General features: G+C 57.3%; 4 protein-coding genes and 1 long non-coding RNA gene across 17 annotated transcripts; 2 read left to right on the top strand and 3 right to left on the bottom strand.

Moving 5' to 3' along the window:
- Positions 1 to 7,351: 7,351 nt before the first annotated feature.
- On the bottom strand, positions 7,352 to 9,774 carry LOC142819597 (uncharacterized). The gene is made up of 3 exons (XR_012897474.1): positions 9,414 to 9,774; positions 8,543 to 8,701; positions 7,352 to 7,486 (listed from the first exon to the last, which is right to left on the bottom strand). It is a non-coding gene; the product is annotated as an uncharacterized LOC142819597 (long non-coding RNA).
- A 14,433-nt stretch (positions 9,775 to 24,207) lies between these two features.
- Positions 24,208 to 47,957, top strand: LOC102450280 (B-cell receptor CD22-like). Of its 5 annotated transcripts, none has more exons than XM_075907346.1 (16): positions 24,208 to 24,600; positions 25,313 to 25,472; positions 26,320 to 26,385; positions 27,578 to 27,931; positions 28,643 to 28,900; positions 29,959 to 30,231; positions 30,766 to 31,029; positions 32,389 to 32,646; positions 34,022 to 34,273; positions 35,862 to 36,113; positions 40,873 to 41,130; positions 42,037 to 42,133; positions 43,423 to 43,462; positions 44,386 to 44,492; positions 44,990 to 45,080; positions 46,724 to 47,956. In XM_075907346.1, exons 3-16 carry the CDS (start codon positions 26,346 to 26,348, stop codon positions 46,829 to 46,831), a joined length of 2,652 nt encoding a protein of 883 aa, XP_075763461.1. In that variant the 5' UTR covers positions 24,208 to 24,600; positions 25,313 to 25,472; positions 26,320 to 26,345; the 3' UTR covers positions 46,832 to 47,956. The 5 variants fall into 5 exon arrangements, with proteins under 5 accessions (XP_075763461.1, XP_075763463.1, XP_075763460.1 ...); XM_075907345.1 differs by having other exon boundaries at positions 24,209 to 24,600; positions 26,187 to 26,385; XM_075907348.1 differs by lacking the exon at positions 34,022 to 34,273 and having other exon boundaries at positions 26,187 to 26,385; positions 46,724 to 47,957.
- A 3,949-nt stretch (positions 47,958 to 51,906) lies between these two features.
- Positions 51,907 to 86,452, bottom strand: MAG (myelin associated glycoprotein). Of its 5 annotated transcripts, none has more exons than XM_075907227.1 (11): positions 86,380 to 86,452; positions 75,164 to 75,376; positions 69,083 to 69,155; positions 66,658 to 67,026; positions 65,414 to 65,710; positions 64,742 to 64,999; positions 64,321 to 64,581; positions 63,630 to 63,917; positions 62,989 to 63,085; positions 56,736 to 56,826; positions 51,907 to 54,728 (listed from the first exon to the last, which is right to left on the bottom strand). In XM_075907227.1, the coding sequence occupies exons 3-11, from the start codon at positions 69,126 to 69,128 to the stop codon at positions 54,564 to 54,566; spliced, it is 1,872 nt and encodes a 623-aa protein (XP_075763342.1). In that variant the 5' UTR covers positions 69,129 to 69,155; positions 75,164 to 75,376; positions 86,380 to 86,452; the 3' UTR covers positions 51,907 to 54,563. The 5 variants fall into 5 exon arrangements, with proteins under 5 accessions (XP_075763342.1, XP_075763341.1, XP_075763343.1 ...); XM_075907226.1 differs by lacking the exon at positions 86,380 to 86,452 and adding an exon at positions 85,023 to 85,152; XM_075907229.1 differs by lacking the exon at positions 86,380 to 86,452 and adding an exon at positions 55,488 to 55,528 and having other exon boundaries at positions 54,588 to 54,728; positions 75,164 to 75,692.
- Positions 86,453 to 90,813: 4,361 nt separating this feature from the next.
- On the bottom strand, positions 90,814 to 94,913 carry FAM187B (family with sequence similarity 187 member B). The gene is made up of 2 exons (XM_025183778.2): positions 94,021 to 94,913; positions 90,814 to 91,217 (listed from the first exon to the last, which is right to left on the bottom strand). Exons 1-2 carry the CDS (start codon positions 94,896 to 94,898, stop codon positions 90,878 to 90,880), a joined length of 1,218 nt encoding a protein of 405 aa, XP_025039563.2. The 5' UTR covers positions 94,899 to 94,913; the 3' UTR covers positions 90,814 to 90,877.
- A 5,683-nt stretch (positions 94,914 to 100,596) lies between these two features.
- LSR (lipolysis stimulated lipoprotein receptor) lies at positions 100,597 to 125,450 on the top strand. 5 transcript variants are annotated; one of them, XM_075906945.1, is made up of 10 exons: positions 100,597 to 100,817; positions 104,520 to 104,861; positions 111,463 to 111,582; positions 115,804 to 115,860; positions 118,364 to 118,510; positions 118,757 to 118,942; positions 119,421 to 119,480; positions 120,344 to 120,472; positions 123,240 to 123,826; positions 124,789 to 125,450. In XM_075906945.1, exons 1-10 carry the CDS (start codon positions 100,748 to 100,750, stop codon positions 124,822 to 124,824), a joined length of 1,734 nt encoding a protein of 577 aa, XP_075763060.1. In that variant the 5' UTR covers positions 100,597 to 100,747; the 3' UTR covers positions 124,825 to 125,450. The 5 variants fall into 5 exon arrangements, with proteins under 5 accessions (XP_075763060.1, XP_075763059.1, XP_075763062.1 ...); XM_075906944.1 differs by having other exon boundaries at positions 100,598 to 100,817; positions 120,341 to 120,472; XM_075906948.1 differs by lacking the exon at positions 100,597 to 100,817 and adding an exon at positions 101,525 to 101,546 and having other exon boundaries at positions 120,341 to 120,472.
- The last annotated feature ends 2,827 nt before the right edge of the window (positions 125,451 to 128,277 follow it).

Raw genomic sequence — 128,277 nt, 5'->3', positions numbered from 1 at the left:
TATGTGAGTGTGTGTGCATGCATGAGTAGTGTCTGAGTGTGAGAATGTGGAGTGCATGTGTGAGTGTGTAGTGTCTGGGTGTGGAAACAGGGGGATGAGTGGGGATGAGTGTGTGCATGTGTAGTGTCTGAGTGTGAAAATGTGGAGTGTGCATGTGTGTCAGTGTGAGAATGTGGAGTGCATATGTGAATGTGTGTGAGAATGTGGGGTGAGTGTGTGCGTGCATGCACAAGTAATGTCTGAGTGTGCGCGCATGTGTAGTGTCTGAGTGTGAGAGGGCAGGGACCTGCCCGCTGCAGCCCCAGAGCGCTTTAAACTACAGCTGCTCCCGCCATATGACTCTCAGCTCCTATTGGCTGGTTGTTTCCGGCCAATAGGAGCTTAGATATTGACTGGGGTCAGTTCCTATTGGCTAGTGGTTTCTGGCCAATAGGAGCTGAGGATTGGGTTGGGGGCGGGAAGGTTGCATGAAGCCTCCCCCTCCCTTCTGAGCAGAGATACAGGCACTGCGCTTTAAACAGCGACAGCTGTGTGTGTGCCTGGGGGTCCAGGCAGGGTGTCCCTGGGCCGGATCCGGCCCTGGTATTTTGCCCAGTCCTGTCCCAGGCCCTGTACCCCCTCCTACACCTCTCCCCCAGGCCAGAATCCTTTCCTGCACCCATCCCCCCTCCCAGACCCTGCACCCCAATCCTCTGCCCCAGATCACCACTCAAACCCTCTGCACCCCCCTTTCCTCTTCTCCCAGGTCACAATTCCCTCCCAGACTTTGCACTCTCTCCTAGAGCCCCTCCCCCAGTCCAGATCCTCTTCTGCATCCACACTCCCGCCTGACCCTACACCCCAATCCCCAACCCAGATCACAATCCCCTTCCTCCCCCAAACTCCCTCTCAGACCTCACACCATCTCCTGCACCCCAGGCCCTTATCCGGTGTGCCCTTCTGCACCCAACGTCCTTCCTAGACCCTGCACCCTCCCCACAGAAAAGTGCAGCCCTTGACTACTTTCCAAAATCTTGGCATGACCCCCCCCCCCAACAAAAATAACTGCCTACCCCTGCTCTAGACACTCCATTTCCAGAGCTGAGTTAGAACCCCTGAGTCCTCACAGTATCTCTCTCTCTTTCCAGTTAAGTAGGACTCTGTATTAAAAACTGAAGGCTAAGCAGTGTCCCTTCCGTCACTGGCCACAAGATGTCAGCACATGTTGGTGTTAGAGCTGAGTGGGTCTAAAATTTATTTATATTTTATTTTTATATAGGAATTAGATACAGTGCTCCTGCCAGCTGACTGCTAAGTTGTCTGCCCAAACCTGGCGTTTTCCAGTGGCTTAGTAGACCTAGAAATAAATGATAGATGTGGAGGGCAGGGAGAATGGAACCCCCCCCCCCTTTTGCTGCTTGGCTTGTCCTCAGTCTTCTCCTGCCCCTCCTTCCTTTCACTCCCCCCCCCCCAATCAGGGCATGCACAGGTCACCCCCTGCCAAAATCTGAAATGGCACCTCTGGGCCAGGCTGCTGTGCTCTGAGAGCCAGGCTTGTGCTACCCCAGGGGCCCATCTGCTTGGGTTTGAGGCCAGACGCCGCTGGGCTAGGCCTGGAGCCGCTGGGACGAGGGGCTGCCGTGGAGCCTGGCCCCAGCGCCCCCTAGCGGCGCAGACGTGCTCGAGGGCTGGTCCCTTGTGGGTCCTGGGCTGCAGTGCGGCACGGTGCGTGAGCTACTCACCACTGAGCAGGCAGAGGGCAGAGACCAACACCCAGGCCATGTCCAGCCATCCCGAGCGCCGCCGGAGTGACTCGCTGCCGCGCTTCTGGGGGCGGCTCGTGTGCACCGGGCCATGGCTCCAGGTTGCAGGATCTGAGGTGCAACTTGCCATTTTGCATCCAGGGCTCCTCATGAGAGAGTTTCCTACCCTGTGAGGAGTGAAGCTCGGAGATCGGCCTCAGGGGGCAGGGCTTGGTCGCACTTCCACCCCCCTATGCTTTGCTGGCTGCGCGTGCCCCGCGGAAGGCTGCAGGCTGAAATGCAGCCACCTCTGGGGAGGGGCACACAGCTGTTCGGCAGCTCACAGCGACACAGAAGATGATTTCAGGGCCGGTCCAGAGGAAGGTTCCTAGATGCAGCTGACACTTGTGGGGCGCTTACAGGAGGGGGAAAGGAATTAACCATGCTGGGAGCAGCAGGGAGCCCAGTGGGAAATTCTGACCCCTTGGGAAAGATCTACATGAGGAAAGGGCATCACAGGCACGGGGTGCAGGGGTGGGTTCAGCTGGGACCAGAAGCCGAGATCAGCCCTGACTGTGAGGGGAGAGCGCCCCCTCCTGATTCCCCCCGCCCCTCCCCCAGCTCCACTTCCTGCCCTGCTTCCTCCCTGATAGCTAGATTGTCCATCAGAGTCACCTCTCTCTGACCACAGCCTGGGCAGGGCCGGTGTCTGATGTTGCCCAATGTTCTCAAAAGGCTCGCGCCGGGTGATGGTGCAACTGGCCAGTGGGGGGCTGAGGGCCCGGATGTGTCTGACAATAAGTTGCTTTGCAGAGCTGGGACTAGAACCCAGGAGTCCTGGCGCCCAGCCCCACCCAAAGCCAAGTCCCCCTCTCTGAACAACAGCCCAGCATAGGGTGGGCTCCATCCTGAATTCTCAGCTCCCAGCTCAATCTCCTGGCTGTTGCGCTTTTCGACTGGCAGGGAAATGCAGCCTGCTCTGGGGTGGGGCAGGCAGCTGTGTCACGCCGCAGAGCGAGGCTGCACTGCTGTGTTCAATCCCCTCCTTCTGCCTTGAACTTGCCAGGCCAGGGCTGGCTCTCACGCTGTGCCTGGGAAGCATTCTCTGTATTCACAGTGCTGATTGGTCTAGTGGCGAGAACACAGTAGCAGGACACCGGAGCAAGCGTCCTCTCCTTGCTGTGTCATCCACCTGCCTTGTGCTTCCATTTTCCCCCAGTCTATTTTAATTGCTTTTCTTTAGGGCAGGGACTGTGCACTGTGCAGGGGGTCAGACTAGAGGATCATAATGGTCCCTTCTGACCTTAAAGTCTATGAGTCTATGAGAGACTGTCTCGCGCTGTGTCCCCCCGCAGGCCCAATGGGCCTCCAGTCTCAGCCCCCAATTGTTTCACTGTTTAATTGCCTTTTAATTGATTTTAGAAATCTGAAGAATCAATCTCCCCATCTCTGGCATTTTGCCCCAAAAGAAGGAAGCGTAACTCTTACCTGGGTCCTGGGCCTGGCTTAGCGTGATCCCACCGCTGGCACTAACAGGAGAGCAGGGTGGTTGAGGCAGGTGATTACTAATCATATCATCTCTGTCTGTGGCAATAGCCCCAGGCGCTGTGAATGGCTGCTAGCTCAGGGGAGGAAAGGAAACTGTGATAATGGCTTCCTGGCCTAGGCAATGCATTTGCTTTTTAGGTGGCAGTGAAGGCTAGTGGTTAGATTGTGGCCCCCGAAGCCCCCATATAATTATGATGTGCGGTGTACAGTGTCTGCCTTGGGATGTGTCACTTTAAAAGCCTGGATGTGTTGAACATTAACACCCTGTGGACTGCATGTGCTCGTGCTGTAGGGGGAGCTGGGAACGATTGCTGTAGGGCACCGATCACCAACCAGTCGATCGGGATCTCCCGGTAGATCTTGGAGCATCCGACAGGGGATCCTGACTAGTTTGGCCAAGATGCTATTATCAAGTGCCAGCACTTCAGCTACCTCCCCCTGCCCCCCTGTCCCCCCGCACTGCTGTGCATCTCCTGCCCTTTGCCTTGGAGCTGCCCCTTCCCCTGGGAAGCCTCCTGCTTTCTGTGCAGGGCAGATGAGGGTGAGAAGGGTGCTGATGTCAGGGTGCCCCCCCCACCCTGTATCCTATCTCCACGGAGCAGAGAGGGGGCACAACAGAACTTGGGAGGGAGTTTGCTGGCTGCTTTAGAGAGTGGGCCAGGGCAGGGGGGGAGCCTGCCTTAGCCCCCCTGCACCACCACCCTGGAGCCACCTGAAGTAAGCAGTGTCCAGCTGGAGCCCACATCCTACCCCAGTCATGAACCCCAAGCCCCTGCCCTAGCCCCGAGCTCTCCGGCACCCCAACCGCCTGCCCCAAGAGCAGCTCAGAGCCCCTCACACTCCAGATCCCTTAATCCAAGACCAGAGCCTGCAGCCCAACCCGCTGCCCCAGCCTGATGAACGTGAGGGAGGATGGAGTGAGCAAGGGGGCGGGGCATTGTAGAAGGGGGCGGGAAGGAGGCGGGGCCAGGGCATTTATATTTGAGTTAGATCTTGGATTGCCCTTAAATTCAAAAAGTGATCTCGTGCTCAAAAAGGTTGGAGACCCCTGCTCTAGGGAGATATGGTGTGAGAGGGCCCCGATGCAGCAACGGAGCAGGCAGACCCGCTGATGGCCCATTAGAGCCGTGGTCACCAACCAGTAGATCGCGATCTACCAGTAGATCTCGGAGGCTCTAAGAGCAGCTCTTGAGCCCTCTCTGAACTGCGCGCCTGCGCAGGACATTTACATTCGATTTCCTCATTTGAGGAGCAGCTACTCACCGAGCAACAGCACAGGTGAGTAGCTGTGAGGAATGGTGGGAATTTTTTTTTTAAAGTAGCAGTATAAGGCTAGGGGATAGCAAGTGATGGAGAGGAGGAGAATAGAGAGGGCGGGGCTTCAAGGAAGGGGCAGGGCGGTAGATCTTGGCTTGGTCTGTCATTTAAAAAGTGATCTTGGGTGTAAAAAGCTTGGAGACCCCTGCCTTAGAGGGAAGCCAGTCGCCAAGGGTTAGTCAAGTCTGCACAAACACTTCACTGTGTAGCAGCTGTCTGGCTCAGGGGTGTGAACACACCCACACACGCGCGCACCCACGCACACCCACACACGCACACGCACATCCACACACCCACACACGCGTGCACCCACGCACACCCACACACGCACATCCACACACCCACACACGCACACGCACATCCACACACACACGCGCGCACCCACGCACACCCACACACGCACACGCACATCCACACACGCGCGCACCCACGCACACCCACACACGCACACACGCGCACACCCATGCACATCCACACACACGCACACGCACATCCACACACCCACACACGCGTGCACCCACGCACACGCACATTCACACACCCACACACGCACACGCACATCCACACACCCACACACGCGTGCACCCACGCACACCCACACACGCACACGCACATCCACACACACACACACGCGCGCACCCCCCCCACACACACTCTCACAAACGCGTGCGCACACACACCCACACGCATGCACACACATACCCTCCCTCCCTCCGCAAACCATTGGGGTGAACCAGGTTTCCCTAGGGCTGGGGAACTCTCTTCTGGTGCTCGCCCTGGCCTCCCTGCTGGCACCACATTCCCGTGTAGACAAGGCCCAGGCCTGTCCCAGCTGCAAGGGGACATCTCATGGCAGCCTGTGGACAATGGAGCCTGCTTGACTCACACCTGTCACTGAGGGGTGGGGAGCCACCGGGCCCTGCACCCCCACCTGGGGCCAGAGGGGATTCTCAGCCGGCAGGTAGAACTGAAGGTTCATGGGTTGCCGGGGACACAGCGTAGCTCAGACTTGGTACAGGAACCAGGAGCAGCCAGAACATCCTTTCTGGGAGACGGGAGCCTAAAGCCAGGGTCCTGGGGCCCCTCCCTGTATCCTGAGCCAGCTGAGACTCACTCACACACAGCCCCCGGTCCCAGCCTGCAGGCAGCCCCACCCCCTCCCTTGTCCGGCTTCCGGGGATTACTGCTCCAGGAGTCCTTCTTGCCTCCCTGCTCTGCCTCGAACCGGAAGCAGTAGGTGCCCTGGTCGCTGGGGCGCAGCCCGGCCACCCGCAGGGAGCAGTTCCCCTGCCGGTCCCCCAGGTAGCGGACGCGCCCCACAAAGGCAGGGTCGATGCAAGTCCCGTCCGAGTGATACACGGTTTGTTTCCCGTCCCGTGTCCAGCTCACGGCCCCGACGGTCCAGTTCCGGGGGAGGGAGAAGGAGCAGGGGATGGTCACGCAGGAGCCGACCCAGCCAGCCAGGGGCCCTGGGCCGAGGATCACGCTCCAGTCCTGGGCGCAGGCACCTGCCGGGGACAGGACCCAGGGATCAGCCCAGCGCAGCGAGATGGGAACCCGCCCAGGGCTGGGCTGCAGCACAGATCCCCCCGGGAGGGGCCAGGCGAGCTCCACCCCCCAGCCCAGGGGCATCACAACACGATGGGGGATGTTGTGTTGTGAGCCCGTCCGAGCCCCCCGCCCCCGTGTGGGGTGACAGCCCGGCCCGTGCGCCCCTGCCAGCTGGGAAAGATCCCCTGTGACATCGGCCCATCCCCCACCCTGCAACGCATCTCCCCAGCCCCAAATCCCTCCTGCCCCCCCAGTTCCGCCTTCAGCCCAGCCTGACCCCTCCCACCTCTGCCCAGCCCCGTCTGCCAGTCCCTCCTCTGAGGCCCATTAGTCCCCGCTCAGACCAGCCCCCCTAAACCCATTTAATTCAACTGCCCTGCCCCCCTTCAGTCGGGCCCCTCGGCTCCCCTCGCTTTAGGCCTTTGCAGTTCAGGCCCCACATCCCTCCAGTGCCCCCTCCCCTCTCCGCTCAGCTCCCCATAGCTGGGTGCCAGGGGCCCTGACTGTGGGGACCCAGGCCGAGGGGCCAGACGGGAGCCACCAATTCCAGTTGGCCGGTTCCTGCCGGTTCCATCACAGGACGGGAGCTTTAACCCCCGGGGTCCCGCTCAGCCCGGCGGGTCGGTGACTCCTGGTCTGGCACTTCCCCTGCACCAGGAGCCGGGGCTGCCGTGGGTGGGGCCAGTCGGGCTGGAGCTGGCGGACGGGCAGGGCAGGGGGCAGGATCTCCAGGCCGGCCCAGGAGACGCCCCGATGCACAGGGGCAGCGAGAAGCCCAGGGGCAGGGCGTGGCGCAGGAAACACGCAGCCCGGGGCAGGGGGTGAAGGAGCCATCGCTGCAAAGCCCAGGGCTGGGGTTGGCCCAGGCTGCTCTGTCCTGAGAGCCAGGCTTGTGCTACCCCCATGTCCCCAGCAGCGGGCCCAGCTACTCGGGCTCAGGTTCTGGGCCAGATGCCCCCTGGAGTTGGGGCGAGGGGCTGGGACCTGCCTGCGTGGAGCCCAGTCCCTGAGCCCCGTGGTGGGGCAGACGTACTGGAGGGCCAGGGAACGGTCCCATGCGGGTGCCTGGGCGCGGCAGGGCAGGGGCAGGGGCAGAGCAGGGCGGGGCAGGGCAGGGCGGGGCAGGGCGGGGCCGGGCTGGCTACTCACCGCTCAGCAGGCAGAGGGCAGGGACCAGCACCCAGGCCATCTCCGTCCGCCCCGAGCGCCGCCGGCCTGGCAGGGGAGAGCACCCGGAGTGACTCCCCGTCGTGTCCCGGGGGCGACTCGTCTGTTCAGGGCCCTGGCTCCCGGCTGCGGGATCAGCTGTGCTGCGGGTGTTTCCCAGCCAGGGCCCGTCTGGGAGTTTGCTGCCCAGAAACAGGCGCGGGGCTCAGAGACTGGCCGCTTCGTAGGCTGCGCGCCTGGCCAGGGGCAGGTTCCCATGTGGGGTGACACGTGCGGGAAGATGGGGGGGGGACTAACCACTTTGGGGTGCGGTAGGGACACTGGGGGATGCTCTGACCCCTTGGAAAGATCCTAGCTGGGGAGGGCATGGCAGGCCCAAGGGGCAGGGTCCGGTCTCAGTGTCACTGCTGGGACCAGCGAGGCAGGAGAAGCAGAGATCAGGCCGGACTCCCCAGGGAGCTCCCCTCCCTGCATCACATCCGCCTCTCGCGCAGGGTGGGGGCCGTGACTCTTGATGGGGCCGGTCCAAGCGTTTGGTAAGTGCCCAAAGAAGGGGGGGGGGGTGCGTGTGGGACGGATCTGGGCGCAGAAGGGAGCTCAGTAGGAGACTGGGGGCAGGAGAGAGGTGGGGTCTGGGAGGGAGGTTGGGTGAAGGAGGGGCTGTGATCTGGGCAGGGGAATGGGGTGCAGGTCCGGGAAGGGGCAGGTCTATAGGAGAGGATGCAGGTTCCGGGAGGGAGTTGTGACCTGGGGGAGGGGGGTGCAGAGGGTTTGGGGCAGGAGGCGGTGGTGGTCGGGCACAGGGCGTTGCTGGGGGAGGAGCTGGGCTGCCAGAGGGAAGCTTTGGCCGGGAGGTGTTTACCGAGGCGGCTCCCAGCCAGCGGCCCTGCAGGACCCCCTGGCAGGCTCCCTTCCTGCGGCTGCACCCAACGGCTGGTTGTTCCATGTGGTTCTCTGCTCCAGTCCACACCCCCCCCAGCAAAATTATCTCAAATCCGGTCAATGGAAGCTGTGAGATTTTGGTGGGGGGGGTGGGGACAGCACATGAATTGCCCCTCCCCCGCCCAGCAGAGAGCCCCTTAAAGCCTGAGGCTCCCAGTGGGGTGACCCGCAGGCTGGACCCCACAGCTCAGGGGTCGAATCCTGCTCAGCCCTGCTCCGGCTGCACAACGGGGCATTGGGGCCAGCGCTGCCTGCGCGGGAACTGCCCCTCCCCCACCCTCATGCCCTGACGCTACCTCTGCTGCTTCCTCCCTGAGAACCAGCCTGTTTCTCAGGGTCCGGCTCCGTGGGCCCAGCCTGGGGGGGGCAGCGTCTGGCGTTGTCCAGTCCTCTCAGAAGGTTCCCGCTGGGAGATGGTGCAACTGGCCGGCTGGGGGCTGAGAGCCCAGGTGGGTCTGGAAAGAAACGTCCCTTTGCAGAACTGGGACGAGAACCCAGGGGTCCTGGCTCCCCCATTAAGCTACTGACCCCTGAGCTGCCCCCAAAGCCGGCATAGAACCCACAATCCTTAGGCCCAGCCCCCAACTCTCCCCCAAACTCCATCTCCCATTCTGAGCAGCTGCCAGCCCAGCATGGTCTCCCAGGGGGTCTCGGACCCTTTCCCAGCCTGTCCCGTGAATCCTCTCTGGCTGCAGGGAGATGCAGCCTGCTCTGGGGTGGGGTAGGGCAGCTGTTTAACAGCGCAGGGTGATGCTGCCTTGCCAAGGTCAGTCCCCGCCCGGCACAGCGTGAGCTCGTTGGGCAGAGACCGGCTCTCACCCCGGGTTTGGGAAGCCCTCAGGGTATTTGCATTGCTACCCCCTGGCCTGGTGCGACAATGCGGCCCAGTGGTTAGAGTACAGTAGTGGAGGGCTTGGAGTTCTACCCTTGATTTCTCATGGCCTTACTCTGCCTCGCTTTCCTTTCCCATCGATTGCAACTTCTTTGAGGCAGGGGCTGTCTCTGGTTGTGTGTGGGCAGCACCTGGCTGCCCAGACCCCGACCTCTGCTGGGCTCCTCCCATAAGTATCTTCGCTATTTGCTCTCCTATCAGTGATGTAGAGATGGGCAGCGTCATTCCCCCCAAATCTGGCTTTTTACCCCAATACAAGGAAAAGTGGCTCTTACCTGGGCCTGGGTTAGTGGCTGGGACTCGGGTGTGATCCCACCGCTGGCACTAACAGGAGAGCAGGGAGGTCTGGCAGATAACTACTGGTCATGTTCATCTCTGTCTGTGGCAATAGCCCGAAGTGCTGTGAATGGCTGGTAGCCCAGAGGAGGAAAGGAAACTGTGACAGTAACTTCCTGGCCTTTGTAGCGACAGTGACAGAGGCTTGTGGTCTAGTGGTTAGAGCCGGGGCTGAAGTGGGGACTGAGGGGTTCCAGCTCCACCCTCTCCCCTTTTCTTCCCCTGGAAGCCTTTTGTTTTGCTGTCTGGCTGCGGCAGAGCAACTTCCACTTTCTCTGGGAAAGGAGAAACCTCAGCCCAGTGCAGGTTGCAATGGGAGATGGGGGGAAGTGTGTGAAGCTGCCTGTTCCTTTTAACCCTTCCAGCCCCAGCGACTCCCCAGCCACAGGCCCAAGGGGGCCGAGAAGGCACCAGCAGTCACGGCTCAGCGGCCCTGACAAAGGGGTGAGGGTCGGTCCTGTTCTAGCTCTGGCCAGCTGGGATCTCAGAGCGTCATGAGCCGTTCTGCCCTTGAAGCAAGAGGAAGGTGTGGGGAAGTGGGGAGTTTTGGAGGTTTAATGGGGAGGATTGCATACAGGGGGGCACTCGGTGCCTGGATGTTACTGGTTTAATGTGACAAAGGTGGGGAGTTTGTTGTTGCAGAGAACAGCCCAGAACTGGAGCTGTGGTGTCTGGTACCCTGGTGATGCTGGCCCTGCTCAGAGGACAGAGCCAGTTCTGGCCCCAGGACCAGGGGTGGCAGGTTTGTATAATTTTTGGTGGTGCCCAGAATGGGTATAGTCCCCACCCTCCACTGCCCACCCACCCGCCCTGTAAGCTGCCCTTCTCACCGCCCTCAGACCTCCTGAGACCTGCCCCCCTCCACCAGCCCTTCTCCCACCCCTGTGCCCACTCCTCCAGTAGCCCCACTCTGATCGTGTGAGCTACCCCTCCTCATCCCCTCTCCTAACAGCTCCCTCTACACACCCGCCCTGCCTCTCTCCTCTGGTGCTGGTCCCTCCCCTGCAGGTGTCTGTCCTTCTGCTTCACCCCCAGAATCCCCTGGCACCTGCACCTTCCCTTAGCCCTGCACCCTCCTGGTGCCCCCCCCTCACTGCCCCTGCCCCCTTTGCTGTCTTTTTCCCTGATGCCCTCCCCCTCACCACCCTCTGCCCCCCATACCCCTCCTGCCCCTCTGTGCCCTCACACGTGCCTCGCTCCATCCCCACCTTCCTAATGCCCCCCTTCTTTCAAGCCTTCTCCCAGCACCTTCCCCTTCCCCCTCTAGACCCCAGTGCCCTTACCCTCTCCTCTCCCAGCATCACCCTGTCCCCCTCCCACTGACACCTCCCCTCCTGCCCTTTTCCTCACTGTCTCCACTTGGCCCCCTGGCATTTGTCTCTCCTCCACCCTGCCTCTTGGTGCCTTCCGCTTTCTTCTCCTGACGTGCCCGCTCCCCTCCGCACAAGCCCCTTCCTCTCCCACCCCTTCCCCCTTTCCCCCCCCCCTCCACCTTCTTCCTTCCAATGTGCAGCACTTGAGCCTGTGATCGGGTCCCAGCTGCTTCCGGGGCTCCAGACCACTTGCGGGGCCTGGAGCTGTGTCCCGCGGTGCAACTCTGGGCTACACGGTTTTAAAGTCCCGGGCTGTGACATCACGCCACGCCCGGGCGTCTCCCCTCTCAGCTGTTGTGTGGCATTTCAGCACGCCGCGCACGCGCAGCCTTCCTCCCGGCAGGGACGCTCCGGGGCTGGAGGGGAGGACTCGTGGGGGGGCAGGTGGGGGCCAGGGCCTGCCCCAGGCAGAGCCAGGGGAGAGACCCAGCTCCAAATATTGCTGGAGCTTGGGCACCACAAGCCCACGTCCCTCGCCGCCAATGCCCAGGACCGACAAAGGGCGGCAGAGACGGACCACGGCAACCGGCCCAGCTTGGGGGGAGAACTTTGGATGGGGAGGGAGGCGGAGAAGAGGGGCCAGGCGACCCCCTTACCTTGGGAGAAGACAATGGATGGGGGAGGGGCTGTTGCTGGGGATGTTGGAGGCTCTGCTGGGAGCCGGGGGGCTGTTTTGGGGGGAACTGAGGGCAGAGCAGGCAGGACTCACTGGCTGCAGGGGGACTGACGTGAGGCTGAGGGCCCAGGCCGACTGGCCTGAGAGATCCTTTGCTGCCTGTGTTCAAAGCTCAATAAACCCTCCTGTTTGGTGCTGGCTGAGTGTTGCTCTGGTCTGGAGAACAGGGGGGCACCGTTCCTTCTGGGAGTGGAGGCCCTGGGGTCCAGAGGGAGGGGACCCCCCGAGGGGGCTCACGGCGGAGGCAGGTGGCTGGAGAGGCACCGTCCCAGAGGCAGAGGGGCGGACCCCCCAGGTGAGAGTGGGCCCCCCAGGAGGGGGTCGCTGCCCTGGAATGGACCCCTGAGGAAGGGCTGTTTCACTGCCGCTGGACTGGAGTGGGCTCCCCGAGAAGGGGCTGCTGCACTGGAGAGGGGGGTCCTGCCTGGGGACGGATGGGCCGAGCGTGGCCACGACCAGTGAGCCGTGACAGAAGGTCCCTGCCCCCCTCATACTGCTGGGCAAAACCAAGAAGAGCACCCAGGGGTCCTGGCTCCCAGCACATGACAGGTTCCCTGGGGCACCCCTGGGCCCGTGGCTTCCCCACCGGGGCTCCCTCTGGCACTGGGATGCTGTGACAGCTGCAACCCCTCCAGGCCCTGCCTGCACCCAGCCACCCCTGGGCCGGGACCCACCCTGGGGAGTGACACGAATGCTTCTCCCAGCCACTCCCGAACCAGTGAGAGAGTGGCCCAGCCATCCCCCAGCTCCCCCCTGGCACCCGAGGGGCTGCGGTGGCGGCGAGGCAGCTTCCAAGCCATCACAATAGGGAGAGGGACGAGCAGAGCTGCTCCCCCGAGACACACAAGGAAAATCGCAGCCTGAGCTCTCACCACTAGGCAGGCTTTGAATCAAGCCGTGTCTGGCTCTGGCAGCCACGACAAGCAGGCCACAGCGGCTTCCTACACCGGCTGGAGCTGCCGTCACGCCCTGGGCCCATCCCCGGGCATTGCTCCAGGGTCTGGATTGAGGGGAAGTGAGGCCCACTCGTCCGGTTACATCCCCTCTTGTCCAGCGTCCCAGGGCTGGGGGAAAGGCTCCCTGGCTGCGACGGGACGAAGTGGGGATTGGGGTTCGCTCTGTTGTGTGGCATTGAGTCCGACTGTCCTGCCCGCTCTAACACTGAGCGTGCCTCAGTTTCCCTGGGCACTGCACCGGCGCCCGGCTGGGGTGGGAGTTTTGGGGGTGGCTCTCACTGAGGGGAGGCTGCCCCAGGCTGCCCAGCCCAGCCCGTACACAATGGGCCAGGCTCTCCGTGACTGAGCCTAGGAGGGGGATGCAACCACTTCTGGCCTCCCTTAATTTATACTAAGTCGTGGGTGCACTTGCTGTGTTGGGCTCATTATAAATAGGGAAGAAAATACGAAATAATTGAAACTAGGATTGGCTCCGTTACTTTTCGGTGTCGTGTGTGTGTGTGCGTGCGCATGCGTGAATGTCACAGGACCAAATGGTCCCCTGGCTTAGCCCACCCTGCTCCCACATAGAATGAGACTAGAATTAGAATTAGACCTGGGCCAATTCTTTTTAGGTGACAAACCTGAGGAATCAAGTCCCCGGGACCAGGTGGCATTCATCCAAGAGTTTTGAAAGAACTCAAATGTGAAATTGCGGAACTATTAACTGGTTTGTAACCTATCCTTTAAATCAGCTTCTGTACCTAACGACTGGAAGATAGCTAATGTGACCCCAGTATTTAAAAAGGGCTCTCGGGGTGATCCTGGCAATTACAGTCTGGTAAATCTAATGTCCGTACCGGACAAATTAGTTGAAGCTATAGTAAAGCATAAAATCGTCAGACACATAGATGAACATAATTTTTTGGAGAAAAGTCAACATGGTTTCTGTAAAGAGAAATCAAGCCTTACTAAACTGCTTGAGTTCTTTGAGGAGGTCAACAAACAGGTGGACAAGCAGAATCCAGTGGATGTAATGTACTTAGATTTCCAGAAAGTCTTTAACAAGGTCCCTCACCAAAAGCTCTTAAGCAAAGTAAGTTGTCATGAGATAAGAGGGAAGGGCCTTTCATAGACTGATAACTGGTTAAAAGACAGGAAACAAAGGGTGAGAATAAATGGTCAGTTTTCTGAGTGGAGAGAGGTAACTAGTGGGGGCCCCCAAGGGTCTGTCCTGGGACCAATCCTATTCAAGTTATGTATAAATGATCTAGAGAAAGGGGTAAACAGTGAAGCAGCAACATTTGCAGATGATATCAAACTGCTCAAGACAGTTAAAACCAAAGCAGACTGTGAAGAGCTTCAAAAAGATCTCACCAAACTAAGAGATCGGGCAACCAAATGGCAAAGGAAATATAATGTTGATCAATGTAAAGTGATGCACATTAGAAAAAAAAATCCCAACTACACGTACAATATGATGGGGACTAATTTAGCTACAATTACTCGAGAGAGATCTTGGAATCCTTGTGGAGAGTTCTCTGAAAACATCCACGCAGTGTGCAGCAGCAGTCCAAAAAGCAAACAGCAGGTTTCAAACAAACAAAAGGATGATTTTCTTCACTCATTGCACAGTCAACCTGTGGAACTCCTTGCCAGAGGATGTGGTGAAAACTAGAACTTTAACAAGGTTCAAAAAAGAGCTAGATAAATTCATGGAGGTTAGGTCCATCAATGGCTAATAGCCAGGATGGGTAGGAATGGTGTCCCAAGCCTCTGTTTTTATGGGAATGGATGCCAGGGGAGGGATCACATAACAGAAGAACATAAGAACGGCCAGACTGGGCCAGACCAAAGGTCCATCTAACCCAGTATCCTGTCTGCTGGCAGTGGCCAATGTCAGGTGTCCCAGAGAGAGTGAACCAAACAGGTAATAACGATCAAGAGATCTCTCTCCTACCATCCATCTCCACCCTCTGACAAACAGAGGCTAGGGACACCATTCCTTACCCAGACTGGCTAATAGCCATTGATGGACTTAACCTCCATGAATCTATCTAGTTCTCTTTTAAATCCTGTTACAGTCGTAGCCTTCACAGCCTCCTCACAACGTGAGGTTTACCTGTTGTGTTCCCTCCCTCTGGGGCATCTGGTATTGGCCACAGTCGGCAGACAGGACACTGGGCACGATGGTCCTTTGGTCTGACCCCGTGTGGCCGTTCTTATGTTCTCATGTAGACGAGCGAACATGTCAGGAGAGCTGTATTAACTCCAAGACGAGGTCGGTTTCCTTGTGTGTCGCTCCATGAGTTGCCAACTGGTTAATAACGTTAACCCAGCAGACTTTCTATTTCTGAAGAAAGTAAAATGCACTTTACAAATCCACGTTGTGTCCGGTGTTTTATTCCCTTTCGGGAGGGGAGGGGGTGTCTTGGTAATCCTACAGAGCGGCACTAGGGGGCGCTGCAGGGGAGCAGGCTGTGGGCTCACCTTGGCAGTCAGGGCTCACCCTGATCCACAGGGCGGCACTAGGGGGCAATATGGGCTCTACCCTGGCTGGCCCCACAGTCCCAGTGTGAATCAACAGAACGAGGGTTTGAATCCGGGTTTCTCACAGCGCCCGGCAGCGCCTTAGCCCCAGCCCATTGGCAGCTCCGGGTCCGTCTCTCTTTGTGGTTTCCACGGAGAATGTAGAAGAGTTTCTGTTTCACTCTGACTCGGAAGAAACCCCAACGCCGAACGCTGCCCAGCCCAGCTCATAAATCCACACGCAGCGCCCCACTGGTCTGTTTCCCAGCACGACCCCGCTCCTGGCTTGGGCCTGACCGGCCCCTTGTGCACCCTGAGAGCCTTCTCCCCTTGGGTCCCCAGCACAGGTCCTGCCTGCCAGCCCCAGGTTTGAGTGGCCTGGGAATTTATTTTTCTGCCGCCCGGAGAGACCGGGCCTGATTTGTGGCAAACACCCAATGGCTGGAAACCCGCAAGCTCCTTTGAAGCAGCCGTAGACTCAAACCTGCCCCAAATCCCTGCCAAAAATCCGGAGTTGCTGTCTCCTTTCTGCCCACCCCCGGGTAGCTTGTTTGCTCCGTGTTTGTGCAGCTCCTGGCGCGCTCTAGTGCCCAGTGCGCCTGAACGTTACTCCGACACACCGCGCTCTGCACCAAGCATGGGGGACGCTTTATGCGCATGCGAGACCGACACAGCCTGCGGGTGCCGCAGGCGCTTGCAGGACGGGTGGAACGGACGCTGCGTCGCGTGCACGTCTCAGCCCTGGGCAGTGTAAGAGCTGAGCTAGCAAAACCCAGTGCGAGGGCCCAGCCATGGGCAGGGAGCCAATGAGGCTGCAGCGCTGCGATGCGCTCCCGTCGGGGAGAGAGACAGACGGCGCTGGAGCCCTTGGGATCACGCAAAGCAGAGCAATGCCTGGCCCAGCCTCTGTGCACGTCAGTGGAGGAGATCTCCGAGCACAGAGGCTGTAACCCCCCTGGACACAGGCTGCCTGAGCTCTGACAGCCAGGCACGAAGCCAGACAAATCCAGGCTGGAAATAAGGGGCAGCTGCTTCCCAAGGAGAGGAGTTGCCCCAGTCACAGAGTGTGGGGGGGTCCCCGAGTGCTGCACCCCCATCCACACTCAGACGTGACCCTCAGACGGCAAGTAGAACAGAAGGTTTATTGGGTCCAGGAACCAGGAGCAGCCAGGACAGCCCATCTTGGGGAAAGAGGAGCCCAGAGCCTCAGTTCTGGGCCTGTGCCCCAGCCCCCCAAGTCAGCTAGGCTCCCTTCTCCCCCAGCCAGATGAAAAACTAACTCACACTCACAGCCCCTGCTTCCAGCCCCACCCCCACCCCTGCAGCACCGCCTCCTGCTTTGTTCTGCTTCCAGGCCCAAGGTGTGATCTGCTGTCACCTGGTCCTCAGGTCATGAGAGACTGACATACTTCCAGTCAGCCATGCCCAGCCACCCCCTCCTCATGCAGATAGTGCTGCAGTGCCCAGGGAAACTGAGGCAAGCACACGCACACACAGAGTTCCTCCAGGAAAGCACAGGACAGTAGAATCACACAAAGCACAACAAAGCAACCAGTGAATACAAAAACAAAGAGAAGACAGGACTACAAGAGTGGACAAAATCCCCACTACATCACATCCCTTGTAACAACTATCCCAGGGTATGTCTACACTACCACGCTAGTTCGAACTAGTGGGGTAGTGTAGACATACCCTAAAAGCCCTGCTTTAGCCTGACCCTCAGATCTGGGCTTGAAATCTACGAAGGGGGCAGAGTTAAGGGTACACATGGAAAGGGGCGGAGTTAATTGTCTCTAGCTTGACCCCCTTTCTCCAGATCTGGGCTGGGTGCAGGGACCCCTGTGGGAGGGTCTTCAGCCTGGGCTAGGCCTGGGGACAAAGTGACAGTGCAGTCCCGGCTTAAGAGGTGTGGCCTGCAGCCCCCCAGAGGCACAGCCCCGAGAGGACAGCTGCCCAGTATTGCCTGAAGCAGGGCTCTCTGAGCTCCACATCTCCTCACACGCCTTCGGGACCCACACTCAGCATTTCAGTGTCGAGCCAGGCGGGCCCACTTCAGTCCCGATCCTGCCATCGGCTCCGTTTCCGCCCCGTGGCTGGACCGGGCCTCAGTCCGACATCAAGGCTCAGTGCGGGTTTAATCCTGGCAGAACGAGACGCGCCTGGGGCCATTTTCAGTTGGCTCTTTGCACTGCTGGGAGCAGCTGGGCAAGGAACCAGGTGTCTGCGCTCAGGGTAGGGCTGCTCCCGTAGCAGATTGGCGGCTTTGCCAACAAGGCCAAAAAAGTGGAAACAAAATTCCTTTCAGGCCGGACCGGCGTTCAGGGGGCTTGATTTAAAACACGTCCAAGGAATTTTTGAGACAAAAACAAACAAACCTGTTTTGGGCTGAACCAATTAGAGGGCTTGGGGGTTTTATTGCCTCCTGAAACAATCTGGAAACCCCCTCCCCCAGCCCCGGTACCCATGCTTCTTGATTGAGAAAAGTCCAGTGTGAACACATTCGCTTGTGTTTACCCCCAACACCTGCTCCAAAAGGCGGGCCATTTCTGGGCCCTGCCTTCTCTAACACCAGTGCAGAGGAACACACAAAGGATAGGTACAGCCTGTGCACATTGTATAGCTATACAGCACGGTCTCTTACAAGAATCGCTGTTATAAGAATCAATCCCCTTTCAAAAGAAGGGAGCAAACCCACTGGGGTAAAATCATCGCCATGCTAACCTCTCTGCAGCTTGCAAGAAACTGCTGGTAAGAGTCAAACCAGCTGGGGCCGATGCAATTCTTGTCACAGCAGTGCCCAATGCAGGGAGAGAGCGTGAGCTTTGTGCAGCTTTATAATTTCCACAGATCCACCTGATGTTTATTCCTGAGCACGTTTCAGACTTTGATGAATGTTAAATTTTCATACCGGTGCAAAATTATGGCCTTTAACTATCCATTTAAATAGTCCAAATTGCAGGAATGTACGTGGGGGAGGAATCAGCCAATAATTATTTTGTGACTGGAGGGCTACGTCTAGACTGGCATGATTTTCCGGAAATGCTTTTAACGGAAAAGTTTTCTGTTAAAAGCATTTCCGGAAAAGAGTGTCTAGATTGGCAGGACGCTTTTCCACAAAAGCACTTTTTGCAGAAAAGTGTCCGTGGCCAGTCTAGATGCACTTTTGCACAAAAAAAAGCCCCGATCGCCATTTTCGCAATCGGGGCTTTTTGTGGAAAACAAATCTCAGCTGTCTACACTGGCCCTTTTGCGCAAAAGGGACTTTTGCCTGAACGGGAGCAGCATAGTATTTCCGCAAGAAGCCCTTATTTCTTACAGTAGGAAGTCAGTGCTTTTGCGGAAATTCAAGTGGCCAGTGTGGACAGCTGGCAAGTTTTTCTGGAAAAGCAGCTGATTTTCCAGAAAAACTGGCCAGTCTAGACTCAGCCGAGGTGTTTGAACGCTTTACAACTCGTAAAACTGTCCCCATTCCTGGGCAAAAGCGTCACCTAAATACCCTCAGACTGACTATCACCATCCCAAGCGAGAGTTTTCTTACTTGGCCCGTCAGTGATCGCCAAGGCAAACGGGTTTTGGTGGTTGGTGTGAGTGCAGCGAAATTGACGTTTCTCACCAAAAACTTCACCCTCTCCACCTGCGCACACCCCAAGCCACGGTGCTAAGTCGGAGCCTGCTTAGTAAGAGGTTGGCACCTGGGGCTAGAATCTGCCACAAAGAAACTGGCACGTTAGCTGTAGAATAAGGATGGTCGTTGGGTACCCCGGGGCTCACTGGCGTTTGGTGGGGCAGAGATACACGCAGGCTTGGGGCAATCTGAGTTTTCTCAGCAGTCAATGGTGGCAAATGTCGGTTTCCCCCTCTCCCACTCCCCTCCCTCCCATGCGGCAGGAAGGAAGCTGACAGCCCCCTTGTTAGGGAAGGCACTTTGCGTCCTTCTACAGGGGAGGTTGCCGGGCTGTGTTCTGCGTCCCGCGAGGCGGGGCAGGTGAGCCATTGTCTGCCACAGCTGGGGGAGAGCCAGGAGTCCCGGCTCACCGCCTGTGACGCAGTGGGGACTGTGCTCACTCTCGTCGCGGGGTTTTGTATTCGCGGGTGGCTCTGTTAGGCTGTATGGGGTTCTACTGCCCTGTGCTGCTCTGAAGTGCCGCTGTGTGTGTGTGTGGTGCCCAGTGGGGGATGGGATCTTTGGGGGAGAACTCCTGAGGGAAGCCAGGTAGGGAATGGCCCCAGCCTTCCTGACACCTGCACAAGGTGGAGGACTCAAGCAGGTGAGGGCAGATAACACCCTGGGTCTGGGAAACAGGACAAAGCAGGAGGCGGGGTTGCCTACGGGGCTGGAGTGGGTTCATTTTTCCGGCCAACTTAGGGAGAAGGGAGTCTAGCTGGCTTGGCGGCCCCCTATCCCCAAGACGGATTTATTGGTGTGCTCTCCCTCGTTTGCGCCTTCCCTTCCTGCAAATAAAGGAGACCAGCAGCTCAGAGACAAAGCAGCAGCCGCATTGGCTCAGGAAGGGGGCGAAGGCTCCCACAAAATCTATGCTCCCGGACCAACCCAGCTGCTTCACCACTAGACACCCCCTCCCCAGCCCTTCCCAGCCCCTAATGGGTATCAGGTGTGTGGGGGATCCAGCCACCACCACTCGATCACCTCCCCCCACTGGGCTCCAATACGTCCTAGCTTCAAAAGGGCAAAGTTCTTGGTCTTGGGTGGGGTGGGTTATTGTGCAAATGTATGCAGGTCTATGCAAATTAAAAGCCTCTGTTTGTTTTCAGGGGAGTGGCATTTCTAGCTTCCAGGCGCAGGATCTCGTCCTTTGTCTGCTCTCTGACAAACACCCTGATAGACCAGGATCAGCTGGTTTCTTCACCATCTCTGGCAGCCACGGAATAGAGCCAGCGCCGCCAGGCCCCTGCCCAAAGCCTGGAGTTCCCAGCCAAAATGGGGCAGCGGCTGGCATCTGTTATCCATAGCGCCATGGACTTCAGTGATCGTTCACCTACAATGCATGTGCAAAACCGAACACACCACCTCTTCTATGGGCCTGGCTCTCCAGTGGGACCACAGCTCCCATGATGTCCTACCTTCTCCCTCCTGCTGGGCAAAGGTCATAGGAATGCCAAGTGCAGAATGGGAATTGTAGTCTGGTCCCAGAGCTCAGCCCATAGAGATGAATGAGAGCGAGGAAACAAACTACAACTCCCAAGAGGCACCACTTTCTCTCCTGCTTAGGAAAAGCAGACCTCATCACCTACCTGGTTGCAATGCATCAAGGGAGATGTAGTCCAGTCCCAGAGCCCAGCCCACAGATAAAATAGGAGCCCGAGGCAACAAAACTACATCTCCCAGAAGGCATCATAGGTTCATTTTTTATCAAAATATGTCCCCCTCCTTCTTTTCTTTCCAGCCAAAAACATCGGGTTTTTGGACGAAGGCAGATACTTTGGTGCTATTTGGGAGAAAATCTGATTTTCTGTCTTAAAAACAGAACAATTTCCAGCCCGGCCAGTTGTTAACACTTTCTCAGTGACCCGTAAGACACGATTACACCTTCCAGTCGGTGCTGACTCCACAGTTCTCAAGCCTGCGTTGTGCAGAGTTCCCCGGCAACAGCCGACGGGAGGAGATGGGGACCGCCGGACAATCAGAGATGTGGGTATTACCGGTTTGGGAAAGGCAGGGCAAATACCTCCAAGCTATTGCTATGTCACAGCAGGGCAGAGATGGTGTGTGTATGTGTGTGTAGGGATAACATATCAATGTATTAAAAATGTGATTCCCCCAAATGGAAGTGACTCCCCATAATTTGTTCCCCACAACTTAAAGTGTTTAGATTTATTATTAATTCTTCTTCTTCTTCTTCTTCTTCTTCTTCTTCTTCTTCTTCTTATTATTATTATTATTATTATTATTTGTTAAGATTGTTAAATGTTTAGATTTATTATTATTATTGCCCCTTTAGAATATAATGCATTAGATCATGTAACTTAGAACTGTTAAGAATATAATCCTATGTAGCCAGAAACAGCCCCCCCTCTGTGCCCCAGGGCATGCTCAAGCTTGTGCAAGGGGCTGCTTGAAAGTGACATTGCAGAGATACATTGTAAGGATGCATTGTCAAGCCACTAACTCTGCTATGGGAGCCAGCCCTGTAATTGACTAAGGGCATTGTTACATAATTGTCGCCTGTTCTCTTTAAAACACTGTAACTTTACTCAGCACTCAGAGAATGTTTTAAGCAATACCACCCAGAAACTTTTTGTAACTACAACTCTGATATATGTAAAGTTATTATTATACAAAAATATTGTATGGGAAACATTAATTAAGGAATGTATGTAAGAGAGAGAGTGCTTGGATGATGAGTGAATGGTTCTGAGAGGTGCCAGCCTGAGAATACAGCAACAAAGGGCTGAAGAAGGCGCCAGGTGCCAGTGCAACCAAAAGGTGTCAAGTGGAGAAAACCAAGTACTGGAGGTCCACCCGATGAGATCACTGACGAGCACCTGGCAGCCACCCTGGAGACATCAGCATGATGCAGCAATTTCCATAGACTGGCATAGGAACAAATTCCTATAAGAACTGGACTAAAAAACTATGGAATCAGAGTCCAAGGTTCTGCTGCCAGCCCCCGGGTAGCTTCAGATGCGCATCTGATCAGGACTTCGCTCCCCACTACCATCACTTGTGTACAGAGTACCTGGCCAGTATTGGGTCACAAGCAACTTCCAGGCTGGTAACTATAACAAATACACAGAACCTGAATGAATGGATGAATGGATGTTTATATGTATAAGGGTTAAGTAGTTAAACAACGTTGTTTGCTTCTATCTTTTCTTTATTCTTTATTATTTTTACAATAAATGTGGCTTTTTGCCTTATCCCCCTCATAAGATCCTGCTTGCGTCTATTTGGTATAACCTGTGTGTGTGTGTGTGTGTGTGTGTGTGTGAGAGAGAGAGAGAGAGCGAGAGAGAGGGGGGGGCACGCCCTGCCTCCTGCTGGGGGGCACAAGTCTTGCCCTGAGTGTACGCACCTCATGCCCTCTCTGAGGTGTCCAAGGTCCCTGCCCTGACCCAGGGGTGCTGCATCATGGTTACCAGAGACACTGAGCCGCTGTCTGGGCTCACTGCTCCAGGCGTCGTCCTTCCCTGGGCGCCCTGCCTGGACCTGGAAGTGGTAGGTGCCCTGGTCGCTGGGGCGCAGCCTGGCCACCCACAGGGAGCAGCTCCCCTGCCGGTCCCCCAGGTAGCGGGCGTGCCCCACAAAGGCGGGGTGCACAGGAGGTGTGTCCATGTCGTACACGGTTTGTGCTCCGTCCCATGTCCAGCTCACGGTCCTGATGGTCCAGCCCGGAGGGAGGAAGAAGGAGCAGGGGATGGTCACGCAGGAGCCGACCCCACCAGCCAGGGGCCCAGGGTGAGGGTCACGCTCCAGTCCTGGGTGCAGGACGTGGTTCAGGGAACACGCAGCCTGGGGCAGAGGGGCCCTTGCTGCTCAGCTCAGGGTCCCCAGGCTGCTCTGCCCTGGGATCCAGAGAGGTGCTAACCCAGGGGCCCCCAGCAGTGGGCCCAGCTGCTCCGGCTCAGGTTTGAGACCAGACGCCCCGTGGAGGGAGTGGCTGGGACTTGTCTGCAGTGGAGCCTGGTCCCAGAGCCCCCTGGTGCTGCAGATGCCCTGCGGGGCCGGGGGACATTCCCCTGTGGATCCCGGGGTGCCCCGCAGCACGTGAGTTACTCATTGGTCAGCAGGCAGCGGGCAGGGCCCAGCACCCAGGCCATCCCCGTCCGCCCCGGGCGCCGCCGGCCTGGGAGGGGAACGGGCCCGGCGTGACTCACCGCCGCATTCCTGGGGGAGGCCCCTCTGCTAACCATGCGGGGGGCGGCAGGGACCCCAGGGGGACATTCTGATCCCTTGGGAGAGAGCTACATGAGGAAAGGGCATCACAGGCACCGGGGGCAAGGGTGGGTTCAGCTGGGACCAGAAGCAGAGATCAGCCCTGACTGTGAGGGGAGAGCGCCCCCTCCTGGTTCCCCCGCCCCTCCCCCAGCTCTGCTTCCTGCCCTGCTTCCTCCCTGATAGCTAGATTGTCCATCGGTGTCACCTCTCTGACCACAGCCTGGGCAGGGCCGGTGTCTGATGTTGCCCAATGTTCTCAAAAGGCTCCTGCTGGGTGATGGTGCAACTGGCCAGTGGGGGGCTGAGGGCCCGGATGTGTCTGACAATAAGTGTCGCTTTGCAGAGCTGGGACTAGAACCAGAAGCCCAGCCCCCACCCAAAGCCAACGCCCCCTCTCCGAGCAGAAGCTCAAGCTAGGGTGGGCTCCATCCTGGAACCTCAGCTCCCAACTCAGTCTCCTAGCTGTTGCGTTTTTCAATTGGCAAGAAAATGCAGCCTGCTCTGGGGTGGGGCAGGCAGCTGTGTGCCGACGGAGGGTGATGCTGCCCTGCTGTGTCTGGTCCCCGTCAATTTGCCAGGCCAGGGCTGGCTCTCACACCGTGCCTGGGAAGCAGCCTCGGTATTAACAGAGTTGACTGGTCTAGTAGAGGGCTGGGGGCAAAGCCCCGGCCTGTCCCAGGGACCGTGTCCAAAGCGGGCGTCTCACGGGAGCCTGGGGGCAAGGGAGCCTGCCTGACTCAGTTCAGAGCAAAGGAGCTTTGCTGCCAGCCGGAAGATACCAGGCCAGAGGGGACGTGTCGATGGCTCTTGGCCTCGGTCCCCCTCATCCAAGCCGAGGGACAAAGACCGGACCAGGGAGAGAGCCCCAGGGGTGGCTGGGTGCAGGCAGGGCCTGGAGGGGTTGCAGCTGTCGCAGCATCCCAGTGCAGGAGGGAGCCCGGTGGGGAAGCCAAGAGCACAGTCTTACCCCAGGGAACCTGTCTCAGGGCCTGGGAGCCAGGACTCAGGGGATCCGTCCCCACCTCGGGGAGGGGGCCGCGGTGGGTTGGAGCAGCTGGGCTGGGAGCCAGAGCCCCTGGGTTCTCTTCTTGGTTTTGCCCAGCACTGCGTTGGGGGAAGGGACCTTCCTCTTGCTTCAAGGGCAGAACGGCTCATGACGCTCTGAGATCCCAGCTGGCCAGAGCTAGAACAGGACCGACCCTCACCCCTTTGTCAGGGCCGCCGAGCCGTGACTGCTGGTGCCTTCTCGGCCCCCTTGGGCCTGTGGCTGGGGAGTCGCCGGGGCTGGAAGGGGTTAAAAGGAACAGGCAGCTTCACACACTTCCCTCCCCCCCATCTCCCATTGCAGCCTGCACTGGGCTGAGGTTTCTCCTTTCCCAGAGAAAGTGGAAGTTGCTCTGCCGCAGCCAGACAGCAAAACAAAAGGCTTCCAGGGGAAGAAAAGGGGAGAGGGTGGAGCTGGAACCCCTCAGTCCCCACTTCAGCCCCGGCTCTAACCACTAGACCACAAGCCTCTGTCACTGTCGCTACAAAGGCCAGGAAGTTACTGTCACGGTTTCCTTTCCTCCTCTGGGCTACCAGCCATTCACAGCGCCTCGGGCTATTGCCACAGACAGAGATGAACATGACCAGTAGTTATCTGCCAGACCTCCCTGCTCTCCTGTTAGTGTCAGCGGTGGGATCACACCCGAGTCCCAGCCACTAACCCGGGCCCAGGTAAGAGCCACTTTTCCTTGTATTGGGGTAAAAAGCCAGATTTGGGGGGAATGACGCTGCCCATCTCTACATCACTGATAGGAGAGCAAATAGCGAAGATACTTATGGGAGGAGCCCAGCAGAGGTCGGGGTCTGGGCAGCCAGGTGCTGCCCACACACAACCAGAGACAGCCCCTGCCTCAAAGAAGTTGCAATCGATGGGAAAGGAAAGCGAGGCAGAGTAAGGCCATGAGAAATCAAGGGTAGAACTCCAAGCCCACCACTACTGTACTCTAACCACTGGGCCGCATTGTCGCACCAGGCCTGGGGGTAGCAATGCAAATACCCTGAGGGCTTCCCAAACCCGGGGTGAGAGCCGGTCTCTGCCCAGCGAGCTCACGCTGTGCCGGGCGGGGACTGACCTTGGCAAGGCAGCATCACCCTGCGCTGTTAATCAGCTGCCCTACCCCACCCCAGAGCAGGCTGCATCTTCCTGCAGCCTGAGAGGATTCATGGGACAGGCTGGGAAAGGGTCTGAGACCCCCTGGGAGACCATGCTGGGCTGGCAGCTGCTCAGAATGGGAGATGGAGTTTGGGGGAGAGTTGGGGGCTGGGCCTCAGGCTTGTGGGTTCTATGCCGGCTTTGGGGACAGCTCAGGGGTCAGTAGCTTAATGGGGGAGCCAGGACCCCTGAGTTCTCGTCCCAGTTCTGCAAAGGGACGTTTCTTTCCAGACCCACCTGGGCCCTCAGCCCCCAGCCGGCCAGTTGCACCATCTCCCAGCGGGAACCTTCTGAGAGGACTGGACAACGCCAGACGCTGCCCCCCCCCAGGCTGGGCCCACGGAGCCGGACCCTGAGAAACAGGCTGGTTCTCAGGGAGGAAGCAGCAGAGGTAGCGTCAGGGCATGTGGGTGGGGGAGGGGCAGTTCCCGCACAGGCAGCGCTGGCCCCAATGCCCCGTTGCGGAGCCGGAGCAGGGCTGAGCAGGATTCGACCCCTGAGCTGTGGGGTCCGCCTCCTGCCCCGGGTCCTCACCCAAACCCTCTGCACCCCCCCCAGGTCACAACTCCCTCCTGGACCCTGCATCCTCTCCTATAGACCTGCCCCTTCCCGGACCTGCACCCCATTCCCCTGCCCAGATCACAGCCCCTCCTTCACCCAACCTCCCTCCCAGACCCCACCTCTCTCCTGCCCCCAGTCTCCTACTGAGCTCCCTTCTGTGCCCAGATCCGTCCCCCCCCCCCCCCCCCGCCCCGCTTCGGGCACTTACCAGACGCTTGGACCGGTCCCATCAAGAGTCACGGCCCCCACCCTGCGCCTGATCTCTGCTACTCCTGCCAGGCTGGTCCCAGCAGTGACACTGAGCCCAGACCCTGCGCCTTGGGCCTGCCATGCCCTCCCCAACTAGGATCTTTCCAAGGGGTCAGAGCATCCCCCAGTGTCCCCACTGCACCCCAAAGTCATTATTCCCCCCATCTTCCCGCACGTGTCACCCCACATGGGAACCTGCCCCTGGCCAGGCGCGCAGCCTACGAAGTGCGCGGGGATGGAGGTGTCCCCCCCCTCCTGTGGCTGGTCTCTGAGCCCCGCGTTCATTTCTGGGCAGCAAACTCCTGGACGGGCCCTGGCTGTGAAACACCCGCCGCACAGCTGATCCCGCAGCCAGGAGCCAGGGCCCGGTGCAGACGAGTCGCCCCCAGGAACGCGGCGGGGAGTCACTCCGGGCTCTCCCCTGCCAGGCCGGCGGCGCTCGGGGCGGACGGAGATGGCCTGGGTGCTGGTCCCTGCCCTCTGCCTGCTGAGCGGTGAGTAGCCAGACCTGCCCTGCCCCGCCTTGCCCTGCCCCGCCTGCCACGCCCTGCCGCGCCCAGGCACCCGCATGGGACCGTTCCCCGGCCCTCCAGTACGTCTGCCCCGCCACGGGGCTCAGGGACCAGGCTCCGCGCAGGCAGGTTCCAGCCCCTCGCCCCAGCCGCTCCAGGGGGCATCTGGCCCAGAACCTGAGCCCGAGTAGCTGGGCCCGCTGCTGGGGACATGGGGGTAGCACAAGCCTGGCTCTCAGGACAGAGCAGCCTGGGCTAACCCCAGCCCTGGGCTTTGCAGCGATGGCTCCTTCACCCCCTGCCCCGGGCTCCGTTTTCCCTGCGCCATGCCCTGCCCCTGGGCTTCTCGCTGCCCCTGTGCATCGGGGCGTCTCCTGGGCCGGCCTGGAGATCCTGCCCCCTGCCCTGCCCGTCCATCAGCTCCAGCCCGACTGGCCCCACCCACGGCAGCCCCGGCTCCTGGTGCGGGGGAAGTGCCAGACCAGGAGTCACCGACCCGCCGGGCTGAGCGGGACCCCGGGGGTTAAAGCTCCCGCCCTGTGATGGAACCGGCAGGAACCGTCCAACTGCAATTGGCGGCTCCCGTCTGGCCCCTCGGCCTGGGTCCCCACAGTCAGGGCCCCTGGCACCCAGCTATGGGAGCTGAGCGGAGAGGGGAGGGGAGGGAGCACTGGACAGATGTGGGGCCTGAACTGCAAGGGCCTAAAGCGAGGGGAGCCGAGGGGCCCGACTGAAGGGGGGCAGGGCAGTTGAATTAAATGGGTTTAGGGGGGCTGATCTGAGGGGGAACTAATGGGCTGCAGAGGAGGGACTGACAGACAGGGCTGGGCAGAGGCGGGAGGGGTCAGGCTGGGCTGAAGGGAGAACCGGGGGGCAGGAGGGATTTGGGGCTGGGGAGATGCATTGCTGGGTGGGGGATGGGCCGAGTCAGAGGGGATCTCTCCAAACGCCCTTCCCAGCTGGCAGGGGCGCACGGGCCGGGCTGTCACCCCACACGGGGGCGGGGGGCTCGGACAGGCCCACGACACAACATCCCCCATCCTGTTGTGATGCCCCTGGGCTGGGGGGAGGAGCTCGCCTGGACCCTCCCGGGGGGATCTGTGCTGCAGCCCAGCCCCCAGGCGGGTTCCCGTCTCGCTGTGCCGGGCTGATCCCTGGGTCCTGTCCCCGGCAGGTGCCGGTGCCCAGGACTGGAACGTGACCCTCGGCCCAGGGCCCCTGGCTGGCTGGGTCGGCTCCTGCGTGACCATCCCCTGCTCCTTCTCCCTCCCCCGGAACTGGACCGTCGGGGCCGTGAGCTGGACACGGGACGGGAAACAAACCGTGTATCACTCGGACGGGACTCGCATCCACCCTGCCTTTGTGGGGCGCGTCCGCTACCTGGGGGACCAGCAGGGGAACTGCTCCCTGCGGGTGGCCGGGCTGCGCCCCAGACACCAGGGCACCTACCGCTTCCGGTTCGAGGCAGAGCAGGGAGGCAAGAAGGACTCCTGGAGCAGTAAAAGTGGACAGCGGCTCAGTGTCTCCGGTAACCAGCCTCCGTCCAGCACCCCCAGGTCAGGGCCGGGTCGCTGGACACCTCGGAGCGCAGGGCTCGTCCCCTCCAGCAGGGGGCAGCTAGAGCTGGGAACCAGGACTCCTGGGTTCTCTCCCCAGCACGGGTCAGTGGGAGGTAGTGGTTAGAGCAGTGGGGGGTAGTGGTTAGAGCAGTGGGAGGTAGTGGTTAGAGCAGAGGGTAGTGGGGTAGTGGTTAGGGCAGTGGGGGGTAGTGGGTAGAGGAGAGGGCAGTGGGGGGTAGTGGTGAGGGCAGTGGGGGGGTAGAGCAGAAGGCAGTGGGGGGTAGAGGGTAGAGTAGAGGGCAGTTGGGGGTAGTGGTTAGAGCAAAGGGCTGTGGGGGGTAGAGCAGGCGGCTAATGGGTCAGAACTCCCAGGCCGGGCTGGCAGAGCCGCATCCCCCTCACTCGGCGGAGCCCCTGCCCAGTGCTGCAGAGCTGCCCACACCGGCCGCAGGCAGCGTATTGCCCAGACCGGGAGGGGTCCGGGAGGCGCTGAGACCTGACGCAGTGCCCAGGTGGCTGCTCCCCGTGTCCCTGGCTCACTTCGCTGCTCCCCCATCGCCCACGGTCCCTCCCTGTCGAGTGTCCAGGCTGCGCTGCGCCCGCCCCCGGACCCCACTCCGCTCCCGGTAGCCAGGCACCCAGCGGGGTTCGGTGGCTCCTGACCCTGGCTCTCTCCGCAGCCCATCAGTGCCAGCCCTCGCTGGGGAGCCGAACGGAACTGGGACCCGCCCTCATCTGCTCCGTGGGGGCCACCTGCTCCCAGCGCCCCTCCTGGTACGGCCCAGATGGCCCGAGGCTGAGCCCAGACCAGACTCCGGGCGGTGACAGGGCGACCGAGCTGCGAATAAGCCCGTCCGGGCTGGGCCCTGGCGCGGTGCTGCACTGCCGGGTGGATGGGACCTGGGACGAGTGTGACTCGGAACCGCCCCCAGGGACAGGTGAGCACCGCTTCCAGACAGGCCTGTCCGAGAGGGCCGGGGAGCCAGGACACCTGGGCTCTGTGCCTGGTGCAGCAGGGACTAGTGGTTAGAGCAGGGGTGGTGCAGACGCTGGTGGTTCTGCCCCAGTTTCGGGAGAGCAGCGGGGACTAGGGGTTAGAGCAGCGGGGACTAGGGGTTCGGGTTGCAGGTGCCTGGTGTTGAACCAGACAGTCCGGTATTTGTGGGTTCTGTCTGGGAAAAAATTAAGAAAATACCGGACACGTAAAATGTCGGTGTTTGCTAATGAGGTCGGTATTATTCTTATTTGGCTTGTCAGTGCCTAGTTGGGAACCGCCTGGCTGGTCCATACGCTCCCGATGCCTCAGTGTTCACCAGCCAGGCCGTACGCAACACGCGAGGGGGCGGGAATCCCCGGGGCGGACTCGCTCGCGCTTCACCAGGACCGTGCGTGGGACGGGCAGCGCCCCGGGATCTGCACCCGCCTGGGTCAGTCCCGCTCCCCGCCGGCCGATTTTTCCACCCACCCCCAGCCACCCTGCTCCCCCCAACCACCTCCCAGCCAGCCCCGCTCCCCTTCCCCCACCTGATCTTCCCCGGCCAACCCCACTTTCCGTCGACTGGTCCCCCCCATCTCTCCTGCCCAGTCCCATTGCCCATGACTCCCCCCCACCTCTGCTTCCTGCAAGCTGGTTCCATCCCCCCTCCCCACACACACATCCTTTCGGCCATCCCCACTCCCCACCCAACCAATGTCCTCCCCCCCCCTCACCTGAGATCAAGTGTGTCCCATATTCTTTTTTAAGCCACCTGGTAACCCTATGAGGGGTTAGAGCAGGAGGTTGGGGGCTGGCTCTGGGTTCTGCCCACAGATCAGGCAGGGGGAGGCGAGGTTAGAGCTGGGGGGCAGGACACTGGGCTCTGCCCTCGACACTGGGGAGGGGGGTAGTGGGTAGAGGGGGTGGGGCTCCAGCAAATGCTCCTTCCCCTTGGGACAGGACCGAAGGGACCTGCCCCCTTGGCCCAACTCTGGCCCCGCTGACGCTCTCTCCCCCCAGGTACTCCCACGGTGGAGGTGTCGCGGCCGGCAGGGCGGGCGGCGCTGCGGGAAGGCGATGGGTTCACCCTGCGCTGCCAGGCCTCTGGCCCACAACTCGGGGCCCGGTACATCTGGTCCCGCGGGGCCGTGTGGCTGCCGGGGGCTGGGCAGGAATTGCGGGTGGATAATGCAGCCGTGTCCGACGGAGGGAGCTACGCGTGCGGGGTCTGGGTCTCCGGCCCCGGCTGGGGGCAGCTGAGCCTCTCGGCGAGGGAGTCTGTCGAAGTTCAGCGTAAGAAGCCGGGGCTGACGAGAGCCTCCCCCCTCCCTCTGCAGCCCCGATGCTCCCACGTGGCCCTGGAGCAGCCCCGGGTCCTCCCTGCTTCACCCCACCCCCCTCGTCAGCCCCAGCCCGTATCCTGCCCCCCCCAATCACCCTGTTCAGGCACCCGCAGAATGGCCAGTCCCCACCCCCAACCTCCTGCTGGCTGGGCCCTCACTGACACCTTCCATGGGTAAGGTCGTTCCCCCTCGGCGCCTGCCCTGGGCTCCCTGCCCTGTCCACGCCACTGCCCATCCCCCCACCTGTCCAGGGCCCTATTACTCACTGGGGCAGCCTCTACCCCCTCCCCTGCCTCAGAGCCCCAGACCCATCTGGGCAGGGATTGTCTCCCCCACCTGCTTAAGCTCCCAGACTTTTCTGGGGGATCCTGCCTGCTCTGGCCCCCTGAAGCCACCAGGCCCTGCCCTGGATCCCTCCCCCCTCTGGGCCCGGTCCCCCCACTCTGTCTCTCCCCATTCACACCCGTGTCTCTGTCTCCCCCAGACGCCCCCCAAGGGGTCCATGTTACGGCCGCACCGGGCACCAGCCTGCGGGAAGGGGACTCGGTGACACTAAGGTGCAATTACAGCAGCAGCCTCCCCGCCCCCACCTCCTATGCCTGGTACCGGGGCAGCCAGAGGCTGGAGGGATCCCGGCAGGAATTGGTGCTGGAGAACATCACAGCAGAGCAAGCTGGGGAATATCGGTGCCAGGTCACCAACGGGATCGGCCAGTCCCCGTCCCCCCCCATCACCATCACCGTGCAGTGTAAGTGCCGGGGGGGAGGGCTGGGGCTGAGCCCTTGTGCCGCAGTCCCAGCACACGACGGTCGCCGTGGGGGACACGGGGGATCCAGGTGGCCCCAGCACCGAGCTGGCAGCGGGGCTGGTGCACATCAGGGGCATATGAGCAGGGCCAGGGGGAACCCAGCAGAGCTCGATTTTCCCTGTGGGTCTGGCCTTGCAGCACCCGCAGCTGGGGCCTTGCCCTGTTGTGGGGCCCACCCCCAGGGGCGCTGCTGGCAGCTGGGGCAGAGATGCGCCGGGAGAAGGGTGCAGGGGCAGGAGCCTGTCACTGGGGAGTCTCCCGGAGCGGCCTCTAGGGGCTGCACCAAGTGCAGGTGAAGGGGTGATGACGGGAGCGGGGCCGGATTCACTCTTCTGGGAGGCCGGGGCTATTGGATTGTGTGGGGCCCCTGAGGCTCCAGGGTGGGGTCAAAATGAGGGGTGCAGCGAAGGAGGGGGCTGTGGGTTGAGGCAGGGGGTGTGATGAGGGGATGGAGAGGGCCCTGACTGGGCGTGTGGGCTCTGGGTGGGGCTGGGGATGAAGGGTTGGACCCCCAGGTGCCCCCAGGGTGGAGGTGTGGTGGCCGGCAGGGCGGGCATTGCTGTGGGTAGGCGATGGGTTCACACTGCGCTGCCAGGCCCATGCCCCGCAGCCTGGGGCCCGGCACGTCTGGTCCCATGTGGCTGCCGGGGGCCGGGAAGGAATTGCGTGTGGCCCAGGCAGCCGTGTCCGACGGAGGGAGCTACGCGTGCGGGGTCTGGGTCTCCGGCCCTGGCTGGGGGCAGCTGAGCCTCTCGGCGAGGGAGTCGCTCGAAGTTCAGTGTAAGCAGCCAGGGCTGGCGAGAGCCTCCCCCCCTCCCTCTGCAGCCCCAATGCTCCCACGTGGCCCTGGAGCGGCCCTGGGTCCTCCCTGCTTCGCCCCACCCCCCTCGTCAGCCCCGATCCTCCTGCGCAGCCCTGGAGCAGCCACGGGTCCCCCCAGCTCTTCCCAGACCTGGCCCCTACACCTTCCTTGTGCCCCAGACACTTCTCTGGGAGCCTCTGCCCCACTCCCCTGCCCCAGAACCTCAGTCCTGTATGGGCCAGGCCCCGTCTCCTGCTCACCTCCCCCTGACCCTAATGGGCCAGGGACTGTCTCTCCCCCACTTACGTGAGCTCCCAGAATTCCTCGGGTGCCCCCTGTCTCTTAGCCCCATGCTGCCCTGCCTGCTCTGGCCCCCTAGATCCACCGGGGCCAGGCCCTGCCCCTCACCCCCTTCCCTGGATCCCTCCCCCCTCTGGGCCCGGTCCCCCCCACTCTGTCTCTCCCCATTCACACCCGTGTCTCTGTCTCCCCCCAAGGGGTCCATGTTACGGCCGCGCCGGGCACCCATCTGCGGGAAGGGGACTCGGTGACCCTAAGGTGCAATCACAGCAGCAGCCTCACGGCCCCCCCCTCCTACGCCTGGTACCGGGGCAGCCAGAGCCTGAACGGATCCCAGCAGGAATTGGTGCTGGAGAACATCACAGCAGAGCAGGCTGGGGAATATCGGTGCCAGGTCACCAACGGGATCGGCCAGTCCCCGTCCCAGTCCCCCCCCATCACCATCACCGTGCAGTGTAAGTGCCGGGGGGCCTGGGAGTAGATCTGCGGGTGGGGGAGGGCTGGTGCTGGGCCCTTGTGCCACAGGCCCAGCGCACGACGGTCACCGTGGGGGACATGGGGGATCCAGGTGGCCCCAGCACCGAGCTGGCAGCAGGGCTGGTGCACATCAGGGGCACATGAGCAGGGCCAGCGGGAACCCAGCAGAGCTCGATTTCCCCTGTGGGTCCGGCCTTGCAGCACCCGCAGCTGGGGCCTTGCCCTGTTGTGGGGCCCATCCCCGGGGCGCTGCTGGCAGGTGGGGCAGAAACGCGCCAGGAGAAGGGTCCAGGGGCAGGAGCCTGCCACTGGGGAGTCTCCTGGAGCGGCCTCTAGGGGCTGCACCAAGCCCAGGTGAAGGGGTGATGACGGGAGCGGGGCCGGATTCACTCTTCTGGGGGCCCGGGGCTATTGGATTGTGTGGGGCCCCCGAGGCTCCAGGGTGGGGTCAAAATGAGGGGTGCAGCGAAGGAGGGGGCTGTGGGTTGAGGCAGGGGGTGTGATGAGGGGATGGAGAGGGCCCTGACTGGGCGTGTGGGCTCTGGGTGGGGCTGGGGATGAGGGGTTGGACCCCCAGGTGCCCCCAGGGTGGAGGTGTGGTGGCCGGCAGGGCGGGCGGTGCTGTGGGTAGGCGATGGGGTCGCACTGCCAGGCCCATGCCCCGCAGCCTGGGGCCCGGCACGTCAGGTCCCATGTGGCTGCCGGGGGCCGGGCAGGAATTGCGCGTGGCCCAGGCAGTGTGTCCGACAGAGGGAGCTACGCGTGCGGGGTCTGGGTCTCCGGCCCCGGCTGGGGGCAACTGAGCCTCTCGGCGAGGGAGTCGCTCGAAGTTCAGCGTAAGCAGCCAGGGCTGACGAGAGCCTCCCCCCTCCCTCTACAGCCCCAATGCTCCCACGTGGCCCTGGAGCGGCCCCGGGTCCTCCCTGCTTCGCCCCACCCCCCTCGTCAGCCCCGATCCTCCTGCGCAGCCCTGGAGCAGCCACGGGTCCCCCCAGCTCTTCCCAGAGCCTGGCCCCTACACCGGCCTTGTGCCCCAGACACTTCTCTGGGAGCCTCTGCCCTACTCCCCTGCCCCAGAACCTCAGTCCTGTATGGGCCAGGCCCCGTCTCCTGCTCACCTCCCCCAGACCCTAATGGGCCAGGGACTGTCTCTCCCCCACTTACGTGAGCTCCCAGAATTCCTCGGGTGCCCCCTGTCTCTTAGCCCCATGCTGCCCTGCCTGCTCTGGCCCCCTAGATCCACCGGGGCCAGGCCCTGCCCCTCACCCCCTTCCCTGGATCCCTCCCCCTCTGGGCCCGGTCCCCCCCACTCTGTCTCTCCCCATTCACACCCGTGTCTCTGTCTCCCCAAAGGGGTCCGTGTTACGGCCGCGCCGGGCACCCGTCTGCGGGAAGGGGAGTCGGTGACACTAAGGTGCAATCACAGCAGCAGCCTCCCCGCCCCCACCTCCTACGCCTGGTACCGGGGCAGCCAGAGCCTGAATGGATCCCAGCAGGAATTGGTGCTGGAGAACATCACAGCAGAGCAAGCTGGGGAATATCGGTGCCAGGTCGCCAACGGGATCGGCCAGTCCCCGTCGCCCCCCATCACCATCACCGTGCAGTGTAAGTGCCGGGGGGCCTGGGAGTAGATCTGTGGGTGGGGGAGGGCTGGGGCTGGGCCCTTGTGCCGCAGGCCCAGCGCACGACGGTCGCCGTGGCGGACACGGGGGATCCAGGTGGCCCCAGCACCGAGCTGGCAGCGGGGCTGGTGCACATCAGGGGCACGTGAGCAGGGCCAGGGGGAACCCAGCAGAGCTCGATTTCCCCTGTGGGTCTGGCCCTGGAGCGCCCATGGCTGGGGCCTTGCCCTGTTGTGGGGCCCACCCCCAGGGGCGCTGCTGGCAGGTGGGGCAGAAACGCACCAGGAGAAGGGTCCGGGGGCAGGAGCCTGTCACTGGGGAGTCTCCCGGAGCGGCCTCTAGGGGCTGCACCAAGCGCAGGTGAAGGGGTGATGACGGGAGCGGGGCCGGATTAACTCTTCTGGGGGCCCGGGGCTATTGGATTGTGTGGGGCCCCCGAGGCTCCAGGGTGGGGTCAAAATGAGGGGTGCAGCAAAGGAGGGGGCTGTGGGTTGAGGCAGGGGGTGTGATGGGGGAGGGGGAGAGCCCCGACTGGGTGTGTGGGCTCTGGGTGGAGCTGGGGATGAGGGGTTGGACCTCCAGGTGCCTCCAGGGTGGAGGTGTGGTGGCCAGCAGGGCGGGCAGTGCTGCGGGAAGGCGATGGGTTCACCCTGCACTGCCAGACCCCTGCCCCACAGCCTGGGGCCCAGCACGTATGGTCCCATGTGGCTGCCGGGGGCCGGGAAGGAATTGCGGGTGGCCCAGGCAGCCGTGTCCGACGGAGGGAGCTACACGTGCGGGGTCTGGGTCTCCGGCCCCGGCTGGGGGTAGCTGAGCCTCTCGGCAAGGGAGTCGCTCGAAGTTCAGCGTAAGCAGCCAGGGCTGGTGAGAGCCTCCTCCCTCCCTCTGCAGCCCCAATGCTCCCACGTGGCCCTGGAGCGGCCCCGGGTCCTCCCTGCTTCGCCCCACCCCCCTCGTCAGCCCCGATTCTCCTACGCAGCCCTGGAGCAGCCACGGGTCCTACCTGCTTCGCCCCACCCCCCTCGTCAGCCCCGATCCTCCTACACAGCCCTGGAGCGGCCCCGGGTCCTCCCTGCTTCGCCCCACCCCCCTCGTCAGCCCCGATCCTCCTACACAGCCCTGGAGCGGCCCTGGGTCCTCCCTGCTTCACCCCACCCCCCTCGACAGCCCCGATTCTCCTACACAGCCCTGGAGCAGCCTCGGGTCCCCACACCTCTTCCCAGAGCCTGGCGCCTACACCTGCCTTGTGCCCCAGACACTTCTCTGGGAGCCTCTGCCCCACTCCCCTGCCCCAGAGCCTCAGTCCTGTATGGGCCAGGCCCCGTCTCCTGCTCACCTCCCCCAGACCCTAATGGGCCAGGGACTGTCTCTCCCCCACTTACGTGAGCTCCCAGAATTCCTTGGGTGCCCCCTGTCTCTTAGCCCCATGCTGCCCTGCCTGCTCTGGCCCCCTAGATCCACCGGGGCCAGGCCCTGCCCTTCGCCCCCTTCCCTGGATCCCTCCCCCCTCTGGGCCCGGTCCCCCCACTCTGTCTCTCCCCATTCACACCCGTGTCTCTGTCTCCCCAAAGGGGTCCGTGTTACGGCCGCGCCGGGCACCAGCCTGCGGGAAGGGGACTCGGTGACACTAAGGTGCAATCACAGCAGCAGCCTCCCCGCCCCCTCCTCCTACACCTGGTACCGGGGCAGCCAGAGCCTGAACGGATCCCGGCAGGAATTGGTGCTGGAGAACATCACAGCAGAGCAAGCTGGGGAATATCGGTGCCAGGTCACCAATGGGATCGGCCAGTCCCAGTCCCCCCCCATCACCATCACCGTGCAGTGTAAGTGCCGGGGGGCCTGGGAGTAGATCTGCGGGTGGGGGAGGGCTGGGGCTGGGCCCTTGTGCAGCAGGCCCAGTGCACGAGGGTCACCATGGGGATCACGAGGGCTCCAAGAAGCCCCCAGCAGGGCCCGGCACCCCAGCAGAAACAGCATCAGGGGCTGGAGGGGAAGCTAGACAAGTTCTCACTGGCAATAAGGTGCAAAAGTTGACCAGGGAGGGGAATTTACCATTGAAACAAGTGATCTCAGGGTGTGGTGCAGAGTCTCTGTCCTGAACAGACGAGGGCCAGACTAGGTCAAAGCAAAGGTCCTTCTGGCCCAGTGTCCTGTCCTCTGACAGGGGCCAATGCCTGGTGCCCCAGAGGGAGGGAACACAACAGGGAATCGTTCCTATCGCCCATTCCCGGCCCCTGACAGACAAGCTAGGGACACCCTCCCTGCCCATCTTGACTAACAGCCATTGATGGACCAGTCCTCCAATACTTTTTCTAGCTCTTTTTTGAACCCTGTTACAGTCCTGGTCATCACAGCATCCTCTGGCAGGGAGTTCCGCAAGTTCACTATGTCTTGTGTGAAGAAATGCTTCCTTCGTTTGTTTTAAACCTGCTGCCTGTTCAGTCCATGTGGTGGCCCCTGTTTCCTGTGTTATGGGAAGGAGTAAGGAGTAAATAACTCCTCTTTATTCACTTTCTCCACACCCGCCATGATTGAATAGACGTCTGTCGTTTGCCCCTCTAGTTGCCTCTTTTCCAAGCTGAAAAGTCCCCGTCTTATTACTCTGTCCTTATATGGCAGCTGTTTCAGACCCTAATAATTTTTATTGCCCTTTTCTGAACCTTTTCCACTTCCAATATTGGAATGAATTCAGGGGAGTCTGGGGCCTATGATACAGCTGGTCCTGTTATACGAGGTGTAACAGTTAATTCGAACTAAGGGCTTAGTTCACATTAACGTTGGACTGCCGCGTGTAACTGCGGGCAGTTAGCTCGGACTAAGGGGATTTAAAAATGGCGCCTGGACGGGAAGATCCAAATAAAGCCTGGGATATTTAAATTCTGGGCTTCATTTGCAACTTCGAATGCCTACTTTAGCCTCCCTAGTTCAAACTAGAGGACTAGTGTAGACATACTCTATGGCTCATCCTTCCATATTCCCCTCTGCCTTTGACAGAGGGAGATTGGCTGTGAATCCTCTAGTCCAATGGTCCCCAACGCGGTGCCTGTGGGTGCCATGGCACCCGCCGGGGCATTTATATGCGCCCACCAAGTGACCAGGGCTGGCCCAAGCCGAAGCCGTTCTTGTGCCCTGGGCGTGTGGCGCATTGTTGTATTATGCAAACAAGGTACTAACAAACTTCAACAGGCCTTTATTTAACAACGGTGAAACCTCTTTACAAAGCTGCTGCTGCTCCCCTCTGTAGCTCTCACTCAGGCCTGGCCCATCTCCTCCCGCCTCCTTCCTGTTTCCTGGGCTTCCCGATTCCCAACAGCCAGTGCTCCCCGTTCTAATAATTACAGGCAGCATCTAAAACACCACACGCATGCACAGCCCCTGCCCCGGGTGCGTAGTCCATGCATGGTCCCGCTTCCGGCCACGCGGCGCATGAGCGGCCCCACCCTCAGGCGCGTGATGCAAGAGTGGCCCTGCCCCTGGGCGCCCGGCAGCCCCAAATGGTTGGCGACCACTGTAGTCCTTGAATCAAAAAGGCAGGCATTGGACTACATGTCCCATGATGCACCATGGCCAATGAGTCCTACAATGTTCCCATCCCCTCACAAGAAAGGAGCAGGTGGTGCATCGTAGGAGATATAGTTCAACCAGACATCCTGGACAACAAAGAAGAGTCTGAGAAAGTGAGGCACAGGAACAGCAAATCCCATGATGCACCTCACTGAAGGACTCTTACAACATACCTGGAATCATGAGATTTTGTGAGAACTTGGTTTTCATTAAAAACAAACAAACAAAGTTTCTCATAGAACTGGCCAGGAAATGACCTTTTTATCAATAAACTAGGCAAATACAACCTTGATGGGTCAATTTGATAAAGTGGGTGTATAACTGGCTGGATAACAGTTCTCTGAGAGTAGTTAGCCATGGGTCACATTCATTCTGGAAGGGCATTATTAGGAAAGGGATAGAAAATAAGACCCAGAATATCTTACTGCCCCTGTATAAAACTATGGTACGCCCACATCTTGAATACTCTGTACAGATGTGGTCTTCTCACCTCAAAAAATATATTTTGGCCTTGGAAAGGGTTCAGAAAAGGGCAACTAAAATGATTAGGGGTTTGGAACGGGTCCCATATGGGGAGAGGTTAAAGCGACTGGGACTTTTCAGTTTAGAAAAGAGGAGACTGAGGGGGGATATGATAGAGGTCTATAAAATCATGAGTGGTATGGAGAGGGCCGATAAAGAAAAGTTATTTATTAGTTCCCTAAATAGAAGAACTAGAGGACACCAAATGAAATTAATGGGGAGCAGATTTTAAACAAATAAAAGAAAGTTCTTCTTCACACAGCGTGTAGTCAACCTGTGGAACTCCTTGCCAGAGGAGGCTGTGAAGGCTAGGACTATAATAGAGTTTAAAGAGAAGCTAGATAATTTCATGGAGGTTAGGTCCATAAAAGGCTATTAGCCAGGGGATAGAAATGGTGTCCTCGGCCTCTGTCTGTCAGAGGTTGCAGAGGGATGGCAGGAGACAAATCGCTTGATCATTGTCTTCGGTCCGCCCTCTCTGGGGCACCTGGTGCTGGCCACTGTCGGCAGACAGGATACTGGGCTAGATGGACCTTTGGTCTCACCCAGTACGGCTGTTCTTATGTTCATAACAAGAGCGGTTCTGCAGGGGTCTGTTTAGGGACCGTTTCTGTTCAATATTTTTATTGGCAATTTAGATGATGGCATAGAGAGGATGCTTATTAAGTTTTCAGATGACACCAAGCTGGGAGGGATGACAACTGCTTTGGAGGATAGGGTCATAATTCAAAATGATCTGGACAAACTGGAGAAATGGTCAGGTCAATAGGATGAAGTTTAATAAGGACAAATGCAAAGTGCTCCACTTAGCAAGGAACAATCAGTCTCACACATATAGAATGGGAAGCGACTGTCTAGGAAGGAGTCCTGCAGAAAGGGAATTAGGGGTCATAGAGGACCACAAGCTAAATATGAGCCGACAGTTTGACATTGGTGCAAAAAAACCAAACATGATTCTGGGCTGTATTGTGCGCAAGACACGAGAAGTCATTCTTCCGCTCTACTCTGCACTTATTAGGCTTCAAATGGAGCGTTGTGTCCAGCTCTGGACACCACATTTCAAGAAAGATGTGGAGAAATTGGAGAAGGTTCAGAGAAGAGCAACAAGAATGATGAAAGTTCTAGAGAACATGAGCTTTGAGAGAAGGCTGAAGGAATTGGGCTTGTTTAGTTTAGGAAAGAGAAGACTGAGGGGGAACACGATAGCAATTTTCAAGTATCTAAAAGGGTGTCACAGGGAGGAGTGGGGGAAATTGTTCTCCTTGGTCTCTGAGGATAGGACAAGAAGCAATGGGCTTAAACTGCAGCAAGGGAGGTTTAGGTTGGACATTAGGAAAATGTTCCTACCTGTCAGGGTGTTTAAACACTGGAATAAATTGCCCAGCGGGGGTTGTGGAGTCTCCATCTCTGGAGATATTTAAGAGCAGGTTAGACAGACATCTATCAGGGATGATTTAGACAGTGCTTGGTCCTGCCGTGAGGGCAGGGGACTGGACTTGATGGCCTCTCGTGTTCTATGATTTTATCCCAAAGGGAAAGTTCTACTTTACATAGAAACATCAAAGAATGAAATATTTCAATTGAAGATGGCCTCCTGGAAGCTCTAGCACCTCCTGCTCCTATTCTCTTCTGTGGGCCAGGATCTCAAACTGGATGATATCTCCCATGATGCACCTTGGTTTAGCAATCCTATGATGCCCTCTCCTGCAAAGAGGAGAGCTGTTGGTGCGTCACGGGAAATGTAGTTCAGTTGGGGAGCCCAGCCCATCGAGTAGAATGAGGACTTGAAGCACTGGAACTGCAACTCCCAGGATGCACCACAGCCAGGGACACACCCCTCCCCTCACCGAGAGGAGAGCAGATGGTGCGTTGTGAGAGACGTAGTCCAGACAGACACCTTGGCCTATAGTGCAGAATGAGGACACAAGGATCTGGAACTACATCTGCCAAGATGCACGCTCCCTATGAGGCTCCCTTCCTGTCACCCAAGAGGGGAGACAGTAGTTCATCTTGGCACATGCAATCCAGCTTCTATATGGAGAAGGACAAGAGGCAGCGGAACTAGCCTGGCCAGGGAGCCTGGTTCACAAAAGTCCATGATGAACGAGGCGGCAAGCAAAGTGCATCTCCCATCATGCACCAGTGACATTCTGCAATGAAATATTTTGGCTTTTCACAATTTTGCCCCACAGATAAACTGTTCCTCAGGAAACCCCAGTTCCCAACCACTTCCACTTTTGCCTTTTGCCTCTCACACAATGATCAACCCGGCAGGGTTCAAACAATGGGTTAGTTAACTGCACGCAACAGGCCACACTGAGTCACACACACATACGGCTGTTCTGGTTGCTTCCTAAACCATACGACACCAGGAGTGCCCCAGAGGTCTCACCGCCTGTTTAACATGACACCCCCCAGGGCACACCACTGTCGAAGAGTGCGGGTCCAGTTTTTCTCTCTTCCTTTCATGGATCATTTTCCTCCCTCTGTTTCCAGGTGCCCCTAAAGATGTGAACGTCATGGCTACACCCAAGACTGGCCTGTGTGCAGGGGAGGCAGTGAATTTAACCTGCCATTTCAACAGCAGCCTCCTCACCAACGTCACCTGGTACAGGGACAATGTCCGGCTGAATGAGTCCCAGCCGGTGCTGGCGTATGAGAGAGTCACAGGAAGCCACACTGGGAAATATCGCTGTGAGGTTCAGAACCAGGGGGGGACAGCTCACTCAGCCCCTGTCACTATCAGCGTCATGGGTAGGTCACTCACCTGCTGTCGTCATCTGGAGTAAGTGTCTGACCCCACCCCCCAAGGCTGACCCAGGGCTGATAGAAGGCAGGATTTCACACCATCAGGTTTGGTCTCTAAAGTCACAGGTTCAAATCCTGCCCAATCCACTTTGCTCCTGAGAAACAGTTGAGGCTGATGCAGTGTGGGGAAGATGCAATCCCATTCTGCAGCTCCCAGGCCCTCACCCTGTGCCCTTGAATTTTGCTCTCAATTCGCTTTCTCACCACTGTTGTGTTAGGTCTTCCTCCACCTTACAGCCCCACCCCAGAATTGGCTGGATCTGAGGATTGCAGTGAGCCACCAGCATTTGGTGTCCTGTGCTGTCCTGCCCCACCCCACCCGAGAGCTGGCTGCATCTCAGTCCTGGCTGAGCCTTTCCTGTATGGCTGGTACCTTACTGCCTTTCCCCAGAGGCAGACGCACCTCAGTGCGGAGTGAGCCATTGCTGGGCAGCTCTGCTCTGCCCAGAAATAGCTGCGTCTGTCCCCCAGGAAAGCCACCCCAGCTTGGGGGGTTCAGAGGGAGGGAGGCTGCTGGACACAGAGAACAATACAGTTAGATAAAGAACAGATTCCAGAAACAGCTTCTGTGGAGAGCATGTTGCTGGTATTCGGACAGAGGCCAAAATCTAACAGGGATGTAACAAATTGGCGAGTGCGTTTAGGTTACCACTGTGTGTGTGTCTGGGTGTGCATGTGCATGTCAGCTTTGTTCCCTAGTGGACAAAATCAAAACAGCGTATCTGTGTGTCCTAGACCCTCTGCCACTCCCACATGAGGGCAATTCTCCTTTGGCTTCTGCCATTCATGAATAGGACGGATTCAAAAATCTGCGGCAAGGTTGCTCCAATAACCCTCTTTTCTGCTTTTCAGTCCTCTTTTGTATCTGGGAACACATATACATCATAGGACCTACAGCTGCAGCTGCCCTATTGCTGCTGATGGGGCTGGTCAGCATCATAGTTTGGAGGTATTTCCACTCACTTCATCAAACCGGTACTATCCGCATCTCTGATTGTCTGACGGTCCCCAGCTTCCCCCCTGGCCTTTGCTAGAGAACCCCACACAGTGCAGGCTTGAGAATTGTGGAGTCAGTGCAGACTGGAAGGTGTCATAGTGTCTTATGGGCCTTACGGTTTTCACTGAAAGTATCTGTCTTACATTTTCATTGCATGAAAAATGAGCCTGTGATGTCTCATGGGAGATGTAGTTTGTTGCCTCAGATTCCCATTCATCTCTATGGGGTGGGCTCTGGGGTGGACTACATCTCCCTTGATGCATTGCAACCAGGTAGGACAATGAGGTCTACTTTTCCTAAGAGGGAGAGAAAGTGGTGCATCTTGGGAGTTGTAGTTTGTTTCCTCGATCTCATTCATCTCTATGGGCTGAGGTCTGGGACCAGACCACCTCTCTCATGGTGCACCTGATGTTCCCATGATCTTCACCCGCCAAGAGGGGAGCTGTGCTCCCCCCGGAGAGCCAGGCCTGTAGAAGAGGCTGTGTGTTTGTCACGGGCAGTGGGTAATGGAGGCAAGAGAAGGCATTGCCTTCACAAAACTGCCTCTACTGTCCACCAGCCACCTAAAAGGGCTGGGGCCACAACATGGCAGCCTGGCTCCCCAGCTTCCCCAGAGGGCTGGGGCCACTGCCTGGCTGCCCCAGGCTCTCTGGCGACCTGGGAAGGGTGGGGCCCTACCACTCACCGGGACTGGGGGCAGTAACCTGGGGCGGGGGCCTGGCTTGACTCCACAAGGAGAGGAGGTTGTGGAAGGGTCGGGGACTCAGGTGGAAGGGGCGGGGCCTTGGTCAGCGGGGAGGGGCCTTTGACTTGACTTCCCCGGCTGGGCCTTCACCCACCGCCCATGGTGTTTGTGTTGGCACTTGCATTGTGGGCACACAACCTTATCAGGATGTTTGTCAGAGAACAGACAAAGGATGTGACCCAGTGCCTGGAGGCTAGACATGCCTCCCCTCTAGAAATAACCAGAGGCTCTTCATTTGCATAGATCTGCATACATTTGCATAATGTGTCATGCCATCAAGATGTTGCATCCTTTTGAAGTAGGATGCAATGAACCCCAGGAGGGGAGGGGTGATTGAGTGGTGGTGGCTGGGTCCCACACACTCCTGACACCCACAAGGACCTGGGAAGGGCCGGTGAACCAGCTGTTCTGGTCATGAAAGCGTAGATTTGTGGGAGCCTTTGCCCCCTTCCTGAGCCAACGCGGCTGCTGTTTTGTCTCTGTCCTTTATTCGCAGTAAGAAACGGAGCAAGCACAAGGGAGCGCACAGCAATCTGGTAAGTGCATCTGTGTGGCCAGGATGCCTGGTTCTCCCCCAGCTCTGGCAGAGGAGTGGGGTCTAGTGGTGAGAGCAGAGGGGCTCTGAGCCCGGACGTCTGTGTTCAAGAGCTGGCTGTGGGAGCGGCGAGGGGGCCAGCCGGGGTAGAGAGGTGGGACTGGCAGCCAGGACACCTAGGTTCTATCTAAGGGTGTTAACTAATGAGTAATTGACTAGTCGATTAGTCAATGGAATTTCCATCGACTAGTCGATAGGCACTTCCGCATTCCTCCTTTGAAATGTACAAGGGCCCCTACAGGCCCTTGAAAATCTTGTTCCTTTCAAAGGAGGAATGTGGAATTCTGCGCCAGAAGGAAGTCCCGCTGGCTCCGGGCTCCACGAGGGCACTTACCTTTTGAAATGCACAAGAGCCCACCCTCATGGAGCCTGGGGTCAGTGGGGACTCAGAGCCCCCTGTTGATCCCGGGCTCCATGCTGCACTGCCTCTTTGAAATGCCACGCAGCGCTCGGAGTCAGCGGAGGACTTCCCAGCTGACCCCAGGGTCTACGTGCTTTGAAATGCTGTGCTGGAGTCTGGGATCAGCTGGGGAGTCCCGAGCTGATCCCGGGTTCCACACAGCATTTCTGGCAGAACCTGGAGTCCCCAGCTGATCCCAGGCTCCGCTCGGCATTTCAAAGGGGCAGCGCCACATGGAGCCCGGGGTCAGCTCTGTGCGGCGCTGCCACTTTTAAACACTGAGGCAGCACCGCACAGAACTCGGCATGAGCACCGAGCCCCCTCTCGCAGCGGGACAGAAGGTCTTTCCAGTCACATGGGGAGTTTCTGTGGGGGAGGGGGCTCGGTGCATTTTCTTTTGTTATTAAAAATCACGGAGCAGTGAAGACCAGTGGCTAGTGACCTCCCTTCTGCCTGCCTTGCAGCTCCAGTCTGGCCCAGGGGAGATCCCCCTAGCTGAATGCATCTATGAGAACACCCAGTCCCACGGCATGGGGAAGCCAGCCGGCCTGGCCCCACCCGGGCCCCCCAGGTAACAGCAGAGCCTGGCTCTGAGCTGCTGTGCAGGGGCTGGGGCAGGTCCCCAAACTTCTGTTGCTCCCTCCCTTACCCACAGTGGAATCTGCCCTCTCCCCCCTTCCCCAGGTCAGAGGCACCATCAGGAGCTGGGGCTGGGTAGCCCTCCCTCCCCTTCCCCAACAGGGCTGGCCTCAGCCCTGCCATGCCACCCCGAAAGCTCTTTCCTACCCTCCTGGGGGGCCCCACACCACTTGGGGGACACTTCTGTGGACGAGAAAGGCTCTGTGCCCCCGGCCAGCCAGTGCCCCCTGGAGGGGAAAGGCCCCACTCCCCAAGTCCAGGACTAGCATCTGGTCTGGGCTGCTTCTGCCCCACGGGGGTTGTACGCCACTGGCCGATGCAGCCTGTCCAACCCACGGCCATGGTGCTGCAGCCAACCCGACCCGGCAGCCCAAATGCCCCGTTCCCCTCCCCTTCCTCCACCCCCTGACATTCTCTCTCCTGTGGCAGTGTGCCCGCCAAGGTGTGCCTGGGCTCCCCCAGCGACACGGAGCCATCCCACATCTACAGCCAGCCGAGAGTCCTGGGCACAGTACCCCAAGTGAGCAGCTGGTTCCTCTGTGTACACGGAGCGCAGAGCTCCTGGGTTCTGTCCCTGGTTCCAGGAGGGCAGTGGGGTCTAGTGGGTAGGGGGGGAGCGCAGGGCTCCTGGGTTCTGTCCCTGGTTCCAGGAGGGCAGTGGGGTCTAGTGGGTAGAGGGGGGGAGCTCAGGGCTCCTGGGTTCTGTCCCTGGTTCCAGGAGGGCAGTGGGGTCTAGTGGGTGGGGGAGGAGCTCAGGGCTCCTGGGTTCTGTCCCTGGTTCCAGGAGGGCAGTGGGGTCTAGTGGGTGGGGGGGGAGCTCAGGGCTCCTGGGTTCTGTCCCTGGTTCCAGGAGGGCAGTGGGGTCTAGTGGGTGGGGGGGGGGAGCTCAGGGCTCCTGGGTTCTGTCCCTGGTTCCAGGAGGGCAGTGGGGTCTAGTGGGTGGGGGGGGGGGAGCTCAGGGCTCCTGGGTTCTGTCCCTGGTTCCAGGAGGGCAGTGGGGTCTAGTGGGTGGGGGGGGGGGAGCTCAGGGCTCCTGGGTTCTGTCCCTGGTTCCAGGAGGGCAGTGGGGTCTAGTGGGTGGGGGGGGAGCTCAGTGCTCCTGGGTTCTGTCCCTGGTTCCAGGAGGGCAGTGGGGTCTAGTGGGTAGGGGGGGGGAGCTCAGGGCTCCTGGGTTCTGTCCCTGGTTCCAGGAGGGCAGTGGGATCTAGTGGGTAGGGGGGGGAGCTCAGGGCTCCTGGGTTCTGTCCCTGGTTCCAGGAGGGCAGTGGGGTCTAGTGGGTAGGGGGGGGAGCTCAGGGCTCCTGGGTTCTGTCCCTGGTTCCAGGAGGGCAGTGGGGTCTAGTGGGGGGGGGGAGCTCAGGGCTCCTGGGTTCTGTCCCTGGTTCCAGGAGGGCAGTGGGGTCTAGTGGTTGGGAGGGGCTGGGAGATCAGGATTCCCAGCTGTGGGAGGGGAGTGGGGTCTAGTGGGTAGAGCAGGTGGCATGTGGAAGCCAGGCTCCCTATGTTCTATTCTGGCTCTGTCCCATGTGAAGTCAGCTCCCAGTGGCAGCAGGATCAGGCCGACCCAGGTCAGGGCAGGGCTGGGAGAGGAGAGCGCCTGGGAGGGAGGGCTGCCCCAGATACTGCGTGGGGCAGTGGGATGTATCTGGGCTTTGCGGTCCCCTGGCTGAGACTGGAACATGGGGCCTTTCCCCCCCAGGGGGCACCAGCTCCGATCCACTGAGTACAGCACTGGGTTGAGCTGACGGAGTTGCTCCATTAGGTGGCAGGAGTAGCGGAGCTATTATCCCCAGAGAGGAGCTAAAGCAGTCATTCCAAGAGCCAGCAGCAGTGGTAGGGCTGTTACCCTAAGGGGCCCCCTTAGACGGTTTGTCTTGTGTCAATACCAGAATGCCGGAGGCTGCAGCGACTATCAAGGTTATAACTGGTGGGAGGGAGGAGTTATCCTACACCTACAGCAAAGCCTAGTGGTTAGCTCATTGGCTGGGAATGCAAGGATGCCTGGGTTCTCACCCTGGCTTTTCCACTGGCCTGCTGGGTGCCCTTGGCTAGGTCACGTCCAGCCTGATGCCTCACTTTCCCCAGCCATGCAGCAGGCCTTGAGCTCTGCTGTGGCATACCTGCCATCAGAGCCGGGATCGTCATTATTACTCTTCCCCCTAGGACGACCCGGACGAGGTCCAGTACTCCGTTATCCAGCTCCAGCGCCCCACCCAGAGAGTGGATCTGGACGCCGACCTAGCCTGCGAATACGCTGCCATCAAGCGCTAGCCTCCAGCTGCTGCACACCTGCCGCCTCCCCCCACAGCTCCCAGCCAGCACCCCCTGCTTGCTGCTAGCGCCGGCTGCTTGGTCAGGCATCTCGTGTGGGACAGCGAGAGGACACGAGACACATTGTGGAGGCCAGAAGGGGCCGGTTTGATGGGCTGGTCTCATTTGGGGCAGAGCCGAGCCCTCATTTGCAGGGGGTGGCTGCCCGTGGAACCCGGTGTCCAGCTGTGTGCCCCCCACCCATGCCTCTGTTCCAGATGGACAAATTCAGACTGGACACAAGGTGGAAATTTCTAACAGGGAGGGGAATTAACCCTGGGAACAACTTACCCTGCGCTCCCGGGGGTCTCTGTCAGCGATGCCACCCATCCAAGTTTCCCCAGACAGTCCGGATTTCAGTTTGTGTGTCCAGGTGCCATGTGATAGCCGTGATGCTCATCTTTCTTTGGGGGAAAGGGGGAGCAGGGATGGGGCCTGGAGGTGGGAGCTGAGAACGGGACATGGTCCTAAGGGAAGAATCATACAACACTAGAATGGGAAGGAACCTCGAGAGGTCATCGAGTCCAGTCTCCTGCCCTCATGGCAGGACCAAGCACCATCCCTGAGAGATGTCTATCTAACTTCCTCTTAAATATCCCCAGTGATGGGGATTCCACAAACTCCCTTTGCAACTAATTCAGTGTTTAACCACCCTGACAGGTAGGAAGTTTTTCCTAATGTCCAACCTAAACCTCCCTTGCTGCAGTTGAAGCCCATTGCTTTCATAGGTGTGTGCAGCACATTTCATTAGGGTGTGCACCCAGGGAATTTTCTTTCTTTCTTTCTTTAAAGGTGAACATTTATTGAATACTCGATCATAAAGGACATTATTTTTATTCATCAAACAAACCAAAGAAACTAAAACCTAACTAAACTTAATTTTTTTTAAAACTAACAACTAAACTTTACTTAAAAAATACAAACTTAAGTATGGGACATTGTACTTCTTAGTTGGTTTTTTACGTGTGCAATTCGGTGTTTATTGCATAGTACAGCAATAAGAGCATATCATGCGATTAAATTAAAACGCAAAGCCGATTTTTTTTGGAGACATTATAGGGTTACCAGGTAGTCTTAAAAAAAATACCGGACACACTTCATGGAGGGAGAGGGGAGGGACCAGCCGGGCGGGGAGTGGGGCTGGCCAGGAGGAGCGGGGGAGCAGGCCAGGAAGCAGAGCTGGTGTGGTGGGGTCAGGGGCTGGCCAGGGGAGATCGGGGGGGGCAGCCAACGGGAAGCAGAGCTGGTCGGTGGGGGAAGGGGGAGGGCAGAGCAGGGCTGGCCTGGGGAGATCGGGGGGAAGGAGGGGCAGCCAGCGGGAGCGGGGCTGGCCGGGGGAGCTCAGGAGAAGGAGGGGAGAACTGGCCACCAGAAGCAGCGCTGGTGGGGGGTGCAGTGGGGCTGGCCGGGGAAGATCGGGAGAAGTGGGAGAGAACCAACCGGCTGGCCAGGAGCAGACGGGGGGCGGGGAGGAGCGTATCAGCCGGTGGGGAGTGGGACTGACCCGGGCAGTGCAGATCCCAGGGTGCTCCTGCCCCCGACACGGTCCAGATGAAGCACGAGTCAGTCTGGATGCAGCTCCACCACACGCTTGACCAGTGCGCAGGAGCACGGACCGGGCTGCCCCTCCACCTCACACGCAACCAGGGCTCCCAGCGCCGATCGCGCCCCGTCTCCCAGCCATTCCCCCGCCAGGCTTCCGGGCGCCCAGTCAGAAAACCAGAAAATATCGGACATTGCACATGTCCGGTATTCTCTGGATTTTTTTACCGGACAGAGCCCCCCAAAAAACAGACTGTCTGGTAGAAAAATGGACTGTCCGGTAGAAAACCAGACACCTGGCAACCCTAAGACATTAGGGTGTGCCTGGGCACACCTGGCACACTCCATACACAAGCCAGTGATTGCTTCTTGTCCTATCCTCAGAGGCCAAGAAGAACAATTTTTCTCCCTCCTTCTTGTGACACCCTTTTAGATACCCTTTTATGAAGGGGATGGTTTGATGGGATAACATGATCTTGGCAACTAATTGACCTTTCACTATCGGTGGTAAATAGGCCAATGGAGGGAAGATAGGAGTTACTATAGAGAACTTTTCCTGAGTGTCTGGCTGGTGAGTCTTGCCCACATGCTCAGGGTTTAGCTGATCGCCATATTTGGGGTCGGGAAGGAATTTTCCTCCAGGGTAGATTGGCAGAGGGCCTGGAAGTTTCTCGCCTTCCTCTGTAGCATGGGGCACAGATCACTTGCTGGAGGATTTTCTGCATCTTGGGGTCTTTAAACCATCTTTTGAGGACTTCAGTATCTGAGATACAGGTGAGAGGATTATTCCAGGAGTGGGTGGGTGAGATTCTGTGGCCTGCGTTGTGCAGGGGGTCAGACTAGATGATCATAATGGTCCCTTCTGACCTTAAAGTCTATGGCTACGTCTAGACTGGCATGATTTTCCGCAAATGCTTTTAACGGAAAAGTTTTTCCGTTAAAAGCATTTGCGGAAAAGAGCGTCTAGATTGGCATGGACGCTTTTCCGCAAAAGCACTTTTTGCGGAAAATGTTCGTGCCAATCTAGACGTGGTTTTGCGCAAGGAAGTCCCGATCACCATTTTCGCCATAAGGGTTTTTTGCGCAGAACAATACCGCATTGTCTACACTGGCATTTGCTCAAGAGGGCTTTTGCCTGAACGGGAGCAGCATAGCATTTCCGCAAGAAAACTGACAATCTTACATGAGATCGTCAGTGTTCTTACAGAAATTCAAGCGGCCAGTGTAGACAGCTGGCAAGATTTTCCGCAAAAGCAGCTGCTTTTGTGGAAAAACTTGCCAGTCTAGATGCAGCCATAGGCTGCGTCTACACTGGCACAATCTTGTGTAAAAGCGGCTACTCTTGCGCAAAAACTTGCTGCCTGTCTACACTGGCCGCATGTTCTTGCTCAAGTAAACTGACGTTCTAATGAATAAAATCAGAGCTTCTTGCACCAGAACTCTGATGCTCCTGCTCAGGAATAAGCCCTTTTGTGCAACTGTTCTTACGCAAGAGGCCAGTGTAGAAAGGCAACATGAATTTCTTGCACAAAAAAGCCCTATGATTAAAATGGCCATCAGAGCGTTCTTGCGCAAGAGAGCGTCTACACTGGCATGGATGCTCTTGCGCAAAAGCACATGCCAGTGTAGATGCTCTTTTCTGGAAGAGCTCTTGCACAAGAAGCTGCCAGTATAGACGTAGCCATAGATGGGATCATGAGCTTTTGTGGAAACAGCCCACTTCTTCAGATGACCGGAGTTCTGAGTTTGGGATATGAAAACTCGAAATCAATAGGAGAGGGGAAGAGGAGCGGGGAGAGAAAGACCAAGGGAGGGGGTGGGAGACAGGGCATCAGTAAGTATTTGGAGACTGGGTACTTAAACCTAAGCAGATAAAAATCAAAGTCAATAGACAGATTCCCATGACAGGATTTTCTATGTTCTAGCCAGGAGGAGAGGATGGAATATGGTAAAGTGTGGGTCAGCTCAGATGACAAACAATCAAATGAAAAAGAGTCTAACACATCAGGAAATACTTTAAAAAACCCCACAACTAATAGTCTAGCAGCACCTTAAAGACTAACAAAACACGTCGATGGGATGAGCTTTCATGGGCACAGCCCACTTCTTCAGATGAAAGTGAGTTGTGCTCACGAAAGCCCATGGTCCCATCTACGGCTATGTCTACACTCGCGGCTTCTTGCGTGAGTAATATGCAAATGAGGCTAAGCGTGGACTATCGCCGAGTCTCATTTGCATACCTAATGAGCCACCATTTTTTTCAGAAGAGGCTCTTGCGTAAGAAGGAGCTGTCTACACTGCCCCTTCTTGCGCAAGAAAAACCCTCTTGTGCAAGGCCGTTCTTCCTGAAAAGTAATAGGTGTAACGGCATTTCACAACGGCAGTGTAGATGCTCCTGCTTGCACAAGAGCCTCTTCTGAAAAAAATGGTGGCTCATTAGGTAAGCCACACTTAGCCTCATTTGCATATTACTCGCGCAAGAAACTGCGAGTGTTGACATAGCCTACATGTTTTGTTAGTCTTTAGATGTTGCTCGACTATTCATTGGTTTTTAAGTTTTTCCAGTTACAGTCTAACTCGGCTCCCCTTCCGAAGCTTTTTAAAGTGCTCATACACAAACACCAGAAGTTTAAGTAATAAGATGGGTGAACTACAGTGCCTCATACTAAAGGAGGCTATTGATATAATAGACAGCACAAAAACTTGGTGGAATGAGGACAATCAATGGGACATAGTCATACCAGGGTACAAAATACACCGGAAGGATAGAACAGGTCATGCTGGCGGGGGAGGGGGCCTATATGTGAAAGAAAAAGTAGACTCGAATGAAGTAAAAATCTTTAATGAACCAAACGGTTCCATAGAATCTCTATGGGTAGTAATTCCATGCTCCAATAATAAGGATATAGCCAGGACTGGCTTTAGCAAGTGCGGGGCCTGATTCCAGAGAATTGGCCAAATCGCCCTAAAGCCAGCCCTGGATATAGCTGTAGGGATATATTATCGACACCTCACCAGGACAGTGACATGTTAAGGGAGATTAGAGAGGCTATTCAAATAAAAAACGCAATGATAGCGGAGAATTTCAGCTATCCCCATATTGACTGGGTACAGTCACCTCAGGACAGGATGCAGAGATAAATTTCCCTAGCATGGCTCTGTAGCATTGAGAACATCACAGCGCCCCCTAGTGCCCTTCTGTAGCATTGGGACAGCACAGCGCCCCCTAGTGCCCCTCTGTAGCATTGGGAACAGCACAGCGCCCCCTAGTGCCCTTCTGTAGCATTGGGAACAGCACAGCTCCCCCTAGTGCCCCTCTGTAGCATTGGGACAGCACAGCGCCCCCTAGTGCCCTTCTGTAGCATTGGGAACAGCACAGCTCCCCCTAGTGCCCCTCTGTAGCAGTGGGAACAGCACAGCGCCCCCTAGTGCCCCTCTTTAGCATTGGGAAACCCCCCCCCCCCCCAGGGGAATAAAACACTGGACACCACATGGATTTGTAAAATACATTTTATTTCCTTCAGAATAGAAAGTCTGCTGGGTTAAAGTAATTAAACAGTTGGCAACTCATGTAACAATGACACACAAGGAAACCGACCTAGTCTTGGAGTTAATACAGCGCTCCTGATATGTTCACTAGTTTAATTCTACCTGGGAGCAGGGTGGGCTAAGCCAGGGGCACCATTTGGTCCTGTGACACACGCACACGCACACACACGATACCGAAAAGTTACAGAGCTATTCTGAGTTGCAATTATTTTGTATTTTCTCCCCTATGTACATAGAGTCCAAGCACGGCAAGTGTATACGCGACTTAGCATAAATAAAGGGAGGCCGGGGCGGTGCTTGTACAAAGCTCTGGGAGCAGAAAGCCAAGGGAGGGCCGATGGAAATGAAATCCATTTTGGTCTGAGGGTGGGGGATTCTGTTTTTTCCAACAAAAGGCAGACGCTGAAGCAGAACTAAATTGTGAATTTTCTGGCACAATGAAAATGGGGGGGGGGGAGGTTTGGAGGTCAATGGAAACTTTCAGTTTTAATTTCAGCTTTTTTTCCCTAGTTCATTTTGTTTGTTGGGTGTAGAGACAGCAGCGTCTCACGTAAGACACGGGGAGCAACTGGCCCGCACGGGAGGGGCCAAAGATGGAACATGGGGGCCAGTTTGGGGCGCAGCCCTTTCAGGAAGGTGGGGGCAAACTGGAGAGCCCAGGGGAGAGGCAGGAGTGCCAGAACCAGGGGGAGGGGTGCCATGACTCCTTAGTTTTATACCCAATATAAGGGTATGAGATGGGGGAAGGGAAGCAGGAGCAAGTAGGGTCTTGGAGGGAAGAGGTGGCCTGGGAGCAGGGCCCTGGGGGAAAGGGTGGCATGAAGGGCTCATGGAGAAGGGGCGGGGCTCAGGAGGAAGGGATGGGGCCATGGTTCAGACACCAGTGGCCCCCCATTTTTAGATAGCCTCCGCCACTCCTCGTGAGAGCCAGAGAAAGGATCAGAGGTTTAGCGACGTGACCGCTGAGGAGAGGTTAATTAACAGCCTGTTTAGTCTAGAGGAGGCTGAGGGGGGACCTGAGAACAGTCTGCAGTCATGCTAGAAAGAGGATGGCCATCGATTCTTCTCCCTGTCCACTGGAGGCAGGACAAGACCCAATGAGTTTAATCTGCAGCAAAGGAGTTTTTGGTCAGACATTAGGACACGCTCCCTAACGCTCCAGGGAGTTCAGCTCCGGACTCGGTTTCCAAGTGCAGATGTGAACTCCCTGCCATTCGAGGGGTTCGCAAGCTACCTGACGGGGATGATACAGGTTTACATGGGGAATGCGGGCAGACGCCTACCTCGCCGGATCCCCTGAAGCACAACATCCTTATGTTCCTTTTCACCCTGCCCTGGTGTGGTTCCTGTCCCTGCCAGGGCTCTACGAAGTAGCCATAATATTACACCCGAGCCTCGAGCGCTGTGTTTTATTTTACAGCTAATCACGTCCCAGCCATCTAATCAATGCCCAGAGCCGGTTGCCTGGAAGGGTTAACCAGGTTAGGGGGAGGTTTCTAGGCAGTGTTAAGTGCTGGTTAGAGGGTTGACTTGTTAGTTTCGGCTTTTTAGTTCTTTTCTATCACCAGGCAAATATCTGTAAAAAAATGACACTAAAGATAAATGGCCATTTTTTTCCAATGTTCCCCACCCCGGATGGCTGGTGCCGACGGATCTAAGAATCCCTGTGGATTGGTCCCAGGCCATGAGCTCCGGCACGTCCCAGTGGGGAACAGAGATTCCGGCTGCGGGTTTTTTGGACACCTGATTTACGTGCGAGCCGCCCAGCAATTCCCCCTGACATGGCTGTCGGTCGGATGGGTGGCTTTCTCCTGACCTAGCGATACCAACGCAAAGCCCAGCTATCCTAGCACGGAGGGGGTTACGCTGCTGGAACGGGGCCTTATGCCAGGATCGCGTTGCCCCCTTCCTGCCTGGGGATTCCTAAGCAAGTTCAGGCTGCAGATGAGTCTTCACGCAGTGGGAAATGACGTTGTTCCTTCAGCACGGGGGAATTCGAAGAAGGACTGGGCGGCTTTAGGGAGTATCTGGGCCCGTTGTGAATGGGGCTCCCCAGGGCCATCTAGGCAAGGGCTTGCGTGGCCCCTAGAAAGACAGCTCCACCGGGTAATTAATGATTCAGTGGTTGAGCCTCCCAATCAGGTCTGAATTTAGCCTCCCCAAAGCCAAGGAAGCGCTGGAGTTCTGAGCTGCTTTGGGCACAGGGGAATGAAGAGATCACGGGGAAACGGAGGCGCACAGCCAGCCCCTAGGACACAGGGTCACGCAAAATCAGCAGAACAGGCGGGATTTGAACCCTAGGCCCCCAGACAAGGCTAGATCCACATACCCAGCCCTCTGGCTGTTAAAGAAGGGGATACAGCCCTGCTCAGACGGACAGGGTGAGACACTCCCTGATTGCAAGGGGTGAGGTTTCCATGGCAGGGGGCACGTCTTGCCATTAGTGGGCATGGCAGGACCTGCGCGCTGCATGGGGTCGATCCTGGAGGGCAGGGTTTCCATAATGGGGACGTGTCTGTGATTTGGGGGCACAGACGGGTCCGGATTCTGGTGGGTGCGGTTTCCATGGCAGAGGGCGTCACTGCGCTGGGAATGAAGGTGCTCACTTGACACGGATCTCGGCATACTCCGCTAGTTCCTCCGTCAGGGTGTAGCTGTCCTTGGTGGCCAGTTTGGTGAAGTCGATGTTGGCATAATCCACATTCAGGTCCAGGGAGCCCTCAGGCTTGTTCAGGAGGTGTTTGTCAGAGGCCAGGCGCCGCTCATACTGCGAGGGAAGCAGAGCAGCATCAGCCTGGGTACGATTGGTGTGTTCACCTGTGGAACTCCCTGCCACTGGATAGGACAAGATTAACGTTCAAGGTTCCCTGCCACTGGATATTATAGGCCTCCACTTCGACTTCCTGACACTGAATATTTACTCAGAGGAGTCTCTCCTATTGATGTTATATGGTTAACTCACGTACGTTGAGGAGGATACTTTGGGGGTAGCCAGTCCAATAACACCAGGGTTTATCTGGGATACTCACTGCCACTTGATCTTACTGTGATTTGCCTATGGGAACTTACTGGCATTCACCTGGGGAACTTCTAGCTGCAGGACCCTTTCCAAAGGAGGCATTCCCAGCCAAAGCTCTCCCAGGCAAGGGGCACTGAGCACATGAGGACTGTCCCATGGGGACGGGAGGGGGAGGCTGTGGAAATTGTACAGCACAAAAAGACGAGACCACAGAGTGAGCAGAGGTAAAAACGAAAACACCACGACACTGCCAGGGACACACGTAAGGAGCTGCTGGTACTTGAGACCCAGGCCCCGCCCCCCAGCTGGCCTCTCAAAAGTGAGACCTACCCAAGCAACAGGGTAGAAACCAGAACTGGCAGCGCCCCCTAGGGGAAAACCCTTGGGTCCCATTCCCTGCCCAGCCAGTCCCCTGCATGACTGTGGGGTGCAGGGGGAGCCCCATGCCTGAGCCGAGGTGTGACGCACACTGGTGGGGGTGACGCAGACTGGGGAGTCCAGACTTACCCGGTGGGTCAGTGGCTCTCCAGGGAGCAGATCTCCTTAGACTAGCGGAGAAGGAAGAGCCGTCACTGAGTATCTGGGGGGGCACCTCTAACGCGGCAGCTCCAGGGCCCTTTCTGGGTTTGGGGTACAAAGGCTGGAAGAGTCCCTTCCCCCGCCCTATGAGCCAACACATCCCCCCAGAGGAGACAGGCCCCCGTGGCCTGTTCCCACCCCCGGGGCCAGCCCGTCTGGGCTAGATGTTCTGTCCAGCTATGGACACGAAGGGCACGTTGGCACGGCAGCGTTATTCGAAATAGCAAGGGGAGTGTGCTCACAGCAAGCCCGTGATTTCGAAATGACTTGGAAAGAGCAGGCTTCTGATTCCGGAATAATAACCCTCACCCACGAGGAATAACACCCATTTCGGCAGAGCGGGAGTGGGGATGTCCCACTGTGGCTGTTTCGAAATAGCTCCTCCCAGGGCCCCTCAAAGTCATGACTCCCCAGTGCCTCTCGGGGCTCTGAGCTGAGGTAGCGCGTCATTAGGTGAGCCAGCCTCAGATTCATTTCCAGGGTTCCCTGTAATGTGGACGCGCTATTTCGAAATCGTTCTTTCAGGAGTTATTATTCCAAAAATATCCTTGTAGTGCAGACCTACCCTTAGTAGCAACTGCTAGCACTGGAGTGCATAGCCTTCTCTACATTACCCCTATCTATCCCACACCCCTCCTCCGCTGAGCACCCCCCAGCACCCATCCACTGCTGTACACTCCCCTCCACCCCATTCACACCCCTCCACTGCTGTACACTCCCCTCCACCCCATTCACACCCCTCCACTGCTGTACACTCCCCTCCACCCCATTCACACCCCTCCACTGCTGTACACTCCCCTCCACCCCATTCACACCCCTCCACTGCTGTACACTCCCCTCCACCCCATTCACACCCCTCCACTGCTGTACACACCCCTCCACCCCATTCACACCCCTCCACTGCTGTACACACCCCTCCACCCCATTCACACCCCTCCACTGCTGTACACACCCCTCCACACCCCTCTACTGTTGTACACATCGCTCCATCCATCCACCACTGTGCACACCCCTCCTATGCTGTACACATCACTCCATCCATCCACCCCTGTGCACAGCCCTTCACCCATGCACCCCCATACCTACATCTCCACCCCCCCATACAGTCCTTTATACACCCCCCACTCTTGCCACCTCCCTGCCCCCCCTTCCGCTGTGCCAATCCCTGTGTCCCACCTCAGATTTGTCCGGGGGCCGGTATCCTCCGCTGTACGCCACGGGCGGGTTCTCCAGCTGCACGAAGCTGGAGTTCTCGTTCACGTTTTTCCTGGGTAGAGAGAGACAAAGACTCCTCTGTTCCTGGGCCACCCCCTGCAGTGGGCAGGGTGGGGGAGAAATTCCCTGTCCCCAGGCCACCCCTGCTGTAACCAGTTGGACACGACCCCCCTCCTCTCTCTCCACTGGCGTCTAGCTGACTGGACATTCTCCTCTGCTTTCCCCTTTCCCCTACCTCTCCTAGGCTACGTCTAGACTGCCGGCTTCTTTCGGAAGACGCTTTTTTCGGAAGAGAGCTTCCAAAAAAACTTCTTCCAGAAGAGAGCGTCCACACTGCAAGAGTGCATCAAAAAAGCAATCTGCCTTTCCAAGAGAGTGTCCAGACTGAATCTCTCGCATGTAAGCCGGGATTGCTATGGACCAGGGCATCTGTGCTTTTTCCTCTTTCCTCTTCTTGCGAAAGAAATCCCTCTTCCCCGTCCACACACGCCTTTTTGCGAAAGAGCTCTTTCACAAAAAGGCTTCTTCCTCGTAGCATGAGGATTACCAATGCCAGAAAACCCCCCTCTGTTCTTTTGATTTTCTTGCGGAAGAACGCAATTGCAGTATGGATGTTCCTCAAGTGTTGTCGGTAAAACGGCTGTTTTTCTGACAAAACTCTGCAGTGTAGACATACTGTGCTCCAATTTATGTTAAGCTCTGTATCATGCCTTTGATATGTTAACCCATATTATTTACATTAGGTCCTTTTGGTATGTCAAACAATCCAATTTACGGTGTGTTTCTGGTTACTCAAGGCTATGAGGGTGGATTTTGCCTAGAAACCATATTGCTGAATGTATGCTTATAAATATGTATGTAACCTGTGGAATGTGTGTGAATGAGAACTACTCAACCAAAAAAGGCAGTTTAGGATCTGTGACCTTTTAAAGCAGACAAAGATTCTGCAGGCAGATAAATTAACTAAGAGGCAGTGAGAAAATCTCTCTCTCTTTCGGACAAGATGTAACATCACCGCAGAAACCTGGGACCGGCCCAGAAAAAGTAAAGTCTCCTGCAGATCCGAAGGGCTCTCCCGGGAACATCATGGCCAGCGCTCCAGCCACCAGCAAAATCAAAAGTGATCTACACCGCGCTTGCAGCCTGCTTCCGAACTGCCAACGTGAGTGTGATGTGTGTGTGTGAGCATCACTGTACTCCAGGGCTACTCAACTTTGGAAGCCCCAGGGACCACAGTGATACTCACAGCACATGTCGAGGGCCGCAACTTAAGTGTGATTGCATGTACATGCAAATATATATGCAAATATATGCAAATAACTTCTTTCACACTGACGGGCATGAATACAAAGATTAAGGCAAAACTACACAAGACACAGGCCCCATTTAAATCAGTTGTGCTGATATTAATAAAAATCTGTATTTACCTGATTTCCACCCATATGACAGGACTTTTAATGAGCAATGACAGTCCAGGAATTTAACTACTAAAACGCATAGCAACAGAAGACCATTTTATTGATTCCTTTTTTGTTTTGGCTGTGTGTTGAGTAGCCCTGGCTTATTCTTAAGAATCTGTACCAACCCCTAAAGCAACACTGCTCCAGACCACCCTTTGAGCGGGGTGGGTCCTCAGCAACTCTGAGGAAGTGCAACACCCGCAGCGCCCCCGTGTGGCCTCACATAACGGATCACTCAATTAACAGTCTGCATTGAGTCACCGCAGCTGCCTTAACGACATAATTAATAAAGATCTTCATTATGCCCGGTAGCAATCTGTCCTTGGAATGACCCTGCACATGCAGTTCAATCAAGGCGGTGCGCACGTTCATAGGAGCTGGAAGATTTTTTTCCCCAAGCAGCCACCCACAGGGTGGGCCTGAGCGGCTCTTGGCGGGGCACTTGCATGGTGCCCAAGATAGAGTCCTGCCAACTTGCCCCCTCCCCCGTTCCTCGTCACCGCCAGGAGCTGGAATGGCTAGGTGCCTGCCTTCCGCACGGGCGCGAGCAGCCAGCCCTTCGAACGTGCTGCACATCGATAGCAGCTTCTATAGCAGGCCTGGGCAAAATACGGCCCGCGGGCCGCATCCGGCCCACCAAGCCACCGGCTCCGGCCCACGGAGGCAGCGGGGAGCCCTCGGCAGGCTGCCTACTTAGCCCCACATGCCAGGCGGAAATGTGGCTGCAGGGCTCCCTTTCTATTTTAAAACTGGAGGGGAAGGGGGAAGTTTTAAGAGCCACTCCACCCCCCAGCACATTCCCATTGGCCGTTTTCTGGCAGAAACCAGCCAATGGGAGCTGCTTGTTGAACTAACAGGCAGCTAAGAAGAATCACGCCCCCTCTCCTGGGCTCAGTTATTCATGAAGCACATGGCCAGGTTGGCTGGCAGGCTGGGAACATTTTAAGCTCTGCAGGCAGGCAGGCTAGTTTGGCAGCTGGCAAGTAAGTCTCTTGGCCACAGCCTGCTTCTGGCACCCCAGCCCTTTCCGGCCCAACTCTCTGCCCCCCACAACATACCCAAACCCTCTGTCCCCCTCTTACACCCATACCCCCTCCCAAATCTGGCACCCCAATCTCCTGCCCCAGATCACAGTCCCATCCTACCCTAGGTCCCATCCCAAACTCCTGCACTCCAGTCCCCTGCCCTAGGTCACAACCGCCTGCTTCATCCCAACTCTCCCTCCCAGACTCCAAAGACACGACGTCAAGGCACCGAGCTGCTGCGCAGAGAGCCCCAGCGTGGGCCCTGAACTCAGTCCCCGGTGCCCGAGAAAAAGAAGAGTGAAGGCAGGGGCCGCTCTCCCACTGCTAGACACAGGGAGCCGACCAGAGCGAGACCCGAGCCGGGCCGCGCCCCGGCACCGTACCACCGCGAGATCGCACGTCGACTCCTGCCAGGCGGGGGACTCCACGACCTCCCTCGTCACCGCGGCCGAACAGGGAGCTGCAGCCGGAGTCGTTCTGTGTCGCGCAGTATCTAACACGCCACGGCACCGCGCTCCCCTGCGAGGTGGGACGCAGCCCCGAGAGCGGCAGTCGCTCAGCCTCCATCCCGTGGCGGACACGCTCCCCGGGGCCCAGCCGCAGCGCTCAGGAAGCCCCAACCGTGACGCCTCAGTGGGCAGACGTACGGCGCCCTCTTGCCGGTTGGCGTTGGGGTCAGTCCAACTCTTCACGTCCTGTAGGAGCGGAAGGAGCAGGAGGTCCTTCTCGAGAAGGGATCACCGCCCTCAGCCAGGCTAGCCCAGTGGGACCGACCACGCAGTGGCCCTTCCGAACACCCTGGGCTTCCCAGCAAAGCCAGGTCTGGCTCTCCATTCCCACTTCAGGGCAACGTCTGGGGCATCACTGTCCTCCATTCCCGTGTGACTCCATCAGCACTGGGGTCTCCATCGGCAGCACCGTGCCTGCAGACCCAGGCGTTATATTTTCAGCACCGGTTCTGGCACCAACACAGCTAAGCTCTGCTCCGGCGCCCTTCAGAGTCCCAGGCCTGGCTCCAGGGTTTGCAGCCCTGGCTACCGTGGTCGTATCGACCCCGAGAGTGCAGGAGGACCTGGGGCAGATGACTCCATTCCAGGCCCCCAGGCCCGCTCTGGGCCCTGCATCAGTGCCTGGGTCCTTCACCCGCAGTCACGCCCCAGAGGTCCCTCCATTGGTGCCACCTCTTCATCATCGTGCCAGACGAAGGGCTGGCGGGCGCTGCCACGACCCGGCCCTGGAGGACAACAGAGCTGGTGGTCGATGCAGCCAGCGGTCGCATGGCTACCTGCATGCTTGTGGCGCCGTGCGCCAGGCTACGGCTCAGACCGCTCCCGTTTTGGCTGGCGTCAGCGTCCCGGCCAGGAAGAGACAGTCTGGTCGTGATATCAACCCTCCTCCCTTCTGTGGGGGATGGACGCTCGGGTACTTTGCTCAGGAGTCCCCATTGTGATCCAGCCCCCATCACTGTCCCTCGTGACGGACGCCATGGATAGGGCTTGGGGATTTAAGAACGCACGGTCTCTGGGACCCTTCCGACTTGTGTCTGGGAGCTGAGGGCCATCGGGCCTCCCTGCCTGGCTTCCCACCCCACCTAGAGGGGCGCCATGTAGCAGTCAGCACAGACAGTCCACTGGCAATTGTATATCAACACTCAGGAGAGCACCCGCCTCTCCCTGGGCCCAGGCGCCCTCGTGCTGTGGGGGGACGTCTGCACAGAACTTCCCACGTGCCTGCCGGTGTCACCCCTGCGGGGCTGCGGAACGGGCTGGGGGACCGTCTCAGCGGGGTCATTCACAGTCACGAGTGGCCGCTACGCCCAGGCGTTGCCACATCAGTTTTCCGTAGCCGGGCCCACCCCAGACAGACCTTTTCGCCAGGCGCCTCAACGAGTCCCCTCAGTGCTGCTGCGTGAGCCCAGGCCCCGTCGCGGGCGCAGTCCACCTCCACAGGGGGATTCTCTCCGATAGGCCTCGCCGCCCATCCTGCTTGGGCATGAAGCGCATCGAAGTCTCGTCGCTCCGGCTTGGGGCCGCCAGCACTGACAGGGCCCCCGGCCAGACGTGGCGGGGGAGACCCCGGTTTCACTCCCTCTCTTCCAGAACCTTCGCTCACAAGACCCAGGTCCCCGACGCCACCCACAACCGGGAGCGCCCCCCTCCCCGTGCTGAACCCTTCGGACCAGGTGAGGCAAATCCTCGTAGGCAGCAGACAACCCTCCGCAAGGCCCACTCACACTGCGCGATGGTCCCGGCAGCAGGGCTCCCAGCCGAGCGATGCCCAAATTCCGGCCACTTTAGAGCACGTGCCTCACCTCAGACAACGGGGCCTGGCGACTGTGTCCATCGGGGGCCACCTTGCGCTCCGTCCTGGGATGCTTGGACCAACCCCATGGCTGGGCACATCCTGACAGGCCTAGCAAGGCCTTTATCCTCAGGCTCGCCCCCTATCCCGGCCTGGGGTCTTAATCTAGTGTTGTCCAGACTGACGGTTCTTCATTGAGCCTCTGGCTTCCTGTCCCCCACTTTCCTTTCCTACAAGGCAGCGTCCTTAGTAGCAATTACATCAGCCAGGAGGACCTCTGGGCTCCGGGCTCTTGTGTCTGGTCCATCCTCTATGGCTTTCCATAAGGATAACGTGCAACTCTGTCCCCGTCAGGCACCCTCCCCAAGAGGGTCTCACAGCTCCCATGAACCAGGACATATTCCTCCCGGGGTCTGACCCCAATGCCAGGGAGCAGAGTCTCCGCTCCTAGATGTTCGCAAGGCGCTGGTGTTCTATGGAGACCGAGCAAAACCATTCGGCAGCTCAGCTCAGCTCTTCCCTGCGGTGGCAGAAAGGGCAGCTTGCATCCGCTCCATGCACGTCCTCCTGGCTAGCGTCCGGTGTGGCGGCGACCGGTCGTCTGCTCACACCCCCTCCGCTCATCACGCCGAGCTAGAGACACGCAGCGTTTGGCCGACCTCCGACCCCGCCTAACGAGTCACCTGCTGGCAATGCACCAGCACAGCACGTCGCGGAGAACAAGTTACGAAAGTTACGTTGCCATTTTCTCCCTCTGTATCAGACCGTGGGTAATTCATTTCCCATCACTACCTGCCCACCATTGGGCATCATTAACAGCTAATGCCCTAGACTGGTCACTAGGCGGCTGTTAATTGCCAAACACTGATCAGTATTGGTGCTTCATTAATGATGCCGTTAGCCAGGAATTATAAATGCCATTTAACCAGCCAGTATTGGTTACCCATCGGGGTGTAAATGTTCATTCTCCTATGAAAATATTCCTGAGTTTTAAGTGAGGAATAGTCGTGTGTGTTGATTGTTATTCGTCTTCCTTTATGAGGTCTAAAAATTCGCCCTTCCCCTGCCAAAATTGCCCTTCCCTGCGCTCAGCAACGGGAATGCTTTGGAAAGGACCGAGTGAATGACCCTTATTTCGATGCAGAGACATGTGACTGTGACCCAGCACAGAGCACCCTCCATTTCAAACCAGACTGGATGTGAGCAGACACTGGGTGAGGCCCGTCAGGCCGGGCTTTGGTGCAGGGAGCATTTAACTCAGCCTTTGCTCAGAACGGCCGCTCTCCAGTTGAGGGCCGTTCTGCATCGGATCGACGCTCTGGGATCCAGTCTGGTTCGGGCCTGGATTTGTACCCCGCGCCGATGTCCCCCTGCTCCTAGGACGTGCATTCGATGTGACAGCTGAGCCCCAGTGGGCTCCGGACTTACTTTTTCCGCGTCTGACTCACATAACACACGCCGGCGATGAGAATCGCAAAGGCCACCACGGCGCCCACCGGGCCCACCTTCGCCCACATCAGGTTGTCTGAAAGCAGCACGTGGCCGGGGTTAGTCACAGGGAATCTTGGCCTTTCCCAGCAGGGGTCACTGTGGGGAGCAGGGCAGAGGGCCTGCTTGTGGGGAGAGCTCATGGCTGTGCCAGCCCTAGCTGATCCCAGCAGGGGGTGCTGTGGGGAGCGGGGCAGAGGCCCTGGCCATGGGGGGGAGCGCCTGGCTGCCCCCACCCTAGCTACTCCCAGCAGGGAGCGCCGTGGGGCACAGGGCAGAGGACCTGGCCATGGGGGAAGCGCCTGGCTGCCCTAGCTGCTCCCAGTAGGGGGTGCTGTGGGGCAGAGGGCAGAGGACCTGGCCATGGGAGAAGCACCTGGCTGCCCTAGCTGCTCCCAGCAGGGGGCGCTGTGGGGCACAGGTCAGAGGACCTGGCCATGGGGGAAGCGCCTGGCTGCCCTAGCTGCTCCCAACAGGGGGTGCTGTGGGGCACAGAGCAGAGGATCTGGCCATGGGGGAAGCGCCTGGCTGCCCTAGCTGCTCCCAGCTGGAGGCGCCGTGGGGTGCAGGCGGACACTCACTGGTGTGGTGGAACTGGAGCTGCTGGTTCTTGGTGCCGTACAGGTTGCGGGCGGAGCAGACGATGAAGAGCTGTGAGTCCGGCTCCCCACGCAGCGTCAGGATGCTGGTGACCGTGTAGCCCGTCTTCTGGGAGTAGACAAACTCCTGGTCGGTCTCGTTAACCGTCACGTTCCGGGTGGGCAGCTCGAAGGAGATCACGGGCTCCGGGTTGGCCAGCACAGCGCAGATGCATTGCACCGTGTCCCGAGCCGCCGTGCACTTCGACTCCACCAGGATTATGGGTGCGACTGTGGGGGGAGACGCAGCATCAGCATTAGGCAGCTGCAGCCACCTCTGGGGCAGAACAGCGGGGAAAGAGCCGCAGAGCAACGCTGCACAAGGACGGCTCTCCTGACAGTGAGATGCAGCCACTTATGGGGAGGGGCAGGTTGGGAATAGCCAGAGAACACGGCATGAAGACAGCCTGCCCCAGAGCTGCATGAGATGCAGCCTCGTCTGGGGAACAGCAGCCCATAAAGCTGCATGGGAACAGTTTGCCTGGGGCTGAAATGCAACCAGCTCTGGGGTGGGGCAGCTGGGGAACAGCTGCATGTAACGCAGCCCAAGAATGGTGCATCTAGTGCTGAGATGCAGCCACCTCTGGGGTGAGGCAGTGGGGGGGGGGACCGAGCCCCCATGGGGGGGACTCACACTCCACGGTGAGGTTGAAGGCAGAGCTGCGCTGGCCGTACTGGTTCTCCGCCACACACCAGTATTCCCCATCGTCCTCGTGGCTCACGGCGGGGATCTCCAGCAGCAGCTCGCTCTCGTACACCACCGTGGCCACGATCTGCTTCTCCTTGAAGATGGTGATGATGGGCTCTGGGTTGCTCTCTGTGGTGCACACGATGGTCACCGGCTCACCTTCCACTGCCACCACCGAAGAGTTCACTAACGGCTTCCGCGGGGCGTCTGCAGGGGGGAGGAGACCAGGGGTTCACTGACCCACGGAGCCAGAACTTTAACCACTAGGCCCCTCTCCCACCCAGAGCCAGGAGAGAACTCAGGAGTCCCCCTGCCCTGACCACTAGACCCCCCTCTCTCCCCTCTGCCCCAGGCCAGAGGCACTCACACATGACGGTGAGGGCCAGCGAGCGGTTCACCCGTCCGTACAAGTTCTCGGCCACGCAGGTATAGATCCCATCCTGCTCGTGGGTCACGTTGTGAAGCTCCAGTGTCAGATTGGTGGCCGGCTCTTCCCGCAGCACCACCTCCTCTCTGAACCACGCCAGCAAGGCCAGGGGGCTGCTATCTACCACGCACGTCAGCACCACCTGTGAGCCCTCTGTTAGTTCCAAGGATGAGTTCACCTGCAGGATCCGGGGCACGTCTGCGGTGCGGGAGGCAGAGCTGAGCATTAGCCTGTGGGACTCCCTGCCACTGGAAGTCAGAAGGGTTAACTTGGGGAACTCCCTGCCACTGGGTATTAGGAGGTCTAGCCCTCCAAACACCCAGCTGCTGGGTTCTAGTGAGGTTAACCCACAGGGCTTCCTGCCACTGCATGGCAGGGGGTTAACCTGGGGGACTCGCTGCCAATGGAGAGCAGCAGGGTTAATCTGCAGGACTCTTCTTGCTCTAAGCACTAGACCCCACTTCCCTCCCAGAGCCAGGGATAGAACCCTCAAGTCAAGTCAACCCAAGGTGCTTGCCCATGGCTCCCAGTCTCCCCTGCTCTAACCACTAGCCTCCACTCCCCTCCTGACCCCAGGGCCAAAACCCCGCAGGCTGGTGCCAGGTGACTTACACTTGACATCCAGGGTGGCGAAGGCCTCGAAGAGGAAGGTGGTGTTGGGGTAGGTGACCTGGCAGCCCAGTTCTTGTCGGTCGTTCTCCCGCGAGGGCCGGAACTTGAGCAGGGACACCTGGTTCCAGGTGCCACCCTCCTCCTCCAGCTGGCCAAAGACCTCCTGCCCCTCCAGCCCCTCATGGTACAGCCAGGTCACCACTGGCTTCATGGTGGGGCAGTTGTCTGGTACCACGCACCGCAGCTCCACCTCCGTCTCTGCCACCACCTCCTCGGGGGGCACAATGACAGGTTTGTCTGACAAGGGAAGAGGCTGGGTGAGGCCAGGGACGTGGGCCCCAACGGGTTAGACCCCACTCCCCTCCCAGAGCCAGGGAGAGAACCCAGGCATCCTGGCTTGCAGTCCTCGCTCCAGCTCTAATCGTTAGACCCCACTCTACTCACTGGGGAGAGAACTCAGGAGTCCTGACTCCAAGCCCCCCAGCTCTAACCACTAGACCCCACTCCCCTCCCAGAGCCAGGGAGAGAACCCAGGCATTCTGGCTCCCAGTCCCTGCCCCAGCTCTAACCACTAGAGCCCACTCCCCTCCCAGAGCCAGGGAGAGAACCCAGGCATTCTGGCTCCCAGTCCCTGCCCCAGCTCTAACCACTAGAGCCCACTCCCCTCCCAGAGCCAGGGAGAGAACCCAGGCATTCTGGCTCCCAGTCCCTGCCCCAGCTCTAACCACTAGACCCCACTGCCCTACCAAAGCTGGGGAGAGAACCCAGGAGTCCTGGCTCCCAGCCCGCCCCCCCCCCCAGCTCTAACCACTAGAGCCCACTCCCCTCCCAGAGCCAGGAAGAGAACCCAGGCATTCTGGCTCACAGCCCACCTCCCTGCCCCCCCCCCCCCCCCCGCTCTAACCACTACACCCCACTCCCTTCCCAAAGCCAGGGAGAGAACCCAGGAGTCCTGGCTCCCAGCGCCCCCTGCTCCAAGCAGCTAGACCCTGCACCTTCCAGAGGTCAGAAGACACCCAAATGCCCTGGTGATGTGAGCACAGGGTGCGGGTGGGGCTCTTCCATCACTATTCATGTTGAGCCCCTAGAGGGGACAGGCCCCATGTCCCCTTCCCCACCCCCGTGAGCAGCCACTCACTCCCCTGCCCTGGGGAGAAGCTGGCACCCCTGGAGGGGAAAGGCCCCGTCTCCCAGTCCCCCCGCCCCCCTCCCCCAAGCAGCCTGTCCTGGGACGCGGCACTCACTGACGATCTCCAGGTTGCTGTGCTCCGAGTAGGTGTACTGGTTGTAGCCGCCCAGGTCCCCGCGGAAGAAGTACTTGCCCGTCAGCTCAGGGCTGAGCCGGCTCAGCTGAAGGGTGCAATTGTGGGCCTGGAGGTCGCCCAACAGGCGGGTGCGGCCCTGGAAGCTCTCGTGCACGATGCTGGTGCGGGACTTGTACACCACGGGCGGGTAGTTGCGGGGGTAGGGGCTGTTGAAGTACCAGATACCGTGCACGGCCGAGGGGCGCAGCTCATCCGGGTAGTCGAAGCGGCACGGGATGGCCACGCACGTGCCCTCGAAGGCCGTGATGGTCTGGGGCATCCACGCGCTCCACGGCCCCCCCTGTGCACCTGGCGGGCAGACGGGAATGAGGGGCGCGGCGCGGCACGGCACAGCGGGTGCAGGAACCAGCATGCCACCTCAATGGCCTGGCTCCTGCTGTCCCCAGCGGGTCTCCTTCCCTTCGACTTTCCCGCTCTCCTGGGCTCTGCCCCGCTGCCAGACCCTGGCTTGTTATCTGTCTGTCTATCCCCTTCCATCCAGCCATCCCTCTCTCGCCATCCCCCCATCCGTCTGTCCATCCCTCTCCATCCATCTGTCCATCTGTCCCCTTCTATCCAGCCATCCCTCTCTCGCCATCCCCCCATCCGTCTGTCCATCCCTCTCCATCCATCTGTCCATCTGTCCCTTTCTATCCAGCCATCCCTCTCTCGCCATCCCCCCATCCGTCTGTCCATCCCTCTCCATCCATCTGTCCATCTGTCCCCTTCCATCCAGCCATCCCTCTCTCGCCATCCCCCCATCCGTCTGTCCATCCCTCTCCATCCATCTGTCCATCTGTCCCCTTCCATCCAGCCATCCCTCTCTCGCCATCCCCCCATCCATCTGTCCATCCCTCTCCATCCATCTGTCCATCTGTCCCCTTCTATCCAGCCATCCCTCTCTCGCCATCCCCCCATCCATCTGTCCATCCCTCTCCATCCATCTGTCCATCTGTCCCCTTCTATCCAGCCATCCCTCTCTCGCCATCCCCCCATCCGTCTGTCCATCCCTCTCCATCCATCTGTCCATCTGTCCCCTTCTATCCAGCCATCCCTCTCTCGCCATCCCCCCATCCGTCTGTCCATCCCTCTCTCGCCATCCCCCCATCCGTCTGTCCATCCCTCTCCATCCATCTGTCCATCTGTCCCCTTCTATCCAGCCATCCCTCTCTCGCCATCCCCCCATCCGTCTGTCCATCCCTCTCCATCCATCCATCCATCCATCCAAACCAACCAACCACAATGTACATATCCACCAGACTCTCCATTCCACCCAACCAATTTTTCATTAAACCACCCACCTGCTCACCCATCCCTTCCTCCCCTGCCCCTGTCTCCCCAAAGACACCCATCCACCCATCCAAACAAGCCACCATTTAGCCACCCACCCATTCCTTTAGCAATCCATTCGTCGTCCTGCCCACTCATCCCTCCCTGCCTCCTGCCTCTCTCCCCCCAAACATTTAGGCACAAATTCATCCAATGAGCTGTTTATCCATCATTCACCCACCAACCCAGCCAGCCAGCGGTCCATCCACCCAACCGTTTACCATCCATCCATCTATCCAACTATTCACCATCCATCCATCCATCCATCCATCCATCCACCCAACCGTTTACCATCCATCCATCTACCCAACTATTCACCATCCATCCATCCATCCATCCACCCAACCGTTTACCATCCATCCATCTACCCAACTATTCTCCATCCATCCATCCATCCATCTACCCAATCGTTTACCATCCATCCATCTACCCAACTATTCACCATCCATCCATCCATCCATCCATCCACCCAACCGTTCACCATCCATCCATCCATCCATCCAAAGCAAGCCACAATTTAGTCATCCAATTATCCACTCAACCACTACATCCATCCACCCATCCATTTAACAATCCATCCACCCATCCAACCCATGTATGTTCCTTCCATCCCATGGAGAACACTTTTTTGTTTCCCCTCGACATGGAGAGCTCCCCAACACACACCTTCAGACCCCTCCCCCACTGCAGGAACCCCTCTAGCAGGGAGTGGGTGGCTTGTTCTCCTAGGACCACCCACTCCCTGCTAGAGCGCTCAATTCAGGGGGACAACAGAGACAGACCATGCTGGCTGGGGGAGGGATTCCAACCTCCAAAGGTGAGCTGATAGGCAGGCTGGAAAACCAATCAGACGCCCCATCCACCCACTTGGCCAGGTCTGTGTGTAGATGCAGAGCGATGTAGGATGTATGAACCATCGCCTGCCCCACTGCCCTGCAGTTCAGCAAGCAGCAGCAGGCTGATAGCATGGACCCCAGGTCCACCCCCCCTCCCGGAAAGGGGGCTGAGAATTGCTCTCTTGGCGTCCCCGCGGTACCTCCAAACAGGACCCCGAAGGCGAGCAGGGCCCCAGCAGCCTTCATCTTCTTGGGGCGGCGAGGTTGTGGGAGCTGGGGAGAGAAGAGGAGGGCCTGGAAGAACAGGGTTCAGGGTTTTCCCATCTCACACCCAGGGCAGACATGGTGTGCACGTGGTAGGTCTGATCCCATCCAGCAGGGGGCACTGTGCACCCAATCAGATCAGATTCATGCCTGCCAGCAGGAGGCGCTGGGGCCTCCAAACAAACGGCTACGAAAGCCCTGCTTCTTGGGAGAGACCGTGCCAAATGGGCACCAGACCTAGAGCTTATCCATTGCAGGTGGCAAATGCCCCCAGAGGGCCATATGGGGGATCGATCCCAGGAGCCCTGCTCCAACTGCTAGACCCCACTCCCTTCCCGGAGTCAGGGATCGATCCCAGGAGTCCTGCTCCAACTGCTAGACCCCACTCCCCTCCCGGAGTCAGGGATCGATCCCAGGAGCCCTGCTCCAACTGCTAGACCCCACTCCCCTCCCGGAGTCCGGGATCGATCCCAGGAGTCCTGCTCCAACTGCTAGACCCCACTCCCCTCCCGGAGTCAGGGATCGATCCCAGGAGTCCTGCTCCAACTGCTAGACCCCACTCCCCTCCCGGAGTCAGGGATCGATCCCAGGAGTCCTGCTCCAACTGCTAGACCCCACTCCCCTCCCGGAGTCAGGGATCGATCCCAGGAGTCCTGCTCCAACTGCTAGACCCCACTCTCCTCCCGGAGTCAGGGATCGAACCCAGGAGTCCTGCTCCAACTGCTAGACCCCACTCCCCTCCCGGAGTCAGGGATCGAACCCAGGAGTCCTGCTCCAACTGCTAGACCCCACTCCCCTCCCGGAGTCAGGGATCGAACCCAGGAGTCCTGCTCCAACTGCTAGACCCCACTCCCCTCCCGGAGTCCGGGATCGATCCCAGGAGTCCTGCTCCAACTGCTAGACCCCACTCCCTTCCCGGAGTCCGGGATCGAACCCAGGAGTCCTGCTCCAACTGCTAGACCCCACTCCCCTCCCGGAGTCCGGGATCGATCCCAGGAGTCCTGCTCCAACTGCTAGACCCCACTCCCCTCCCGGAGTCAGGGATCAATCCCAGGAGTCCTGCTCCAACTGCTAGACCCCTCTCCCCTCCCGGAGTCAGGGATCGAACCCAGGAGTCCTGCTCCAACTGCTAGACCCCACTCCCCTCCCGGAGTCAGGGATCGATCCCAGGAGTCCTGCTCCAACTGCTAGACCCCACTCCCCTCCCGGAGTCAGGGATCGATCCCAGGAGTCCTGCTCCAACTGCTAGACCCCTCTCCCCTCCCGGAGTCCGGGATCGATCCCAGGAGTCCTGCTCCAACTGCTAGACCCCACTCCCCTCCCGGAGTCAGGGATCGAACCCAGGAGTCCTGCTCCAACTGCTAGACCCCACTCCCCTCCCGGAGTCAGGGATCGAACCCAGGAGTCCTGCTCCAACTGCTAGACCCCACTCCCCTCCCGGAGTCAGGGATCGAACCCAGGAGTCCTGCTCCAACTGCTAGACCCCACTCTCCTCCCGGAGTCAGGGATCGAACCCAGGAGTCCTGCTCCAACTGCTAGACCCCACTCCCCTCCCGGAGTCAGGGATCGAACCCAGGAGTCCTGCTCCAACTGCTAGACCCCACTCCCCTCCCGGAGTCCGGGATCGATCCCAGGAGTCCTGCTCCAACTGCTAGACCCCACTCCCCTCCCGGAGTCCGGGATCGATCCCAGGAGTCCTGCTCCAACTGCTAGACCCCACTCCCCTCCCGGAGTCCGGGATCGATCCCAGGAGTCCTGCTCCAACTGCTAGACCCCACTCCCTTCCCGGAGTCCGGGATCGAACCCAGGAGTCCTGCTCCAACTGCTAGACCCCACTCCCTTCCCGGAGTCCGGGATCGAACCCAGGAGTCCTGCTCCAACTGCTAGACCCCACTCCCCTCCCGGAGTCCGGGATCGATCCCAGGAGCCCTGCTCCAACTGCTAGACCCCACTCCCTTCCCGGAGTCCGGGATCGAACCCAGGAGTCCTGCTCCAACTGCTAGACCCCACTCCCCTCCCGGAGTCCGGGATCGATCCCAGGAGCCCTGCTCCAACTGCTAGACCCCACTCCCCTCCCGGAGTCCGGGATCGATCCCAGGAGTCCTGCTCCAACTGCTAGACCCCACTCCCCTCCCGGAGTCAGGGATCGAACCCAGGAGTCCTGCTCCAACTGCTAGACCCCACTCTCCTCCCGGAGTCAGGGATCGAACCCAGGAGTCCTGCTCCAACTGCTAGACCCCACTCCCCTCCCGGAGTCAGGGATCGATCCCAGGAGTCCTGCTCCAACTGCTAGACCCCACTCCCCTCCCGGAGTCAGGGATCGAACCCAGGAGTCCTGCTCCAACTGCTAGACCCCACTCTCCTCCCGGAGTCAGGGATCGAACCCAGGAGTCCTGCTCCAACTGCTAGACCCCACTCCCCTCCCGGAGTCAGGGATCGATCCCAGGAGTCCTGCTCCAACTGCTAGACCCCACTCCCCTCCCGGAGTCAGGGATCGAACCCAGGAGTCCTGCTCCAACTGCTAGACCCCACTCTCCTCCCGGAGTCAGGGATCGATCCCAGGAGTCCTGCTCCAACTGCTAGACCCCACTCCCCTCCCGGAGTCAGGGATCAATCCCAGGAGTCCTGCTCCAACTGCTAGACCCCACTCCCCTCCCGGAGTCAGGGATCAATCCCAGGAGTCCTGCTCCAACTGCTAGACCCCACTCCCCTCCCGGAGTCCGGGATCGATCCCAGGAGTCCTGCTCCAACTGCTAGACCCCACTCCCCTCCCGGAGTCCGGGATCGATCCCAGGAGTCCTGCTCCAACTGCTAGACCCCACTCCCCTCCCGGAGTCCGGGATCGATCCCAGGAGTCCTGCTCCAACTGCTAGACCCCACTCCCCTCCCGGAGTCAGGGATCAATCCCAGGAGTCCTGCTCCAACTGCTAGACCCCACTCCCCTCCCGGAGTCCGGGATCGATCCCAGGAGTCCTGCTCCAACTGCTAGACCCCACTCCCCTCCCGGAGTCCGGGATCGATCCCAGGAGTCCTGCTCCAACTGCTAGACCCCACTCCCCTCCCGGAGTCAGGGATCGATCCCAGGAGTCCTGCTCCAACTGCTAGACCCCACTCCCCTCCCGGAGTCAGGGATCGATCCCAGGAGTCCTGCTCCAACTGCTAGACCCCACTCCCCTCCCGGAGTCCGGGATCGATCCCAGGAGTCCTGGCTTCCACTCTTGGGGCTGCTCCCTGCAATTGCGCCTTCCCAATTAACCAGAGGACTGTTCAGGTTGGCCTCGGGGGGCAGCCCCCGTGTGTGGGAGGGAGGCGGTGAGGGTGGGGGAAGTGGGGGCTTAGGGAGTGAGAGCCAGGACCCCTGGGTTCTCTGCCTGGCAGGCAGGAGATTTAACAGTGGGCCCAGGCGGGTGTTGCCCATCCCGCTGCCCCACGGGCTCTCAGCTGTGCCTCTGTGGGGCACATTGGCAGCGGGACAGGGAGGTACCACCCCGGGGGACAGAGCCATCGCTGCCCTTCTCACAATGGCCGCAGGGTGGCAGTGGGGCCGTGCAGAAACGCAGCCACAGGAACCCCTCACGCTCCCGGCAGAGCTGGGGATGGAACCCAGGCGTCCTGCTCCCTCCTCCCCCCTGCCACTAGCCTCTCAGAGCGAGGGGGGGGGGAACCTAGGAGTCCTCCCAGCCCCCCTGCTCTAACCACTAGGCCCCACTCCCCTTCCAGAGCTGAAGAGAAAACCCAGGAGTACGACTGCCAAGGGGGGCTGGGCCCCTCCCTGCCCGGACTTAACATGGGGCCTGGAGGGGGTGGCCAAGGCGACTGCCATGGGGCAAGGGAAGGGGGAGAGGAGTCTGTGGGATCACCTGGACCCAGTCCTAGGCCTGTGGCGGGGGGGGGGGGGGCGAGGACCAGCCCCACCCAGGCCTAGAGCTCCAGGAGCCCTGTGACAAGAGAAGGGGACAGAGGCCACAGCTATGGGGGCAACTCTACTGGGCCTTTGCAGGCCGAGGCAAGATGGCTGCCGGGCAGTGCGGCTCCTGCCTCTTGCCCACATCAGGCCCCATAGAAACCCTCAGCCCAGGCCCAGAAAGCAGCACCAGGGTCATCACCACCAGTGTGGGCCCAGCAACGGGCCCCATTTCCACCCCGCCGCTGCTCCCCGACCCCCAGCTCCCCGGCACAGGCCAGTCGCTAGGGCCCAGGCCTGATGTGAGGGCTGTGGAGCCGGCCCCATCCCAGCGTAACCCTTTGAGGGTGGGCTCAGCCCCCCTCGTGCTACCCTCATGGCTCCCCTCCACCCTGCTCCTTCCTGATCTTCTCCCTAGGCTCCCTGCCCACAGCAGCTCTCCAGACATGTCCCCAAAACCTCCAGCTGCCCCCAAAATCCTGTCCCCCATCTCCTGTGAACCCACCAGACCCACCTCTTCTCTCCCCAAATCTCCTGAACCCCTCATGTCCCCTGTGGCCCAGGTCCAAATCCTGCCTTCTGCCCCCTAGCCCTCTGGCCCATCCACCCCCACCCCATGCCCCGACCCCCTCAGGTCCCCAACTTCTGTACCCCTAGCCCTCTGGCCCATCCACCCCCACCCCATGCCCCGACCCCCTCAGGTCCCCAACCTCTGTCCCCCTAGCCCTCTGGCCCATCCATCCCCGTCCCATGCCCCGACCCCCTCAGGTCCCCAACTTCTGTACCCCTAGCCCTCTGGCCCATCCACCCCCGCCCCATGCCCCGACCCCCTCAGGTCCCCAACCTCTGTCCCCCTAGCCCTCTGGCCCATCCATCCACCCCCCTCCCCATGCCCCGACCCCCTCAGGTCCCCAACCTCTGTCCCCCTAGCCCTCTGGCCCATCCACCCCCACCCCATGCCCTGACCCCCTCAGGTCCCCAACCTCTGTCCCCCTAGCCCTCTGGCCCATCCATCCACCCCCCTCCCCATACTCTGACCCCCTCAGGTCCCCAACCTCTGTCCCCCTAGCCCTCTGGCCCATCCATCCACCCCCTTCCCCAATGCCCCGATCCCCTCAGATCCCCAACTTCTGTCCCCCTCGCCCACAGGCCCATCCATTCACTCCCCTCCCCAATGCCCCGACCCCCTCAGGTCCCCAATTCCTGCCCCCCTAACCCACTGACCCATCCATTCTCCCCCCCCCCAACACCCTTGACCCCCTCAGGACCCTAACCTCTGCCCCCCAGCCCCAGCCCTGCCCCAGATTCCCACAAGTCCTGGATCTGCACCCACTCAACTCTCCTCCCTTGGGGCCCACGAAGGGGTCTCCCCTCCAAGCAGTGACCCCCCCCCAGCTGCCCACCCTCACTGCCGGGGAGAAAAGCCTGGGGCAACGGGCCTGGGACAGGGTGGCAGCCGTGACGATGCCAAACGTGGGCTTGGCAGACAGCGCCGGCCAGCACCCCAGGGGTTAGCGCCAGAGCCAAGCCACACGGGGCTTGGCCGCCTGGCCATGGGTGGGCTGCCAGGCATGGGCTCAGGATACGGGCCTGGTGAGAGCTGATCAGACCATGTGGCACAAGGCCAGGGGGGAGGTCAGGGCACCTGCTGGTCTGGGAGGGAAGTGGGGACTAGTGGTTAGAGCAGGGGAGTGCTGGACACCATGACTCCGGGCTCTATTCTGCTTTGCTCAGTAGTGGCCAGCACAACCCCACCCCACTTCCCCACAGGAGTCCCCGACTTCTCCCTAGGGAGGGACATAGGCCTCAGGGCCTCCAGAGAGGAACTATCACCAGAGCCACCAGGCTCATCGCTTCTCCAAGCCCCTTTGTTCTGGCCACTGGACCCCACTCCCCTGTCAGAGCCAGGGATGGAACCAAAGGGTCCCAGCTCCCCCTGCTCTAACCACTAGACCCCACTCCAGGAGAAAGCCCAGCAGTACCAGCTCCCAAGTCCCCCCGCCCCCACGCTGTAACCACTAGACCCCACTCCCCTGCCAGAGCCAGGGATGGAAGCCAGGAGTCCCAGCTCCGGCCCCTCTCTACCGTACAGCAATGCTCCGTGCTCTCCTACCTTTCAGTGTCCTCCTGGGTGTCTAACCCCGCGGCGGCTCCGGCATGCAGCTGGCAAGATCCTGTCGGCTGTATCCCAGGGGACTGGTGGGGAGAGACGTGGATGGACCCAGGTGGGCTCTGGAGCAACAGAGGGTCCCTGACCGGAGGCAGCAACTGGAACAACGACCCCTCTGCACGGCTGGGACCGGCCCTTCCAGAGAGAAGCTCCGTTCTGGGTCAGCAGGGGAGGGGGGATAGCACGTTAGGGGACCCCGGCTCTGATCCCCGGCAGTGGGGAAGGGGGACACCAGGCTAGGAGGCCCAAGGACTGATGCAGGTGGCGGAAAAGGGGACCCCGGTTAGCCAGGGCTGCAGGAGATACTGCCCTCCAGAGAGCTCCCACGCCACGGTGCCGGCCCCCCTTACGGATCCCACCGCTGGCTCTCAGCAAAGCTGGGTCCCATCCCAGGCCAGCGGCTGGCACTGGCATCCCCTCCCGCAGCCAGCCAGCCGGGGCGCCAGTAGCTCTGCATTGCTGTGAGCAAGCAGAGCCCACACACAAATTCCTCCGGCTCAGCGTGTGCGTGGGGGGGACCTGCCACCAGGGGGAGGGACGTGGCGGGGGGGGGGGGAGCAGCTTCACGGGCTGCCTGCTACTCCCGGCACAGCCTCTCTGCCTCCCAGAGCTGTGTGGGTTGGGCAGGTGGGCCCATAGGGAGAGCTGGGCTGTGAGGAGTTTATTGATGCATCTTCCACAGAGAGGCAGCCAGATACCGCAGGACTCCTGGGTTCTATCCTGGCTCTGGAAGGGGAGTGAGGCCTAATAGGTAGAGCTGGGGCTGGGTTCTAACCTGTTTTGGGACGAGAGAGGGGTCTAGTGGTTAGAGCAGCAGGGTCCCTGGGTTCTATCCCCAGCTCTATGAAGGGAGCGAGGCCTAGTGGGTGGGGTGGGATGGGACCCCTGGGTTCTCCTCCTGACTGATACAAGCCCATGGCGGTTTGAACTGAGGATCTGAGTTTCCCTAGCCAGGGGCACGTGCCACCCTCCCGCTGTGGCTTCGTTCCAGGGGCAGGAATTCCTGGCATGCCAGTCATGTGCTGCCAACACATTTCCCCCCTACGCTCCTGCAGTGCCCCTCCCTGCCCAGGACGGACCGAGTCTGGCACAAAGGAGCCCTGTGTCACGCCCCCAGACTGACACACGCTGGGCACACCCAGCAACTCTCCAGCTGATGGGACCCGTGCCAGGCCTGGGCTCCAAATCCCACATCCCTCTTTGCGAAAAGTGCAGACACTTGACACGCAGAGACAGGGAGGGTTCGCGCAGCACTGAAATGCAGCCACTTCTGGGGCGGGGTAAATATGGGGACAGTTTACCTGGCACTGAGCTCCCAGCGGCATCTTTGTGCAGCCATTCCCCTCCCCAGAGACAGCTGCATCCCTGCACTGGGCCACTCCTGTCCAGTGTTATGCGTGGCTCTGCCCCACCTCCCTGCCCCAAAGGTGGCTGCATGCCACCATGTGCGGCTGGTCCTCAGTTCTCCTGCACCTCAGCTCTGAGCCGTCCCCAGGCCTCTGCGGCTGTTCCCAGCTGCCCCGCCCCAGAGGCGGCTGCATCTCTGGCGTGGGCGGACTGAAGTTTCAAGGCTCCTTGTGAAATTTGCTACTGAACCCTGAGTCATCGGGGCCCATTCTGCTGCCAGTTACACCCGCAGGCTCTGCCTCGCCGAGCCGGGTGCCGCAGGGAGCCAAGCCCGCAGGATACGGCCCCTAATAATTACAAGGAGGATGCTTCGCTCCACAGAGCAGATGGCAGGCGGCGTGGCTGCCGTCAGATAAGGAACAGCTCTGCCTGCCCGTGCCAGCGTGACGGGACTCGCCAGTGCCAGCCAGAGCCACCCACCCCGGGCCAGCTCCTGCAGGAACCCCAGCGCCCCACGGGCCATGGGAATAGACGGGGGGCGGGGGAGTGGCACTGCATGCCCGGGGGTGGAGATTAGACAAGGAAAGAGAGAAAAGGGAGGGTGGCAAGGGAAGGGAGGGAGGGAGTGAGTGGGTAGATGGAAGGAGGCAGAGATGGAGGGATGGATGGATAGATACAGGGATGGATGCAGAGGGTGGGAGGGGCGGGAGGAAGGAAGGAAGGGAGGAAAGGGGAGATGCGAGGATGGAGGGAAGGAGGGATGGAGAGAGGGACACAGAGAAAGAGGGATGGATGGATAGATACGGGGATGGATGCGGAGGATGGGATGGATAGGAGGATGGAGGGAGGGATAGATGGATAGATACAGGGATGGAGGGATGGAAGGAGGGATGGACAGATAGATACGGGGATGGATGCGGAGGATAGGAGGGTGGGAGGATGGAGGGAGGGAGGGAGGAAGGGAGAGAAGGAGGGATGAACGGATAGATACGGGGATGGATGCGGAGGATGGGAGGGTGGGAGGATGGAGGGAGGGAGGGAGGAAGGGAGAGAAGGAGGGATGAACGGATAGATACGGGGATGGATGCAGAGGATGGGAGGGGCGGGAGGAAGGAAGGGAGGAAGGAAGGAAAGGGGAGATGCGAGGATGGAGGGAAGGACGGATGGAGAGAGGGACACAGAGAAGGAGGGATGGATGGATAGATACGGGGATGGATGTGGAGGATGGGATGGATAGGAGGATGGAGGGAGGGATAGATGGATAGATACAGGGATGGAGGGATGGAAGGAGGGATGGACAGATAGATACGGGGATGGATGCGGAGGATGGCAGGAGCGGGGTGCAGGCTGGGGGCTGAGGGTGGGCCCGGGCTGGGCAATGGCCGTGTGTCTATAGCAGCTGGGCCGTGACGGGGCAGGTGACACCGACAGGATGGGCGGAGCAGCAGAATGGGTCTGTGGAACCGCCCACCTCTGGGAGGGCCCTGGGAGCTGTTTATGGACCAAGTGCCGGAGGACCCCTGGGGGGGCTAGTGACACGAGACAGGGCAGTTTAAGTGCCACACACCCACTAAGTGCAAGTCCAAACCCCCACCAGTGACTGGGCCCGCACTGAGGGTGAGCCCCCGGTGCTACAGCGAGAGCGGGTGAAACCTGGGGATCCACTGTGGGCCCTCGCCTTGGGATGCAACTTCCAGCACAGTGTGTATACGTCCTGGATCCCTGCCTCCAGCGCAGTGTGTATGTGTCTCAGATTTCTGCCTCCAGCGCAGTGTGTATACGTCCTGGATCCCTGCCTCCAGCGCAGTGTGTATACGTCCTGGATCCCTGCCTCCAGCGCAGTGTATACGTCCTGGATCCCTGCCTCCAGCACAGTGTGTACATGTCTCAGATCCCTGCCTCGAGCGCAGTGTGTACGTGTCTCAGATCCCTGCCTCCAGCGCAGTGTGTACGTGTCTCAGATCCCTGCCTCCAGCGCAGTGTGTACGTGTCTCGGATCCCTGCCTCCAGCGCGGTGTGTACGTGTCTCGGATCCCTGCCTCCAGCGCAGTGTGTACGTGTCTCAGATCCCTGCCTCCAGCGCAGTGTGTACGTGTCTCAGATCCCTGCCTCCAGCGCAGTGTGTACGTGTCTCGGATCTCTGCCTCCAGCGCAGTGTGTACGTGTCTCGGATCCCTGCCTCCAGCGCAGTGTGTACGTGTCTCGGATCCCTGCCTCCAGCGCAGTGTGTACGTGTCTCGGATCCCTGCCTCCAGCGCAGTGTGTACGTGTCTCGGATCCCTGCCTCCAGCGCAGTGTGTATGTGTCTCGGATCCCTGCCTCCAGCGCAGTGTGTACATATCCCGGTTCCCTGCCTCCAGCGCAGTGTGTACATGTCCCAGATCCCTGCCTCCAGCGCAGTGTGTACGTGTCTCGGATCCCTGCCTCCAGCGCAGTGTGTACGTGTCCCGGATCCCTGCCTCCAGCGCAGTGTGTACGTGTCTCGGATCCCTGCCTCCAGCGCAGTGTGTACGTGTCCCGGGTCCCTGCCTCCAGCGCAGTGTGTACGTGTCTCGGATCCCTGCCTCCAGCGCAGTGTGTACGTGTCTCGGATCCCTGCCTCCAGCGCAGTGTGTACGTGTCCCGGTTCCCTGCCTCCAGCGCAGTGTGTACGTGTCTCGGATCCCTGCCTCCAGCGCAGTGTGTACGTGTCCCGGGTCCCTGCCTCCAGCGCAGTGTGTACGTGTCTCGGATCCCTGCCTCCAGCGCAGTGTGTACGTGTCTCGGATCCCTGCCTCCAGCGCAGTGTGTACGTGTCTCGGATCCCTGCCTCCAGCGCAGTGTGTACGTGTCTCGGATCCCTGCCTCCAGCGCAGTGTGTACGTGTCTCAGATCTCTGCCTCCAGCGCAGTGTGTACGTGTCTCGGATCCCTGCCTCCAGCGCAGTGTGTACGTGTCCCAGATCCCTGCCTCCAGCGCAGTGTGTACGTATCCCAGATCCCTGCCTCCAGCGCAGTGTGTACGTGTCTCAGATCTCTGCCTCCAGTGCAGTGTGTATGTGTCTCAGATCTCTGCCTCCAGCGCAGTGTGTACGTGTCTCAGATCCCTGCCTCCAGCGCAGTGTGTACGTGTCTCAGATCCCTGCCTCCAGCGCAGTGTGTACGTGTCTCAGATCTCTGCCTCCAGCGCAGTGTGTACGTGTCTCAGATCTCTGCCTCCAGCGCAGTGTGTACGTGTCTCAGATCCCTGTCTCCAGCGCAGTGTGTACGTGTCTCGGATCTCTGTCTCCAGCGCAGTGTGTACGTGTCTCGGATCCCTGCCTCCAGCGCAGTGTGTACGTGTCTCGGATCCCTGCCTCCAGCGCAGTGTGTACGTGTCCCGGGTCCCTGCCTCCAGCGCAGTGTGTATGTGTCTCGGATCCCTGCCTCCAGCGCAGTGTGTACGTGTCTCGGATCCCTGCCTCCAGCGCAGTGTGTACGTGTCCCGGATCCCTGCCTCCAGCGCAGTGTGTACGTATCCCAGATCCCTGCCTCCAGCGCAGTGTGTACGTGTCTCAGATCTCTGCCTCCAGTGCAGTGTGTATGTGTCTCAGATCTCTGCCTCCAGCGCAGTGTGTACGTGTCTCAGATCCCTGCCTCCAGCGCAGTGTGTACGTGTCTCAGATCCCTGCCTCCAGCGCAGTGTGTACGTGTCTCAGATCTCTGCCTCCAGCGCAGTGTGTACGTGTCTCAGATCTCTGCCTCCAGCGCAGTGTGTACGTGTCTCAGATCCCTGTCTCCAGCGCAGTGTGTACGTGTCTCAGATCTCTGTCTCCAGCGCAGTGTGTACGTGTCTCAGATCCCTGCCTCCAGCGCAGTGTGTACGTGTCCCGGTTCCCTGCCTCCAGCGTAGTGTGTACGTGTCTCAGATCTCTGCCTCCAGCGCAGTGTGTACGTGTCTCGGATCCCTGCCTCCAGCGCAGTGTGTACGTGTCTCAGATCTCTGCCTCCAGCGCAGTGTGTACGTGTCTCAGATCCCTGCCTCCAGCGCAGTGTGTACGTGTCCCGGTTCCCTGCCTCCAGCGTAGTGTGTACGTGTCTCAGATCTCTGCCTCCAGCGCAGTGTGTACTTGTCTCAGATCCCTGCCTCCAGCGCAGTGTGTACGTGTCTCGGATCCCTGCCTCCAGCGCAGTGTGTACGTGTCTCAGGCCCCTGCCTCCAGCGCAGTGTGTACGTGTCCCGGTTCCCTGCCTCCAGCGTAGTGTGTACGTGTCTCAGATCTCTGCCTCCAGCGCAGTGTGTACGTGTCTCAGATCCCTGCCTCCAGCGCAGTGTGTACGTGTCTCGGATCCCTGCCTCCAGTGCAGTGTGTACGTGTCTCGGATCCCTACCTCCAGCGCAGTGTGTACGTGTCTCAGATCCCTGCCTCCAGCGCAGTGTGTACGTGTCTCGGATCCCTGCCTCCAGCACAGTGTGTACGTGTCTCAGATCCCTGCCTCCAGCGCAGTGTGTACGTGTCTCAGATCCCTGCCTCCAGCGCAGTGTGTACGTGTCTCAGATCCCTGCCTCCAGCACGGCGAGTCTGTGTCTGGGGTTCCCAGCCCACCTCGTGTTCTCCCAGCTGCTCTGTCCTGGGGGTGTGACTGATTCCCCCACCCGGCCACAGCTGCGCTGTGCATGCCAGCTTCAGGGGTAGGGGAAAGGCCTCGGGGGCCTTGGCCATTCCCCCTGCCGGCAGGGCCCATGCGTCAGGACAGTGGGTGAGTGTGAGGAGGCCTCCCCCTTCCCAACCCACTCATCAGAGCCAAAGGATGCGTGGGAATCATCCCTCCACCTGCCCCTCCCCTGCTGCTTCCGTCCAGAGCCGTCGCGAGGGTGCCACGCCCCCAGTCGTTGGCTACTTACTGCCTGTGGGACGTTGCAGGTTCCAAGCTGCGCGGGGAGGGGAACATGCCAACGGGGTTTGGCTTGGACCCTCCGTGCTGGCCCCGTCCGGCCCAGGGCAGCATTTGCCACAGCGAGCGGGGAGGGGTAGTTTGGGGTGACCACGAATCGCACCCGCGTGGGCAGCCCGGGCCGGAGAATTGCTTGAGCTCCGCAGGGGGCAGCGTGCCGGGCACATCCGGGGTGTCCGCGCCAAACCTGGCAGCACGACGGTGGCTCGTGGGAAGTTCAGAACCCGGGGCTGCCGACGGGGGCTGCCGAGGCCGGGCTGAGGGGTGGTTCCTGGGGGGCATCGCCTTGCGAGCAGCCGCAGCAGCGTAGCTGGAGTGGGAGCCCAGGGGCGTGGAGGGAGGACGGGGGGTAATTGCCCCCAGCGCCATGCTTGGGGGGGGTCAATTTAGCTGCCTGTGACTAGCCCCTGCAGTGCAGCCTGGCCGAGACGGTGAGACCCGGCTTCTTTCTACGCCTCCGGGCGAGGTTGGAGCAAGCCCACCATGGCAACCCTGAATTCGGGGGACGGAGGGTGGCAGCTGGAGCTCAGGGCTGACTCCGATCTCTGCCCTCTCCCGCTCCGGCTGGAGGCTGGGGTGCAGCTGCAGGCCGGGCAGACCCCGGAGCTATGAGGGCCGACCCCTAGAGCTAGGTCTCCCCACTCCCTGGAGGGGAGGAAGTGGAAACCAGGGCCAGCTCCTGGAATCCCTTGCCCCTGGGAGGATCCTCAGCAAGAGCTGGATCCCACTCGCCAGTGGCCAGCCCCAGTGAGCTACCCCCACCCTGCAGTGCCCTGCCCTGACCCCTTCACCCCACTGCCATCCCTGAATCCTGCACCCTCTTCTGTCTGAGCCAGCCCCCAAACCCACTCCCCTGCCTGACTCCTTAACTCCCCCCGCGCCCCTCCAAACACTGACCCCTGCCCTGAGCCCGCCCCCAAACCCACTCCCCTGCCTGACTCCTTAACTCCCCCCCGTGCTCCTCCAAACACCGACCCCTGCCCTGAGCCCGCCCCCAAACCCACTCCCCTGCCTGACTCCTTAACTCCCCCCGCGCCCCTCCAAACACTGACCCCTGCCCTGAGCCCGCCCCCAAACCCACTCCGCTGCCTGACTCCTTAACTCCCCCCGCGCCCCTCAAAACACCAACCCCCATCTCGAACCTGCAGCCTGACACCGGAACCCCCTGCCCTGAGCCTGCCCCCGAACCTACCCCCCTGCCTGACTCCTTAACTCCCCCCGCACCCCTCCAAACACCAACCCCCATCCTGAACCCGCCGCCTGACACCGGAACCCCCTGCCCTGAGCCCCCTACATGTCCCATCTCTCTGCTTAAGAACGTGAGCAAAGCCAGGGATGTTGCTCAGCACTCTACAAGGGCTATTCACAGGCAGCTAAATTGGCGCCCTCCTAGCATGGCACCCGGGGCAACTGTCTCCCCTACCCGCCCTCGCTACGCCTCTGTTTCTGCCTCTCCAGCGCTCCCCCTTCCCCCAGAGCCTGACTCCCAGGGCAGGTGTAGGCAAACACCGTGCAGCAGGGAACTTCGGAAAACTGGCATGAATGGCTCTGAGAGGACAGTGAGGTCTAGTGGTTAGAGTGTGGCGGGGGCAAGAGGTGAGAGCCAGGTCTCTTAGGTTCTATCTCCGGCTCTGGGAGGGGAGTGGGGTCTAGTGGTTAGAGTGCAGGGGTAGCAGCTGAGCGCCAGGTCTCCTAGGTTCTATCCCCGGCTCTGGGAGGGGAGTGGGGACTAGTGGTGGTAGCAGGAGGCAGTGCAGAGCTCTCTGTGGCAGCCCTGTCCCTTCGCCCCTCGGTGGCTGGTTCTCAAGCACCAGGCTCCGTGCGGCTCCTCACAGCAGGTGGCAGCAGCCCCTGAATGGCACAGCCTGGCAGCGCCACCCTGCGCCCCTCCAATAACAAAGCTGTTTGTCTGGGGCTATGCAATCCGCTGACCTCACATGGGGGGAGGGGCCCTCGCAGGGCTGGGAGGCAGGAGCTGCGGGGGGGGAGTGAGGGGCACTTGCAGAGCGTATGGCTGTGCACGGGTGCACGTGCGCTGCCCCCTGCTGGAGGAGATCCATCTGTGTCACAGCTCCCCCCTCCCGCCCCCCCCCTGCGGAGGGTTGAAAAGATGCACCGAGCCAGGGGTCGTGTTGTGAAGGGGACTCACTCATCTTCGTCCCATTGTCTGGTCCCCTCCCCATTCCAGAGCCAGCAGCCCTGGCTCTCCCGGGAACCTCCTGTCACTGCAGCATCAGGCACTCAACGACTACAAACCGGGTTCTGCTTCCAGTGACCCTACAAAAAGAAACCAAACTGCACCTCCCTCGTGAACAGAGACCCTACAATAACAAACCAAACTGCACCTCCTTCATGAACAGAGACCCTACAATAACAAATGAAACAGCAAAGCCCTAGTGCACAGACCCTACAAAAACAATCAAACTGCACCTCCCTTATGACCAGAGACTCTATAACAAACCAAACTGCACCTCCCTTGTGAACAGAGACCCTACAATAACAAAGTAAACTGCACCTCCCTTGTGAACAGAGACCCTACAATAACAAAGTAAACTGCACCTCCCTTGTGACCAAAGACCCTACAATAACAAACCAAACTGCACCTCCCTTGTGACCAGAGACCCTACAATAACAAACCAACCTGCACCTCCCTCATGAACAGAGACCCTACAATAACAAACCAACCTGCACCACCCTCATGCACAGAGAGCCTACAATAACAAACTGTGGTGCACAGCCCCAGAAGTCAGGAGGCACTCTATAATAACAAACCAAACCAAACCAATCAGCCATCCCAAGTCTTTGCAGACCCAGAGCTACTGCACAGTCCCACTGCTTAAAATTCAGATTCTATTTCTGAACCTTAACTTAGTTGCAACCTTAACTAAGGCCGAGCTGGCATCCAGCTGAGTTGTTAGATCCAAAGTGATCCTTTGCCTGGCTCTGAGATGCAACCACCTCTGGGTTGGGGCAGCTGAGGAAACAGCCACATATAGCTCTGTAAAAGGATGGCTTGCCTGGCACCAAGATACAGTCTCCACTGGGCCATGGCAGCTGGCCCCCTCACCACCGGCCGGCTCCCTCACCACTGGCCCATCCTGCCGAGCCCATTACATAAGCTCCACAAGGACTTGCTGGGGAGAGAAGCCAGGAGTTCAGAGTAACATGGAGCCAGCACCTCGGGGCTGCACTGAAACTCCAGAGCCCTTGGCTGGAAAGTCACCATTATCTCACGGAAAGGAAAACTGAGGCTAACAGAAACCAGAACTCCCAGCCCCCTCTGCTCTAATCCAGTGGCCTGCACTCCCCTCCCAGAGCGGGGGCTAGAACCCAGCAGTCCTGGTCCCAGGGCGGCAGCAGCTCTCCCCTGGCCTATGCATTAGTCCCTTCCTTTGAGACCCTCCAATGGGCCAGACTACTTCCTGACCCTGCCAGCCAGAGCCCCCTCCATGCCCAGAAGCATGAAAGTGGCCAACCCCGGTTCTCCCGTCACCAGCTCCCAAAGCTGCTCCAGTGCCCCCAAGCTCCAAGGAGACACCTACCCGGAATCCACAGGGTGTCTAAGTGTCCGATCTCCGGGCTCCTGCCGAGACCTGGGAAGGGTGTAAGTCCCTGCGGCGGGTACCAGCATCTGCCAGCCTCGAGGGCCAGCTCACCAGAGCCAGATGGGCATGACGAGGAAGCAACAGAGCAGGCGGCCAGCACAATGGGCCCCTCTGTTAGGGAGATCGGGGCCAGATGTGGGGCAGGGCTTGTGTAAGGATGGGAGGTGCAGCAGGGGATGGGAAAAGGAAAGAAAAGGGGCTGGCGTGAGGTCCAGGAGGCCAAGGGGCCGGGCTCAGAATCTGTGTGGGGGGAGACAGGCAGGAGGAGTCCCCCCCCCACACACACACAGAGCTCCCCCACAAACCCACACATGCTAAAATACAGGCCCCATATACACAGCCCTCTAGTCCCCCCACACACACTACCAATGGGCCTCAGCTCCAGGCAGGCCTGGGGGAAATTGGGCATGGGGCCTGTCATGGCTCCTTCCCCACTCTGGCATGATAAATGCAGAAGTGGGGGCCAGCAAGTGTACCCCAAAGCCTTATCTACCAGGCTTTGGCATAAAACTTCCCCCAAGATCTTAAAACCCTAGATCTTGGGAATAAAACTTCTGCTGTCACCACCCAAATGTTGATAAAGAAATCAGGGGAAAGATCATTTGGGAAATCTTACCCCTAAAATAAAAATCAGGGCACACAATTAACCACTGCCAGGTTAATAAAAGAAAAGAAAGAACTTTTATTATTACAATAATATTCCTGTTGCAACCATAATGACTAGATGGGAAGGTAACAAAATATACTCAGAGGCTGCGTCTAGATTGGCATGATTTTCTGGAAATGCTTTTAACGGAAAAGTTTTCCGTTAAAAGCATTTTCGGAACAGAGCATCTAGATTGGCACGGACGCTTTTTGCAAAAGCACTTTTTGTGGAAAAGCGTCCATGCCAATCTAGATGCGCTTTTCTGCAAAAAAGCCCCGATCGCCATTTTCACGATTAGGGCTTTTTTGCAGAAAACAAATCTGGGCTGTCTACGCTGGCCCTTTTGCCTGAACGGGAGCAGAATAGTATTTCCGCAAGAAGCACTGATTTCAGACAGTAGGAAGTCAGTGCTTTGCGGAAATTCAAGCGGCCAGTATAGACAGCTGGCAAGTTTTTCCGGAAAAGCGGCTGATTTTCTGGAAAAACTGGCCAGTCTAGACACAGCCATGGAAAAAAACTCCATGGGCCTAGAACTTAGTTACAAAGAAAAGCCAAAACATCTTTTAAGCAGTGCCAGATCTCAGATCCCAGACCCAACCCTTAAAACAATAAAGCCTAAGGAAACTACCTAACCCTTACCCTACTCACAGAAAATGAAGAATTGTTTCTTGGCGCGAGAGAGACATGCTTGTCCCTCTCTGTAGCTGCAGAGGACTCACCCAGAGAGACAAAAGGAGAAAGGAAAAAACCCAAATTCCTTTGTCCCAGTTTGAAAGTCCCACCTACATTCCTACTGGTCACTCCACCTGGCTAGGTGTAGTTAACCCCTTAATCCCCAGGCTGCTGGCTAACCCCATAATCATGACAGGGCCTTTCCTCCCTAGGGGAAGTTGGCTCCAGTGCAGCCTCATGGCAGGGGATGGGCCAACTCAGAGGGGCAGGGAATGGGACATGGGGCCAGCTCCCACCCGGCGTCGGGGCAGGGACTGGTTGGCACAGTGGAGCAGGCAGTGGGGCATGTGCCCTTTCCTCTCTAGGGGGCACCAGCTCCCTGAGCTAGGACCGGGGAGCTCTGTGTCCACAAGCATCCAGCGAAGGGGTCTGTCCCCCAGGGCGGTGAGGGCCAACCGAGGCTAGCGAGTGGGCCGCATGGGTGGCCTCCTTCCTCTCAGGGGCTGCAAGATTGACCTAACCCCAGTGGTCTCCCGGGACAGGGCAGTTTTGCTGGTGGTGCCTGCACCCCTAGGAGGCGCAGATGGAGCCGGAGGGGCGCACTGATTGGCTGCTGGCGAGCGCCCGGCTCTCCCCATCAGCACTGTGTGCAATCCGCGCACCCCTCACGCCCCAGCTTTAGGGGAGTGTCACTTTAATAACCCCGGCAGGAAACCAAAATGGCAGAACCTGATCACCCTGGCCATGAGCAAAGAAAAGGTCTCGTCGGCCACATGCAGCATCCCTCGGGCCATCTGGGTTTGACCCAGGGAGCAGCGGTGAAAAGCCAGCGAGCAAACCCCCCCCCCCGCCAGTCCCCCATGCGGCTCACCGACCAACCCTGCCACTGCACCTACCGGGCAGACTCAGTCACTGCACGGTGCTCCTGGGCCCACGGCGCCACTGCTGGACTCCATGCAGAGGGGCAAAGCCTCACAAAACGTGGGTCCAGGGCAGCCGGGCAGTCAGAGGTTCAGGGCCAGCCTCTGCTGTGTGCAGTCCATCAGCCCCAGCTGGGATGTGTCAGGTCGTTTCTAAGGACTGAGCTGCAGGAGGAGGTGCTGTAGGAAGGTGGGTGGGTGATGGATGGATGGATTGGTTGGGTGGGTGGGCGATCGATCGGGCTGGCTGTGGAACTGAGGCAAAAGCCCCTATGCCCTGCGTGTTTTGTGTTCACGTTGGCTCTGTAGTTTGGGTGAATAAAGTAACCCCCTGGAAAGGGGAGCTGGAAGGCTCAGGCAGATCTGCCGTGGCACACACCGTGGACACGGGATGGCTGCATTGCATTATACCTAGGGGGGCAATGCAGGTGGATCTAAATCAGAGAACTCCAGTGTCGGGTGTCTGAACCAGATGCCCGGCTGTCCAAGGATGCGCCTCTTTTGGAAGGGAGATTTCTGGGAAGGAGCAGCGCCCCTGGCACATTTAGGGTGGCCAGTTTGGACTGGATGTATTCCCGGAGCTTCCGTGCGATAGCTTGCATCAAAGGTGCATCTTGAATCCCCGGAGGCTCCAGGGCAGCCCTGGAGGGTTGGCGACCCCTGCGCACACACCGACGAAACACGATTCCCATCGACAAAACTCCTGACTGACTCACAGGCGAAGCAAGAAAACGGGCTCATCGCAGGCCGGCGTCGGGCGGGTTGCTGGGTACATTCGGAGCCGCGGCGTTGTCAGCCAGGGCTCCAACGGCTCAAGAGCTTTGCTGCTTTGAATCACAGCGTCCAGAAGGGAGCGTCGGTGGCGAAAGCTGTGCGTGGATGGACATTGTGGGGTCCTGGATAGATCGGAAGGGCAAATCATCCCGCAGGGTCGGACAGAAAGCTCCAGGGGTGGAGCTGCCCCCTACAAAGAGGGTCACTGCAGAATCATGTCGCTGTCATCATGCCTGAGAACACCAGTCTTGGACTACAACCTCCCTGCGCTAGGACCTGTACGTGATCATTTATTAGGTGCATTATAGGCCCGCTTAGGCAGAGCCCATGGCTCCATTGTGCTAGGTAGTGTACATTATTAGTGCCATTTATTAGGTGCATTATGGTACCATGCAGGCACCCCAGTCAGGGACCAAAATCCCATGGGACTCCGCATTGTACATTACGGCTGCTGTTTATTGTGTGTATTACGGTAGCACATAATAGCAGGGACCAAAACCCCAAGGAGTTAAGCACTGTGTATTAATGGTGCCACTTATTAAGTATATTATGGTTGCAGTTAGGCATCCAAATCAAGGACTAAAATTGCATACAGTGTACATTAATAGAGCTATTTATTAGATGGATTATGGTAGCAGGTAGGCATCCGGGTCAGAGGCCAAAACTGCATATGGTGTACATTAGTGGTGCAATTTATTAGGTGTATTATGGTAGTACCAAGGCCCTCGTTCATGGCCTGTGGCCTCACCCCACTAGATGTTGTGCAAACACAGCAACAGAAAAAGCAGCCAGGGAGGGGAGCTGCCTCATTGCTGGTCCCCATTTGTGGCCGGCACTGGAGCTAAAGGGGAAACTGAGGCACCACAATTCTGAAGCCCCCCTAGGTGGGAGGTGAGGCACCCCCAGCCTGCCCTCCTGAATGTGCCAGGCGCCTGACCCAGTGTGCCCTAGTGCAGCCGGTGCCAGCACCTGGATTAATCCTCTTCTGGTCTGTGGTTTCAATCCCCCTGCATGCAGCAAGTGCTAAGTGGCAGCCGGTGGGTAGTGTGCGTGCCAGTCCCTGTCCTTAACCCTCCTCATTCCCCTGAGCCTCTGGGCCACCCGCTTCCGTGCCTGGGCCAGCGTGAAGTCAGACAGCAAGGATTTGGAGATGATCTTCGCCCATTTCTCATGCCAACGGCCCAGAAACTCTTTCGTGGTCGGTTGGGCCTCCAGTGAAGAGCTCCTGAGAGGCCTGGCAGCTAAACCAGCTGCAACCCCGGAACATCTGTCTCTGCTGCATCCTGGCACGTATCTCTCAATCGTTTGAGGTGCCACGCCCTACAGGCGCCCCGGGCAAAGCTACAATCTTGATTCATGCAGGCACGTTCTCGGGGCCTGCCCAGCGCTGGGTCAGGCAGTCAGAGAAGCAGCTGTCTCCGAAGACCTGTCAATTGGCAGGCCCCTGGCGCGGGGCGAGAAAGCTGGTGGCAGTCACGGAGCGTCCCGTCCCGGTGGACGGGCACACAAAGGCTGCGCTTGTGAGCGCCCATGAGTCACGGCGATCCTGCGGAGCAGTGTGACTGATTCATTGCGCAGACAAAGGCAGCAAGGAACAGAATCACCGGCCACCAACCCCTCGCAGTTGGGAGTACAGAATCGGCTGATTGTTCTGGGCAGCGGGGTGCAACGGGGAGGGTAATTAATTCCCCCTGGAGTATGCTGGCCAGCCCCATCCGGATACCTGCAGCCATTCTCCTCCTTTTCCCCTTGTAAATACAAGGCTGTGGGAGAGAGCGGGGCGGGGGTGGGGAGGAACAGAGTCAGGATTCTTGGGTTCTATTCCCAGCCCTGAAAGGAGAGTGAGGTCTAGTGGTTATGGGACTGGGACTCAGGACTCCTTGGTTCGATCCCCAGTTCTGGGTGGGGAGTCTAGTGGGTTAGATAAGGGGGGGGGGGGACTAGAAACCAGGACTCCTGGGTTCTATCTGAAGCTCTGGGAGGGCAGTGTGGTCTAGTGATGGGAGTCAGGACTCCTGGATTGTAGCCCTAGATAGGGGAGAAGAGTGGGGTTTGGTGCATAAACCCACGGGGAGGGCACCTGGGAGCCAGGACTCGTGGGTTCCATCCCTTGCTCTTCTCCTTAAGCCAGGCCTGGGCTCAAGGGACCCCTTGCCCTGAGGCAGCATGTGGGGGGAGGATCAGGGTAGACGGGCCCACTGCTGTGATGCAGCGCAGAGTGGGCTGCGCAGCTGGTAACTTGCCTAGGGAGAAGAACTGAGGCAGGGAGCTGACGGCAAACAATCCTAGGCCATGATGTGGAAGTCTGTGGGCTGGGAAGTCTATGGAAACAGTGACCCCTACTGGCCAGTTGGGGTGCCTGCCTCATGACAGCACTTTCAAAGTGGGGCATCTGTATGGAAGCACTGGCTTTCCAGTGGCCTCTGCTGACTGGGACGGGCACCAGGCAAAGCAAACCAGGGCTGCAAAGTTCTGCAGCACAGCGCCCCCTTCTGTCACGATGGGGCACTGGAGCCAGCCCTGAGCCCCCGTCCTGCCCCCTGCAGCACAGCGCCCCCTAGTGCTACACTGGGGCACTGCAGTTACTGGCAGGGGAGAGCCCCTTCCCTGCAGCACAGCACCCGCATGGGCGTCGGGGCCAGCCCCAGACTGCCAGGGGAGCGTGCCCTCACAGCGCTGCGCAACACAATGTCCCCGGCGCACACCCAAGCCAAGCTGCTGGTCGATGCGTTTATTCCGCAGCCCCTGAGGACGATGTACCCCCACTCGGCCGCAGCTCCTCAGGCCATGACGGCCCCTGGCTTCCTGCGGCAGGACTGCAGGATGCTGAGGAAGAGGAGGAAGATGAGGAAGATAGACAGCCCCACCACCAGGGACTCGATGGCCGAGTAGGCGCGGGTCAGCTCGGGGGCAGGCACCAGCGCCCTGGGAGGGGTGACGAGGAAGCGGCCCGCCAGCTGCCCGCCCACGTAGCACTGGTAGTAGCCAGCGTCGGTGCCATTCCAGGAGGAGAGGAGCAGGGTCCCGCCGCCGGTCACCTGGTCCAGGCTGATGGAGCGGTTGCGCTGACGAAGGTCCTGCCAGGTCAGGGCGGTGGGGCCTTCCTGCCAGTACACGGGGCTGGGGGAAGACAGAGAGAGGGCTGGGTGCCAGGGGTCTCTCCTCTGGGAGAGACTGGGGTCTAGAGGTTAGAGCCGGGGGCTGAGGATAAAGCATTACTCAGGGGAGGGGAGGTGCAGGCTCCAATCTGGCCCTAGGGCAGCAGATTGGCTGGCTCAGGGATGTGGGGCGTGTCCCCTCTCAGGAGCATTGGCTGGAATGAGTTTAGCACATCTCGGTCCGGTTCAGCTGGCCCCCTTGGTCTCAGGACCACAGGCCGAAGGCTGGCTATTCATCATGGGCGGCGGGCGAAGGCCCAGCTGGGGAAGCCTAGTGCCAGCTCCGCCCCTTCTGCCTGAGGCTCCGCCCCTGAAGCCAAGCCCCTCCCACTTCAGCCTGATCCTTCCTTGCCACCTGGAGGGCAGCCTTGGCCCCAGCCCCAGCTTTCCCCAGAGGCTATGCCTTCCCTTGCCTGCATTACTGGCTACCCCTGCTATTCATGGAGCCTGATCAACCATAGAGGAAGAGACTCTGTGGTGTGGGAGTGGGGGTCTGGGGAGCTGGGCTGGGGGGCTGAATTGGCCCCGGGGGGGTCTAGGAGGCAGGAATCTCCCTCCCCTAGTGCTTATCTATGGAATTAACAGGCAGCAAAAAATGTCCAAGTCATTTTCCCCCAGTGAAACTACCTGAGATGCATCTGGCCCACACAGATGACATTACAGCCCCCCCCCCACAGCTGATGGCAACCCCATCAGAGCCTCAAACACAGGCAGGGGCTAGGAGGGGTGTGATCAGAGGTCTGCAGCAGGTAGCTGCGCTCATCTGCACCAGTGTGTGATGAACATACACAGCCCGGCAGGAGCGGAGCTGGGATCCCACCACAACAGGGTTTTGGGCCAGGTTCGGTCCCTAACATCAGCCACAAAAGGGCGACCCGGCAATCACTGTTCATGAGGTGTTCCAGCCAAAAATTGGGAGACTGGCTTAAAAAGCACCAGATTGACTTCAAAAACTCCTTGTCCTGTTCAAAACATCGTGAAATTGGCTTTAAAAAAAAAAAAAGCATGAGGCTGGCTAAAAATCTGTGAGAGCAGCTTCCAAAAACCATCAGGTTACAAAACGTGATCAGCGTCAGGCTGGCGTCAATTTGCCTTCTGATGCTGGAGGTGGGAGGAGTCCTGTGTCCGAGGTTTTCTGCCGTGCCTAGGGCCCTACCAAATTCACCTCCCTGAAAAGTCTCATGGACCGTGATCTCTGGTCTTCGCCCATGAAATCTGGTTTCTTGTGTGCACAGATTTCACAGAGGAGACCAGCGTTTCTTCAACTGGGGGGCCTGACACAAAAAGAAGCTGCAGGGTGGGGGGTTGCGAGGCTATTTTACGGGGGGGGGGTCACTGTATTGACACCATTACTGCTGTGCTGCCTTCGGATCTGGGTGGCCAGAGAGCAATGGCTGTTGGCCGAGGGCCCAGCTCTAAAGGTGATGCCCCTGCAGCAGCGCACAAGGGTGACAATCCCATACCAGGCCATCCTCACTTCTGTGCTGCTGCTGATAGCAACTTTGCCTTCCGAGCTGGGCTTCCCGTCAGCAGCCGCTGCTCTTCAGCTGCCCAGCTGGAAAGGCAGCGTCGTCACCAGCAGCAATGCAGAAGTAAGACCAGCCACGCTACAACCCCCTACGATAACCTTGATTCCCCCCAGATCCTTTTTGGGTCAGCGCCCCTACAACACTTACATTTAAATGGCTGACATCATGACTCTGACACATTTTGAAATCCTATGACCATGAAAGTGACCAAAATGGACTGCGAATTTGGGAGGGCCCTGGTCACGAGGGCAAGTACTGGTGGTTCTGTGAACGCTCAGAGGCCTGAGGTCTAACAAGCCTCCAGCATCTGAGGGCTTTAGGAAAATCGCGAGCCACGGTAAAATCATGAGCACTGGTACCGCTGGCTGCACCCCGGGCATGAATTAACGAGACGATGGGATTTTCCTGTCGGCATCTGGGACGAAGTTAGTGGGTAGTGAAAGCTACGAGTCAAAAGCCCCCAGAAGTGGATGCTGCTGAATTCCCTCAATGGGAGCTGACTCCTTTGCAGCCCAGGTGCTGGAGTTCATAGCCACTCTCAGGGCACTGAGGTTAGAAAAGGGACTTGGTGTTAGCCACTGGCATCAACACTGATTATCAGGGGAAACCACCCCTACCCTGCCTCCTGCAGCACAGCACCCTCTAGTGCCATGCCAGGGCATTGGGCCAGCCCTGCCCCCAGGGGAGAGCCCCTCACCCCACTAGCGCCCCCCCTAACACAGGGCTGGGCCCCCTCTCTTCCGTACTGCCCCCTGGTCCTGCAGCTCCTGTTTCGACCAGGGCGAAAGTTCAACGTGGCAGTGAATGATTAACCAGGCTCCACTTCCCAACACCCACACAGGAACCAGCTGAGTGCAAACAAGCGGGGGCTGGTTCCTTTTGACGCTTTCTAATCTACCCCCATTCCTTCCTCCAGCTCCACCCTGCCTGGATTACCCCCAGCCACGTTCATTAAGGCCAGATTCTGCACCAGACCTGAGCTCCTGCCTAGGAGATTTTTCAGAGATGGGGGCGGAGTTGGGGTATTGCTCTGGTTAGACCCATGGATCTAATCTGGGGCAGCACGGGGGAGGCCTGATACTGGGATAGATGGGCCCATGGGTTTGATTCTGGGTGGCAGGGAGGGGGCCTGATACCAGGGCAGGTGGGCTCATGAGTCTGATTCAGGGATAGGGGGGTGGGAATAACTGGCTGCATGGGTTCCTGGGTCTCCCCACATGGCATGGCTCCTTGTACCTGTATATAGAGGCCATAGGGCATCTCAGCCTGGCGCCGGCACGGGGCAGAGCTCGGTAGCGGGTGATGACAAGGAGGGGGGGCCTGCTTGGTTCATCCTGGCCAGAGACGTAGGCCCTGTCACATGGCACCTCGCAGCTCTCTACCCGCAGCTCCGGCCCCCGCTGGGGCAGCCCTCGCCCGGCCAGCCCGCATGGCAGGGGTCCCTCGGGGCGCGACACCAGCCAGGCGTAGCAGAACCCCACCCGCTTCCTCTCGCCGGGGCCTCCGCAGCGGTCACAGGGCTGCCAGGGGGTCCAGGCGGTGAACAGCTGCCCCCGGACCCCGCCAGCCAGCTTCACGGTGGTGTTAGCCAGGGCGGCCTCTCCCAGGCTGGCGTGGCTGATGTGGAGACGCTTGGCGTCCTGGAAGTCCACCTCGTAGTAGGCCAGCGTGGCGTCGCCCTGGCGACAGGTGTAGATGCCCGAGTCCTCCACGCCAGGATCCACAATCTGCAGGTCGCCCTCGAGCAGTCGGGTTTTCAAGCGCAGGCGCCACAGCTTGGCGCGAGTGGGAATGAGCGCCAAGGGGTGCCCGGTGCGGATGAAGGTGGCTGGCCGCTCCCCGCGCCGGGAAGGATCTACATACTGCCAGGAGATCGGGCCCTGCTGGGGGGTCCCAGGGCATCTCAGGGTCACAGGGTTGTCTGAGATCAAGGCCAGGGTGCACGGGCGGCCCAGGAGGCAGGGCACCGGCAGGGAGATGCCTTGGGACAGGTCGCCATGGGCCACGGCACAGATCAAGGCAAAGAGGAAGCTCAGGGCCACTGCTTGGGGGCACATGGCTGGCTGGCGTGTGCCCAGGGGCTGAAGCAAGAGGCAACGGCTTGCTGACCTCATTGTGATATCATCAGTCAAAGAGTGAGGTCATAATTGCCCTAGCTCAGCAGGGGCCAGCAAGGGAGCCCTAGGGAAAGCACATTGGATTCTCAGCTCCCTGGGGTGAATCCAGAGTCACCCCAACTGCAGCGGGGTGACAGGTCAGAGCTGGGTTCAGATTGCAGCTCTCTGGGGTGAATCCGGAGTCCCCCCTTGAATGCAGCAGGGTCAGAGTTAGGGTCTGTTCTCAGCTCCCTGGTGTCAATCTGGAGTCACCCCTTAATTGCAGCGGGGTCAGAGCTGGGGTCTGTTCTCAGCTCCCTGGGGTCGATCCGGAGTCACCCCTTGACTGCAGTGGGGTCAGAGCTGGGTTCTGATCTCAGTTTCCCTGGGGCAGATCCGGAGTCACTATCGATTGACCTTTCACTATCAGTGGTAAATAGGCCAATGGAGGGATGATAGGAGTTACTATAGAGAATTTTTCTTGGGTGTCTGGCTGGTGAGTCTTGCCCACATGCTCAGGGTTCAGCTGATCGCCATATTTGGGGTTGGGAAGGAATTTTCCTCCAGGGTAGACTGGCTGAGGCCCTGGAGGTTTTTCACCTTCCTCTGTAGCATGGGGCACGGATCACTTGCTGGAGGATCCTCTGCATCTTGGGGTCTTCAAACCATCATTTGAGGACTTCAGTATCTGAGGGTATGTCTACACTACCCTCCTAGTTCGAACTAGGAGGGTAATGTAGGCATACCGCACTTGCAAATGAAGCTCGGGATTTGAATTTCCCGGGCTTCATTTGCATAAGCGGGGTGCCGCCATTTTTAAAACCCCGCTCGTTTGAACCCCGTGCAGCGCGGCTACACGGGGCACGAACTAGGTAGTTCGAACTAGGCTTCCCTGTTCGAACTACCGTTACTCCTCATTCCACGGGGTTCGAACGAGCGGGGTTCAAACGAGCGGGGTTTTAAAAATGGCGGCGCCCCGCTTATGCAAATGAAGCCCGGGAAATTCAAATCCCGGGCTTCATTTGCAAGTGCGGTATGCCTACATTACCCCGCTAGTTCGAACTAGCGGGGTAGTGTAGACATACCCTCAGATATAGAATACAGGACTATGTGAGAGGATTATCCCAGGAGTGGGTGGGTGAGATTCTGTGGCCTGCATTGTGCAGGGGATCAGACTAGATCATAATGGTCCCTTCTGACTTTAAAGTCTATGAGTCACCCCCTGACTGCAGGGGGGTCAGGGCTGGGTTCTGATCTCCAATACACATGTGTAAATTCAAAATGCCCCTCCCCGCCATGCTGTGGGCATCCCTAGCCTCTGACTGCCAGAAACTGGGAGCAGAAGATTAGAGATGGGTTACTTGATGATGGCCTGTTTTCTTCATTCTGGCCATGTTTACACTAGTAAATTCGACTTACTAACTCCTGATCTAACAAATTTGAAATAGCACGTCCACACTATGGGGAAGCCTTGACATTAGTCCGAGGCCAGCTCTGTTAATGTGGACGCGTTACCTTGGACTTAGAGCCTTAGGAAGTACTGGAGAGTCATTAGTTCGCAATAGTCTGGGAAATAATGATTTCAAAATACTGGCACTGGAGCATCCGCACTACCGCTATTTCCAGGTAGCTGTTTCGGAATTAGCATTACTCCGGATGAAAAGCAGGAGTACAGATTTCGAATTCTGCAGCTCGTTTTTTTGAAGTAACAGGCTTGGTAGGGAGGATGCTCTGCTTACAAATTTGACTGGGAGTTGGGTTGGGAGGGGTGATATTTCAAAATAAAGTCCTAGTGTAGACCAGGGCCCTGGAAACACCTGGCAGTGCCCACTGTCAGAAAACAGGATCCTGGGCTAGATGGACCTTTGGTCTGACCCAGTATGGCCGTTCTTATGTTTCTGTTTACGATAACGCTAATGAAGTTAGAAGAGTCACTCCCCATTTAGCCACCAATTCAGGAAAATATTTAACCACGTTTAAGTGATTTCTCAACGGGAGTGAAGTCATTCCGCTGTAACCACATGCATATATGTTTGTGGGATTGGGACCTTACAGTTTTCTCTATGAAAAGTCTTTGAAAAATTTACTAAGGATGTTAAGTATCTGGTAATTGACTATTCTATTAGTCGATAGGGCATCTCTGCCTTTGAAGTGTTGGCCACACTTCAAAGGCGAAAGTGCCACCTGGAGCCCAGGGTCAGCTGTGGACTCCCCCACTGACCCAGGCTCCATGTGGTGCTGCCATTTTGAATCACTGTGTGCAGCCTGGGGACACCCCAGCTGGCCTGAGGCTGCATACGGCTTTTCAAAGCAGCAGCGCCATGTGGAGCTCGGGGTCTGGCCCCAGGACTCAAGTGGCGTTGCCACTTTGAAGTACCCCGTCTTCTTCTCCCCCCTGCTGCCTCTATCTGATAGAGGCAGCAAGGTGGGGAGAAGCGACTAGTCGACTATCCTGTTGACTATACGTTACGTATTTGCTTATCGGATAGTCGACTAGTCCTTCACATCCCTAAGCTTTACCAGCCTCGGTAAAACCATCCCCAACACTTTTCCAAAGATTCTCTTATTCTGCCCTCCAAAAATGAGTTCCCCAAACTCTGTCATCCTTACATTCAAAATCTTTTCTCTTTGTAAGAAAAGACTCAAATACTTTCAGTCCTTAAGAAAAGTTTGGGAAAATGTCTCCTCCACAAAGTTGGAAAACCATTTTTGCCCCAGATTTTCATAATGGAACCTTTTCCCTTCAGAACCTTTTTCTTCCTAAAACAATTATGTTTTGAAGAGGTTTTGTCCATTAAAAGGAATTTCTGAAAGTTCCCACCCCTCAAAAAAAGTTTGTACAGTATCACTTTTCCACTTCTCACGCAAAAAAAATAAAAATAAATGTGGGGTAGGTAAATATTTGAGGGAAGCGGGCTAATCATAGAATCACAGAAGCTGAGAGTTGGAAGATACCGCAGGGTGTTAGCTAGTCCAATTTAAGGATGTTAAAATGCGATTATCTGGCTAATCTGATTAGTCGATAAATCAGCTGGCTCACGCCAGCTGTAGAATCACCCGCGCTGTTGCTTTGTATTTTCAATGTAGTAACAATCGCTGGGGTCTTACTACACTTAAAAAGCAGAGGCGTAGCAGCGATCAGTGCGAGCTGGGACTGCTCGGTCCCAGCTTGTACTGAGTCTGGCAGCCTCTGTTTGCAGTGGCTAGGGCTGGCCATGGTGATGGGGGCTCCCCACAGCACTAGCTCCTGTCCTATCCTGTCTGATAGAGGCAGCGAAGACTGGGGGGGGGCACTGCAGAGAGCACAGGGTGAGCGGGGGGGGGGGGGGACTGCTTGAGTCCCCACTCACCCCATGCTCCCTGTGGCACTTCTGCTTTTGAAATGTACAAGAGCCCCGCTCGCACTGTTTCCCCGCTGTGCCTCTCCCTCCCCTGCCCCCGACTCCTTCTTCCCACCCTTGCTGCCTCTCTGAGGCATTTGCTTATCGGATAGTTGACTAGCGGCTAACATCCCTAGTCCAACTCCATATTCAAAGCAGGACCAATCCAACTATATTATCCAGCTGTGAAAGGAAGGCAGATGCAGAACTCCGGTAAGAGCCAGCCGGGGCACTCGGCTGCAGGACAAAGGGGCGGTGTACTCCCAGCCGGGCTCCAGGGGGTCTCCTGACGGCTGCTGTGCTAAGCAGCAGGCAGGTGAAAGGGACTGGCTGGGGTTGCGCTTTGCACTGGTCTGGGACTGCCCCAGCCATGAGCCCTCTCCCCCAAGCAACACACAGCATCCCTTCATCCCTCTTCCTCCTGGCTACACAGGGAGGGAGCAAAGAGGTGAGTGACCCATGCTATGACTCCCGACAGAGATGGAAGGGGAACAGCAACAAGCAGCACCTGTAGAAATCGGAGGGGTGGAGACCCTTGTCCCTATGCACTCCCCCCACATCCCAATCCTTCTGCCTAGAGCCCCACACACACTCCCAACCCTGATTCTTGCATCCTCACACAGCCCTGACCACTGCATCCTCCCATATCCCCGCTCCCTGCACTCCACCCCACACTTACATTTCTTACAAACACTGTCATATTGCACCTCCCTAGCCACCTGCCTGTTCCCCCCAGGGGGCAATACAACAAAACTTGTAAGAAGTTGAAGTTCTTTCACCCCCTCACTGTTTTCTTGCATTCCCACACCAGTCTGTTGTGTCTTCTCTTCTCTTCCATTGGAAGATCCTTGGCAACAAGGACTATCTGTTGTGTGTGCGGGTGGTACCTACCACTCTGGGATCTTGGTCCAAGATTAAGGAACCCAGGTGCTCCATCAATCTATATAAAATAATTAGTAACACACTTTTTTGAAACTTTTTTGGAAGGATTAGAAGTTTTAGAAACTTTTTTCATATGAAAAGTTTTTTAAACTGTTTTTCCAGAGGTGGAAAATGTGTTAGAAAGTTGTATTGAGCAGGGAGTGACGTTTCTGACTTTTTTAACAGGAAAAAGATTTTGAAACTGTTTTTGAAGGGGGAAATGTTTGGAAATTTTTGTGGAAGGAGAAAATATTTTGGAATTTCCTGGAAGGGGAAGCAGTTTTCAAACTCATAATAAAGTTTCAGAAATGTTCCTTTTAAAACATAGGAAATGTTTCTGAAACTCTTTAGAGGCAAAGAAGTATTTGAAGCTTGCTTTTGGAGATGGAAAAAGTTTTCAAAACTTGTGTTGAACTGAAGGAAAGTTTTGGACTCACTTTTCAAAAATTAGTTTTCAAAACCATTTGTTGGCCGTGGGAAACGTTTGGGAAACTTCTTTAGCAGGGGATAAAGTTTAGAAAGTTTCAGCTCTTCCACCCCCAAGAGTTTCTAAATCTTTTTCCAATCCCAATGTTGTTTCCTAAGTTTTCAGAAGTTTTCCGCTAACATCTGTAGCTCTCCCAGATCCCTGCTGGGCCGCAGGCCAATAGGAAAACTCCCCTTTGATCCCAGCGTCAGAGGAAGAAAAACACACGTCGCCCAAGTCCATTTCCCAGTTCTGCGAGGGGCTCCATTTATCATGAGCCGCAACTTCCCGTCCCCTCCCAACTCTTGACAAAGTTACTTTGGTTTCTCCCATCACTTAGGAGGTGCATCTGGGGCAGTCCATTTGTACCATGGGGGATTATTACACTATTGTTTCAGGAACAATTCACCTTCTCTAAAAGTGATCTTGGCTTCTCCCACCTCTTTCTCTAGGGTTGTTCCTGGCTCGTTCCATTTTTATAAAGGGGGGATTCAGCCTTCCCTTTTTGAAAGTTCCTGTGGTTTCTCCTATCTCTTTCTCTCGGTTCATTTTCATAAAGGAGGAAACGAAACATCCCACAGCTTGAGCAACACCTTCCCGCCTCTCGAAGTTACTTTGGTTTCTCCCACATTTCAGACTCTAGGGTGTGTCCCTGGGTCAATTCATTGTCATGGGGAAGGGGGGGGGCAAGTAACCAAAAGTTCACTCCCAGTTTCCAAAGGGCGAATTGGTTTGCTCCTAGTGCTTACCTGGGCCGAACCATTTTCAAAATGAGGGGCAAGGAGACAGGTGGGGAGTTTATGTAAACCCCAGTTTTAAGCGGGGGGCGGTGGCGCCTCTATTCGAAGACGTGGTCGAACAGAAGTTGACATCCTACGCCTAAAGGCCTGCGGGGCGGGAGGGGTGTGTCGTTCTCTTCTCGTCCCCCCACCTCCCAAGCAGAGTTGGTACGTCCCGCCCCTTGGGCGAGGCGGCAGCACCTGAGCTAGGGAAGAGACGGGCGCGCGCACTCGGGAGTCGGACGTGAGCGAATCAACAGGGGAGGGGGAGCTCGGCGCGAGCGAATCAGCCCGGCCCCGCGTCGGTTGGGAGAGGCGGGCATGGAGCCCCGGGGACCCCAGCCGGCTCTGCTGACCCTGCTGTGGCTCCTGGGCGGCCCGTGGCTCGCAGGTGAGCGCCCTGCCCGGGGAGCGGGCGGCGGCCGCGGCGCCATGTCCCCTCCCGCGCGCCCCTCCACCCGCCTCTGAGTGCGGAGCGGCGGGTTGCGGGGACTCCTGCCCCGAGCGGCAGGGGCGACACTCGACGTCTGATTGGAGGGGCAGCGTGTGAGGGGGGGGCTAGCCCCGCCTACCGGGTCTGGGGCCGGCTGTACCCCAAGGGGGCAGCATGGGCCCCTGGGTTGCCCTTGTGGGACGGGGGGGGGGGTTGTGTGGGGAGTCCCTTGAGTTACTGGGGGAGCTAGGGGCTGGGCAGGGCTGTGTCCCACTTAGCGGGGGTGGGGAGCACAGGAGCCAGCTGGGGGCTCCCCTGTAGCAGGGCTGGGGGGGCAGGGGGCAGTCACACTGGGGGGGGCAGGGGGCAGTCACACTGCAGGGGGCCTTTCATTTGCCCCCATTTCTATTTAAGCAGCCGGAATGTGTCTGCTGGGGGCGTATTTAGCTTCCCCTCTAAGGTGAACAGGTGGCACGAGATGCTGCCAAAAATAGCTCTCTCCTCAGCCCTCCCTGTTCCCAGAACCCCGGGATTCATGCCCGCCGGCCTGCTTTTCCTGCCCCAAGTGAGGTAACGGTGGGATGTCCTGTGTCATCTAAATAGAGCTCTTTCTGGTGCTGGGCGCACCCTAATCCAGAGACACAGGCATGACCAACTCTTCCCCGGAAGGGTAGCCGCCCTGTCGTGGTGAGCTCATGTCTGCCGAAACTCCCCGCTGGGTGCTCTGTCTCAGGGAGGGGCTTGCTGTTAACTATAGCCCTAGGGTTGATGTGAACACAGGGGCTGGGAAAGCACATGATGTCCTATCAAATGATAGACGAAGCTGAGATCTCTGGGCAGGATCCCTCCTTCCCTGGGGTAAGGACTCCGGTGCCCTGGCCCTGATCTCAGTGTGATTGGCAATCTGGTTTTCTTCCTGCCCTTTCGGTAGAATGCATGCCATACTGTGCATGGTGTTATGATCTGAAAAGTGTTGGGGCCAGTGGTGGTGTAGGCGGTTTTAAAATAGCTGATATAGGGTCACATTAAAAGAGACTGCGTTTCCTCACTCGGGGAGTGGCATCTGTTGAATCTAAGGAGTCTCAACTCTGTTTCCTGGATTCTAGCCCTGGCTTTGTGTGGGAAATGAAGTCTAGGGGATTAGAGCGGTAGTTGGAGGCTAGGACTCTTGGGTTCTGTTCCTAGTTATGCCACTCACCTCTAAGATACCGCAGCTGTTCTTAGACTGAAACTGTGTGTGTTAGCAACTGATGACGCAAAAGCACCATGTGATACTATTTTGAATGCCGTGAGACTAGTAAGGGGCTGGGTGTCTCTCAGAATGCCTCATAGTGATCCAAGTGAAGAGTTAAACCTGGGATAGCTGTGACAGGCTGAGTCACAGAGAACCCCTTGGGACTATCACTTGATGTGCTGACATATCCCCGAGCCTGTCTTCCTGGGCACCCCTTAACCCTGTCCTGCTGATCTCAGGGTCTGTTACCCTGCAGAGGGCTGTGACAGGGCTGGAGGAGGCCTGAGGTGTCATCTAGTGTATCCTCTAATTTTTTCCATCCATGTGCAGTATACATGTTATGTGCATCAAGGCATGTACGGATGTGCACCACCAGTAGAAACATATGCTTTCAACTGCTGCCAGCTATGGGTGCTCTGCAAATCAGCAGGATGGCATTTGAATCTCTCCTGCCCAAGTGCTCAGCTTACAGGGAACACTGGTGTGGTCCAAAAGCTTGGCATGCCAATTGAGACCTCTTACGCTGGACTTCTCAACGGCTGTTTAATTCTTCTCCCCCCTTTGAGATAATGTGGCTTAATTAGCTGTCAGACCTGGTCATAGCTCTGAGTCAACCACTATAGTCAGGGCTTGACAAACGGTGACGAAACGTACTCGCCAGCCCCACACTGCGCATGCGCAAGACCCGCATTGCGCATGTGTGCGCTGCCGGTGAACAGGGCGACTGGCTGAAATCAACTCGCTATAGTCGAGTAGATGCATTGATTTGTCAAGCCCTGACTCTAGTGATAGGACCATGGTAGTGCACATCTTTAAAAAAAAAAGGTGGGGGGGGCAGAGGGAAGAAGGACGATTCAGGGAACTACAGACCAGTCAGCCTTACCTCAGTCCCTGGAAGAATCATGGAGGGGATCCTCAAGGAATCCATTTTGTGGCACTTGGAAGAGGGGAAAGTGATCAGGAATACAGTAGTCAACATGGATTCATGAAGAGCAAGTCATGTCTGGCCAATCTGATTAGCTTCTATGATGAGGTAATTGGCTCTGTATAAAAAGCTTTGCTAAAGTCAAGGTATAGCACATCCACTGACTTTCCCATATCCACAGTCTCCCACAATATTCTTGCCAGCAAGTTAAGGGAGTATGGATTAGATAAATGGACTGTCAGATGAATAGAAAGCTGGCTAGACTGTTGGGCCCAACAGGTAGTGATCAACCGCTCGATCTCAAGTTGGCAGTCGGTTTCTAGCAGAGTGCCCCAAGGATCTGTTCTAGGATCGGTTTTGTTCAGCATTTTTATTAATAACCTGGATGAGGGGATGGATTGCACCCTCAGCAAGTTCTCAGATGACACTAAGCTAGGGAGAGAGGTAGATACGCTGGAGGGCAGGGATAGGGTCCAGAGTAACCTAGATGGATTGGACCAAAAGAAATCTAATGAAATTCAACAAGGACAAGGGCAGAGTCCTGCACTTGGGACGAAGAATCCCGAGCACTAATACAGGCTGGGGACTGAATGGCTAAGTAGCAGTTCTGCAGAAAAGGACCTGGGTATTACAATGGATGAGAAGCTGGCGATGAGTCAACAGTGCATCTTTGTAGCCAAGAAAGCTAATGGCATGTTAGGGTGCATTAAGAGGAGCATTGCCAGCAGATCTAGAGAAGTGATTATTCCCCTTTATTCGGCTCTGGTGAGGCCACACCTGGAGTATTGTGTCTAGTTCTGGACTATTGAAAGGATGTGGACGCATTGGAGAGGGTCCAGGGGAGGGCGACCAAAATGATTAGGGGGCTGGAGCGCATGACCTATGAGGAGAGGCTGAGGACTTTGGGTTTATTTTGTCTGCAGAAGAGAAGAGTGAGGGGGGATTTGATAGCAGCCTTCAGTTTCCTGAAGGGAGGTTCCAAAGAGGATGGAGAGAGGCTGTCACAGTAGTGAGCAGAACAAGGAGCAATGGGCTCAAGTTACAGTGGGAGAGGTCTAAGTTGGACATGAGGAAAAACTATTTCACTAGGAGGATGGTGAAGCACTGGAATGGGTTACCTAAGGAGGTGGTGGAATCTCCATCCCTAGAGATTTTTAAGTCTCAGCTTGACAAAGCCCTGGCTGGGTTGATTTAGTTGAGATTGGTCCTGCCTCGGGCAGGGGGCTGGACTTGATGACCTCCTGAGGTTTCTTCCAGATCTGATTCTAGGACTATGGCCTAGTGGTTAGAACAGGGGGCAGGGGAATCAGGACTCATGGGTTCTTGTTGCCAGTTCTGGGAAGTCAATGTTGTCTTGTGGTTAGAGCAGGGACAGGTAGGACTCCTGGGTTCTACTCTGTCTCTGTCATTCGCTTGTCAGGGACAACCCCCTTCTCCATCTATGACCCTCCTTGGCCTCTCTGATCTGACATCCCGGCTGACTCCCCGTTCTCTGTTCCAGGCCCTGCTCATGGGATGCAAGTTACTGTGCTGAACCCCTTCAACGTGGTGATCCTCTTCCAGCCCGTTACCTTGCAGTGCAACTACCAGACCTCAGCCACCCAGCCACCCATTGTCACCTGGAAGTATAAGTCCTATTGCCGGAGCCGCCTGGCAGATGCCTTCAACCCCAGCAGTCAGGAGAACCAGATCAACAGCCAGTTGCAGCAGAACAACCCCGGTTACAACCCGTATGTGGAGTGCCAGGACACCACGCGCACAGTTCGGGTGGTGGCTACCAAGCAGGGCAATGCTGTGACACTGGGGGACTTCTATCAGGGACGTCGGATCACCATCACCAACAGTGAGTTCTAGCCAAGCAGGGAGGGTTTTTTTAACTGTTGACTTTTTAGGTAAGTTACGTTAGCATGCCAAGAGAATGTTATATGATCTGGAGGGCTTATTACAGTGGTCCCCAACCTTTTGAGGTTGCCGGGTGCCAGGGGGCGTGCCCGGGGCCGGCGCTCCCCCCCTCCCGCCGAGTGCCGCGCGCCCGGGGCCGGGGCCAGCGCTGCGCTCCCCCCCCCTCCCGCCGAGTGCCGCGCACCCGGGAATGGGGCCAGCGCTCCCCCCCCTCCCACCGAGTGCCGCGCGCCCGGGGCCGGGGCCGGCGCTCCCCCCCCTCCCGCCGAGTGCCGCGCGCCCGGGGCCGGCGCTCCCCCCCTCCCGCCGCGCGCCCAGGGCCGGCGCTCCCCCCCGCCCCCTCCCACCGAGTGTCGCGCGCCCGGCGCTCCCCCCCGCAAGCGTCCGTGCGCCATGTACCTGGGGCCAGGCCAGCCCCGAGCACCTGGCAGGCGCATTGAAATGCCCCCGCGGGCGCCATGGCGCCCGCGGGCACAGTGTTGGGGACCACGGGCTTATTAGGTGTATTATGGTAATACACTAGGTGTGGGAGAAAGGACAGCTCTATGCAGGGTGGAGGGCCTGCCACTGGAGATGCACGTGGCCCCAGCCGCTGGCGCTTTGAGCGGTGTTGGGAGGGGGGGGCAGGGAACAATTCTTTCTGAGGGTTCCATTGGGCTCCTGGCCGGGAGCCACCTAGGACCATGGTTCTCAACCTGATTTATACCACGGACTGGCAAACTGTTGATGGACCAGTAACGCTTTGTTTGCATATTTATTATGTAAATGAATATGCAAATAAAATGTTATCAGTCCACGTAGCCCCAGCTCAGCCCCTTGCTCCCCAGTGCCTAACACCCTTTGGCCCCGTAGTCCATGCCAACACCTTTGCCCATGACCCCACCACGCACTCACCCCAACACTCCTTTGACCTCAGCCCACCCCCGCACTCCCTAGAGTGGCAGCCAGGGAGCATGGCAGTTACTGCCGCAGGGGCAGGGGGAGTGGCTGTTGGCGGCACGCCCCCTTCCCTCCTTAAGTGCCTCTCCCTGGGTAGAGGTGGGGGAGGAGTGCGGAGTCCTGGCCGAGCCACCATCTTACTTCGGTGGGAGGGTACTGGGCAAAATCAGCCACCACAGCTGCCAGAGCTGAGCCACTGCAAGCAGCTGGCTTCAGCTCTTGCAGCCACTGCAGCCTGGCTGCCAGCGGTTCACAGATAGGCGGTGGAGATCTCCTGGCCTAGGGTAAGTGCCTCCTGGCCAGAGCCTGTACCTGGCACTCCACCCTTTCTCTCACCCCAACTCCTGCCTCAGGCCACAGCCCAAACCCTCTGCCCCTGGTCACAACTCCATCCCAGGCCGTGCGCCTCTTCCTGCATCCTGCCCCCTGGTCAGAATCCTTCCTACCACCCCCAATTCCCTGCCCTAGGCCACAACCCTCTCCACCCAAACTCTTTCCCAGGCCCTGTCCCCCTCCCCCAGCCCCAGTCCCTTACCCTGAGCCGATGTCTGCACCTAACCTCCATCCCAGACTTCACACCTCCTCCATTAATACTGCAGAAGAGTGTGGCCCTTGACCACTTACCAGATTCTCAGAGTGGCTTGCAAGAAAAAGTTATTGCCCGCCCCTGTATTGGCTGTATTATGGTACAGCCTTCTATGAGAGGTGCTCATTCATTGTCACCCCCAGTATGTGTGGGGCAGAAGGAATACAATGTGCTTGCTTATTAGATGCACATTGGTAGGGCCTAAGGGTCCCTCACTGAGATGAGGAATAACTGGGGAAGAGAGAAGAGGATTTGTACTATGCACTTATTAGATGGACTGTGGTAGCAGTCAGAAATGGGGGCAGCTCCCACCACAGCTGAGTTTGGGGTTGTATTGTGCAGTGCTGTCCAGACAGGAAGTGAGGCAGTCCCTGTCCCACAAAATTCTGCTGGGCTGATCATTCCCCCTCTGTATTTTCATTTTACTCCTGGGAAAACAAAGGCATGCAGTGATGTTGCAAGATGCCCACGCTAATGGAGGATGACTGTGGCAGAACACTAACTGAACCCAGTTCTCCTGCGTCCTAGTTCAGTGTCTGAACTCCAAGCTCAGATCCTGCTCATGCTCATGGCATATTGGTTTCCAGGAGGAGAGAACAAATACAGCAGTGGCTTTTGAAACTGAAGTGGGAGGTCTGAAAAGAAAGGGCTGATGTTAAGAGAGTCCACCACAGAAATGCAGCCATCTCTGGGGTAGATCTCTGAAACTCTTAATAACCTTTTGGTATCGTTTGCCCAGGGGTGAAATGCAGCCACCTCTCGGGTTTGGAACATTAGTGTCATGGCCTCTGTTATATGTATTTGGGGCATTTGGCGCTCTCCCCTCTCCACGCCACAGCACAGCATGGTGCTGCCCTTGGGCATTGGGTTACAGTGGGGGTGCTGAGTCCCTGGGTCCTGTTCCGCTCTAACCATTCTGCACCTGGGTCTCAGAACAGCTCTGCCTGGCTAAGGTTAAGCTGAGTGCTCTGGTGTCAGATGCTCTGATCTCTATCAGGAAGTGGTGGGGGGATGCTGACTGTGGTTAAGCCACAGACTAGGACTCTGGTCTGCTGGGTTCAATTCCCAGCTCAGGGTGCCAACTGCATGAGCTTTCTAGCTCTGGAGCACCTGGGGGGAATAATTGAGTGGGTGCTGTGCACCCACTGTTGGGCCTTTTCTTCTCCTCCCATACTTCTTGCCGTCTGTGGGCTCCTCCAGTCAGTGTAAACTGGGAGCAGAAGCCACTTCTTTTTCATGCAGCTGCCAGGCAGGCTGCAGAGCAATGACTAGGAGAAGCTGGCATTAGAATCAGCTCCCACCTGCACTATGCCTGAGGTCCCACCTGCCAGGGAGAATGGCATAATGTGGAGGGGGGAGGCATGGTGGGAGGATGAAGTGCCCCCACAGGTACCATGGGGTGGGGAGAGCATGGTGGTCTTGGAACTGGATGTGGTGGTGGTGGGGACTTAATTCACCCTTTAGAACATGCTCCTCCCGCTACATGGAGGCCCCAGCTGAATATGGGGCACCCTTGGAAGAGGGGGTAGAGCAAGGGCAGAAACAGTGTGGGGCAAAAGGTGGAGTGAGGCCAGGGCACAGGACAGAACATGAGGCTTTCAAGTGTCCTCTGGAAATCTGCATGTCAGTGCCTATGATTCCTAGCTCTGCCATGGACTGCTTGTGTGACCCTGGAAAAGTCATTTCCTCCAGCCTCAGTTTCCCCATTTGGAGATGATAAACCTGCCTTGTCTAGTTTGATTGGAAGCTTTTTAGGGTGAACACTATCTTGCTGTGCCTGGGCAGCACCTAGCAGAATGGGGCCCTGATTTCAGCTGGGGCAGGGACTGCATCTCAGCAGTGCCTGGCATGACAGAGCTCTGATCTCGATTGGCACTGATCCAGTACAAATGTTTTCAGGTTCTACTACTTTTACATTGTGAAACTAGAGCAAGTGAACTGCATTGCATTGTGGTGGGTCGAAAGTCCACAGCAAAACACTTTGCTCTGCAATCATGTGTCTAAAACCAACTGGAGCTGAGTTCCAGCTGTCTTCAGCCAAACTCTGTTCCATTATTATGCCTTTTCTATTTGTGTTGTCTTACCCGGAGGCATTTTTTGTGATAGCAGCAGCTCTGTCTTAACCTGGCCCAACTGGTGTGTGATTCATGCAGCAAAAATCTTTAGTTTTTAACACTCCAGTGTCTTGCACGTTATAAACTGTGGATCACTTTCCCCTTACTAAAATGCAGCCAGCTCAGGGTTGGAACCCTGTAGCTAACTACCACAATACCCAGTAGTTAAATCTTAGCCCTAATTACAGCTGATCACAATCCTAATGATTCCCTTACATAACTTACCATCCTTGCAGTTCTTTGCAAAGGTTTAATTACAGTTTGGGAAAGGGAGTGTGAGAGAGTCTAATAAAGCTGTCTGGAGATGCAGGTCAACAGAATAGAACTAGTTAGGTCAGGACTCCAGTGATGTCCTAGTTAGGCTGTTAGGTGTCACAGCTGGATTTTATGGTGAGCGTTTAATGTCACAAATCCCAAACCTCAGCATCACACTGTGAATTGGAGCGGTAGGGAAAACTGCTTGGTTATGAAGTGTAAAAAGTTTGCTGGCATTGGAGAGAGCAGTGTTTGAAGTCTGTGTCCAGTTCTGGGCTGCACTTTTTATAAAGGGTTTTGGGGAAGGTGTAGAGAAGAGGTGCAAACATAATCTAAGCGCTAGAGCAAAGGCCTAACAGTGAGGGTGTGAAAAAGTTTGAACTGCTCACCTTATCCAAAAGAAGGTCAGCAGGTGATTTAATCTTTTTTTCAGGGGGAGAAAATCCCAGGTACTAACGAGCTCTGCAGTGTAGTGGAGAAAGGTAGAAAAATAATTAATGTACAGCAGTTAAAGCCAGACACATTTCAGTTAGAAGGTGCAAATTTAACAGTAAGGGTGATTAGCTGTTGAACAAGGACCCGAGGGAAGTGGTGGATTGGATTGAATGACCCCAAAAGATGGACAGACTGGAGGCCTTTATGAAAGATGCTTTTGTCCAATGAAACCTGTGGGTAACAGGGTGAAAGTCCCTGGCCTGTGTTATTTAGAAGGCCAGACGAGAGACGCCATCCAGCATACACGATGACCTAATGGACGTGGAGCAAAATCCTAGACCAAGTTTGTCAAAACTGATTAAAAGTTCATACTCCACCCCTGCTCCTTCCCCTCCCTCCTGGAGCTTCCTGAATGCTGCAGATCAGTTGTTTGCAGTGCTCCCCTGCTCCCAAAGTACTGAGTGGTGGGGGTAGGTGTTGGTTAGTGGGACCACCAGCAGGTGAGAGGCCTGGGGGAAGGAGGGAGAGAGGCTGGCTGCCGGTGGGTGCTCAGCACCCACCAGTTTTTCCCATGGATCCTCCAGCTCCAGAGCACCCCACAGAGTAAAACTATGCCCAAGATCTTACATAGTCAGAGAGGTGAAGTGACAAGTCTGAGGTGACACAGCAGTTTAGTGGCAAGACCCCCCAGGTGTCCTGAGCCCCAGTCTAGAGTGCTATCTACTACACCACACAGCCAGACTGTACTTTGGGCTGAAATAGTTATTTGAGAGTGACTCTCAAGAGACCTAACTTTTCTTTTTCCCAAAGCTGCCCAGGCCAGGGCTCTGGACACTTGAATTCCAGACTCAGTTGTGCCAGTGGGTTACTGAGTTACCTTCAACAAGTCATTGCCTGTCCGTTTCCCCACCTGTATACTGTGGATAATGATACTGATTTGCTTTGTGAAGAGCTCTGAGATCTACAGATGGTAGGAGCTAGGGATTTGTTTGACCGGGCAAGTGTCTTGTCCTCTCTCTGGGCTCAAAATTTCAAACCCCATTAGTTGTGTTATGGTAGCACCTAGGAGCCCTCAGTATGGACCAGACCCCGTTGTGCAGGGTGCTTCATGAACATAGAACAAACTCTAAACCCATTGAGATAAACATTGTCGATCTAGGAGTCTCACTAAATGTAATTCAGGGCTCAGCTACATGGTCAGGTTGCTTGGCATAGCCATAGTGGGGGGGAAGTATGTCAACTGACTTTGATAGCACAGAATAGATTTGCGACAACTGTGCCAGCAGACTCCTGCGTAGATGACATTATACTGCTAAAATTGATGCAGCTTATTTGCCTGGACTAAGAGATTCTGGCAAAAACACTGTCTGGCTGATATAACAACCTCTAGCTATTTTCATTAGTAGATCTCATAGTGGATCCTTTTTTCAGGGAGGGCAGTGCCATTCCCATTTCTCATATGGGGAAATTGAGGCACGGGGAGGCAGTGCCTTGCCCACACTAGGAGAGCCTATGCCAGTGTGCTGTACCAATCTCCACCCAGCAGGGTACAGCTAGACGTATAATTGCTCCAGCATATCTCAGCTTTTCAATTTCCTTTTTAAGGGATCATCAGAGAGGGGCACAATATGTGTGCAAGAATTGTAAACTTCTTTCCTGCTGCTCTGGCCTGTTCCCGCCAGCAGGGCGTGGTGGCCTGTGTGTGTATTTGAGGGCTTAGTGTTGATTTCAGTTTTAAAGCCCTCAATTGGTGGAAGTGCCATTGTTTGAGATCAGCAGGTGGTGACTGGCCACTGAGCCCTGTGGGGAGGATTCCGTTTGACATTTCTCCACAACTCCTTCCCACAAGCCCTGGGTAATTCACCCTCCTGCCCCCACACAGAGACAGCACAATCTGCCTTCTTACGCAACCCAGTCCACAGTCTCCTTCTCCTTCGCTGTATTTTTAGTGCTGTTTATCTGAACACCCTCCAGTTGGCTGGTATCTCAATGTGAGGCCCTGACACCCTTTTCTAATCTACTCTCCTTCCATCACTGGGGACAGAACCCAGGAATCGGCTCTGACCCCGGACACCATTGTCTTTTCCTAGACTGAGCTGAAAAGGGATCCGTGGTGCCTTGCTTGGAGATCCTTTGTGCGTGTTAGCTGTGACTCCAGTTCTCCCACCCTGGCTCCGGTGTCTCCAGCTTTGTCTTCATCTGTTTCCCCACAGATGCTGACCTGAGCATTGACCAGACAGCCTGGGGCGACAGCGGGGTGTACTACTGTACGGTCACCTCTTCCCAGGATCTGCAGGGCAACAATGAGGCCTACGCTGAGCTCATTGTGCTGGGTAAGTGGCCAGGACTGAGATATGGGCAGACGGGGAGGGGGATGCTCTAATGTGCCCGGGGGGGGGGGGGGGCGCGGGGTGCTGTCCGAGATGGAATGTAGGCCAGGTGGGGCCTGTGGGTGTGATCCTGAATGGGGAAGAGGTTGGATACCAAGCTAGATGGGTTCACCACTCTGCTCAGGGCAGCAGGGATCTGAGATTGGTACAAGGGGCTGAGCCAGGACAGAGGCAGATACTGGGCTAAATAGGCAGCTGCTTTCCTCTCTACGTGTAGCTGGTGAAGTGGTGCGTGCCATTCTCTGCCCAGCGCCCAAGTTCCCCGAAGGTGGCTTTTGGAGCTGGGTAGCAGCAGCGCCAGTCAGAGACAGCAGCAGCATTGTGCGCTAGGAAGAGGTTAACCAGAAAGGGGAAATGCTGACCAGTGCTGGCCTACTCATGCACAGCTCCTGCCTCCCTTTCTCCTCCCCTGGGCTTTTCCTACTCTGCCCCATGGCCTCTTCCTCCCGAACCCTTTCCTCCACAGACAGGAATTTCATTCTCCCAGTGTGGCAAATGCCACTGAGGACAAAGGGACCCAGGGAGTAGAAGCTAAGGGGATCTTCCCACAAAGTCCTTCTGTATTAACTTCTGTGTCTCTGGTGTTTGCAATTAACTCCTTCCCATCAGTGATGTAAAACACTTCATAAAAAGCAATCCCCACAGTGCTCGTGTTACAGTAGTGCCAACCAGCGCTGCCCGGGCACATAGCTAGAGACAGTCCCTGCCCCCTGCTGAAATCAGAGCCCTGTGGTGCCATGTACTGCCCTCCCAGTGAGAGGCAGACCCTTCCCCAAAGAGTTTGCCATGAGACAGAGGATGGGAAGAGGTGCTGATGAGTGTCCCTCTAAGATTTTCCTCCCATGAGCAGAGTGAGTTTTGTCTTGTGCACCAGTATTGAGTTCATGTGCAGTTGTTGTTTATAAACTTCTCCCTTTTCCCCTCTGCTGCCGTGTCTCCTACTCTCCCCTCGCCTCATCTGCTCCCCCATTCTCCTCTGCTGTCCTGGCTCCTGCCCTTCTCATTTCCCTCAGCTCTTTGGGGACCTGTCCCCTCCCTGTCCTCTCTGACCCCTGTGCCCGCCCCTCTCTTCCCTCTATGCCCACCCCTCCTCTAGCCCCACTCTGATCATCTGTAGCTACCTCTCCCCACCCCCTTTCCTAACACCTCCCTCTGTCCACCTGCCTTGCCCCTCTCCTCTGCCCGCTGGTGCCCATCCCTCCTCTCCACTCTCCTCCCTGTGTCTGCCCTTCTGCTTCACCCCCACAATCTCCCTGGCACCTACATCTGCCCTTAGCCTTGCAGCTTCCTGGTGCCTCCCCCTGCCTTCCTTGCCCTCTTTCTCTCTGGTGCCCACCCCCTCATACTCCTGACCCAGTTTTCCTCATGTCCCTCTGTCCCCTCACACATGACTTGCTCCATCCCCTGCTTTGCTCATGCCCATCCCTCCTTTCAACACCTCGTCTCCCAGCACCCACTTCTCCCCTCTCCTCTTCCTCCCTCTCCTTTCTTCCCTCTCCTCTCCTAGCATCACCCTGTCCCCTTCCTTCTCCCACCCCCACTGACACCTTCCCTCCCCTTCCCCCTCCTGCCCTTTTCCTCATTGTCTCCTATTGACCCCCTGGCATTGTCTCCTCCACCCTGCCCCTTGGTGCCTTCCTCTTTCTTCTCCTGCCCTGCCCCTCCTCTCCCCTCAGCACAATCCCCTTCTTCTGCTCATCTCACCTCACCTCCCCTTTAGTTTTCCCCCTGCCCCTTCCCTCACCACCTGCCTTTGATGTGGAAAGCAGTTTGCAGGGGCCACGGTGCTATTTTTAGTACTGTGGTCTGACCCCAGAAGCCACCGCAGCCCCGGCCCCAGCTGCTCCTGGGGCAGGACCATGTGCTGAGACTGGAGCAGAGGCCGCCCGCAGTGCTATTTTTAGTACCGCAGTCCTGGTCCCCACTGGACCTTGGTATTAAAAATAGCACTGCAGGTCACCCCAGCTCTAGCTGGAATAAAACAGCAGCCACATGAGGCCAGTTCCATCTGGGACAGCCTCACCAAAACAGGTTCATTTGGCGCACTCCAGCTCCAGGCGGAGCAAAAGGGCAGCTGCCTGCTGCCAGGAACCCACCAGGGCACCAGCTGTTGCTGCTGCTGCCCCCACTTCTCTTCCATTACAGCAGGAAGGTGACCAGTGAGTGCTGCTGCGCAGCTCTTAAAATGGCATGGGTGGAGCTAAATTTTTTGTGCACAGGTGCACAGCTTAAAGGGAACACTGTTGCTAATGTATGCAGAGCAAGTGACTAGGCCTTTGGCAGAGGTGGGCATGGTACCCAGGTGTCCTGACTTCCTGTCGCAGCACAAGCCATCATTCATTACTATGTAGCAACACTCCCAACTGGCATAAGATAAGTCTTTCTGTCCCCCAACCCCAAATCTTCCGAAGCTTCTTTTCTCTCTGCTGCCTGTTTCTCAAATCTACTGGCTCCCTCCTGGCTTGGCTGCCAGCAGGGGGCATGAGAGTCAGAATCCAGCTTCACCGCTGGCACTAGAAAGGGGTTTCTGCTTTGCTTTTTGCTGCTGATCGTGCTCTGATCCCCAGATATCCTGCCTGTTTTGAGGTTCAGAGAGCAGCCCTCGAGGTGCTGGAATTCCATGACCTAATAGTAATTAGTAATTAGCCAGGTAATGACTCTGATCCTGCTGTGCTGCTCCACAGTTATGTCCCTGAGACTAGTGCATCTGAGCAGTGCCCCAGCCCCCTGCCGCGAGGGGACAGCAGAGGAGACTGGAGCACAGCTGTGCTGCATAGCTCACCACAGATGAGCCAGACAGGGCTGGGAGTCAGGATTCCTGGGTTCTGTCTTACAGGGCAAATCCATCTTTTCCCCTCCACCCCCACTCCATAGAATGGAGATGCAGCAATGCAAAAGAGCTCAATGGTGGGCAAAATATTGCCATGTCTGGAGATGCTTTTCTAGCAGCCTCAGTCTTGGGGGGCCTCCCTCAGGAGAGCTATGCCTGGGGCCCCTGATCCGAAAGGAGCGGTCTTCTATAATTTCCCATCACCCCACTCAGGGGGTCTCCCTTCAGTGGCCTGACTGCCCCCACTGCCCTTATGCTAGAGCCGACCTGCCTCTGGCACTGTCGAGCTCACTGGTTGGAGCATTGTGTGGATGAGGGGTGCTGGTTGGGTGGCTGCTCTGGTGCAGGTACTGTCACGCTACTGGAAGGCAGCTACTACCCAGCACCCTGCCTAAAGCCACTATGGCATGGGAGGGAGGGACTGCACTGCACTGCACTGCACTGCTTGGAAGGGATGGGGGTGCTGACTAGATGGGGAGACCGAGACTCTAGAAGCCATAGGGAGAGGGGAGCAGAAGAGCAAGATTAGTTGTGGCCAAAGGGCTTGGCATTGTTGGGAGCTTGGAGGCTGAGGTCAGAGATTCGGCTGGAGGGTTCTAGAGAACAGGGCCATGCAGATTTATAGCCAAATCACCTGCCTTTGGTTCTTTTCTGGAGTATGGAGCTTCTGGCTCCACTTCACCCTTATCGGAGATGTAAGATTTGCTCATATGAAAAGTGTGTCCACTTAAACCTGACTGCTGCTCCAGATCTCGCCACGGCAGGAGTCAGACACTGCAGCCGTGAAGTTTGGAAGCCTGGGCTGAAGATTTGTTGCTAGATAAGTGGAAAAAGAGACGTCTGGACTCTTCTCTATTGATGGCACCGAATGCCAGTGTGGCAGGGCTCAGTCAGTAGAGCCCTGAGTGAATATAAAATTTGTATCCTCATCCCCATCTGCAAAAATGAACCACAGATATCTGCAAATTAGCAGGGTTCTGGATACAAAATTTGTATCTGCATCCACAAAAACGAGCTGTGGATATCCGCACCCATATCCGTGGATGCAGATATCTGCAGATACAAAGCGGACAGCCGCAGATTTGCAGGGCTTTATCAATCAGTGGCAAAATACCTTGCTGGCAGGGTTACCCAGTGTAGCCACAATTCAATTTTTTTGTCCTGTGCTAGTGAGGTGTTTAAATTGCCAAACGCCTAGTGCCAGTTTGAATGCCCAGTTAGGCCAGCATGCTGTTTATAGTCCCTACCCATATAGTACAGTTGGCTTTAAATTGCTTGCCTTTATGGCATTCGCCTATATCTCTAGTAACTCTGTCTCTCTCTCTGTCCCATAGGCAAGTCATCTGTGGTCTCGGAGCTTTTGCCAGGCTTTCAGATAGGGCACATGGAAGGTACATGCCTTACTAGATTGGGGAGAGGGGGTAATTATGCTACCATTTAGCTTTTATGCAGAGCACATTACTCATGGATCATGATTGAGACAGGGTAGGAGGCTGTGAGGCGGTGGGAGGAGAGAAATAGCTTAAGGTGCTTTAATTTGCTCTTTGGGAGAGTCTTTGTTCTGGGTCTGTACAGCACCTGGTGCAGTGGGGTCCTGGCCTGAGTGTGGGGCTCCTAACTGCTACCATAATGAACATAATAGCAATAAAACGTACAGTGCTTAGCATGGCGTGCCGGGCCATGACTGCAGTTCCCAGGCACTATCGTTATACCAAATTATTGTGATGTAAGTAGTAATGATCGATTTCTGAGAGCACTGGTAGAAATGCATTTCCTGCAGAACGGAAATGACGGTGTCCCACATTTGGCTCCGGTATGCTGAAAAATACTATATCCAAGCGCTTTGTTGCAGCATCCATATTTCATTTGGTAAGAGAGCCATAGGCTTATTCAACATGCTGTAAGTCTGAACAGCAGGACTTTATGGAAAATCTGTATGTTCCTGCAAAGCACTCTGATGTCAGCCATGTGGCATTTGCTGATGGAAAACTGTTCTGTTTGAATATTTTCAACCTGACTTTATTCCTTAGGGCAAGGATCAAAGGGGCCATACTCAAGATGACAGCCCTTCAGAGCTGCTGTATCTCCTGGTGCATTCGTTTTGAGTGTTTAGCTTGCATCTCCTTGTGGTAGAGCTTAGGACAGAGTTAATCATGTCCCCTGACTCCCAGTCCACACCCTGCTCCCCTTCCAGAGCTCGGGATAGTACCTAGGAGTCCAGCCTCCTAGTCCCCACCCCCATGCCCTAACCCACTTGACCTCGCCCCTTCTCCTTTGAGTCTACAGGGTATTGGCCTGATGGAGGGCGTCAGATCCTGGTGGTGATCTCCTTATCTGGTTTCCATCATTGTCCTAACTAAGCATCTCATGATCTTCAGTGTATTGATCCTCATGCTATTTTAGGCATTCCTTCCCCCTCCCCATGCCAGGGACTCTGCCCCTTCCCATCCTCCCCCATGATCACTGCACCCCCCCCCCCTTCCTATGCCAGTGACTAGCAACCATTCTATCTGAGGGGCTAGTCATACAGGGCATCAATATGTTAAATTAAATCAGGACTCTGAGCCTGGGGGGTGCATGGTTTATGTCTGTGAATGGCACCAACAACTGGTCCCTTGATTTATAGACAATTGCAGAGCTGCTTTAGGCTCTTTTTGCTAATGAGATTTTTGGAGTCTCTTTTTGGACTTAAAATTTCCCCTCAAAATCCATAGGGTTCTGCCCATGGATGCCTAGAATATCCCCTGGAATTCTGAAGCAGATTACAGGCAGCGTTCACACTTTGCTGTGTACGACTCATACCATCAAGATGATTGGCCCTGCCAAGTTTGGCCAGTTATCCAGTTCCTCTTTGGATCTTACTAAATTCTTGGCCCCAACAGCACTTTGTGACAGAGAGTTCTGCAGGCTAATCACATGCTGGATGACTCTGTTCTGTATGTGCTGTCTCTTCCAACTTCATTGTGTTTGTGTTGGGAGATAGAGCAGCTATAAAGAACCACAAGGACAATTGGAGCTCTGGTAACAGGAGACCTGAACTGTGGAGTTTCTCTTAGAGAAGGTTCGGAGGTGACTTGATGCTAGACTATCCCACCTCCCTGCAGAGGAGATTGTGGGGAGCTGAGAGCTCTTTAACTTCTCAGCTCTCGCTCGGCTTTGTGTGATATCTGGGGGGTGAAGTGAGACAAATCCAGACTGGAAATGAGCAGATTTTCCCCAATGGGTGCAGTTAACCCTGGGAATGACTGCCCCAGAGATGTGGCAGATTTTTCAGCCTTTGGAGTCTTTCCTCAGAGATTAGCATCTCCCTAAGCTCCTCTCTAGCTCAACTACCAGATCAGGGCTTGAAATCTTCAAAAAGGGCAGAGTTAAGGGTACTCTTGCTCAACCTCCAAATGTGGACTGCAGGCAGAAATTCTCAGGCTGGGCTATGCAGCAGGGCAAAATGGTCCTGGCCCTTTAAATCTAGGAATGATTCCATAGTGACTTTTGTGGATCCACCTCCAGCTGACTAATAAGGCCCTCAGACGATTCTATCAGCAGCTCTTTAGAAATGAGGTCAACATCATTATTCCCCCTTTTTAGAGATGGAGAATCTGAGGTACAGAGCTTCTGAAATGTGGAAGTCACCCAGCAGACAACTGGCAGAGCCAGGAATGGAACTGGGTACTTTCAGCTAGGCCATGCTGCTTTCTAGCTGATCTGGTTTGTTTTCCAAGGGGCCTCCTGTAAATCAATCTTTCCCCCACCTTTCAGGCATCTTGAATTCAAATCCCTAGGTCAAACCTTGGCCTTGGTGTGTGTGTTTCCCTGGGGGCAGGGAGGCCTTGATGCCTGCACTGGTGAGTTCTTTAGCAACTGGGTCCTTAATGAGAAACCTCTTCCTCTTTGCAGACTGGCTCTTTGTTGTCCTGGTAGTGCTGGGATTCCTCCTCCTCCTCCTCCTCTTCGGCATCTGCTGGTGCCAGTGCTGCCCCCATACCTGCTGCTGCTACGTCCGGTGCCCCTGCTGTCCTGAGAAGTGCTGCTGCCCAGAAGCTCGTGAGTTCTCTCCCTTATTTCCTGCTGATTGGGAAACTTACAAAGGGCGGTGGGAGGGGAAGGGGGCTGGTTCTTGCCCTAGCTCTAGGAGGTAATGGGGTCTAGTGTTTAGTGCAAGGGCAGGAGCCAGAACTCCTGGGTTCTCTCCCTGGCACTGGGAGGGAAGTCTGGGGAAGCCCTGCCGTGGGGGCTATTTCTGCTGATCTGTGTTCTGATCCTCAAATGTCCCCTGCTTTCTCTTTTCAGTCTATGCTGCTGGAAAAGCTGCCACCGCTGGTGTCCCCAGTATTTATGCTCCGAGCATCGGCGCCCCCAGTATCTACTCCCACCCGAACCCTGTGAAGCTAGGTCCCCCTGCCACCATGATTCCCATGGGACCCATGTCACCCATGTACAACGGCTATGGGGCAGACTACGACCGAGCCAGCTCAGGTAACTTTGTATTCTGTCTCAATTAAGTCCTGCCACAAGAGTGAGTAACTGCCCTGGAGCCAGTGACCACAGCTGGGGATCTGTCAATTGGCTACAGCTCTACCGGAGTCAGTGGGCCAGGACCCCGGTGATGTCAATCACACAGCTCCCCTGGAGTCAGTGCTGGTCTGCATCATCCCTGTCAACCCAGAGGGCAGGGTGAAGGCTGGGTAGCAACATGCTCAGCCCTAGTTACGCTCGGTTACGGTGCTCACTTATTGTTTGAGGGAGGGGGCAGGTTTGTGTCTCGCTGTGTCTGGGCAGCACCTGGCACAGTGGGTTCTATGGGATTATGATGGATTTCCTGGTCACATGGCAGAACTATGGGCCCAGATCGCTGGGGTGCTGGGACTTGCAGGGCTGAGGTGCACAGACAGGAAATAGTGGCACTGAGCGGCAAGGCTGAAGTTATGCTTAATCTCTCCTGATTTCCTTGTAGTTGGTGGGAACAGCTCCCAGGTGCCCCTGCTTCGGGATACGGATAGTGGCGGGAACTCAGGTAAGGCGACGCCAGGCTGCGAAGCAGACTTGGCAGATGACAATACAGCAATGGGAGTTGGTAGTGTGATACTGCTGCCCTCTGCTGGATGGAGTCAGTACCCCTTTAGCTCAGGCAGCTGCAGCGTGTTAGCTGCATGGATAGTACTAGGATGGGAGACCTATTGTGCAGGGAGCTGTCTGAAGGGCCCCCTTGCCTTTTGGGGTCAGGATCGGCACTGGGAGTGCTCGGGGGCATTCTCCCCTTGCAGTCAGTGCTGGCCCCAGTGTGATGCCAGGGGGCGCTGCATTGAGAGGTGTTGATCAGTCAGTATGAGAGGTTGCTTAGTGCAGTGGTCCCCAACGCGGTGCCTGTGGGCGCCATGGCGCCCGCCGAGGGATTTCTGTGCGCCCGCTGAAACATGGGCTGGCCCCACCCCTGGTGCGCGGCACACGCATGGTGCTGGCTCCAGGCGCGGGACGCATGGGCGGCCCCTCCCCCGGGCGCACGGCACATGCGCAGCGCCGACCCCGGGCGCATGGCTCGTGGGTGGCCCCGCCCCCGTGTGCCCAGCACATGAGTGGCTCTGCCCCCGGGTGCCTGGCAGCCACACAACGTTGGGGACCACTGGCTTAGTGTGTTCATTCTTAAAGTGCCCCATTCATCCAATGGTCAAATCCCACATCTGGCAATTCCATTTTACTTCCCTGCATTTGGATCTGAGTCCTTTGCAGCTGTTCAACAGCTGCACGTCACACGACACACTAGCTGCCCTGCCCTGGAGGTGGGTGAGTCTCACTGGTTGTAGTTGCCCCTTCCAAACACGATCCACATTAAAGGGGTCTCCCTACTCACTCGCCTTTCTGGCTCCCTCTCCCCAGCAGTGCGCAGTGGATATCGGATCCAGGCTAACCAGCAGGATGACTCCATGCGGGTCCTTTACTACATGGAGAAGGAGCTGGCCAATTTTGACCCCACGCGGCCGGGTCAGGCCAATGGCAAGCTGGAGAAGTGTGAGTAGTCGCCTAGCTGTAGATTCTTGTTCTCCTTCCACCCAGTGCCAAGAACTCCCTGCAGCACAACACCCCCAGGTACCATGCTGGGGCACTGGGACCAACCCTGTCAGGGGAGAACCTTGCCATCCTGCTCCTGCAGCATAGTGCCCCAACCATCATACTGGAGCACTGGGGCCAGCCCTGATTGTGAGGGGGAGAAACCCCACCCCCACCCCATCCTTGCAGAACAGTGCCTCGTAAGAGCATAAGAATGGCCGTATTGGGTCAGACCAAAGATCCACCTAGCCCAGAATCCTGTTTTCTGATAGTGGCCAATACCAGGTGCCCCAGAAGGAGTGAACAGAACAGGGAATCAAGTGATTCCACCGGTTGCCTATTCCTAGCTTCTGACAGAGGCTGGAGACACCATCCCTGCCCATCTTGGTGGTTAACCATTGAAGGCCCTTCATGACTATCTAGATCTTTTTTGAACTCTGTTAAAATCCTGGCCTTCACAATATCTTCTGGCAAGGAGTTCCACAGGTTGACTGTGCATTGTGTGAAGTACTTCCTTTTGTTTTAAAAGTGCTGCCCATTAATTTCATTTGGTGATCCCTAGTTTGTATGTTATAGGAACAAGTAAATAACTTTTTCTTATCCATTTTCTTCACACCAGCCATGATTTTATAGATCTCTATCATATCCCCCCTTAGTCTCCTCTTTTCTAAATTGAAAAGTCCCAATCTTTTTAAACTCGTCATATGGCAGCCGTTTCAAACCCCTAACCATTTTTGTTGCCTCTTTCTGAACTTTCCAATGCCAAGGTATCTTTTTTGAGATGAAGTGACCACATCTGTATGCAGTATTCAAGATGTGGGCGTACCCTGGATTTATACGGAAGCAATAAAATATGCTGTCTATTCTCTATCCATTTTTAAAAGATTCCTAACATGCTTTTCTGACTGCCGCTGCACATTGAGTGGATGTTTTCAGAGAACTATCCACAGTGACTCCAAGATCTGAGTGATAATGGCTAAATTAGTCCTCATCGTTTTGTACATATAGTTGGGATTGTTTTCCAATGTGCATTCCTCTGCATTTATCAACATGAAAATTAATTTGCCATTTTGTTGCCCAGTCACCTAGTTTTGTGAGATCCTTCAGAAGCTCTTCACTATTTGCTTTGTTCTTAAGTAGTTTAGTATCAGCTGCAAATTTTGCCTCCTCACTGTTAACTCCTTTTTCCAGATCGTTTATAAATACGTTGAGTAGGATTGGTCCCAGTACAGACCCCTGAGGGACACCACTAGTTACCCCTCTCCATTCTGAAAACTGGCCATTTATTCCCACCCTCTGTTTCCTGTCTTTTAACCAGTTATCAATCCCTGTGAGGACCATCCCTCTTATCCCATGACAACTTTACTTTACTTAAGAGCCTTTGGTGAGGGACTTTTGTCAAAGGCTTTCTGGAAATCTAAGTGCACTACATCCACTGGATCCCCATTGTCCACATGCTTGTGGACACTCTCAAAGAACTTTAAGACATGGTTTTCCTTTCCAGAAACCCCAACAAATTATGTTCATCAATGTGTCTGACACTCCTGTTCTTAACTATAGTTTCGACTAATTTGCCCCCTAGCATTGGGCCTGGACACTGGGGTCAGCCCTGGTTACCCACGAAGAAACCCCTCCCCTTCCCCCCCATTCCCTGCAGCACAGAGCCTCCTACTGCTTCACTGGGGCATTGGGCCTGGAATGCGGGAAAGCACAGAGGCTCATTTAATAGAACACTAGAACTGGAAGGGACCTCGAGGTCATCGAGTCCAGTCCCCTGCCCTTATGGCAGGACCCAGTACTGTCTAGAATGGGTCATCCCTGATGTCTGACTTAAACTGCTCTTAAATATCTCCAGAGATGGAGATTCCAAAACCTCCCTAGGCAACTTATTCCTTTACCTCCCTTGCTTCAGTTTAAGCCCATTGCTTCTTGTCCTGTCTTCAGAGGCCAAGGAGAACAAGCTTTTTCCCCTCCTCTTTGTGACACCCTTTGAGATACCTGAAAACCGCTAGCATGTCCCCTCTCAAACTAAACAAGCCCAATTCTTTCAGTCTTCCTCCGTAGGTCATGTTCTCTAGACCTTTCATCTTTCTTGTTGCTCTTCTCTGGACCCTCTCTAATTTCTCTACATCTTTCTTGAAATGTGGTGCCCAGAACTGCACACAACACTCCAATTGAGGCCTAATCAGCACAGAGTAGAGAGGAAGAATGACTTCATGTCTTGCGCACAACACTCCTGTTAATGCAGCCCAGAATCATGTTTGCTTTTTTTGCAACAGTGTCACACTGACTCGTATTTAGCTTGTGGTTCACTATGACCCCTAGATCCCTTTCTGCAGGACTCCTTCCTAGACCGTCGCTTCTCATTCTGTAGGTGTGACGTGGATTGTCCCTTCCTAAGTGGAGCACTTTGCATTTGTCCTTATTGAATCTCATCCTATTTACCTCAGACCATTTCTCCTGTTTCTCCAGATCATTTTGAATTATGACCCTCTCCTCCCAGCTTGGTGGTATCTGCAGACTTAATAAGCGTCCTCTCTATGCCAATATCTAAATTGTTGTTGAAGATCTTGAACTGAACCAGTCCCAAAACAGACCCCTGCCAGGCCCCACTTGTTTTGTCCTTCCAGCAGGATTATGAACCGCTAATAACTTCTCTCTGAGAAGGGTTAACTCTTAACTGTTTAACCATTTAACTCTGTTTCCCCTCTTCCCCCCCGCCCCCCAGCCTCGGTGATGAGTGAGATCAGTTCCCTCCATGAAGACGACCGGCGCCAGGATCTGCGCCAGGGGCTGGGGCGGCTGCGGACCCGGCCCATGTCACCCATCAGCGACGTGGGGGAGAGGGAGAGCGGGCGAAGTAGCGAGGCCCGACGCCTCCTCCCTCCTGTCCGGCGTGGAGAGCGTTATGAGGAGGAGCACTACGCACGGCGGCCCCGCTCCCACTCTGTGGACGACCTAGACCGCGACTGGTCCCCGCAGCTTGAGGGACGGAGCAGAGGACAGGGCAGGCGGCATCGGGACAGCTCCCCTGACTGGCGGGAGGAGACACACTATGGCCAGCGGCGCAGCCGCAGCAGGGACGACCTGCGGGAGCTGGATAGGGGCCATTATGATGGGCGGATCCTGCAAGAGGCGCTGCGCAGGAAGGGGCGAGCTGGCAGCCGTGAGGACCTGGATGGGGACAGTGGGTCCAGCGGGCGATCAGGAAACAGGAGGCATCGGAATGAAGATGGCTTCCCGCCACCACCTCCCCCTTACACGGAGACAGAGTCCGTCTCCTCCCGGGGCAAGAACGACCGCAAGCTCCGACGGGTGAGTGGGCTTTGGGGCCCTGCTCCTCTAGGATATATCAGCTGCTATCCCACCCCCTGGCAGGGGCACTGACTGGCTTGGGGTGGGGGGTTGTGGCAGTGACTGGGACAGTGGGCCTTTGTCCTTTGGGGGGGGCGGTCTAAGTTACAAATTCATGTCAGGAATGGCTGCAGCACAGCCGTTGCTCGCACTAGATCCAGCAGCTCATTGTTCCTCTCGAGGGCCTTTGAGAGGATCCTAGAGCTGGAAGAGACTTCAGGAGGCCTTCAAGTCCAGCCCCCTGTCTAAGGCAGGACCAATCCCAACTAGGATGTGTGGGACAGGAAGCCTTTAACTGCCTGAGGTAACTCTCCCCTCAGGGCACAGGAGGGGGCGGGGGGGGGGGGGGGGGGATGTACATAGTTATGCAGGCCTAAGGGCATTAGACTTCACTCCTTCCTCAGCAGGTCCTTGATTGGCTGGTGAATAGGTGTGGCTGCCTCTTAGGATTTCCTCAAGTCTCCTGTTTGGTGTGGGATTTACAGAAGAGAAAGCTTTCTTCCACTTGTGGCTGGGGAGACATTTCCTCTCATGTCCCTCAAATGCTGAGGCTTGGGCCAGTTCTGTTGCCAACACACCCCTGTGAGACTCTGGAAGGAGATGGCTAAATAAGTACTTGGCATGATTTTGTTTTTTAAAGCCAATCTTCTTTTTTCCCAAGTCCCTGGCTTGTGCACCCGTTGGAGGAGATGAGCTTCCAAGATATTTCTTCGCCCTCTCTTGTCTCACTAATACCCTGGGCCCCACATAGCTACAATGCTAGTGCCTTAGATTTCTCTCCCAGTGAAGAGCTCTTAGACACCCCCACCCCAGGACATCAGCTCAGCAGGTGGCGTGCTGAGTCTCACTCCAAGGCATTTCACGCCTCTGTGGGCCAGAGATGTGACCCTTTGCTGATCTTGCCACATCTGTTTCCCTTCCAGAACCAGGACCTCAGCAGAGAGAGCTTGGTGGTTTAAATGATCACTGTACAGAAGCACCACCCACACAGGAGATGGAAGCCATGGATCTCAGATGCTGACATCTCTGTCCTTAGAGGGCATGCAGGACACTGGCTGGCTGCACTGAGGCTCAGCAAAACAGTTGGGGTCTTGTCTGCTTGATGCTTTTATGATGAATAAGATCAACGTGTTGCCTGAGTTCTCAAGTCAGGCGAGGGACGGGCTCCTGATTGGCACGGAAAAGCAGGGCCTGACTGGGGGAATCTGGAGTCCTCCGGGCCGAGGGGGAGTCTCCATTTTAGCCTTAATTTTTGAGTTGAAATATGCGGGCCAGATCTTCAACTGGTATAAAGTGATCTGTTGCGCCATCTGAGGGTCACCAGCTGAGCAGCTGGCCTATTATTTGGGCTCTTAATTTCCAGCTTGTCCATAGAAATGCGAACGTTGTTTACCTGATATCTTTGAATATTTTGAAATGTTTAAGGCTAACTTTTTTCAAAGCTGTCTTAAAATGTGTTTTTTAGCAGAGTTGTGAATCCCAGGTGCTGTACATACTTTTGCAAAAAGCTGGGCCGGTTTTTTATCGGTATGTTTTTGAGATTTTTTCTGATTCTTGTAGAAAATAAAAAAAAATCACCCTAAAACTGTTTGTGTTGGGGGGGGGGGGGGGAGGGATAAAGGGAATGGGACAGGGGGCCAGAGATGACTTTCTCCTCTAGGGGGTACTGGCTCCAATCTGGTCCCAGGGCTGGGGGACTGGCTGGCTTGGGGGGGGAGGGAGGAGATGGAAAGAGGGACAGGGGCTTTTCCCTTCTAGAGGAGCCAGTGCCATCCAGGCTGAGAAGCTACAGACCCCAACATTGTGATGGCAGCCAGCACAAGCCAGTGGGTGGGGCCAGAATCGCACCCGGTATTGGCCCCCCAGCCCAGGGACAGAGTTGAATTGGCTTCCCCACCTCAGGTCGCTCCAGGCCAAGGCAAAGGCTATTGGGGGGGATAAATAGGGCATGTGCAATCCACCCTCCGCTGGATCAAATCAGAACTGCCTCCTGAGCGGGGGAACTTCTCTGAGGCAACACCACTGCCTGAGTCTGCAGACACCCTGAGCCCATCACTGGGAGAGGGCAATGATGCCCCAAGTGTGGCCAATGTAGTGGCACAGCCTGAGTCAGCGGAGAGCCCAGTGCTGTCACATCACAGCCATTCATCCCCTGGCTTTGGCCCTCCCTATGGCCCTGTGTGCAGTGGCTGGGCTGGGTCTGGATCCTAAGCACCTGGGCTCCAGTGGTTAATCTTTGCATCCTGGAGGAGAGAGGGCCGGTGGCACACAATGTTCCCTCCTTTCTCCTCTCGCTCCCCCCCCAGATATCCCCAGGTACCTCATTCAGTTAAGAGTTCCAGCAGCCTGTAGGAGAGTTGGAAAAACGAGGGCTTGGCTGGGAGGTGAATGGGACCAGGATAGTGCTTTGAAAGGTATTAAAGGGGAAAACTGCACTGAAAATGGAAAAGCAGAGCCAGGCGTTTGAGACTTACTGGCTCCTCCAGGTGGCAGCTGTAGGAACATCAAGCAGCCACTGAGGAAATGGAGCAGCCGTGGGGTGAGCGGGAAGCTCCATTTGTGGGTCAGTGACTGGTCAGACAGGAAGCAGGGGGGAATAAATGGTCTGTATTTGCTGTGCAGAGAGGTAAAGACTGGGACTGGGACCGGGGCTGTTCCATACAATCTGGAAGGGCAGTGAGGGGCCGAGCGACACGGATTGCAGATACAAAGATACTCGAGCTGGTGAAAGCCAAAGATGATGATGGAGAGTTACAAAGGGAGCCCACTAAACTGGGCAACAAAACAGCTGATGAAATTCAGTGTTGATTAATGCATGTGGGAAAACATCATCTCAACTCTGCACACAAAACAATGGGGTATAAAGTAGCTGTTACTGCCCCGGAGAGAGCTTTGGAGTCCTCATGGATAGTGCTCTGCAAACATCCATTCAATGTAGCAGCACTCAAATCTAAGGCTATGTCTACACTACCGGCTTTCGCCAGCAGACAGTATGCAAATGAAATGCTGATTAGCATTCTGTTGTGCTTTATTTGCATAATCTATTCAAGCTGTTTTTGCACAAGGGGTTGAACAGGATTCAGAAAAGAACCAGATCAGCTCCTGAAGAACAGGTCCATCACCAGCTGTTAGCCACTATGCAACCAGGGGATAGGGTGTTCACCTGGGGAAGGCAGGGTGGTGGGTTCTAGTCCTGCCCATGCAGTGTGCCCCACTGGAAGGTGGGATAAGGGATGCCCTGGAGGTGAGGTGGTGGGGTGGGTTCTGGCATGGAATAGGGCATTAGCCTTGGTGTCCCTAAACCTCCACCTGCCACAAGCTGGGAATGAGTGATGAAATGTGTGACTCAGTAATTGCCTGTTCTCTTCATTCCTTCTGAAGCACCTGGTCTTGGCTGTAAATCGAAGACATGGGTATAAAAGTGAAGCAGTCGTGCCTGGGCTCCCAGGCAGGGCAAGGCTAGAGGCTACTGCCCATGTACAGGGGAGGTGGTACTGCAGTAATGCCATGACCATGCAGAAAAATGAAGGGGGAACCCGCAGTGGAAGCCTTCTAGCTGGGAGCAGCCACAGCTGCAGCTGCAGAGGCCGAAGCATGAACTGTTCTGCTGCAGGGGGTGAAATGGGATTCAGTTGGGGTCACCCCAGGCCAGCATCCTCCCCACCCAGGTACCTCTTCTGCCATGTGGACTTGCTGACATTGCAGTGATCACGTTGATTGGGGTGTTCCAGCTTTATCCCCCACCCTACCTGCTGCTCTGGGTTTGTGCGGTGCCTGGTGCAACATGACCCTGGTCTTGGCTGGCCCTTTGTTACCATGGCAATAAACATGATTGATGAGCAGCGATCCCGGGGGCAGGGTTTGTGGCCTGAGACATTCCAGTGGGGCAGCTTGCATAGGAAGGGCGCTCCTGTCTGCCCTGGGAACCTAGGAAAATACAGAACTGGCAGCTGCAAAGTGGAGCTGGAAATTCAGTCTCGGGCCGTTCACAAGCCACTCACTGCAGCCACGAGGACAGAGGAGCAAGGGAGACACTTGGCACTGAAAGAGGGACTGGAGCCCAGCCTCTCCCACCTGCCGTATAGCACTGGACACAGTGGGGACCTGGACCAGGACAGGGTTGCCTAGGGACTACTGTAATACACAATGCGGGGCTGGGCCATGAATGGGGCTCCTAGAGGCTACCATAATCCACCTAGTAGTAATGTGCAGCTTTTAGCATGAGGGAATCCTGGCAAATGCGGCCATAATACATTGAATAGACGACTGCAGTAGAACCCCGTTTATCCGGCCCTCCATTATCCAGCTCGCCGTATTAACCGAACAACTGGTGATCCCTCCTGGGGCTGTAGACAGAGCTGCAGCCTCACGCTTTCCCGTTCCCAGATTACCTGAATGTCTGTGGAGTTCTT

This window comes from Pelodiscus sinensis, chromosome 24 (genome assembly GCF_049634645.1).
Source record: "Pelodiscus sinensis isolate JC-2024 chromosome 24, ASM4963464v1, whole genome shotgun sequence".
Lineage (NCBI taxonomy): Eukaryota > Metazoa > Chordata > Testudines > Trionychidae > Pelodiscus > Pelodiscus sinensis.
Note: the sequence above shows the minus strand (reverse complement) of the source record. Positions and strands in the feature narration are given on the sequence as shown.

Bases quoted from the DNA above. Each gene is read 5' to 3' on its own strand.
- FAM187B (XM_025183778.2), bottom strand. From the start codon at position 94,898: ATGAGGTCAGCAAGCCGTTGCCTCTTGCTTCAGCCCCTGGGCACACGC. The intron at 91,218-94,020 runs GTACAAGGAGCC...GTCTTCCCCCAG, and splicing joins CCTATGGCCTCTATATACAG to CCCCGTGTACTGGCAGGAAG.
- MAG (XM_075907227.1), bottom strand. From the start codon at position 69,128: ATGAAGGCTGCTGGGGCCCTGCTCGCCTTCGGGGTCCTGTTTGGAG. The intron at 64,582-64,741 runs GTGAGTGCCTCT...TCCCCCCTGCAG, and splicing joins GCTGGCCCTCACCGTCATGT to ACGCCCCGCGGAAGCCGTTA. The intron at 63,918-64,320 runs GTGAGTCCCCCC...CTCCCCCCACAG, and splicing joins CTTCAACCTCACCGTGGAGT to TCGCACCCATAATCCTGGTG.
- LOC102450280 (XM_075907346.1), top strand. From the start codon at position 26,346: ATGGCCTGGGTGCTGGTCCCTGCCCTCTGCCTGCTGAGCG. The intron at 34,274-35,861 runs GTAAGTGCCGGG...GTCTCCCCAAAG, and splicing joins CATCACCATCACCGTGCAGT to GGGTCCGTGTTACGGCCGCG. The intron at 43,463-44,385 runs GTAAGTGCATCT...CCTGCCTTGCAG, and splicing joins AGGGAGCGCACAGCAATCTG to CTCCAGTCTGGCCCAGGGGA.
- LSR (XM_075906944.1), top strand. From the start codon at position 100,748: ATGGAGCCCCGGGGACCCCAGCCGGCTCTGCTGACCCTGCTGTGGCTC. The intron at 104,862-111,462 runs GTGAGTTCTAGC...GTTTCCCCACAG, and splicing joins TCGGATCACCATCACCAACA to ATGCTGACCTGAGCATTGAC. The intron at 115,861-118,363 runs GTACATGCCTTA...TCCTCTTTGCAG, and splicing joins TCAGATAGGGCACATGGAAG to ACTGGCTCTTTGTTGTCCTG.